Here is a 144,179-nt window from a genome sequence, read left to right on the forward strand (position 1 = left end):
TACCTGATGTGAGGCAACGAAGATTTACTACATTCAAAAACAAAATAATACGTTCTTATATGAACTCCAAGCAACAATCTTTAAAACGCCAGAAAGCCTGAGTACATACCAATAGAAGAACAACTTGTCTGATTCCACACCGTCGTGGTCATCAAGCTGCTGGTGGTGTGTCATATCTATCAAAAGCCCAGTTGATGTGCAAATAAAGATTGCAGCCATGCAATGCGAAATCCCTGATGTGAGGCAACAAAGATTTACTAGATTTAAAAACAAAATACTACGTTCTTATATGAACTTCAAGGAACAATCTTTAAAACACCAGAAAGCCTGAGTACATACCAATAGAAGAACAACTTGTCTGATTCCAAACTGTCGTGGTCATCAATCTGATGGTGGTGTGTCATATCTATCAAAAGCCAAGTTGATGTGCAAATAAAGATTGCAGCCATGCAATGCGAACTCCCTGATGTGAGGCAACGAAGATTTACTACATTTAAAAACAAAATAATACGTTCTTATATGAACTTCAAGGAACAATCTTTAAAACACCAGAAAGCCTGAGTACATACCAATAGAAGAACAACTTGTCTGATTCCACACCGTCGTGGTCATCAAGCTGCTGGTGGTGTGTCATATCTATCAAAAGCCCAGTTGATGTGCAAATAAAGATTGCAGCCATGCAATGCGAAATCCCTGATGTGAGGCAACAACGATTTACTACATTTAAAAACAAAATACTACGTTGTTATATGAACTTCAAGGAACAATCTTTAAAACACCAGAAAGCCTGAGTACATACCAATAGAAGAACAACTTGTCTGATTCCACACCGTCGTGGTCATCAAGCTGCTGGTGGTTTGTCATATCTATCAAAAGCCCAGTTGATGTGCAAATAAAGATTGCAGCCATGCAATGCGAAATCCCTGATGTGAGGCAACAAAGATTTACTACATTTAAAAACAAAATACTACGTTCTTATATGAACTTCAATGAACAATCTTTAAAACACCAGAAAGCCTGAGTACATACGAATAGAAGAACAACTTGTCTGATTCCACACCGTCGTGGTCATCAAGCTGCTGGTGGTGTGTCATATCTACCAAAAGCCCAGTTGATGTGCAAATAAAGATTGCAGCCATTCAATGCGAACTCGTTGATGTGAGGCAACAAAGATTTGCTACATTTAAAAACAAAATACTACGTTCTTATATGAACTTCAAGGAACAATCTTTAAAACACCAGAGAGCCTGAGTACATAATAATAGAAAAACAACTTGTCTGATTCCACACCGTCGTGGTCATCAACCTGCTGGTGGTGTGTCATATCTATCAAAAGCCCAGTTGATGTGCAAATAAAGGTTGCAGCCATGCAATGCGAACTTCCTGATGTGAGGCAACAAAGATTTACTACATTTAAAAACAAAATACTACGTTCTTATATGAACTTCAAGGAACAATCTTTAAAACAACAAAAAGCCTGAGTACATACCAATAGAAAAACAACTTGTCTGATTCCACACCGTCGTGGTCATCAAGCTGCTGGTGGTGTGTCATATCTATCTAAAGCCCAGTTGATGTGCAAATAAAGATTGCAGCCATGCAATGGGAACTCCCTGATTTGAGGCAACAAAGATTTACCACATTTAAAAACAAAATACTATGTTCTTATATGAACTTCAAAGAACAATCTTTAAAACACCAGAAAGACTGAGTACATACCAATAGTAGAACAACTTGTCTGATTCCACACCGTCGTTTTTCATCAAGCTGCTGGTGGTGTGTCATATCAATCAAAAGGCCAGTTGATGTGCAAATAAAGATTGCAGCCATGCAATGCGAACTCCCTGATGTGAGGCAACAAAGATTTACTACATTTAAAAACAAAATACTACGTTCTTATATGAACTTCAAGGAACAATCTTTAAAACAACAAAAAGCCTGAGTAGATACGAATAGAAGAACAACTTGTCTGATTCCACACCATCGTGGTCATCAAGCTGCTGGTGGTGTGTCATATCTATCAAATGCCCAGTTGATGTGCAAATAATGATTGCAGCCATGCAATGCGAACTCCCTGATGTGAGGCAACAAAGATTTACTACATTTAAAAACAAAATACTACGTTCTTATATGAACTTCAAGGAACAATCTTTAAAACACCAGAAAGCCTGAGTACATACCAATAGAAGAACAACTTGTCTGATTGCACACCGTCGTGGTCATCAAGCTGCTGGTGGTGTTTCATATCTATCAAAAGCCCAGTTGATGTGCAAATAAAGATTGCAGCCATGCAATGCGAACTCCCTGATATGAGGCAACAAGGATTTACCACATTTAAAAACAAAACACTACGTTCTTATATGAACTTCAAAGATCAATATTTAAAACACCAGAAAGCCTGAGTACATACCAATAGAAGAACAACTTGCCTTATTCCACACCGTCGTGGACATCAACCTGCTGGTGGTGTGTCATATCTATCAAAAGCACAGTTGATGTGCAAATAAAGATTGCAGCCATACAATCCGAAATCCCTGATGTGAGGCAACAAAGATTTACTACATTTAAAAAGAAAATACTACGTTTGTATATGAACTTCAATGAACAATCTTTAAAACACCAGAAGCCTGAGTACATACCAATAGAAGAACAACTTGTCTGATTCCACACCGTCGTGGTCATCAAGCTGCTGGTGGTTTGTCATATCTATCAAAAGCCCAGTTGATTTGCAAATAAAGATTGCAGCCATGCAATGCGAAATCCCTGCAGTGAGGCAACAAAGATTTACTACATTTAAAAACAAAAAAACTTCGTTCTTATATGAACTTCAATGAACAATCTTTAAAACACCAGAAAGCATGAGTACATACCAATAGAAGAACAACTTGTCTGATTCCACACCGTCGTGGTCATCAACCTGCTGGTGGTGTGTCATATCTATCAAAAGCCCAGTTGATGTGCAAATAAACATTGCAAGCCATGCAATTCGAACTCCCTGCTGTGAGACAACAAAGAAGTACTACATTCAAAAACAAAATACTATGTTCTTATATGAACTTCAAGGAACAAACTTTAAAACACCAGAAACCCTAAGTAAATAGCAATAGAACTACAACTTGTCTGATTAGACACCGTCGTGGTCATCAACCTGCTGGTGGTGTGTCATATCTATCAAAAGGTAGTTGATATGCAAATAAAGATTGCAGCCATGCAAAGCGAAGTCCCTGATGTGAGGCAACAAAGATTTACTACATTTAAAAACAAAATACTACGTTCTTATATGAACTTCAAGGAACAATCTTTAAAACACCAGAAAGCCTGAGTACATACCAATAGAAGAACAACTTGACTGATTCCACACCGTCGTGGTCATCAAGCTGCTGGTGGTGTGTCATATCTATCTAAAGCCCAGTTGATGTGCAAATAAAGATTGCAGCCATGCAATGCGAACTCCCTGATGTGAGGCAACAAAGATTTACTACATTTAAAAACAAAATACTACGTTCTTATATGAACTCCAAGGAACAATCTTCAAAACACCAGAAAGCCTGAGTACATACCAATAGAGGAACAACTTGTCTGATTCCACACCGTCGTGGTCATCAAGCTGTTGGTGGTGTGTCATATCTATCAAAAGCCCAGTTGATGTGCAAATAAAGATTGCAGCCATGCAATGCGAAATCCCTGATGTGAGGCAACAGAGATTTGCTAGATTTAAAAACAAAATACTACGTTCTTATATGAACTTCAAGGAACAATCATTAAAACACCAGAAAGCCTGAGTACATACCAATAGAAGAACAACTTGTCTGATTCCACACCGTCGTGGTCATCAAGCTGCTGGTGGTGTGTCATATCTATCAAAAGCCCAGTTGATGTGCAAATAAAGGATGCAGCCATGCAATGCGATCTCCCTGATGTGAGGCAACAAAGATTTACTACATTTAAAAACAAAATACTACGTTCTTATATGAACTTCAGGAACAATCTTTAAAACACCAGAAAACCTGAGTACATAATAATAGAAAAACAACTTGTCTGATTCCACACCGTCGTGGTCATCCACCTGCTGGTGGTGTGTCATATCTATCAAAAGCCCAGTTGATGTGCAAATAAAGATTGCAGCCATGCAATGCGAACTCCCTGATGTGAGGCAACAAGGATTTACTATATTTAAAAACAAAATACTACGTTCTTATATGAACTTCAAGGAACAATCTTTAAAACACCAGAAAGACTGAGTACATACCAATAGGAGAACAACTTGTCTGATTCCACACCGTCGTGGTCATCAAGCTACTGGTGGGGTGTCATTACTATCTAAAGCCCAGTTGATGTGCAAATAAAGATTGCAGCCATGCAATGCGATCTCCGTGATGGAGGCAACAAAGATTTACTACATTTAAAAACAAAATACTACGTTCTTATATGAACTTCAAAGAACAATCTTTAAAACACCAGAAAGCCTGAGTACATACCAATAGAAGAACAACTTGTCTGATTCCACACCGTCGTGGTCATCAACCTGCTGGTAGTGTGTCATATCTATCAAAAGCCCAGTTGATGTGCAAATAAAGATTGCAGCCATGCAATGCGAACTCCCTGATGTGAGGCAACAAAGATTTACTACATTTAAAAACAAAATACTACGTTCTTATATGAACTTCAAGGAACAAACTTTAAAACACCAGAAAGCCTGAGTACATACCAATAGAAGAACAACTTGTCTGATTGCACACCGTCGTGGTCATCAAGCTGCTGGTGGTGTGTCATATCTATCAAAAGCCCAGTTGATGTGCAAATAAAGATTGCAGCCTTGCAATGCGAACTCCCTGATATGAGGCAACAAAGATTTACCACATTTAAAAGCAAAACACTACGTTCTTATATGAACTTCAAAGATCAATATTTAAAACACCAGAAAGCCTGAGTACATACCAATAGAAGAACAACTTGCCTTATTCCACACCGTCGTGGACATCAACCTGCTGGTGGTGTGTCATATCTATCAAAAGCCCAGTTGATGTGCAAATAAAGATTGCAGCCATGCAATGCGAACTCCCTGATGTGAGGCAACAAAGATTTACTACATTTAAAAACAAAATACTACGTTCTTATATGAACTTCAAGGAACAATCTTTAAAACACCAGAAAGCCTCAGTACATACCAATAGAAGAACATCTTGCCTGATTCCACACCGTCGTGGTCATCAACCTGCTGGTGGTGTGTCATATCTATCAAAAGCCCAGTTGATGTGCAAATAAAGATTGCAGCCATGCAATGCGAACTCCCTGATGTGCGGCAACGAAGATTTACTACATTCAAAAACAAAATAATACGTTCTTATATGAACTCCAAGCAACAATCTTTAAAACACCAGAAAGCCTGAGTACATACCAATAGAAGAACAACTTGTCTGATTCCACACCGTCGTGGTCATCAAGCTGCTGGTGGTGTGTCATATCTATCAAAAGCCCAGTTGATGTGCAAATAAAGATTGCAGCCATGCAATGCGAAATCCCTGATGTGAGGCAACAAAGATTTACTAGATTTAAAAACAAAATACTACGTTCTTATATGAACTTCAAGGAACAATCTTTAAAACACCAGAAAGCCTGAGTACATACCAATAGAAGAACAACTTGTCTGATTCCAAACTGTCGTGGTAATCAATCTGATGGTGGTGTGTCATATCTATCAAAAGCCAAGTTGATGTGCAAATAAAGATTGCAGCCATGCAATGCGAACTCCCTGATGTGAGGCAACGAAGATTTACTACATTTAAAAACAAAATAATACGTTCTGATATGAACTTCAAGGAACAATCTTTAAAACACCAGAAAGCCTGAGTACATACCAATAGAAGAACAACTTGTCTGATTCCACACCGTCGTGGTCATCAACCTGCTGGTGGTGTGTCATATCTATCAAAGGCCCAGTTGATGTGCAAATAAAGATTGCAGCCATGCAATGCGAAATCCCTGATGTGAGGCAACAACGATTTACTACATTTAAAAACAAAATACTACGTTGTTATATGAACTTCAAGGAACAATCTTTAAAACACCAGAAAGCCTGAGTACATACCAATAGAAGAACAACTTGTCTGATTCCACACCGTCGTGGTCATCAAGCTGCTGGTGGTTTGTCATATCTATCAAAAGCCCAGTTGATGTGCAAATAAAGATTGCAGCCATGCAATGCGAAATCCCTGATGTGAGGCAACAAAGATTTACTACATTTAAAAACAAAATACTACGTTCTTATATGAACTTCAATGAACAATCTTTAAAACACCAGAAAGCCTGAGTACATACGAATAGAAGAACAACTTGTCTGATTCCACACCGTCGTGGTCATCAAGCTGCTGGTGGTGTGTCATATCTATCAAAAGCCCAGTATGTGCAAATAAAGATTGCAGCCATTCAATGCGAACTCGTTGATGTGAGGCAACAAAGATTTGCTACATTTAAAAACAAAATACTACGTCCTTATATGAACTTCAAGGAACAATCTTTAAAACACCAGAGAGCCTGAGTACATAATAATAGAAAAACAACTTGTCTGATTCCACACCGTCGTGGTCATCAACCTGCTGGTGGTGTGTCATATCTATCAAAAGCCCAGTTGATGTGCAAATAAAGGTTGCAGCCATGCAATGCGAACTTCCTGATGTGAGGCAACAAAGATTTACTACATTTAAAAACAAAATACTACGTTCTTATATGAACTTCAAGGAACAATCTTTAAAACAACAAAAAGCCTGAGTACATACCAATAGAAAAACAACTTGTCTGATTCCACACCGTCGTAGTCATCAAGCTGCTGGTGGTGTGTCATATCTATCTAAAGCCCAGTTGATGTGCAAATAAAGATTGCAGCCATGCAATGGGAACTCCCTGATTTGAGGCAACAAAGATTTACCACATTTAAAAACAAAATACTACGTTCTTATATGAACTTCAAAGAACAATCTTTAAAACACCACAAAGCCTGAGTACATACCAATAGTAGAACAACTTGTCTGATTCCACACCGTCGTTTTTCATCAAGCTGCTGGTGGTGTGTCATATCAATCAAAAGGCCAGTTGATGTGCAAATAAAGATTGCAGCCATGCAATGCGAACTCCCTGATGTGAGGCAACAAAGATTTACTACATTTAAAAACAAAATACTACGTTCTTATATGAACTTCAAGGAACAATCTTTAAAACAACAAAAAGCCTGAGTAGATACCAATAGAAGAACAACTTGTCTGATTCCACACCATCTTGGTCATCAAGCTGCTGGTGGTGTGTCATATCTATCAAAAGCCCAGTTGATGTGCAAATAATGATTGCAGCCATGCAATGCGAACTCCCTGATGTGAGGCAACAAAGATTTACTACATTTAAAATCAAAATACTACGTTCTTATATGAACTTCAAGGAACAATCTTTAAACACCAGAAAGCCTGAGTACATACCAATAGAAGAACAACTTGTCTGATTCCACACCGTCCTGGTCATCAACCTGCTGGTGGTGTGTCATATCTATCAAAAGCCCAGTTGATGTGCAAATAAAGATTGCAACCATGCAATGCGAACTCCCTGATGTGAGGCAACAAAGATTTACTACATTTAAAAACAAAATACTACGTTCATATATGAACTTCAAGGAACAATCTTTAATACACCAGAAAGCCTGAGTACATACCAATAGAAGAACAACTTGTCTGATTCCACACCGTCGTGGTCATCAACCTGCTGGTGGTGTGTCATATCTATCAAAGGCCCAGTTGATGTGCAAACAAAGATTGCAGCCATGCAATGCCAACTCCCTGATATGAGTTAACAAAGATTTACCACATTTAAAAACAAAACACTACGTTCTTATATGAACTTCAAAGATCAATCTTTAAAACACCAGAAAGCCTGAGTACATACCAATAGAAGAACAACTTGTCTTATTCCACACCGTCGTGGTCATTAACCTGCTGGTGGTGTGTCATATCTATCAAAAGCCCAGTTGATGTGCAAATAAAGATTGCAACCATGCAATGCCGCCTCCCTGATGTGAGGCAACAAAGATTTACTACATTTAAAAACAAAATACTACGTTCATTTATGAACTTCAAGGAACAATCTTTAAAACACCAGAAAGCCTGAGTACACACCAATAGAAGAACAACTTGTCTGATTCTACACAGTCTTGGTCATCAAGCTGCTGGTGGTGTGTCATATCTATCAAAAGCCCAGTTGATGTGCAAATAAAGATTGCAGCCACGCACTGCGAACTTCCTGATGTGAGGCAACAAAGATTTACTACATTTAAAAACAAAATGCTACGTTCTTATATGAACTTCAAGGAACAATAATTAAAACACCAGAAAGCCTGAGTACATACCAATAGAAGAACAACTTGTCTGATTCCACACTGTCGTGGTCATCAAGCTGCTGGTGGTGTGTCATATCTATCAAAAGCCCTGTTGATGTGCAAATAAAGATTGCAGCCACGCACTGCGAACTCCCTGATGTGAGGCAACAAAGATTTACTACATTTAAAAACAAAATGCTATGTTCTTATATGAACTTCAAGGAACAATCATTAAAACACCAGAAAGCCTGAGTACATACCAATAGAAAAACAACTTGTCTGATTCCACACTGTCGTGGTCATCAACCTGCTGGTGGTGTGTCATATCTATCAAAAGCGCAGTTGATGTGCAAATAAAGATTGCAGCCATGCAATGCGAACTCCCTGATGTGAGGAAACGAAGATTTACGACATTTAAAAACAAAATACTACGTTCTTATATGAACTTCAAGGAACAATCTTTAAAACACCAGAAAGCCTGAGTACATACCAATAGTAGAACAACTTGTCTGATTCCACACCGTCGTTTTTCATCAAGCTGCTGGTGGTGTGTCATATCAATCAAAAGGCCAGTTGATGTGCAAATAAAGATTGCAGCCATGCAATGCGAACTCCCTGATGTGAGGCAACAAAGATTTACTACATTTAAAAACAAAATACTACGTTCTTATATGAACTTCAAGGAACAATCTTTAAAACAACAAAAAGCCTGAGTAGAGACCAATAGAAGAACAACTTGTCTGATTCCACACCATCGTGGTCATCAAGCTGCTGGTGGTGTGTCATATCTATCAAAAGCCCAGTTGATGTGCAAATAAAGATTGCAGCCATGCAATGCGAACTCCCTGATGGGAGGCAACAAAGATTTACTACATTTAAAATCAAAATATTATGTTCTTATATGAACTTCAAGGAACAATCTTTAAAACACCAGAAAGCCTGAGTACATACCAATAGAAGAACAACTTGTCTGATTCCACACCGTCGTGGTCATCAACCTGCTGGTGGTGTGTCATATCTATCAAAAGCCCAGTTGATGTGCAAACAAAGATTGCAGCCATGCAATGCCAACTCCCTGATATGAGGCAACAAAGATTTACCACATTTAAAAACAAAACACTACGTTCATATATGAACTTCAAAGATCAATCTTTAAAACACCAGAAAGCCTGAGTACATACCAATAGAAGAACAACTTGTCTTATTCCACACCGTCGTGGTCATCAACCTGCTGGTGGTGTGTCATATCTATCAAAAGCCCAGTTGATGTGCAAATAAAGATTGCAACCATGCAATGCGAACTCCCTGATGTGAGGCAACAAAGATTTACTACATTTAAAAACAAAATACTACGTTCATATATGAACTTCAAGGAACAATCTTTAAAACACCAGAAAGCCTGAGTACATACCAATAGAAGAACAACTTGTCTGATTCCACACTGTCGTGGTCATCAACCTGCTGGTGGTGTGTCATATCTATCAAAAGCCCAGTTGATGTGCAAATAAAGATTGCAGCCATGCAATGCGAACTCCCTGATGTGTGGAAACGAAGATTTACTACATTTAAAAACAAAATAATACGTTCTTATATGAACTTCAAGGAACAATCTTTAAAACACTAGAAAGCCTGAGTACATACTAATAGAAGAACAACTTGTCTTATTCCACACCGTCGTGGTCATCAACTTGCTGGTGGTGTGTCATATCTATCAAAAGCCCAGTTGATGTGCAAATAAAGATTGCAGCCATGCAATGCGAACTCTCTGATGTGAGGCAACAAAGATTTACTACATTTAAAAACAAAATACTTCGTTCGTATATGAACTTCAAAGAACAATCTTTAAAACAACAAAAAGCCTAAGTAGATACCAATAGAAGAACAACTTGTCTGATTCAACACCGTCGTGGTCATCAACCTGCTGGTGGTGTGTCATATCTATCAAAAGCCCAGTTGATGTGCAAATAAAGATTGCAGCCATGCACTGCGAACTCCCTGATGTGAGGCAACAAAGATTTACTACATTTAAAAACAAAATACTACGTTCTTATATGAACTTCAAGGTTCAATCTTTAAAAAACAGAAAGCCTGAGTACATACCAATAGAAGAACATCTTGTCTGATTCCACACCGTCGTGGTCATCAACATGCTGGTGGTGTGTCATATCTATCTAAAGCCCAGTTGATGTGCAAATAAAGATTGCAGCCATGCAATGGGAACTCCCTGATTTGAGGCAACAAAGATTTACCACATTTAAAAACAAAATACTACGTTCTTATATGAACTTCAAAGAACAATCTTTAAAACACCAGAAAGCCTGAGTACATACCAATAGTAGTACAACTTGTCTGATTCCACACCGTCGTTTTTCATCAAGCTGCTGGTGGTGTGTCATATCAATCAAAAGGCCAGTTGATGTGCAAATAAAGATTGCAGCCATGCAAAGCGAACTCCCTGATGTGAGGCAACAACGATTTACTACATTTAAAAACAAAATACTACGTTCTTATATGAACTTCAAGGAACAATCTTTAAAACAACAAAAAGCCTGAGTAGATACCAATAGAAGAACAACTTGTCTGATTCCACACCATCGTGGTCATCAAGCTGCTGGTGGTGTGTCATATCTATCAAAAGCCCAGTTGATGTGCAAATAAAGATTGCAGCCATGCACTGCGAACTCCCTGATGTGAGGCAACAAAGATTTACTACATTTAAAAACAAAATACTACGTTCTTATATGAACTTCAAGGAACAATCTTTAAAACACCAGAAAGCCTGAGTACATACCAATAGAAGAACAACTTGTCTGATTCCACACCGTCGTGGTCATCAACCTGCTGGTGGTGTGTCATATCTATCAAAAGCCCAGTTGATGTGCAAACAAAGATTGCAGCCATGCAATGCCAACTCCCTGATATGAGTTAACAAAGATTTACTACATTTAAAAACAAAACACTACGTTCTTATATGAACTTCAAAGATCAATCTTTAAAACACCAGAAAGCCTGAGTACATACCAATAGAAGAACAACTTGTCTGATTCCACACCGTCTTGGTCATCAAGCTGCTGGTGGTGTGTCATATCTATCAAAAGCCCAGTTGATGTGCAAATAAAGATTGCAGCCACGCACTGCGAACTCCCTGATGTGAGGCAACAAAGATTTACTACATTTAAAAACAAAATGCTATGTTCTTATATGAACTTCAATTAACAATCATTAAAACACCAGAAAGCCTGAGTACATACCAATAGAAAAACAACTTGTCTGATTCCACACTGTCGTGGTCATCAACCTGCTGGTGGTGTGTCATATCTATCAAAAGCGCAGTTGATGTGCAAATAAAGATTGCAGCCATGCAATGCGAACTCCCTGATTTGAGGAAACGAAAATTTACTACATTTAAAAACAAAATAATACGTTCTTATATGAACTTCAAGGAACAATCTTATAACACTAGAAAGCCTGAGTACATACCAATAGAAGAACAACTTGTCTGATTCCACACCGTCGTGGTCATCAACCTGCTGGTGGTGTGTCATATCTATCAACAGCCCAGTTGATGCGCAAATAAAGATTGCAGCCATGCAATGCGAACTCTCTGATGTGAGGCAACAAAGATTTACTACATTTAAAAACAAAATACTACGTTCGTATATGAACTTCAAAGAACAATCTTTAAAACAACAAAAAGCCTAAGTAGATACCAATAGAAGAACAACTTGTCTGATTCCACACCGTCATGGTCATCAACCTGCTGGTGGTGTGTCATATCTATCAAAAGCCCAGTTGATGTGCAAATAAAGATTGCAGCCATGCACTGCGAACTCCCTGATGTGAGGCAACAAAGATTTACTACATTTAAAAACAAAATACTACGTTCTTATATGAACTTCAAGGTTCAATCTTTAAAACACCAGAAAGCCTGAGTACATACCAATAGAAGAACAACTTGTCTGATTCCACACCGTCGTGGTCATCAACCTGCTGGTGGTGTGTCATATCTATCTAAAGCCCAGTTGATGTGCAAATAAAGATTGCAGCCATGCAATGGGAACTCCCTGATTTGAGGCAACAAAGATTTACCACATTTAAAAACAAAATACTATGTTCTTATATGAACTTCAAAGAACAATCTTTAAAACACCAGAAAGCCTGAGTACATACCAATAGTAGATCAACTTGTCTGATTCCACACCGTCGTTTTTCATCAAGCTGCTGGTGGTGTGTCATATCAATCAAAAGGCCAGTTGATGTGCAAATAAAGATTGCAGCCATGCAATGCGAACTCCCTGATGTGAGGCGACAAAGATTTACTACATTTAAAAACAAAATACTACGTTCTTATATGAACTTCAAGGAACAATCTTTAAAACAACAAAAAGCCTGAGTAGATACCAATAGAAGAACAACTTGTCTGATTCCACACCGTCTTGGTCATCAAGCTGCTGGAGGTGTGTCATATCTATCAAAAGCCCAGTTGATGTGCAAATAAAGATTGCAGCCACGCACTGCGAACTTCCTGATGTGAGGCAACAAAGATTTACTACATTTAAAAACAAAATACTACGTTCGTATATGAACTTCAAAGAACAATCTTTAAAACAACAAAAAGCCTAAGTAGATACCAATAGAAGAACAACTTGTCTGATTCCACACCTTCATGGTCATCAACCTGCTGGTGGTGTGTCATATCTATCAAAAGCCCAGTTGATGTGCAAATAAAGATTGCAGCCATGCACTGCGAACTCCCTGATGTGAGGCAACAAAGATTTACTACATTTAAAAACAAAATAATACGTTCTTATATGAATTTCAAGGTTCAATCTTTAAAGCACCAGAAAGCCTGAGTACATACCAATAGAAGAACAACTTGTCTGATTCCACACCGTCGTGGTCATCAACCTGCTGGTGGTGTGTCATATCTATCAAAAGCCCAGTTGATGTGCAAACAAAGATTGCAGCCATGCAATGCCAACTCCCTGATATGAGTTAACAAAGATTTACCACATTTAAAAACAAAACACTACGTTCTTATATGAACTTCAAAGATCAATCTTTAAAACACCAGAAAGCCTGAGTACATACCAATAGAAGAACAACTTGTCTTATTCCACACCGTCGTGGTCATCAACCTGCTGGTGGTGTGTCATATCAATCAAACGCCCAGTTGATGTGCAAATGAAGATTGCAACCATGCAATGCGAACTCCCTGATGTGAGGCAACAAAGATTTACTACATTTAAAAACAAAATACTACGTTCATATATGAACTTCAAGGAACAATTTTTAAAACACCAGAAAGCCTGAGTACAAACCAATAGAGGAACAACTTGTCTGATTCCACACCGTCGTGGTCATCAAGCTGCTGGTGGTGTGTCATATCTATCAAAAGCCCAGTTGATGTTCAAATAAAGATTGCAGCCACGCACTGCGAACTCCCTGATGTGAGGCAACAAAGATTTACTACATTTAAAAACAAAATGCTACGTTCTTATATGAACTTCAAGGAACAATCATTAAAACACCAGAAAGCCTGAGTACATACCAATAGAAAAACAACTTGTCTGATTCCACACTGTCGTGGTCATCAACCTGCTGGTGGTGTGTCATATCTATCAAAAGCCCAGTTGATGTGCAAATAAAGATTGCAGCCATGCAATGCGAACTCCCTGATGTGAGGCAACGAAGATTTACTACATTTAAAAACAAAATAATACGTTCTTATATGAACTTCAAGGAACAATCTTTGAAACACCAGAAAGCCTGAGTACATACCAATAGAAGAACAACTTGTCTGATTCCACACCGTCGTGATCATCAACCTGCTGGTGGTGTGTCATATCTATCAAAAGCCCAGTTGATGTGCAAATAAAGATTGCAGCCATGCAATGCGAACTCTCTGATTTGAGGCAACAAAGATTTACTACATTTAAAAACAAAATACTACGTTCGTATATGAATTTCAAAGAACAATCTTTAAAACAACAAAAAGCCTAAGTGGATACCAATAGAAGAACAACTTGTCTGATTCCACACCGTCGTGGTCATCAACCTGCTGGTGGTGTGTCATATCTATCAAAAGCCCAGTTGATGTGCAAATAAAGATTGCAGCCATGCACTGCGAACTCCCTGATGTGAGGCAACAAAGATTTACTACATTTAAAAACAAAATGCTACGTTCTTATATGAACTTCATAGAACAATCTTTAAAACACCAGAAAGCCTGAGTACATACCAATAGTAGAACAACTTGTCTGATTCCACACCGTCGTTTTTCATCAAGCTGCTGGTGGTGTGTCATATCAATCAAAAGGCCAGTTGATGTGCAAATAAAGATTGCAGCCATGCAATGCGAACTCCCTGATGTGAGGCAACAAAGATTTACTACATTTAAAAACAAAATACTACCTTCTTATATGAACTTCAAGGAATAATCTTTAAAACAACAAAAAGCCTGAGTAGATACCAATAGAAGAACAACTTGTCTGATTCCACACCGTCGTGGTCATCAACCTGCTGGTGGTGTGTCATATCTATCAAAGGCCCAGTTGATGTGCAAACAAAGATTGCAGCCATGCAATGCCAACTCCCTGATATGAGTTAACAAAGATTTACCACATTTAAAAACAAAACACTACGTTCTTATATTAACTTCAAAGATCAATCTTTAAAACACCAGAAAGCCTGAGTACATACCAATAGAAGAACAACTTGTCTGATTCCAAACTGTCGTGGTAATCAATCTGATGGTGGTGTGTCATATCTATCAAAAGCCAAGTTGATGTGCAAATAAAGATTGCAGCCATGCAATGGGAACTCCCTGATGTGAGGCAACGAAGATTTACTACATTTAAAAACAAAATAATACGTTCTTATATGAACTTCAAGGAACAATCTTTAAAACACCAGAAAGCCTGAGTACATACCAATAGAAGAACAACTTGTCTGATTCCACACCGTCGTGGTCATCAACCTGCTGGTGGTGTGTCATATCTATCAAAAGCCCAGTTGATGTGCAAATAAAGATTGCAGCCATGCAATGCGAAACCCCTGATGTGAGGCAACAACGATTTACTACATTTAAAAACAAAATACTACGTTGTTATATGAACTTCAAGGAACAATCTTTAAAACACCAGAAAGCCTGAGTACATACCAATAGAAGAACAACTTGTCTGATTCCACACCGTCGTGGTCATCAAGCTGCTGGTGGTTTGTCATATCTATCAAAAGCCCAGTTGATGTGCAAATAAAGATTGCAGCCATGCAATGCGAAATCCCTGATGTGAGGCAACAAAGATTTACTACATTTAAAAACAAAATACTACGTTCTTATATGAACTTCAATGAACAATCTTTAAAACACCAGAAAGCCTGAGTACATACGAATAGAAGAACAACTTGTCTGATTCCACACCGTCGTGGTCATCAAGCTGCTGGTGGTGTGTCATATCTATCAAAAGCCCAGTTGATGTGCAAATAAAGATTGCAGCCATTCAATGCGAACTCGTTGATGTGAGGCAACAAAGATTTGCTACATTTAAAAACAAAATACTACGTTCTTATATGAACTTCAAGGAACAATCTTTAAAACACCAGAGAGCCTGAGTACATAATAATAGAAAAACAACTTGTCTGATTCCACACCGTCGTGGTCATCAACCTGCTGGTGGTGTGTCATATCTATCAAAAGCCCAGTTGATGTGCAAATAAAGGTTGCAGCCATGCAATGCGAACTTCCTGATGTGAGGCAACAAAGATTTACTACATTTAAAAACAAAATACTACGTTCTTATATGAACTTCAAGGAACAATCTTTAAAACAACAAAAAGCCTGAGTACATACCAATAGAAAAACAACTTGTCTGATTCCACACCGTCGTGGTCATCAAGCTGCTGGTGGTGTGTCATATCTATCTAAAGCCCAGTTGATGTGCAAATAAAGATTGCAGCCATGCAATGGGAACTCCCTGATTTGAGGCAACAAAGATTTACCACATTTAAAAACAAAATACTACGTTCTTATATGAACTTCAAAGAACAATCTTTAAAACACCAGAAAGCCTGAGTACATACCAATAGTAGAACAACTTGTCTGATTCCACACCGTCGTTTTTCATCAAGCTGCTGGTGGTGTGTCATATCAATCAAAAGGCCAGTTGATGTGCAAATAAAGATTGCAGCCATGCAATGCGAACTCCCTGATGTGAGGCAACAAAGATTTACTACATTTAAAAACAAAATACTACGTTCTTATATGAACTTCAAGGAACAATCTTTAAAACAACAAAAAGCCTGAGTAGATACCAATAGAAGAACAACTTGTCTGATTCCACACCATCTTGGTCATCAAGCTGCTGGTGGTGTGTCATATCTATCAAAAGCCCAGTTGATGTGCAAATAATGATTGCAGCCATGCAATGCGAACTCCCTGATGTGAGGCAACATAGATTTACTACATTTAAAAACAAAATAATACGTTCTTATATGAACTTCAAGGAACAATCTTTAAAACACCAGAAAGCCTGAGTACATACCAATAGAAGAACAACTTGTCTGATTCCACACCGTCGTGATCATCAACCTGCTGGTGGTGTGTCATATCTATCAAAAGCCCAGTTGATGTGCAAATAAAGATTGCAGCCATGCAATGCGAACTCTCTGATTTGAGGCAACAAAGATTTACTACATTTAAAAACAAAATACTACGTTCGTATATGAATTTCAAAGAACAATCTTTAAAACAACATAAAGCCTAAGTAGATACCAATAGAAGAACAACTTGTCTGATTCCACACCGTCGTGGTCATCAACCTGCTGGTGGTGTGTCATATCTACCAAAAGCCCAGTTGATGTGCAAATAAAGATTGCAGCCATGCACAGCGAACTCCCTGATGTGAGGCAACAAAGATTTACTACATTTAAAAACAAAATGCTACGTTCTTATATGAACTTCATAGAACAATCTTTAAAACACCAGAAAGCCTGAGTACATACCAATAGTAGAACAACTTGTCTGATTCCACACCGTCGTTTTTCATCAAGCTGCTGGTGGTGTGTCATATCAATCAAAAGGCCAGTTGATGTGCAAATAAAGATTGCAGCCATGCAATGCGAACTCCCTGATGTGAGGCAACAAAGATTTACTACATTTAAAAACAAAATACTACGTTCTTATATAAACTTCAAGGAACAATCTTTAAAACAACAAAAAGCCTGAGTAGATACCAATAGAAGAACAACTTGTCTGATTCCACACCATCTTGGTCATCAAGCTGCTGGTGGTGTGTCATATCTATCAAAAGCCCAGTTGATGTGCAAATAATGATTGCAGCCATGCAATGCGAACTCCCTGATGTGAGGCAACATAGATTTACTACATTTAAAAACAAAATAATACGTTCTTATATGAACTTCAAGGAACAATCTTTAAAACACCAGAAAGCCTGAGTACATACCAATAGAAGAACAACTTGTCTGATTCCACACCGTCGTGATCATCAACCTGCTGGTGGTGTGTCATATCTATCAAAAGCCCAGTTGATGTGCAAATAAAGATTGCAGCCATGCAATGCGAACTCTCTGATTTGAGGCAACAAAGATTTACTACATTTAAAAACAAAATACTACGTTCGTATATGAATTTCAAAGAACAATCTTTAAAACAACATAAAGCCTAAGTAGATACCAATAGAAGAACAACTTGTCTGATTCCACACCGTCGTGGTCATTAACCTGCTGGTGGTTTGTCATATCTATCAAAAGCCCAGTTGATGTGCAAATAAAGATTGCAGCCATGCAATGCGAAATCCCTGATGTGAGGCAACCAAGATTTACTAGATTTAAAAACAAAATACAACGTTCTTATTTGAACTTCAAGGAACAATCTTTAAAACACCAGAAAGCCTGAGTACATACCAATAGAAGAACAACTTGTCTGATTCCAAACTGTCGTAATAATCAATCTGATGGTGGTGTGTCATATCTATCAAAAGCCAAGTTGATGTGCAAATAAAGATTGCAGCCATGCAATGGGAACTCCCTGATGTGAGGCAACGAAGATTTACTAGATTTAAAAACAAAATAATACGTTCTTATATGAACTTCAAGGAACAATCTTTAAAACACCAGAAAGCCTGAGTACATACCAATAGAAGAACAACTTGTCTGATTCCACACCGTCGTGGTCATCAACCTGCTGGTGGTGTGTCATATCTATCAAAAGCCCAGTTGATGTGCAAATAAAGATTGCAGCCATGCAATGCGAAATCCCTGATGTGAGGCAACAACGATTTATTACATTTAAAAACAAAATACTACGTTGTTATATGAACTTCAAGGAACAATCTTTAAAACACCAGAAAGCCTGAGTACATACCAATAGAAGAACAACTTGTCTGATTCCACACCGTCGTGGTCATCAAGCTGCTGGTGGTTTGTCATATCTATCAAAAGCCCAGTTGATGTGCAAATAAAGATTGCAGCCATGCAATGCGAAATCCCTGATGTGAGGCAACAAAGATTTACTACATTTAAAAACAAAATACTACGTTCTTATATGAACTTCAATGAACAATCTTTAAAACACCAGAAAGCCTGAGTACATACGAATAGAAGAACAACTTGTCTGATTCCACACTGTCGTGGTCATCAAGCTGCTGGTGGTGTGTCATATCTATCAAAAGCCCAGTTGATGTGCAAATAAAGATTGCAGCCATTCAATGCGAACTCGTTGATGTGAGGCAACAAAGATTTGCTACATTTAAAAACAAAATACTACGTTCTTATATGAACTTCAAGGAACAATCTTTAAAACACCAGAGAGCCTGAGTACATAATAATAGAAGAACAACTTGTCTGATTCCACACCGTCGTGGTCATCAACCTGCTGGTGGTGTGTCATATCTATCAAAAGCCCAGTTGATGTGCAAATAAAGGTTGCAGCCATGCAATGCGAACTTCCTGATGTGAGGCAACAAAGATTTACTACATTTAAAAACAAAATACTACGTTCTTATATGAACTTCAAGGAACAATCTTTAAAACAACAAAAAGCCTGAGTACATACCAATAGAGAAACAACTTGTCTGATTCCACACCGTCGTGGTCATCAAGCTGCTGGTGGTGTGTCATATCTATCTAAAGCCCAGTTGATGTGCAAATAAAGATTGCAGCCATGCAATGGGAACTCCCTGATTTGAGGCAACAAAGATTTACCACATTTAAAAACAAAATACTATGTCCTTATATGAACTTCAAAGAACAATCTTTAAAACACCAGAAAGCCTGAGTACATACCAATAGTAGAACAACTTGTCTGATTCCACACCGTCGTTTTTCATCAAGCTGCTGGTGGTGTGTCATATCAATCAAAAGGCCAGTTGATGTGCAAATAAAGATTGCAGCCATGCAATGCGAACTCCCTGATGTGAGGCAACAAAGATTTACTACATTTAAAAACAAAATACTACGTTCTTATATGAACTTCAAGGAACAATCTTTAAAACAACAAAAAGCCTGAGTAGATACCAATAGAAGAACAACTTGTCTGATTCCACACCATCTTGGTCATCAAGCTGCTGGTGGTGTGTCATATCTATCAAAAGCCCGGTTGATGTGCAAATAATGATTGCAGCCATGCAATGCGAACTCCCTGATGTGAGGCAACAAAGATTTACTACATTTAAAATCAAAATACTACGTTCTTATATGAACTTCAAGGAACAATCTTTAAAACACCAGAAAGCCTGAGTACATACCAATAGAAGAACAACTTGTCTGATTCCACACCGTCGTGGTCATCAACCTGCTGGTGGTGTATCATATCTATCAAAAGCCCAGTTGATGTGCAAACAAAGATTGCAGCCATGCAATGCCAACTCCCTGATATGAGGCAACAAAGATTTACCACATTTAAAAACAAAACACTACGTTCTTATATGAACTTCAAAGATCAATCTTTAAAACACCAGAAAGCCTGAGTACATACCAATAGAAGAACAACTTGTCTTATTCCACACCGTCGTGGTCATCAACCTGCTGGTGGTGTGTCATATCTATCAAAAGCCCAGTTGATGTGCAAATAAAGATTGCAACCATGCAATGCGAACTCCCTGATGTGAGGCAACAAAGATTTACTACATTTAAAAACAAAATACTACGTTCATATATGAACTTCAAGGAACAATCTTTAATACACCAGAAAGCCTGAGTACATACCAATAGAAGAACAACTTGTCTGATTCCACACCGTCGTGGTCATCAACCTGCTGGTGGTGTGTCATATCTATCAAAGGCCCAGTTGATGTGCAAACAAAGATTGCAGCCATGCAATGCCAACTCCCTGATATGAGTTAACAAAGATTTACCACATTTAAAAACAAAACACTACGTTCTTATATGAACTTCAAAGATCAATCTTTAAAACACCAGAAAGCCTGAGTACATACCAATAGAAGAACAACTTGTCTTATTCCACACCGTCGTGGTCATTAACGTGCTGGTGGTGTGTCATATCTATCAAAAGCCCAGTTGATGTGCAAATAAAGATTGCAACCATGCAATGCCGCCTCCCTGATGTGAGGCAACAAAGATTTACCACATTTAAAAACAAAATACTACGTTCATTTATGAACTTCAAGGAACAATCTTTAAAACACCAGAAAGGCTGAGTACATACCAATAGAAGAACAACTTGTCTGATTCTACACCGTCTTGGTCATCAAGCTGCTGGTGGTGTGTCATATCTATCAAAAGCCCAGTTGATGTGCAAATAAAGATTGCAGCCACGCACTGCGAACTTCCTGATGTGAGGCAACAAAGATTTACTACATTTAAAAACAAAATGCTACGTTCTTATATGAACTTCAAGGAACAATCATTAAAACACCAGAAAGCCTGAGTACATACCAATAGAAGAACAACTTGTCTGATTCCACACTGTCGTGGTCATCAAGCTGCTGGTGGTGTGTCATATCTATCAAAAGCCCTGTTGATGTGCAAATAAAGATTGCAGCCACGCACTGCGAACTCCCTGATGTGAGGCAACAAAGATTTACTACATTTAAAAACAAAATGCTATGTTCTTATATGAACTTCAAGGAACAATCATTAAAACACCAGAAAGCCTGAGTACATACAAATAGAAAAACAACTTGTCTGATTCCACACTGTCGTGGTCATCAACCTGCTGGTGGTGTGTCATATCTATCAAAAGCGCAGTTGATGTGCAAATAAAGATTGCAGCCATGCAATGCGAACTCCCTGATGTGAGGAAACGAAGATTTACGACATTTAAAAACAAAATACTACGTTCTTATATGAACTTCAAGGAACAATCTTTAAAACACCAGAAAGCCTGAGTACATACCAATAGTAGAACAACTTGTCTGATTCCACACCGTCGTTTTGCATCAAGCTGCTGGTGGTGTGTCATATCAATCAAAAGGCCAGTTGATGTGCAAATAAAGATTGCAGCCATGCAATGCGAACTCCCTGATGTGAGGCAACAAAGATTTACTACATTTAAAAACAAAATACTACGTTCTTATATGAACTTCAAGGAACAATCTTTAAAACAACAAAAAGCCTGAGTAGAGACCAATAGAAGAACAACTTGTCTGATTCCACACCATCGTGGTCATCAAGCTGCTGGTGGTGTGTCATATCTATCAAAAGCCCAGTTGATGTGCAAATAAAGATTGCAGCCATGCAATGCGAACTCCCTGATGGGAGGCAACAAAGATTTACTACATTTAAAATCAAAATACTACGTTCTTATATGAACTTCAAGGAACAATCTTTAAAACACCAGAAAGCCTGAGTACATACCAATAGAAGAACAACTTGTCTGATTCCACACCGTCGTGGTCATCAACCTGCTGGTGGTGTGTCATATCTATCAAAAGCCCAGTTGATGTGCAAACAAAGATTGCAGCCATGCAATGCCAACTCCCTGATATGAGGCAACAAAGATTTACCACATTTAAAAACAAAACACTACGTTCTTATATGAACTTCAAAGATCAATCTTTAAAACACCAGAAAGCCTGAGTACATACCAATAGAAGAACAACTTGTCTTATTCCACACCGTCGTGGTCATCAACCTGCTGGTGGTGTGTCATATCTATCAAAAGCCCAGTTGATGTGCAAATAAAGATTGCAACCATGCAATGCGAACTCCCTGATGTCAGGCAACAAAGATTTACTACATTTAAAAACAAAATACTACGTTCATATATGAACTTCAAGGAACAATCTTTAAAACACCAGAAAGCCTGAGTACATACCAATAGAAGAACAACTTGTCTGATTCCACACTGTCGTGGTCATCAACCTGCTGGTGGTGTGTCATATCTATCAAAAGCCCAGTTGATGTGCAAATAAAGATTGCAGCCATGCAATGCGAACTCCCTGATGTGAGGAAACGAAGATTTACTACATTTAAAAACAAAATAATACGTTCTTATATGAACTTCAAGGAACAATCTTTAAAACACTAGAAAGCCTGAGTACATACTAATAGAAGAACAACTTGTCAGATTCCACACCGTCGTGGTCATCAACCTGCTGGTGGTGTGTCATATCTATCAAAAGCCCAGTTGATGTGCAAATAAAGATTGCAGCCATGCAATGCGAACTCTCTGATGTGAGGCAACAAAGATTTACTACATTTAAAAACAAAATACTTCGTTCGTATATGAACTTCAAAGAACAATCTTTAAAACAACAAAAAGCCTAAGTAGATACCAATAGAAGAACAACTTGTCTGATTCCACACCGTCGTGGTCATCAACCTGCTGGTGGTGTGTCATATCTATCAAAAGCCCAGTTGATGTGCAAATAAAGATTGCAGCCATGCACTGCGAACTCCCTGATGTGAGGCATCAAAGATTTACTACATTTAAAAACAAAATACTACGTTCTTATATGAACTTCAAGGTTCAATCTTTAAAAAACAGAAAGCCTGAGTACATACCAATAGAAGAACATCTTGTCTGATTCCACACCGTCGTGGTCATCAACATGCTGGTGGTGTGTCATATCTATCTAAAGCCCAGTTGATGTGCAAATAAAGATTGCAGCCATGCAATGGGAACTCCCTGATTTGAGGCAACAAAGATTTACCACATTTAAAAACAAAATACTACGTTCTTATATGAACTTCAAAGAACAATCTTTAAAACACCAGAAAGCCTGAGTACATACCAATAGTAGTACAACTTGTCTGATTCCACACCGTCGTTTTTCATCAAGCTGCTGGTGGTGTGTCATATCAATCAAAAGGCCAGTTGATGTGCAAATAAAGATTGCAGCCATGCAATGCGGTGAGGCAACAAAGATTTACTACATTTAAAAACAAAATACTACGTTCTTATATGAACTTCAAGGAACAATCTTTAAAACAACAAAAAGCCTGAGTAGATACCAATAGAAGAACAACTTGTCTGATTCCACACCATCGTAGTCATCAAGCTGCTGGTGGTGTGTCATATCTATCAAAAGCCCAGTTGATGTGCAAATAAAGATTGCAGCCATGCACTGCAAACTCCCTGATGTGAGGCAACAAAGATTTACTACATTTAAAAACAAAATACTACGTTCTTATATGAACTTCAAGGAACAATCTTTAAAACACCAGAAAGCCTGAGTACATACCAATAGAAGAACAACTTGTCTGATTCCACACCGTCGTGGTCATCAACCTGCTGGTGGTGTGTCATATCTATCAAAAGCCCAGTTGATGTGCAAACAAAGATTGCAGCCATGCAATGCCAACTCCCTGATATGAGTTAACAAAGATTTACCACATTTAAAAACAAAACACTACGTTCTTATATGAACTTCAAAGATCAATCTTTAAAACACCAGAAAGCCTGAGTACATACCAATAGAAGAACAACTTGTCTGATTCCACACCGTCTTGGTCATCAAGCTGCTGGTGGTGTGTCATATCTATCAAAAGCCCAGTTGATGTGCAAATAAAGATTGCAGCCACGCACTGCGAACTCCCTGATGTGAGGCAACAAAAATTTACTACATTTAAAAACAAAATGCTATGTTCTTATATGAACTTCATGGAACAATCATTAAAACACCAGAAAGCCTGAGTACATACCAATAGAAAAACAACTTGTCTGATTCCACACTGTCGTGGTCATCAACCTGCTGGTGGTGTGTCATATCTGTCAAAATCGCAGTTGATGTGCAAATAAAGATTGCAGCCATGCAATGCGAACTCCCTGATGTGAGGAAACGAAGATTTACTACATTTAAAAACAAAATAATACGTTCTTATATGAACTTCAAGGAACAATCTTTAAAACACTAGAAAGCCTGAGTACATACCAATAGAAGAACAACTTGTCTGATTCCACACCGTCGTGGTCATCAACCTGCTGGTGGTGTGTCATATCTATCAAAAGCCCAGTTGATGTGCAAATAAAGATTGCAGCCATGCAATGCGAACTCTCTGATGTGAGGCAACAAAGATTTACTACATTTAAAAACAAAATACTACGTTCGTATATGAACTTCAAAGAACAATCTTTAAAACAACAAAAAGCCTAAATAGATACCAATAGAAGAACAACTTGTCTGATTCCACACCGTCATGGTCATCAACCTGCTGGTGGTGTGTCATATCTATCAAAAGCCCAGTTGATGTGCAAATAAAGATTGCAGCCATGCACTGCGAACTCCCTGATGTGAGGCAACAAAGATTTACTACATTTAAAAACAAAATACTACGTTCTTATATGAACTTCAAGGAACAATCTTTAAAACAACAAAAAGCCTGAGTACATACCAATAGAAGAACAACTTGTCTGATTCCACACCGTCGTTTTTCATCAAGCTGCTGGTGGTGTGTCATATCAATCAAAAGGCCAGTTGATGTGCAAATAAAGATTGCAGCCATGCAATGCGAACTCCCTGATGTGAGGCGACAAAGATTTACTACATTTAAAAACAAAATACTACGTTCTTATATGAACTTCAAGGAACAATCTTTAAAACAACAAAAAGCCTGAGTAGATACCAATAGAAGAACAACTTGTCTGATTCCACACCGTCTTGGTCATCAAGCTGCTGGTGGTGTGTCATATCTATCAAAAGCCCAGTTGATGTGCAAATAAAGATTGCAGCCACGCACTGCGAACTTCCTGATGTGAGGCAACAAAGATTTACTACATTTAAAAACAAAATACTACGTTCGTATATGAACTTCAAAGAACAATCTTTAAAACAACAAAAAGCCTAAGTAGATACCAATAGAAGAACAACTTGTCTGATTCCACACCGTCATGGTCATCAACCTGCCGGTGGTGTGTCATATCTATCAAAAGCCCAGTTGATGTGCAAATAAAGATTGCAGCCATGCACTGCGAACTCCCTGATGTGAGGCAACAAAGATTTACTACATTTAAAAACAAAATAATACGTTCTTATATGAATTTCAAGGTTCAATCTTTAAAGCACCAGAAAGCCTGAGTACATACCAATAGAAGAACAACTTGTCTGATTCAACACCGTCGTGGTCATCAACATGCTGGTGGTGTGTCATATGTATCTAAAGCCCAGTTGATGTGCAAATAAAGATTGCAGCCATGCAATGGGAACTCCCTGATTTGAGGCAACAAAGATTTACCACATTTAAAAACAAAATACTACGTTCTTATATGAACTTCAAAGAACAATCTTTAAAACACCAGAAAGCCTGAGTACATACCAATAGTAGAACAACTTGTCTGATTCCACACCGTCGTTTTTCATCAAGCTGCTGGTGGTGTGTCATATCAATCAAAAGGCCAGTTGATGTGCAAATAAAGATTGCAGCCATGCAATGCGAACTCCCTGATGTGAGGCAACAAAGATTTACTACATTTAAAAACAAAATACTACCTTCTTATATAAACTTCAAGGAATAATCTTTAAAACAACCAAAAGCCTGAGTAGATACCAATAGAAGAACAACTTGTCTGATTCCACAACGTCGTGGTCATCAACCTGCTGGTGGTGTGTCATATCTATGAAAAGCCCAGTTGATGTGCAAACAAAGATTGCAGCCATGCAATGCCAACTCCATGATATGAGTTAACAAAGATTTACCACATTTAAAAACAAAACACTACGTTCTTATATGAACTTCAAAGATCAATCTTTAAAACACCAGAAAGCCTGAGTACATACCAATAGAAGAACAACTTGTCTTATTCCACACCGTCGTGGTCATCAACCTGCTGGTGGTGTGTCATATCTATCAAACGCCCAGTTGATGTGCAAATGAAGATTGCAACGATGCAATGCGAACTCCCTGATGTGAGGCAACAAAGATTTACTACATTTAAAAACAAAATGCTACGTTCTTATATGAACTTCAAGGAACAATCATTAAAACACCAGAAAGCCTGAGTACATACCAATAGAAAAACAACTTGTCTGATTCCACACTGTCGTGGTCATCAACCTGCTGGTGGTGTGTCATATCTATCAAAAGCACAGTTGATGTGCAAATAAAGATTGCAGCCATGCAATGCGAACTCCCTGATGTGAGGCAACGAAGATTTACTACATTTAAAAACAAAATAATACGTTCTTATATGAACTTCAAGGAACAATCTTTAAAACACCAGAAAGCCTGAGTACATACCAATAGAAGAACAACTTGTCTGATTCCACACCGTCGTGATCATCAACCTGCTGGTGGTGTGTCATATCTATCAAAAGCCCAGTTGATGTGCAAATAAAGATTGCAGCCATGCAATGCGAACTCTCTGATTTGAGGCAACAAAGATTTACTACATTTAAAAACAAAATACTACGTTCGTATATGAATTTCAAAGAACAATCTTTAAAACAACAAAAAGCCTAAGTAGATACCAATAGAAGAACAACTTGTCTGATTCCACACCGTCGTGGTCATCAACCTGCTGGTGGTGTGTCATATCTATCAAAAGCCCAGTTGATGTGCAAATAAAGATTGCAGCCATGCACTGCGAACTCCCTGATGTGAGGCAACAAAGATTTACTATATTTAAAAACAAAATGCTACGTTCTTATATGAACTTCAAGGTTCAATCTTTAAAACACCAGAAAGCCTGAGTACATACCAATAGAAGAACAACTTGTCTGATTCCACACCGTCGTGGTCATCAACATGCTGGTGGTGTGTCATATCTATCAAAAGCCCAGTTGATGTGCAAATAAAGATTGCAGCCATTCAATGTGAACTCACTGATGTGAGGCAACAAAGATTTACTACATTTAAAAACAAAATACTACGTTCTTATATGAACTTCAATGAACAATCTTTAAAACACCAGAAAGCCTGAGTACAAACGAATAGCAGAACAACTTGTCTGATTCCACACCGTCGTGGTCATCAAGCTGCTGGTGGTGTGTCATATCTATCAAAAGCTAGCTGATTTGCAAATAATGATTGCAGCCATGCAATGCGAACTCCCTGATGTGAGGCAACAAAGATTTACTACATTTAAAAACAAAATACTACGTTCTTATATAAACTTCAAGGAACAATCTTTAAAACACCAGAAAGCCTGAGTACATACCAATAGAAGAACAACTTGTCTGATTCCACACCGTCGTGGTCATCAAGCTGCTGGTGGTGAGTCATATCTATCAAAAGCTAGTTCATATGGAAATAAAGATTGCAGCAATGCAATGCGAACTCCCTGATGTGAGGCAACAAAGATTTACTACATTTAAAAACAAAATACTACGTTCTTATTTGAACGTCAAGGAACAATCTTTAAAACACCAGAAAGCCTGAGTACATACCAATAGAAGAACAACTTGTCTGATTCCACACCGTCGTGGTCATCAACCAGCTGGTGGTGTGTCATATCTATCAAAAGCCCAGTTGATGTGCAAATAAAGATTGCAGCCACGCACTGCGAACTCCCTGATGTGAGGCAACAAAGATTTACTACATTTAAAAACAAAATGCTACGTTCTTATATGAACTTCAAGGAACAATCATTAAAACACCAGAAAGCCTGAGTACATACCAATAGAAGAACAACTTGTCTGATTCCACACCGACGAGGTCATCAAGCTGCTGGTGGTGTGTCATATCTATCAAAAGCCCAGTTGATGTGCAAATAAAGATTGCAGCCATGCAATGCGAACTCCCTGATACTTACCAACAAGATTTACAACATTTATAAACAAAACACTACGTTCTTATATGAACTTCAAAGAACAATCATTAAAACACCAGAAAGCCTGAGTACATACCAATAGAAGAACAACTTGTCTTATTACACACCGTCGTGGTCATCAACCTGCTGGTGGTGTGTCATATCTATCAAAAGCCCAGTTTATGTGCAAATAAAGATTACAGCCATGCAATGCAAACTCCCTGATGTGAGGCAACAAAGATTTACTACATTTAAAAACAAAATACTACGTTCATATATGAACTTCAAGGAACAATCTTTAAAACACCAGAAAGCCTGAGTACATACCAATAGAAGAACAACTTGTCTGATTCCACATGGTCGTGGTCATCAACCTGCTGGTGGTGTGTCATATCTATCAAAAGCCCAGTTGATGTGCAAATAAAGATTGCAGCCATGCAATGCGAACTCTCTGATGTGAGGCAACAAAGATTTACTACATTTAAAAACAAAATACTACGTTCGTATATGAACTTCAAAGAATAATCTTTAAAACAACAAAAAGCCTAAGTAGATACCATTAGAAGAACAACTTGTCTGATTCCACACCGTCGTGGTCATCAAGCTGCTGGTGGTGTGTCATATCTATCAAAAGCCCAGTTGATGTGCAAATAAAGATTGCAGCCATGCACTGAGAACTCCCTGATGTGAGGCAACAAAGATTTACTACATTTAAAAACAAAATACTACGTTCTTATATGAACTTCAAGGAACAATCTTTAAAACACCAGAAAGCCTTAGTACATACCAATAGAAGAACAACTTGTCTGATTCCACACCGTCGTGGTCATCAAGCTGCTGGTGGTGTGTCATATCTATCAAAAGCCCAGTTGATGTGGAAATAAACATTGCAGCCATGCAATGCGAACTTCCTGATGTGAGGCAACAAAGATTTACTACATTTAAAAACAAAATACTACGTTCTTATATGAACATCAAGGAACAATCTTTAAAACACCAGAAAGCCTGAGTACATACCAATAGAAGAACAACTTGTCTGATTCCACACCGTCATGTTCATCAAGCTGCTGGTGGTGTGTCATATCTATCAAAAGCCCAGTTGATATGCAAAGAAAGATTGCAGCCATGCAATGCGAACTCCCTGATATGAGGCAACAAAGATTTACCACATTTAAAAAAAAACATTACGTTCTTATATGAACTTCAAAGATCAATCTTTAAAACACCAGAAAGCCTGAATACATACCAATAGAAGAACAACTTGTCTGATTCCACACCGTCGTGGTCATCAACCTGCTGGTGGTGTGTCATATCTATCAAAAGCCCAGTTGATGTGCAAATAAAGATTGCAGCCATGCACTGCGAACTCCCTGACGTGAGGCAACAAAGATTTACTACATTTAAAAACAAAATGCTACGTTCTTATATGGACTTCAAGGAAGAATCTTTAAAACACCAGAAAGCCTGAGTACATACCAATAGAAGAACAACTTGTCTGATTCCACACCATCGTGGTCATCAAGCTGCTGGTGGTGTGTAATTACTATCAAAAGCCCAGTTTATGTGCAAATAAAGATTACAGCCATGCAATGCAAACAACCTGATGTGAGGCAACAAAGATTTACTACATTTAAAAACAAAATACTACGTTCTTATATGAACTTCAAGGAACAATCTTTAAAACACCAGAAAGCCTGAGTACATACCAATAGCAGAACAACTTGTCTGATTCCACACCGTCGTGGTCATCAAGCTGCTGGTGGTGTGTCATATCTATCAAAAGCCCAGTTGATGTGCAAATAAAGATTGCAGCCATGCAATGCGAACTCCCTGATATGAGGCAACAAAGATTTACCACATTTAAAAACAAAACACAACGTTCTTATATGAACCTCAAAGAACAATCTTTAAAACACCAGAAAGCATGAGTACATACCAATAGAAGAAACACTTGACTTATTCCACACCGTCGTGGTCATCAACCTGCTGGGTGTGTGTCATATCTATCAAAAGCCCAGTTGATGTGCAAATAAAGATTGCAGTCATGCAATGCGAACTCCCTAATGTGGGGCAACAAAGGTTTACTATATTTAAAAACAAAATACAACGTTCTTATATGAACTTCAGGAACAAACTTTAAAACACCAAAAAAGCCTGAGTACATACCAATAGAAAAACAACTTGTCTGATTCCACACCGTCGTGGTCATCAAGCTGCTGGTGGTTGTCATATCTATCAAAAGCCCGGTTGATTTGCAAATAAAGATTGCAGCCATGCAATGCGAAATCCCTGAACTGAGGCAACAAAGATTTACTACATTTAAAAACAAAAAAACTTCGTTCTTATATGAACTTCAATGAACAATCTTTAAAACACCAGAAAGCCTGAGTACATACCAATAGAAGAACAACTTGTCTGATTCCACACCGTCGTGGTCATCAACCTGCTGGTGGTCTGTCATAACTATCAAAAGCCCAGTTGATGTGCAAATAAAGATTGCAGCCATGCAATGCGAACTCCCTGATGTGAAGCAACAAAGATTTACTACATTTAAAAACAAAATAATACGTTCTTATATGAACTTCAAGGAACAATCTTTAAAACACCAGAAAGCCTGAGTACTTACCAATAGAAGAACAACTTGTCTTATTCCACACCGTCGTGGTCATCAACCTGCTGGTTGTGTGTCATATCTATCAAAAGCCCAGTTGATGTCAAATAAAGATTGCAGCCATGCAATGCGAACTCCCTGATGTGGGGCAACAAAGATTTACTACATTTAAAAACAAAATATTACGTTCTTATATGAACTTCAAGGAACAATCATTAAAACACCAGAAAGCCTGAGTACATACCAATAGAAGAACAACTTGTCTGATTCCACACTGTCGTGGTCATCAATCTGATGGTGGTGTGTCATATCTATCAAAAGCCCAGTTGATGTGCAAATAAAGATTGCAGCCATGCAATGCGAACTCCCTGATGTGAGGCAACAAAGATTTACTACATTTAAAAACAAAATAATACGTTCTTATATGAACTTCAAGGAACAATCTTTAAAACACCAGAAAGCCTGAGTACATACCAATAGAAGAACAACTTGTCTGATTCCACACCGTCGTGGTCATCAACCTGCTGGTGGTGTGTCATATCTATCAAGGGCCCAGTTGATGTGCAAATAAGGATTGCAGCCATGCAATGTGAACTCCCTGATGTGAGGCAACAAAGATTTACTACATTTAAAAACAAAATACTACGTTCATATCTGAACTTCAAGGAACAATCTTTAAAACACCAGAAAGCCTGAGTGCATACCAATAGAAGAACAACTTGTCTGATTCCACACTGTCGTGGTCATCAACCTGCTGGTGGTGTGTCATATCTATCAAAAGCCCAGTTGATGTGCAAATAAAGATTGCAGCCATGCAATGCGAACTCCCTGATGTGAGGAAACGAAGATTTACTACATTTAAAAACAAAATAATACGTTCTTATATGAACTTCAAGGAACAATCTTTAAAACACTAGAAAGCCTGAGTACATATTAATAGAAGAACAACTTGTCTGATTCCACACCGTCGTGGTCATCAACCTGCTGGTGGTGTGTCATATCTATCAAAAGCCCAGTTGATGTGCAAATAAAGATTGCAGCCATGCAATGCGAACTCTCTGATGTGAGGCAACAAAGATTTACTACATTTAAAAACAAAATACTTCGTTCGTATATGAACTTCAAAGAACAATCTTTAAAACAACAAAAAGCCTAAGTAGATACCAATAGAAGAACAACTTGTCTGATTCCACACCGTCGTGGTCATCAACCTGCTGGTGGTGTGTCATATCTATCAAAAGCCCAGTTGATGTGCAAATAAAGATTGCAGCCATGCACTGCGAACTCCCTGATGTGAGGCAACAAAGATTTACTACATTTAAAAACAAAATACTACGTTCTTATATGAACTTCAAGGTTCAATCTTTAAAAAACAGAAAGCCTGAGTACATACCAATACAAGAACATCTTGTCTGATTCCACACCGTCGTGGTCATCAACATGCTGGTGGTGTGTCATATCTATCTAAAGCCCAGTTGATGTGCAAATAAAGATTGCAGCCATGCAATGGGAACTCCCTGATTTGAGGCAACAAAGATTTACCACATTTAAAAACAAAATACTACGTTCTTATATGAACTTCAAAGAACAATCTTTAAAACACCAGAAAGCCTGAGTACATACCAATAGTAGTACAACTTGTCTGATTCCACACCGTCGTTTTTCATCAAGCTGCTGGTGGTGTGTCATATCAATCAAAAGGCCAGTTGATGTGCAAATAAAGATTGCAGCCATGCAATGCGAACTCCCTGATGTGAGGCAACAAAGATTTACTACATTTAAAAACAAAATACTACGTTCTTATATGAACTTCAAGGAACAATCTTTAAAACAACAAAAAGCCTGAGTAGATACCAATAGAAGAACAACTTGTCTGATTCCACAGCATCGTGGTCATCAAGCTGCTGGTGGTGTGTCATATCTATCAAAAGCCCAGTTGATGTGCAAATAAAGATTGCAGCCATGCACTGCGAACTCCCTGATATGAGTTAACAAAGATTTACCACATTTAAAAACAAAACACTACGTTCTTATATGAACTTCAAAGATCAATCTTTAAAACACCAGAAAGCCTGAGTACATACCAATAGAAGAACAACTTGTCTGATTCCACACCGTCTTGGTCATCAAGCTGCTGGTGGTGTGTCATATCTATCAAAAGCCCAGTTGATGTGCAAATAAAGATTGCAGCCACGCACTGCGAACTCCCTGATGTGAGGCAACAAAGATATACTACATTTAAAAACAAAATGCTATGTCCTTATATGAACTTCAAGGAACAATCATTAAAACACCAGAAAGCCTGAGTACATACCAATAGAAAAACAACTTGTCTGATTCCACACTGTCGTGGTCATCAACCTGCTGGTGGTGTGTCATATCTATCAAAAGCGCAGTTGATGTGCAAATAAAGATTGCAGCCATGCTATGCAAACTCCCTGATTTGAGGAAACGAAGATTTACTACATTTAAAAACAAAATAATACGTTCTTATATGAACTTCAAGGAACAATCTTTAAAACACTAGAAAGCCTGAGTACATACCAATAGAAGAACAACTTGTCTGATTCCACACCGTCGTGGTCATCAACCTGCTGGTGGTGTGTCATATCTATCAAAAGCCCAGTTGGTGTGCAAATAAAGATTGCAGCCATGCAATGCGAACTCTCTGATGTGAGGCAACAGAGATTTACTACATTTAAAAACAAAATACTACGTTCGTATATGAACTTCAAAGAACAATCTTTAAAACAACAAAAAGCCTAAGTAGATACCAATAGAAGAACAACTTGTCTGATTCCACACCGTCATGGTCATCAACCTGCTGGTGGTGTGTCATATCTATCAAAAGCCCAGTTGATGTGCAAATAAAGATTGCAGCCATGCACTGCGAACTCCCTGATGTGAGGCAACAAAGATTTACTACATTTAAAAACAAAATACTACGTTCTTATATGAACTTCAAGGTTCAATCTTTAAAACACCAGAAAGCCTGAGTACATACCAATAGAAGAACAACTTGTCTGATTCCACACCGTCGTGGTCATCAACATGCTGGTGGTGTGTCATATCTATCTAAAGCCCAGTTGATGTGCAAATAAAGATTGCAGCCATGCAATGGGAACTCCCTGATTTGAGGCAACAAAGATTTACCACATTTAAAAACAAAATACTACGTTCTTATATGAACTTCAAAGAACAATCTTTTAAACACCAGAAAGCCTGAGTACATACCAATAGTAGAACAACTTGTCTGATTCCACACCGTCGTTTTTCATCAAGCTGCTGGTGGTGTGTCATATCAATCAAAAGGCCAGTTGATGTGCAAATAAAGATTGCAGCCATGCAATGCGAACTCCCTGATGTGAGGCGACAAAGATTTACTACATTTAAAAACAAAATACTACGTTCTTATATGAACTTCAAGGAACAATCTTTAAAACAACAAAAAGCCTGAGTAGATACCAATAGAAGAACAACTTGTCTGATTCCACACCGTCTTGGTCATCAAGCTGCTGGTGGTGTGTCATATCTATCAAAAGCCCAGTTGATGTGCAAATAAAGATTGCAGCCACGCACTGCGAACTTCCTGATGTGAGGCAACAAAGATTTACTACATTTAAAAACAAAATACTACGTTCGTATATGAACTTCAAAGAACAATCTTTAAAACAACAAAAAGCCTAAGTAGATACCAATAGAAGAACAACTTGTCTGATTCCACACCGTCATGGTCATCAACCTGCTGGTGGTGTGTCATATCTATCAAAAGCCCAGTTGATGTGCAAATAAAGATTGCAGCCATGCACTGCGAACTCCCTGATGTGAGGCAACAAAGATTTACTACATTTAAAAACAAAATACTACGTTCTTATATGAATTTCAAGGTTCAATCTTTAAAGCACCAGAAAGCCTGAGTACATACCAATAGAAGAACAACTTGTCTGATTCAACACCGTCGTGGTCATCAACATGCTGGTGGTGTGTCATATGTATCTAAAGCCCAGTTGATGTGCAAATAAAGATTGCAGCCATGCAATGGGAACTCCCTGATTTGAGGCAACAAAGATTTACCACATTTAAAAACAAAATACTACGTTCTTATATGAACTTCAAAGAACAATCTTTAAAACACCAGAAAGCCTGAGTACATACCAATAGTAGAACAACTTGTCTGATTCCACACCGTCGTTTTTCATCAAGCTGCTGGTGGTGTGTCATATCAATCAAAAGGCCAGTTGATGTGCAAATAAAGATTGCAGCCATGCAATGCGAACTCCCTGATGTGAGGCAACAAAGATTTACTACATTTAAAAACAAAATACTACCTTCTTCTATGAACTTCAAGGAATAATCTTTAAAACAACAAAAAGCCTGAGTAGATACCAATAGAAGAACAACTTGTCTGATTCCACACCGTCGTGGTCATCAACCTGCTGGTGGTGTGTCATATCTATCAAAAGCCCAGTTGATGTGCAAACAAAGATTGCAGCCATGCAATGCCAACTCCCTGATATGAGTTAACAAAGATTTACCACATTTAAAAACAAAACACTACGTTCTTATATGAACTTCAAAGATCAATCTTTAAAACACCAGAAAGCCTGAGTACATACCAATAGAAGAACAACTTGTCTTATTCCACACCGTCGTGGTCATCAACCTGCTGGTGGTGTGTCATATCTATCACACGCCCAGTTGATGTGCAAATGAAGATTGCAACCATGCAATGCGAACTCCCTGATGTGAGGCAACAAAGATTTACTACATTTAAAAACAAAATACTACGTTCATATATGAACTTCAAGGAACAATCTTTAAAACACCAGAAAGCCTGAGTACAAACCAATAGAGGAACAACTTGTCTGATTCCACACCGTCGTGGTCATCAAGCTGCTGGTGGTGTGTCATATCTATCAAAAGCCCAGTTGATGTTCAAATAAAGATTGCAGCCACGCACTGCGAACTCCCTGATGTGAGGCAACAAAGATTTACTACATTTAAAAACAAAATGCTATGTTCTTATATGAACTTCAAGGAACAATCATTAAAACACCAGAAAGCCTGAGTACATACCAATAGAAAAACAACTTGTCTGATTCCACACTGTCGTGGTCATCAACCTGCTGGTGGTGTGTCATATCTATCAAAAGCACAGTTGATGTGCAAATAAAGATTGCAGCCATGCAATGCGAACTCCCTGATGTGAGGCAACGAAGATTTACTACATTTAAAAACAAAATAATACGTTCTTATATGAACTTCAAGGAACAATCTTTAAAACACCAGAAAGCCTGAGTACATACCAATAGAAGAACAACTTGTCTGATTCCACACCGTCGTGATCATCAACCTGCTGGTGGTGTGTCATATCTATCAAAAGCCCAGTTGATGTGCAAATAAAGATTGCAGCCATGCACTGCGAACTCCCTGATGTGAGGCAACAAAGATTTACTACATTTAAAAACAAAATACTACGTTCTTATATGAACTTCAAGGTTCAATCTTTAAAACACCAGAAAGCCTGAGTACATACCAATAGAAGAACAACTTGTCTGATTCCACACCGTCGTGATCATCAACCTGCTGGTGGTGTGTCATATCTATCAAAAGCCCAGTTGATGTGCAAATAAAGATTGCAGCCATGCAATGCGAACTCTCTGATTTGAGGCAACAAAGATTTACTACATTTAAAAACAAAATACTACGTTCGTATATGAATTTCAAAGAACAATCTTTAAAACAACAAAAAGCCTAAGTAGATACCAATAGAAGAACAACTTGTCTGATTCCACACCGTCGTGGTCATCAACCTGCTGGTGGTGTGTCATATCTATCAAAAGCCCAGTTGATGTGCAAATAAAGATTGCAGCCATGCACTGCGAACTCCCTGATGTGAGGCAACAAAGATTTACTACATTTAAAAACAAAATGCTACGTTCTTATATGAACTTCAGGGTTCAATCTTTAAAACACCAGAAAGCCTGAGTACATACCAATAGAAGAACAACTTGTCTGATTCCACACCGTCGTGGTCATCAACATGCTGGTGGTGTGTCATATCTATCAAAAGCCCAGTTGATGTGCAAATAAAGATTGCAGCCATTCAATGTGAACTCGCTGATGTGAGGCAACAAAGATTTACTACATTTAAAAACAAAATACTACGTTCTTATATGAACTTCAATGAACAATCTTTAAAACACCAGAAAGCCTGAGTACAAACGAATAGAAGAACAACTTGTCTGATTCCACACCGTCGTGGTCATCAATCTGCTGGTGGTGTGTCATATCTATCAAAAGCTAGCTGATTTGCAAATAATGATTGCAGCCATGCAATGCGAACTCCCTGATGTGAGGCAACAAAGATTTACTACATTTAAAAACAAAATACTACGTTCTTATATAAACTTCAAGGAACAATCTTTAAAACACCAGAAAGCCAGAGTACATACCAATAGAAGAACAACTTGTCTGATTCCACACCGTCGTGGTCATCAAGCTGCTGGTGGTGAGTCATATCTATCAAAAGCTAGTTCATATGCAAATAAAGATTGCAGCAATGCAATGCGAACTCCCTGATGTGAGGCAACAAAGATTTACTACATTTAAAAACAAAATACTACGTTCTTATTTGAACGTCAAGGAACAATCTTTAAAACACCAGAAAGCCTGAGTACATACCAATAGAAGAACAACTTGTCTGATTCCACACCGTCGTGGTCATCAACCAGCTGGTGGTGTGTCATATCTATCAAAAGCCCAGTTGATGTGCAAATAAAGATTGCAGCCACGCACTGCGAACTCCCTGATGTGAGGCAACAAAGATTTACTACATTTAAAAACAAAATGCTACGTTCTTATATGAACTTCAAGGAACAATCATTAAAACACCAGAAAGCCTGAGTACATACCAATAGAAAAACAACTTGTCTGATTCCACACCGTCGAGGTCATCAAGCTGCTGGTGGTGTGTCATATCTATCAAAAGCCCAGTTGATGTGCAAATAAAGATTGCAGCAATGCAATGCGAACTCCCTGATACTCACCAACAAAGATTTACAACATTTATAAACAAAACAATACGTTCTTATATGAACTTCAAAGAACAATCATTAAAACACCAGAAAGCCTGAGTACATACCAATAGAGGAACAACTTGTCTTATTCCACACCGTCGTGGTCATCAACCTGCTGGTGGTGTGTCATATCTATCAAAAGCCCAGTTTATGTGCAAATAAAGATTACAGCCATGCAATGCAAACTCCCTGATGTGAGGCAACAAAGATTTACTACATTTAAAAACAAAATACTACGTTCATATATGAACTTCAAGGAACAATCTTTAAAACACCAGAAAGCCTGAGTACATACCAATAGAAGAACAACTTGTCTGATTACACACCGTCGTGGTCATCAACCTGCTGGTGGTGTGTCATATCTATCAAAAGCCCAGTTGATGTGCAAATATAGATTGCAGCCATGCAATGCGAACTCTCTGATGTGAGGCAACAAAGATTTACTACATTTAAAAACAAAATACTACGTTCGTATATGAACTTCAAAGAATAATCTTTAAAACAACAAAAAGCCTAAGTAGATACCAATAGAAGAACAACTTGTCTGATTCCACACCGTCGTGGTCATCAAGCTGCTGGTGGTGTGTCATATCTATCAAAAGCCCAGTTGATGTGCAAATAAAGATTGCAGCCATGCACTGAGAACTCCCTGATGTGAGGCAACAAAGATTTACTACATTTAAAAACAAAATACTACGTTCTTATATGAACTTCAAGGAACAATCTTTAAAACACCAGAAAGCCTTAGTACATACCAATAGAAGAACAACTTGTCTGATTCCACACCGTCGTGGTCATCAAGCTGCTGGTGGTGTGTCATATCTATCAAAAGCCCAGTTGATGTGGAAATAAACATTGCAGCCATGCAATGCGAACTTCCTGATGTGAGGCAACAAAGATTTACTACATTTAAAAACAAAATACTACGTTCTTATATGAACATCAAGGAACAATCTTTAAAACACCAGAAAGCCTGAGTACATACCAATAGAAGAACAACTTGTCTGATTCCACACCGTCGTGTTCATCAAGCTGCTGGTGGTGTGTCATATCTATCAAAAGCCCAGTTGATATGCAAAGAAAGATTGCAGCCATGCAATGCGAACTCCCTGATATGAGGCAACAAAGATTTACCACATTTAAAAAAAAACATTACGTTCTTATATGAACTTCAAAGAACAATCTTTAAAACACCAGAAAGCCTGAGTACATACCAATAGAAGAACAACTTGTCTTATTCCACACCGTCGTGGTCATCAACCTGCTGGTGGTGTGTCATATCTATCAAAAGCCCAGTTGATGTGCAAATAAAGATTGCAGCCATGCACTGTGAACTCCCTGACGTGAGGCAACAAAGATTTACTACATTTAAAAACAAAATGCTACGTTCTTATATGGACTTCAAGGAAGAATCTTTAAAACACCAGAAAGCCTGAGTACATACCAATAGAAGAACAACTTGTCTGATTCCACACCATCGTGGTCATCAAGCTGCTGGTGGTGTGTAATTACTATCAAAAGCCCAGTTTATGTGCAAATAAAGATTACAGCCATGCAATGCAAACAACCTGATGTGAGGCAACAAAGATTTACTACATTTAAAAACAAAATACTACGTTCTTATATGAACTTCAAGGAACAATCTTTAAAACACCAGAAAGCCTGAGTACATACCAATAGAAGAACAACTTGTCTGATTCCACACCGTCGTGGTCATCAACATGCTGGTGGTGTGTCATATCTATCAAAAGCCCAGTTGATGTGCAAATAAAGATTGCAGCCATGCAATGCGAACTCCCTGATGTGAGGCAACAAAGATTTACTACATTTAAAAACATAATACTATGTTCTTATATGAACTTCAGGAACAATCTTTAAAACACCAAAAAAGCCTGAGTACATACCAATAGAAAAACAACTTGTCTGATTCCACACCGTCGTGGTCATCAAGCTGCTGGTGGTTGTCATATCTATCAAATGCCCAGTTGATTTGCAAATAAAGATTGCAGCCATGCAATGCGAAATCCCTGAACTGAGGCAACAAAGATTTACTACATTTAAAAACAAAAAAACTTCGTTCTTATATGAACTTCAATGAACAATCTTTAAAACACCAGAAAGCCTGAATACATACCAATAGAAGAACAACTTGTCTGATTCCACACCGTCGTGGTCATCAACCTGCTGGTGGTCTGTCATAACTATCAAAAGCCCAGTTGATGTGCAAATAAAGATTGCAGCCATGCAATGCGAACTCCCTGATGTGAGGCAACAAAGATTTACTACATTTAAAAACAAAATAATACGTTCTTATATGAACTTCAAGGAACAATCTTTAAAACACCAGAAAGCCTGAGTACATACCAATAGAAGAACAACTTGTCTTATTCCACACCGTCGTGGTCATCAACCTGCTGGTTGTGTGTCATATCTATCAAAAGCCCAGTTGATGTCAAATAAAGATTGCAGCCATGCAATGCGAACTCCCTGATGTGGGGCAACAAAGATTTACTACATTTAAAAACAAAATATTACGTTCTTATATGAACTTCAAGGAACAATCATTAAAACACCAGAAAGCCTGAGTACATACCAATAGAAGAACAACTTGTCTGATTCCACACTGTCGTGGTCATCAATCTGATGGTGGTGTGTCATATCTATCAAAAGCCCAGTTGATGTGCAAATAAAGATTGCAGCCATGCAATGCGAACTCCCTGATGTGAGGCAACAAAGATTTACTACATTTAAAAACAAAATACTACGTTCTTATATGAACTTCAATGAACAATCTTTAAAACACCAGAAAGCCTGAGTATATACGAATAGAAGAACAACTAGTCTGATTCCACACCATCGTGGTCATCAAGCTGCTGGTGGTGTGTCATATCTATCAAAAGCCCAGTTGATGTGGACATAAAGATTGCAGCCATTCAATGCGAACTCCCTGATGTGAGGCAACAAAGATTTACTACATTTAAAAACAAAATACTACGTTCTTATATGAACGTCAAGGAACAATCTTTAAAATACCAGAAAGCCTGAGTACATAATAATAGAAAAACAACTTGTCTGATTCCACACCGTCGTGGTCATCAACCTGCTGGTGGTGTGTCATATCTATCAAAAGCCCAGTTGATGTGCAAATAAAGATTGCAGCCATGCAATGCGAACTTCCTGATGTGAGGCAACAAAGATTTACTACATTTAAAAACAAAATACTACGTTCTTATATGAACTTCAAGGAACAATCTTTAAAACACCAGAAAGCCTGAGTACATACCAATAGAAAAACAACTTGTCTGATTCCACACCGTCGTGGTCATCAACCTGCTGGGGGTGTGTCATATATATCTAAAGCCCAGTTGATGTGCAAATAAAGATTGCAGCCATGCAATGCGAACTCCCTGATGTGAGGCAACAAAGATTTACTACATTTAAAAACAAAATACTACGTTCTTATATGAACTTCAAAGAACAATCTTTAAAACACCAGAAAGCCTGAGTACATACCAATAGTAGAACAACTTGTCTGATTCCACACCGTCGTTTTTCATCAAGCTGCTGGTGGTGTGTCATATCTATCAAAAGGCCACTTGATGTGCAAATAAAGATTGCAGCCATGCAATGCGAACTCCCTGATATGAGGCAACAGAGATTTACTACATTTAAAAACAAAATACTACGTTCTTATATTGAACTTCAAGGAACAATCTTTAAAACAACAAAAAGCCTGAGTAGATACCAATAGAAGAACAACTTGTCTGATTCCACACCATCGTGGTCATCAAGCTGCTGGTGGTGTGTCATATCTACCAAAAGCCCAGTTGATGTGCAAATAAAGATTGCTGCCATGCACTGCGAACTCCCTGATGTGAGGCAGCAAAGATTTACTACATTTAAAAACAAAATACTACGTTCTTATATGATCTTCAAGGAACAATCATTAAAACACCAGAAAGCCTGAGTACATACCAATAGAAGAACAACTTGTCTGATTCTACACTGTCGTGGTCATCGATCTGATGGTGGTGTGTCATATCTATCAAAAGCCCAGTTGATGTGCAAATAAAGATTGCAGCCATGCAATGCGAACTCCCTGATGTGAGGCAACAAAGATTTACTACATTTAAAAACAAAATAATACGTTCTTATATGAACTTCAAGGAACAATCTTTAAAACACCAGAAAGCCTGAGTACATACCAATAGAAGAACAACTTGTCTGATTCCACACCGTCGTGGTCATCAACCTGCTGGTGGTGTGTCATATCTATCAAGGGCCCAGTTGATGTGCAAATAAAGATTGCAGCCATGCAATGTGAACTCCCTGATGTGAGGCAACAAAGATGTACTACATTTAAAAACAAAATACTACGTTCGTATATGAACTTCAATGAACAATCTTTAAAACACCAGAAAGCCTGAGTACATACCAATAGATGAACAACTTGTCTGATTCCACACCGTCGTGGTCATCAAGCTGCTGGTGGTGTGTCATATCTATCAAAAGCCCAGTTGATGTGCAAATAAAGATTGCTGCCATGCAATGCGAACTCCCTGATGTGAGGCAACAAAGATTTACTACATTTAAAAACAAAATACTACGTTCTTATATGAACTTCAAGGAACAATCTTTAAATCACCAGAAAGCCTGAGTACATAATAATAGAAAAACAACTTGTCTGATTCCACACCGTCGTGGTCATCAACCTGCTGGTGATGTGTCATATCTATCAAAAGCCCAGTTGATGTGCAAATAAAGATTGCAGCCATGCAATGCGAACTTCCTGATGTGAGGCAACAAAGATTTACTACATTTAAAAACAAAATACTACGTTCTTATATGAACTTCAAAGAACAATCTTTAAAACACCAGAAATCCTGAGTACATACCAATAGTAGAACAACTTGTCTGATTCCACACCGTCGTTTTTCATCAAGCTGCTGGTGGTGTGTCATATCTATCAAAAGGCCAGTTGATGTGCAAATAAAGATTGCAGCCATGCAATGCGAACTCCCTGATGTGAGGCAACAAAGATTTACTACATTTAAAAACAAAATACTACGTTCTTATATGAACTTCAAGGAACAATCTTTAAAACAACAAAAAGCCTGAGTAGATACCAATAGAAGAACAACTTGTGTGATTGTACACCATCGTGGTCATCAAGCTGCTGGAGGTGTGTCATATCTATCAAAAGCCCAGTTGATGTGCAAATAAAGATTGCAGCCATGCACTGCGAACTCCCTGATGTGAGGCAACAAAGATTTACTACATTTAAAAACAAAATACTACGTTCTTATATGAACTTCAAGGAACAATCTTTAAAACACCAGAAATCCTGAGTACATACCAATAGAAGAACAACTTGTCTGATTCCACACCGTCGTGGTCATCAAGCTGCTGGTGGTGTGTCATATCTATCAAAAGCCCAGTTGATGTGCAAATAAAGATTGCAGCCATGCAATGCGAACTCTCTGATGTGAGGCAACAAAGATTTACTACATTTAAAAACAAAATACTACGTTCTTATATGAACTTCAAAGAACAATCTTTAAAACAACAAAAAGCCTAAGTAGATACCAATAGAAGAACAACATGTCTGATTCCACACCGTCTTGGTCATCAAGCTGCTGGTGGTGTGTCATATCTATCAAAAGACCAGTTGATGTGCAAATAAAGATTGCAGCCATGCACTGCGAACTCCCTGATGTGAGGCAACAAAGATTTACTACATTTAAAAACATAATAATACATTCTTATATGAACTTCAAGGTTCAATCTTTAAAACACCAGAAAGCCTGAGTACATACCAATAGAAGAACAACTTGTCTGATTCCACACCGTCGTGGTCATCAACCTGCTGGTGGTGTGTCATATCTATCAAAAGCCCAGTTGATGTGCAAATAAAGATTGCAGCCATGCAATGCGAACTCCCTGATGTGAGGCAACGAAGATATACTACATTCAAAAACAAAATAATACGTTCTTATATGAACTCCAAGCAACAATCTTTAAAACACCAGAAAGCCTCAGTACATACCAATAGAAGAACAACTTGTCTGATTCCACACCGTCGAGGTCATCAAGCTGCTGGTGGTTTGTCATATCTATCAAAAGACCAGTTGATATGCAAATAAAGATTGCAGCCATGCAATGCGAACTCCCTGATACTTACCAACAAAGATTTACAACAAATATAAACAAAACACTACGTTCTTATATGAACTTCAAAGAACAATCTTTAAAACACCAGAAAGCCTGAGTACATACCAATAGAAGAACAACTTGTCTTATTCCACACCGTCGTGGTCATCAACCTGCTGGTGGTGTGTCATATCTATCAAAAGCCCAGTTGATGTGCAAATAAAGATTGCAGCCATGCAATGCGAACTCCCTGATGTGAGGCAACAAAGATTTACTACATTTAAAAACAAAATACTACGTTCATATATGATCTTCAAGGAACAATCTTTAAAACACCAGAAAGCCTGAGTACATACCAATAGAAGAACAACTTGTCTGATTCCACACCGTCGTGGTCATCAAGCTGCTGGTGGTGTGTAATTACTATCAAAAGCCCAGTTAATGTGCAAATAAAGATTACAGCCATGCAATGCAAACTCCCTGATGTGAGGCAACAAAGATTTACTACATTTAAAAACAAAATACTACGTTCTTATAATAACTTCAAGGAACAATCTTTAAAACAACAAAAAGCCTGAGTAGATACCAATAGAAGAACAACTTGTCTGATTCCACACCGTCGTGGTCATCAAGCTGCTGGTGGTGTGTCATATCTATCAAAAGATCAGTTGATGTGCAAATGAGGATTGCAGCCATGCAAGGCGAACTCTCTGATGTGAGGCAACAAAGATTTACTACATTTAAATAAAAATACTACGTTCTTATATGAACTTCAAGGAACAATCTTTAAAACACCAGAAAGCCTGAGTACATACCAATAGAAAAACAACTTGTCTGATTCCACACCGTCGTGGTCATCAAGCTGCTGGTGGTGTGTCATATCTATCAAAAGCTAGTTGATATGCAAATAAAGATTGCAGCCATGCAATGCGAACTCCCTGTTGTGAGGCAACAAAGATTTACTACATTTAAAAACAAAGTACTACGTTCGTATATGAACTTCAAAGAACAATCTTTAAAACAACAAAAAGCCTAAGTAGATACCAATAGAAGAACAACTTGTCTGATTCCACACCGTCGTGGTCATCAAGCTGCTGGTGGTGTGTCATATCTATCAAAAGCCCAGTTGATGTGCAAATAAAGATTGCAGCCATGCACTGCGAACTCCCTGATGTGAGGCAACAAAGATTTACTACAATTAAAAACGTAATACTACATTCTTATATGAACGTCAAGTTTCAATCTTTAAAACACCAGAAAGCCTGAGTACATACCAATAGAAGAACAACTTGTCTGATTCCACACCGTCGTGGTCATCAACATGCTGGTGGTGTGTCATATCTATCAAAAGCCCAGTTGATGTGCAAATAAAGATTGCAGCCATGCAATGCGAACTCCCTGATGTGAGGCAACAAAGATTTACTACATTTAAAAACAAAATACTACGTTCTTATATGAACTTCACACAACAATCTTTAAAACACCAGAAAGCCTGAGTACATATCAATAGAAGAACAACTTGTCTTATTCCACACCGTCGTTGTCATCAACCTGCTGGTGGTGTGTCATATCTATCAAAAGCCCAGTTGATGTGCAAATAAAGATTGCAGCCATGCAATGCGAACTCCCTGATGTGAGGCAACAAAGATTTACTACATTTAAAAACATAATACTACGTTCTTATATGAACTTCAGGAACAATCTTTAAAACACCAAAAAAGCCTGAGTACATACCAATAGAAAAACAACTTGTCTGATTCCACACCGTCGTGGTCATCAAGCTGCTGGTGGTTGTCATATCTATCAAATGCCCAGTTGATTTGCAAATAAAGATTGCAGCCATGCAATGCGAAATCCCTGAACTGAGGCAACAAAGATTTACTACATTTAAAAACAAAAAAACTTCGTTCTTATATGAACTTCAATGAACAATCTTTAAAACACCAGAAAGCCTGAATACATACCAATAGAAGAACAACTTGTCTGATTCCACACCGTCGTGGTCATCAACCTGCTGGTGGTCTGTCATAACTATCAAAAGCCCAGTTGATGTGCAAATAAAGATTGCAGCCATGCAATGCGAACTCCCTGATGTGAGGCAACAAAGATTTACTACATTTAAAAACAAAATAATACGTTCTTATATGAACTTCAAGGAACAATCTTTAAAACACCAGAAAGCCTGAGTACATACCAATAGAAGAACAACTTGTCTTATTCCACACAGTCGTGGTCATCAACCTGCTGGTTGTGTGTCATATCTATCAAAAGCCCAGTTGATGTCAAATAAAGATTGCAGCCATGCAATGCGAACTCCCTGATGTGGGGCAACAAAGATTTACTACATTTAAAAACAAAATATTACGTTCTTATATGAACTTCAAGGAACAATCATTAAAACACCAGAAAGCCTGAGTACATACCAATAGAAGAACAACTTGTCTGATTCCACACTGTCGTGGTCATCAATCTGATGGTGGTGTGTCATATCTATCAAAAGCCCAGTTGATGTGCAAATAAAGATTGCAGCCATGCAATGCGAACTCCCTGATGTGAGGCAACAAAGATTTACTACATTTAAAAACAAAATACTACGTTCTTATATGAACTTCAATGAACAATCTTTAAAACACCAGAAAGCCTGAGTATATACGAATAGAAGAACAACTAGTCTGATTCCACACCATCGTGGTCATCAAGCTGCTGGTGGTGTGTCATATCTATCAAAAGCCCAGTTGATGTGGACATAAAGATTGCAGCCATTCAATGCGAACTCCCTGATGTGAGGCAACAAAGATTTACTACATTTAAAAACAAAATACTACGTTCTTATATGAACGTCAAGGAACAATCTTTAAAATACCAGAAAGCCTGAGTACATAATAATAGAAAAACAACTTGTCTGATTCCACACCGTCGTGGTCATCAACCTGCTGGTGGTGTGTCATATCTATCAAAAGCCCAGTTGATGTGCAAATAAAGATTGCAGCCATGCAATGCGAACTTCCTGATGTGAGGCAACAAAGATTTACTACATTTAAAAACAAAATACTACGTTCTTATATGAACTTCAAGGAACAATCTTTAAAACACCAGAAAGCCTGAGTACATACCAATAGAAAAACAACTTGTCTGATTCCACACCGTCGTGGTCATCAACCTGCTGGGGGTGTGTCATATATATCTAAAGCCCAGTTGATGTGCAAATAAAGATTGCAGCCATGCAATGCGAACTCCCTGATGTGAGGCAACAAAGATTTACTACATTTAAAAACAAAATACTACGTTCTTATATGAACTTCAAAGAACAATCTTTAAAACACCAGAAAGCCTGAGTACATACCAATAGTAGAACAACTTGTCTGATTCCACACCGTCGTTTTTCATCAAGCTGCTGGTGGTGTGTCATATCTATCAAAAGGCCACTTGATGTGCAAATAAAGATTGCAGCCATGCAATGCGAACTCCCTGATATGAGGCAACAAAGATTTACTACATTTAAAAACAAAATACTACGTTCTTATATGAACTTCAAGGAACAATCTTTAAAACAACAAAAAGCCTGAGTAGATACCAATAGAAGAACAACTTGTCTGATTCCACACCATCGTGGTCATCAAGCTGCTGGTGGTGTGTCATATCTACCAAAAGCCCAGTTGATGTGCAAATAAAGATTGCTGCCATGCACTGCGAACTCCCTGATGTGAGGCAGCAAAGATTTACTACATTTAAAAACAAAATACTACGTTCTTATATGATCTTCAAGGAACAATCATTAAAACACCAGAAAGCCTGAGTACATACCAATAGAAGAACAACTTGTCTGATTCCACACTGTCGTGGTCATCGATCTGATGGTGGTGTGTCATATCTATCAAAAGCCCAGTTGATGTGCAAATAAAGATTGCAGCCATGCAATGCGAACTCCCTGATGTGAGGCAACAAAGATTTACTACATTTAAAAACAAAATAATACGTTCTTATATGAACTTCAAGGAACAATCTTTAAAACACCAGAAAGCCTGAGTACATACCAATAGAAGAACAACTTGTCTGATTCCACACCGTCGTGGTCATCAACCTGCTGGTGGTGTGTCATATCTATCAAGGGCCCAGTTGATGTGCAAATAAAGATTGCAGCCATGCAATGTGAACTCCCTGATGTGAGGCAACAAAGATGTACTACATTTAAAAACAAAATACTACGTTCGTATATGAACTTCAATGAACAATCTTTAAAACACCAGAAAGCCTCAGTACATACCAATAGATGAACAACTTGTCTGATTCCACACCGTCGTGGTCATCAAGCTGCTGGTGGTGTGTCATATCTATCAAAAGCCCAGTTGATGTGCAAATAAAGATTGCTGCCATGCAATGCGAACTCCCTGATGTGAGGCAACAAAGATTTACTACATTTAAAAACAAAATACTACGTTCTTATATGAACTTCAAGGAACAATCTTTAAATCACCAGAAAGCCTGAGTACATAATAATAGAAAAACAACTTGTCTGATTCCACACCGTCGTGGTCATCAACCTGCTGGTGATGTGTCATATCTATCAAAAGCCCAGTTGATGTGCAAATAAAGATTGCAGCCATGCAATGCGAACTTCCTGATGTGAGGCAACAAAGATTTACTACATTTAAAAACAAAATACTACGTTCTTATATGAACTTCAAAGAACAATCTTTAAAACACCAGAAAGCCTGAGTACATACCAATAGTAGAACAACTTGTCTGATTCCACACCGTCGTTTTTCATCAAGCTGCTGGTGGTGTGTCATATCTATCAAAAGGCCAGTTGATGTGCAAATAAAGATTGCAGCCATGCAATGCGAACTCCCTGATGTGAGGCAACAAAGATTTACTACATTTAAAAACAAAATACTACGTTCTTATATGAACTTCAAGGAACAATCTTTAAAACAACAAAAAGCCTGAGTAGATACCAATAGAAGAACAACTTGTGTGATTGTACACCATCGTGGTCATCAAGCTGCTGGAGGTGTGTCATATCTATCAAAAGCCCAGTTGATGTGCAAATAAAGATTGCAGCCATGCACTGCGAACTCCCTGATGTGAGGCAACAAAGATTTACTACATTTAAAAACAAAATACTACGTTCTTATATGAACTTCAAGGAACAATCTTTAAAACACCAGAAATCCTGAGTACATACCAATAGAAGAACAACTTGTCTGATTCCACACCGTCGTGGTCATCAAGCTGCTGGTGGTGTGTCATATCTATCAAAAGCCCAGTTGATGTGCAAATAAAGATTGCAGCCATGCAATGCGAACTCTCTGATGTGAGGCAACAAAGATTTACTACATTTAAAAACAAAATACTACGTTCTTATATGAACTTCAAAGAACAATCTTTAAAACAACAAAAAGCCTAAGTAGATACCAATAGAAGAACAACATGTCTGATTCCACACCGTCTTGGTCATCAAGCTGCTGGTGGTGTGTCATATCTATCAAAAGACCAGTTGATGTGCAAATAAAGATTGCAGCCATGCACTGCGAACTCCCTGATGTGAGGCAACAAAGATTTACTACATTTAAAAACATAATAATACATTCTTATATGAACTTCAAGGTTCAATCTTTAAAACACCAGAAAGCCTGAGTACATACCAATAGAAGAACAACTTGTCTGATTCCACACCGTCGTGGTCATCAACCTGCTGGTGGTGTGTCATATCTATCAAAAGCCCAGTTGATGTGCAAATAAAGATTGCAGCCATGCAATGCGAACTCCCTGATGTGAGGCAACGAAGATATACTACATTCAAAAACAAAATAATACGTTCTTATATGAACTCCAAGCAACAATCTTTAAAACACCAGAAAGCCTCAGTACATACCAATAGAAGAACAACTTGTCTGATTCCACACCGTCGAGGTCATCAAGCTGCTGGTGATTTGTCATATCTATCAAAAGACCAGTTGATATGCAAATAAAGATTGCAGCCATGCAATGCGAACTCCCTGATACTTACCAACAAAGATTTACAACAAATATAAACAAAACACTACGTTCTTATATGAACTTCAAAGAACAATCTTTAAAACACCAGAAAGCCTGAGTACATACCAATAGAAGAACAACTTGTCTTATTCCACACCGTCGTGGTCATCAACCTGCTGGTGGTGTGTCATATCTATCAAAAGCCCAGTTGATGTGCAAATAAAGATTGCAGCCATGCAATGCGAACTCCCTGATGTGAGGCAACAAAGATTTACTACATTTAAAAACAAAATACTACGTTCATATATGATCTTCAAGGAACAATCTTTAAAACACCAGAAAGCCTGAGTACATACCAATAGAAGAACAACTTGTCTGATTCCACACCGTCGTGGTCATCAAGCTGCTGGTGGTGTGTAATTACTATCAAAAGCCCAGTTAATGTGCAAATAAAGATTACAGCCATGCAATGCAAACTCCCTGATGTGAGGCAACAAAGATTTACTACATTTAAAAACAAAATACTACGTTCTTATAATAACTTCAAGGAACAATCTTTAAAACAACAAAAAGCCTGAGTAGATACCAATAGAAGAACAACTTGTCTGATTCCACACCGTCGTGGTCATCAAGCTGCTGGTGGTGTGTCATATCTATCAAAAGATCAGTTGATGTGCAAATGAGGATTGCAGCCATGCAAGGCGAACTCTCTGATGTGAGGCAACAAAGATTTACTACATTTAAATAAAAATACTACGTTCTTATATGACCTTCAAGGAACAATCTTTAAAACACCAGAAAGCCTGAGTACATACCAATAGAAAAACAACTTGTCTGATTCCACACCGTCGTGGTCATCAAGCTGCTGGTGGTGTGTCATATCTATCAAAAGCTAGTTGATATGCAAATAAAGATTGCAGCCATGCAATGCGAACTCCCTGTTGTGAGGCAACAAAGATTTACTACATTTAAAAACAAAGTACTACGTTCGTATATGAACTTCAAAGAACAATCTTTAAAACAACAAAAAGCCTAAGTAGATACCAATAGAAGAACAACTTGTCTGATTCCACACCGTCGTGGTCATCAAGCTGCTGGTGGTGTGTCATATCTATCAAAAGCCCAGTTGATGTGCAAATAAAGATTGCAGCCATGCACTGCGAACTCCCTGATGTGAGGCAACAAAGATTTACTACAATTAAAAACGTAATACTACATTCTTATATGAACGTCAAGGTTCAATCTTTAAAACACCAGAAAGCCTGAGTACATACCAATAGAAGAACAACTTGTCTGATTCCACACCGTCGTGGTCATCAACATGCTGGTGGTGTGTCATATCTATCAAAAGCCCAGTTGATGTGCAAATAAAGATTGCAGCCATGCAATGCGAACTCCCTGATGTGAGGCAACAAAGATTTACTACATTTAAAAACAAAATACTACGTTCTTATATGAACTTCACACAACAATCTTTAAAACACCAGAAAGCCTGAGTACATATCAATAGAAGAACAACTTGTCTTATTCCACACCGTCGTTGTCATCAACCTGCTGGTGGTGTGTCATATCTATCAAAAGCCCAGTTGATGTGCAAATAAAGATTGCAGCCATGCAATGCGAACTCCCTGATGTGAGGCAACAAAGATTTACTACATTTAAAAACAAAATACTACGTTCACATATGAACTTCAAGGAACAATCTTTAAAACACCAGAAAGCCTGAGTACATACCAATAGAAGAACAACTTGTCTGATTCCACACCGTCGTGGTCATCAAGCTGCTGGTGGTGTGTAATTACTATCAAAAGCCCAGTTTATGTGCAAATAAAGATTACAGCCATGCAATGCAAACTCCCTGATGTGAGGCAACAAAGATTTACTACATTTAAAAACAAAATACTACGTTCATATATGAACTTCAAGGAACAATCTTTAAAACACCAGAAAGCCTGAGTACAAAATAATAGAAAAACAACTTGTCTGATTCCACACCGACGTGGTCATCAACCTGCTGGTGGTGTGTCATATCTATCAAAAGCCCAGTTCCTTCTTATATGAACTTCAAGGAACAATCTTTAAAACACCAGAAAGCCTGAGTACATACCTATAGAAGGACAACTTGTCTAATTCCACACCATCGTGGTCATCAAGCTGCTGGTGGTGTGTAATTACTATCAAAAGCCCAGTTTATGTGCAAATAAAGATTACAGCCATGCAATGCAAACTCCCTGATGTGAGGCAACAAAGATTTACTACATTTAAAAACAAAATACTACGTTCATATATGAACTTCAAGGAACAATCTTTAAAACACCAGAAAGCCTGAGCACATACCAATAAAAGAACAACTTGTCTGATTCCACACCATCGTGGTCATCAAGCTGCTTGTGGTGTGTCGTATCTATCAAAAGCCCAGTTGATGTGCAAATAAAGATTGCAGCCATGAACTGCGAACTCCCTGATGTGAGGCAACAAAGGTTTACTACATTTAAAAACAAAATGCTACGTTCTTATATGAACTTCAAGGAAGAATCATTAAAACACCAGAAAGCCTGAGTACATACCAATAGAAAAACAGCTTGTCTGATTCCACACTGTCGTGGTCATCAACCTGCTGGTGGTGTGTCATATCTATCAAAAGCGCAGTTGATGTGCAAATAAAGTTTGCAGCCATGCAATGCGAACTCCCTGATGTGAGGCAACGAAGATTTACTACATTTAAAAACAAAATAATACGTTCTTATATGAACTTCAAGGAACAATCTTTAAAACACCAGAAAGCCTGAGTACATACCAAATGAAGAACAACTTGTCTGATTCCACACCGTCGTGGTCATCAACCTGCTGGTGGTGTGTCATATCTATCAAAAGCCCAGTTGATGTGCAAATAATGGTTGCAGCCATGCAATGCGAACTCCCTGATGTGAGCCAACAAAGATTTACTACATTTAAAAACAAAATACTACGTTCTTATATGAACTTCAAGGAACAATCTTTAAAACACCAGAAAGCCTGAGTACATACCAATAGCAGAACAACTTGTCTGATTCCACACCGTCGTGGTCATCAAGCTGCTGGTGGTGTGTCACATCTATCAAAAGCCCAGTTGATGTGCAAATAAAGATTGCAGCCATGCAATGCGATCTCCCTGATATGAGGCAACAAAGATTTACCACATTTAAAAACAAAACACTACGTTCTTATATGAACTTTAAAGAACAATCATTAAAACACCAGAAAGCCTGAGTACATACCAATAGAAGAACAACTTGTCTTATTTCACACCGTCGTGGTCATCAACCTGCTGGTGGTGTGTCATATCTAACAAAAGCCCAGTTGATGTGCAAATAAAGATTGCAGCCATGCAATGCGAACTCCCTGATGTGAGGCAACAAAGATTTACTACATTTAAAAACAAAATACTACGTTCATATATGAACTTCAAGGAACAATCTTTAAAACACCAGAAATCCTGAGTACATACCAATAGAAGAACAACTTGTCTGATTCCACACCGTCGTGGTCATCAAGCTGCTGGTGGTGTGTCATATCTATCAAAAGCCCAGTTGATGTGCAAATAAAGATTGCAGCCATGCAATGCGAAATCCCTGATATGAGGCAACAAAGATTTACTACATTTAAAAACAAAATACTACGTTCTTATATGAACTTCAAAGAACAATCTTTAAAACACCAGAAAGCCTGAGTACATACCAATAGAAGAACAAATTGTCTTATTCCACACCGTCGTGGTCATCAACCTGCTGGTGGTGTGTCATATCTATCAAAAGCCCAGTTGATGCGCAAATATAGATATTCAGCCATGCAATGCGAACTCCCTGATGTGAGGCAACAAAGATTTACTACATTTACAAACAAAATACTACGTTCATATATGAACTTCAAGGAACAATCTATAAAACACCAGAAAGCCTGAGTACATACCAATAGAAGAACAACTTGTCTGATTCCACACCGTCGTGGTCATCAACCTGCTGGTGGTGTGTCATATCTATCAAAAGCCCAGTTGATGTGCAAATAAAGATTGCAGCCATGCAATGCGAACAACCTGATGTGAGGCAACAAAGATTTACTACATTTAAAAACAAAACACTACGTTCGTATATGAACTTCAAAGAACAATCTTTAAAACAACAAAAAGCCTAAGTAGATACCAATAGAAGAACAACTTGTCTGATTCCACACCGTCGTGGTCATCAAGCTGCTGGTGGTGTGTCATATCTATCAAAAGGACAGTTGATGTGCAAATAAAGATTGCAGCCATGCAATGTGAACTCCCTGATGTGAGGCAAAAAAGATTTACTACAACTAAAAACAAAATACTACGTTCTTATATGAACTTCAAGGAACAATCTTTAAAACACCAGAAAGCCTGAGTACATACCAATAGAAGAACAACTTGTCTGATTCCACACCGTCGTGGTCATCAACATGCTGGTGGTGTGTCATATCTTTCAAAAGCCCAGTTGATGTGCAAATAAAGATTGCAGCCATGCAATGCGAACTCCCTGATGTGAGGCAACAAAGATTTACTACATTTAAAAACAAAATACTACGTTCTTATATGAACTTCAAGGAACAACCTTTAAAACACCAGAAAGCCTGAGTACATACCAATAGAAGAACATCTTGTCTTATTCCACACCGTCGTGTTCATCAACCTGCTGGTGGTGTGTCATATCTATCAAAAGCCCAGTTGATGTGCAAATAAAGATTGCAGCCATGCAATGCGAACTCCCTGATGTGGGGCAACAAAGATTTACTACTTTTAAAAACAAAATACTACGTTCATATATGAACTTCAAGGAACTATCTTTAAAACACCAGAAAGCCTGAGTACATACCAATAGAAGAACAACTTGTCTGATTCCACACCGTCGTGGTCATCAAGCTGCTGGTGGTGTGTAATTACTATCAAAAGCCCAGTTTATTTGCAAATAAAGATTACAGCCATGCAATGCAAACTACCTGATGTGAGGCAACAAAGATTTACTACATTTAAAAACAAAATACTACGTTCTTATATGAACTTCAAGGAACAATCTTTAAAATACCAGAAACCCTGAGTAAATACCAAAAGAAGAACAACTTGTCTGATTCCACACCGTCGTGGTCATCAAGCTGGTGGTGGTGTGTCATATCTATCAAAAGCCCAGTTGATGTGCAAATAAAGATTGCAGCCATGCAATGCGAACTCCCTGATATGAGGCAACAAAGATTTACTACATTTAAAAACAAAATACTACGTTCTTATATGAACTTCAAAGAACAATCTTTAAAACACCAGAAAGCCTGAGTACATACCAATAGAAGAACAACTTGTCTGATTCCATACCGTCGTGGTCATCAACATGCTGGGGGTGTGTCTTATCTATCAAAAGCCCAGTTTATGTGCAAATAAAGATTGCAACCATGCAATGCGAACACCCTGATGTGAGGCAACAAAGATTTACTACATTTAAAAACAAAATACTACGTTCTTATATGAACTTCACACAACAATCTTTAAGACACAAGAAAGCCTCAGTACATACCAATAGAAGAACAACTTGTCTGATTCCACACCGTCGTGGTCATCAAGCTGCTGCTGGTGTGTAATTACTATCAAAACCCCAGTTTATGTGCAAATAAAGATTACAGCCATGCAATGCAAACTCCCTGATGTGAGGCAACAAAGATTTACTACATTTAAAAACAAAATACTACGTTCATATATGAACTTCAAGGAATAATCTTTAAAACACCAGAAAGCCTGAGTACTTACCAATAGAAGAACAACTTGTCTCATTCCAAACCGTCGAGGTCATCAAGCTGCTGGTGGTGTGTCATATCTATCAAAAGCCCAGTTGATGTGCAAATAAAGATTGCAGCCATGCAATGCGAACTCCCTGATACTTACCAACAAAGATTTACAACAATTATAAACAAAACACTACGTTCTTATATTAACTTCAAAGAACAATCTTTAAAACACCAGAAAACCTGAGTACATACCAATAGAAGAACAACTTGTCTTATTCCACACCGTCGTGGTCATCAACCTGCTGGTGGTGTGTCATATCTATCAAAAGCCCAGTTGATGTGCAAATAAAGATTGCAGCCATGCAATGCGATCTCCCTGATGTGAGGCAACAAAGATTTACTACATTTAAAAACAATATACTACGTTCATATATGAACTTCAAGGAACAATCTTTAAAACACCAGAAAGCCTGGGTACATACCAATAGAAGAACAACTTGTCTGATTCCACACCGTCGTGGTCATCAAGCAGCTGGTGGTGTGTAATTACTATCAAAAGCCCAGTTTATGTGCAAATAAAGATTACAGCCATGCAATGCAAACTCCCTGATGTGAGGCAACAAAGATTTACTACATTTAAAAACAAAATACTACGTTCATATATGAACTTCAAGGAACAATCTTTAAAACACCAGAAAGCCTGAGTACATAATAATAGAAAAACAACTTGTCTGATTCCACACCGTCGTGGTCATCAACCTGCTGGTGGTGTGTCATATCTATCAAAAGCCCAGTTCCTTCTTATATGAACTTCAAGGAACAATCTTTAAAACACCAGAAAGCCTGAGTACATACCAATAGAAGAACAACTTGTCTGATTCCACACCGTCGTGGTCATCAAGCTGCTGGTGGTGTGTAATTACTATCAAAAGCCCAGTTTATTTGCAAATAAAGATTATAGCCATGCAATGCAAACTACCTGTTGTGAGGCAACAAAGATTTACTACATTTAAAAACAAAATACTACGTTCTTATATGAACTTCAAGGAACAATCTTTAAAATACCAGAAACCCTGAGTAAATACCAATAGAAGAACAACTTGTCTAATTCCACACCGTCGTGGTCATCAAGCTGCTGGTGGTGTGTCATATCTATCAAAAGCCCAGTTGATGTGCAAATACAGATTGCAGCCATGCAATGCGAACTCCCTGATATGAGGCAACAAAGATTTACTACATTTAAAAACAAAATACTACGTTCTTATATGAACTTCAAAGAACAATCTTTAAAACACCAGAAAGATTGAGTACATACCAATAGAAGAACAACTTGTCTGATTCCACACCGTCGTGGTCATCAAGCAGCTGGTGGTGTGTAATTACTATCAAAAGCCCAGTTTATCTGCAATTAAAGATTACAGCCATGCAATGCAAACTCCCTGATGTGAGGCAAAAAAATTTACTACATTTATAAACAAAATACTACGTTCATATCTGAACTTCAAGTAACAATCTTTAAAACACCAGAGAGCCTGAGTACATACCAATTGAAGAACAACTTGTCTCATTCCAAACCGTCGTGGTCATCAAGCTGCTGGTGGTGTGTCATATCTATCAAAAGCCCAGTTGATGTGCCAATAAAGATTGGAGCCATGCAATGCAAACTCCCTGATGTGAGCCAACAAAGATTTACTACATTTAAAAACAAATTACTACGTTCATATATGAACTTCAAGGAACAATCTTTAAAACACCAGAAAGCCTGAGTACATACCAATAGAAGAACAACTTGTCTCATTCCAAACCGTCGTGGTCATCAAGCTGCTGGTGGTGTGTCATATCTATCAAAAGCCCAGTTGATGTGCCAATAAAGATTGAAGCCATGCACTCTGAACTCCCTGATGTGCGGCAACAAAGCTTTACTACATTTAAAAACAATATGCTAAGTTCTTATATGAACTTCAAGGAACAATCATTAAAACACCAGAAAGCCTGAGTACATACCAATAGAAAAACAACTTGTCTGATTCCACACTGTCGTGGTCATCAACCTGCTGGTGGTGTGTCATATCTATCAAAAGCCCAGTTGATGTGCAAATAAAGATTGCAGCCATGCAATGCGAACTCCCTGATGTGAGGCAACGAAGATTTACTACATTTACAAACAAAATATTACGTTCTTATATGAATTTCAAGGAACAATCTTTAAAACACCAGAAAGCCTGAGTACATACCAATAGAAGAACAACTTGTCTGATTCCACACCGTCGTGGTCATCAACGTGCTGGTGGTGTGTCATATCTATCAAAAGCCCAGTTGATGTGCAAATAAAGATTGCAGCCATGCAATGCGAACTCCCTGATGTGAGGCAACGAAGATTTACTACATTTAAAAACAAAATAATACGTTCTTATATGAACTTCAAGGAACAATCTTTAAAACACCAGAAAGCCTGAGTACATACCAATAGAAGAACAACTTGTCTGATTCCACACCGTCGTGGTCATCAAGCTGCTGGTGGTGTGTCATATCTATCAAAAGCCCAGTTGATGTGCAAATAAAGATTGCAGCCATGCAATGCGAACTCCCTGATGTGAGGCAACAAAGATTTACTACATTTAAAAACAAAATACTACGTTCTTATATGAACTTCAAGGAACAATCTTTAAAACACCAGAAAGCCTGTGTACATACCAATAGAAGAACAACTTGTCTGATTCCACACCGTCGTGGTCATCAACCTGCTGGTGGTGTGTCATATCTATCAAAAGCCCAGTTGATGTGCAAATAAACATTGCAGCCATGCAATGCGATCTCCCTGATGTGAGGCAACAAAGATTTACTACATTTAAAAACAAAATACTACGTTCATATATGAACTTCAAGGAACAATCTTTAAAACACCAGCAGGCCTGAGTACATAATAATAGAAAATCAACTTGTCTGATTCCACACCGTCGTGGTCATCAAGCTGCTGGTGGTGTGTCATATCTATCAAAAGCCCAGTTCCTTCTTATATGAACTTCAAGGAACAATCTTTAAAACACCAGAAAGCCTGAGTACATACCAATAGAAGAACAACTTGTCTGATTCCACACCATCGTGATCATCAAGCTGCTGGTGGTGTGTAATTACTATCAAAAGCCCAGTTTATGTGCAAATAAAGATTACAGCCATGCAATGCAAACTCCCTGATGTGAGGCAACAAAGATTTACTAGATTTAAAAACAAAATACTACATTCTTATATGAACTTCAAGGAACAATCTTTAAAACACCAGAAAGCCTGAGTACATACCAATAGAAGAACAACTTGTCTCATTCCACACCGTCGTGGTCATCAAGCTGCTGGTGGTGTGTCATATCTATCAAAAGCCCAGTTGATGTGCCAATAAAGATTTCAGCCACGCACTGCGAACTCCCTGATGTGAGGCATCAAACATTTACTACATTTAAAAACAAAATGCTACGTTCTTATATGAACTTCAAGGAACAATCATTAAAACACCAGAAAGCCTGAGTACATACCAATAGAAAAACAACTTGTCTGATTCCACACTGTCGTGGTCATCAACCTGCTGGTGGTGTGTCATATCTATCAAAAACGCAGTTGATGTGCAAATAAAGATTGCAGCCATGCAATGCGAACTCCCTGATGTGAGGCAACGAAGATTTACTACATTTAAAAACAAAATAATACGTTCTTATATGAACTTCAAGGAACAATCTTTAAAACACCAGAAAGCCTGAGTACATACCAATAGAAGAACAACTTGTCTGATTCCACACCATCGTTGTCATCAAGCTGCTGGTGGTGTGTAATTACTATCAAAAGCCCAGTTTATGTGCAAATAAAGATTGCAGCCATGCAATGCGAACTCCCTGATGTGAGGCAACAAAGATTTACTACATTTAAAAACAAAATAATACGTTCATATATGAACTTCAAAGAACAATCTTTAAAACAACAAAAAGCCTGAGTAGATACCAAGAGAAGAACAACTTGTCTGATTCCACACCGTCGTGGTCATCAAGCTACTGGTGGTGTGTCATATCTATCAAAAGCCCAGTTGATGTGCAAATAAAGATTGCAGCCATGCAATGCGAACTCCCTGATGTGAGGCAACAAAGATTTACTACATTTAAAAACAAAATACTACGTTCTTATATGAACTTCAAGGAACAATCTTTAAAACACCAGAAAGCCTGAGTACATACCAATAGAAGAACAACTTGTCTGATTCCACACCGTCGTGGTCATCAACATGCTGGTGGTGTGTCATATCTATCAAAAGCCAAGTTGATGTGCAAATAAAGATTGCAGCCATGCAATGCGAACTCCCTGATGTGAGGCAACAAAGATTTACTACATTTAAAAACAAAATACTACGTTCTTATATGAACTTCAAGGAACAATCTGTAAAACACCAGAAAGGCTGAGTACATACCAATAGATGAACAACTTGTCTGATTCCACACCGTCGTGGTCATCAACCTGCTGGTGGTGTGTCATATCTATCAAAAGCCCAGTTGTTGTGCAAATAAACATTGCAGCCATGCAATGCGATCTCCCTGATGTGAGGCAACATAGATTTACTACATTTAAAAACAAAATACTACGTTCATATATGAACTTCAAGGAACAATCTTTAAAACACCAGCAAGCCTGAGTACATAATAATAGAAAATCAACTTGTCTGATTCCACACCGTCGTGGTCATCAACCTGCTGGTGGTGTGTCATATCTATCAAAAGCCCAGTTCCTTCTTATATGAACTTCAAGGAACAATCTTTAAAACACCAGGAAGCCTGAGTACATACCAATAGAAGAACAACTTGTCTGATTCCACAACATCGTGGTCATCAAGCTGCTGGTGGTGTGTAATTACTATCAAAAGCCCAGTTTATGTGCAAATAAAGATTACAGCCATGCAATGCAAACTCCCTGATGTGAGGCAACAAAGATTTACTACATTTAAAAACAAAATACTACGTTCTTATATGAACTTCAAGGAACAATCTTTAAAACACCAGAAAGCCTGAGTACATACTAATAGAAGAACAACTTGTCTCATTCCACACCGTCGTGGTCATCAAGCTGCTGGTGGTGTGTCATATCTATCAAAAGCCCAGTTGATGTGCCAATAAAGATTTCAGCCATGCACTGCGAACTCCCTGATGTGAGGCATCAAAGATTTACTACATTTAAAAACAAAATGCTACGTTCTTATATGAACTTCAAGGAACAATCATTAAAACACCAGAAAGCCTGAGTACATACCAATAGAAAAACAACTTGTCTGATTCCACACTGTCGTGGTCATCAACCTGCTGGTGGTGTGTCATATCTATCAAAAACGCAGTTGATGTGCAAATAAAGATTGCAGCCATGCAATGCGAACTCCCTGATGTGAGGCAACGAAGATTTACTACATTTAAAAACAAAATAATACGTTCTTATATGAACTTCAAGGAACAATCTTTAAAACACCAGAAAGCCTGAGTACATACCAATAGAAGAACAACTTGTCTGATTCCACACCGTCGTGGTCATCAACGTGCTGGTGGTGTGTCATATCTATCAAAAGCCCAGTTGATGTGCAAATAAAGATTGCAGCCATGCAATGCGAACTCTCTGATGTGAGGCAACAAAGATTTACTACATTTAAAAACAAAATACTACGTTCGTATATGAACTTCCAAGAACAATCTTTAAAACAGCAAAAAGGGTAAGTAGATACCAATAGAAGAAATACTTGTCTGATTCCACACCGTCATGGTTATCAAGCTGCTGGTGGTGTGTCATATCTATCAAAAGCCCAGTTGATGTGCAAATAAAGATTGCAGCCATGCACTGAGAACTCCCTGAAGTGAGGCAACAAAGATTTACTACATTTAAAAACAAAATACTATGTTCATATATGAACTTCAAGGAACAATCTTTAAAACACCAGAAAGCCTGAGTACATACCAATAGAAGAACAACTTGTCTGATTCCACACCGTCGTGGTCATCAAGCTGCTGGTGGTGTGTCATATCTATCAAAAGCCCAGTTGATGTGCAAATAAGGATTGCAGCCATGCAATGCAAACTCCCTGGTATGAGGCCACAAAGATTTACTACATTTAAAAACATAATACTACGTTCATATATGAACTTCAAGGAACAATCTTTAAAACACCAGAAAGCCTGAGTACATACCAATAGAAGAACAACTTGTCTGATTCCACACCGTCGTGGTCATCAACCTGCTGGTGGTGTGTCATATCTATCTAAAGCCCAGTTGATGTGCAAATAAAGATTGCAGCCATGCAATGCGAACTCTCTGATGTGAGGCAACAAAGATTTACTACATTTAAAAACAAAATACTACGTTCGTATATGAACTTCAAAGAACAATCTTTAAAACAACAAAAAGCCTAAGTAGATACCAATAGAAGAACAACTTGTCTGATTCCACACCGTCGTGGTCATCAAGCTGCTGGTGGTGTGTCATATCTATCAAAAGCCCAGTTGATGTGCAAATAAAGATTGCAGCCATGCAATGCGAAATCCCTGATGTGAGGCAACAAAGATTTACTAGATTTAAAAACAAAATACTACGTTCTTATATGAACTTCAAGGAACAATCTTTAAAACACCAGAAAGCCTGAGTACATACCAATAGAAGAACAACTTGTCTGATTCCACACCGTCGTGGTCATCAAGCTGCTGGTGGTGTGTCATATCTATCAAAAGCCCAGTTGATGTGCAAATAAGGATTGCAGCCATGCAATGCAAACTCCCTGGTATGAGGCAACAAAGATTTACTACATTTAAAAACATAATACTACGTTCATATATGAACTTCAAGGAACAATCTTTAAAACACCAGAAAGCCTGAGTACATACCAATAGAAGAACAACTTGTCTGATTCCACACCGTCGTGGTCATCAACCTGCTGGTGGTGTGTCATATCTATCTAAAGCCCAGTTGATGTGCAAATAAAGATTGCAGCCATGCAATGCGAACTCTCTGATGTGAGGCAACAAAGATTTACTACATTTAAAAACAAAATACTACGTTCGTATATGAACTTCAAAGAACAATCTTTAAAACAACAAAAAGCCTAAGTAGATACCAATAGAAGAACAACTTGTCTGATTCCACACCGTCGTGGTCATCAAGCTGCTGGTGGTGTGTCATATCTATCAAAAGCCCAGTTGATGTGCAAATAAAGATTGCAGCCATGCAATGCGAACTCCCTGATGTGAGGCAACAAAGATTTACTACATTTAAAAACAAAATACTACGTTCTTATATGAACTTCAAGGAACAATCTTAAAAACACCAGAAAGCCTGAGTACATACCAATAGAAGAACAACTTGTCTGATTCCACACCGTCGTGGTCATCAACATGCTGGTGGTGTGTCATATCTATCAAAAGCCCAGTTGATGTGCAAATAAAGATTGCAGCCATGCAAAGAGAACTCCCTGAAGTGAGGCAACAAAGATTTACTACATTTAAAAACAAAATACTATGTTCTTATATGAACTTCAAGGAACAATCTTTAAAACACCAGAAAGCCTGAGTACATACCAATAGATGAACAACTTGTCTGATTCCACACCGTCGTGGTCATCAAGCTGCTGGTGGTGTGTGATATCTATCAAAAGCCCAGTTGATAGGCAAATAAAGATTGCAGCCATGCAATGCGAACTCCCTGATATGAGGCAACAAAGATTTACCACATTTAAAAACAAAACACTACGATCTTATATGAACTTCAGAGAACAATCTTTAAAACACCAGAAAGCCTGAGTACATACCAATAGAAGAACAACTTGTCTTATTCCACACCGTCGTGGTCATCAACCTGCTGGTGGTGTGTCATATCTATCAAAATCCCAGTAGATGTGCAAGTAAAGATTGCAGCCATGCAATGCGAACTCCCTGATGTGGGGCAACAAAGATTTACTACATTTAAAAACAAAATACTACGTTCATATATGAACTTCAAGGAACAATCTTTAAAACACCAGAGAGCCTGAGTACATACCAATAGAAGAACAACTTGTCTGATTCCACACCGTCGTGGTCATCAACCTGCTGGTGGTGTGTAATTACTATCAAAAGCCCAGTTTATGTGCAAATAAAGATTACAGCCATGCAATGCAAACTCCCTGATGTGAGGCAACAAAGATTTACTACATTTAAAAACAAAATACTACGTTCATATATGAACTTCAAGGAACAATCTTTAAAACACCAGAAAGCCTGAGTACATACCAATAGAAGAACAACTTGTCTGATTCCCCACCGTCGTGGTCATCAAGCTGCTGGTGGTGTGTCATATCTATCAAAAGCCCAGTTGATGTGCAAATAAACATTGCAGCCATGCAATGCGAAATCCCTGATGTGAGGCAACAAAGATTTACTACATTTAAAAACAAAACACTACCTTCTTATATGAACTTCAAAGAACAATATTTAAAACACCAGAGAGCCTGAGTACATACCAATAGAACAACAACTTGTCTGATTCCACACCGTCGTGGTCATCAAGCTGCTGGTGGTGTGTCATATCTATCAAAAGCCCAGTTGATGTGCAAATAAAGATTGCAGCCATGCAATGCCAACTCTCGGATGTGAGGCAACAAAGATTTACTAAATTTAAAAACAAAATACTACGTTCATATATGAACTTCAAGGAACAATCTTTAAAACACCAGAAAGCCTGAGTACATACCAATAGAAGAACAACTTGTCTGATTCCACACCGTCGTGGTCATCAACCTGCTGGTGGTGTGTAATTACTATCAAAAGCCCAGTTTATGTGCAAATAAAGATTACAGCCATGCAATGCAAACTCCCTGATGTAAGGCAACAAAGATTTACTACATCTAAAAACAAAATACTACGTTCATATATGAACTTCAAGGAACAATCTTTAAAACACCAGAAAGCCTGAGTACATACCAATAGAAGAACAACTTGTCTGATTCCACACCGTCGTGGTCATCAAGCTGCTGGTGGTGTGTCATATCTATCAAAAGCCCAGTTGATGTGCAAATAAAGATTGCAGCCATGCAATGCGAACTCCCTGGTATGAGGCAACAAAGATTTACTACATTTAAAAACAAAACACTACCTTCTTTTATGAACTTCAAGGAACAATCTTTAAAACACCAGAAAGCCTCAGTACATACCAATAGAAGAACAACTTGTCTGATTCCACACCGTCGTGGTCATCAAGCTGCTGGTGGTGTGTCATATCTATCAAAAGCCAAGTTGATGTGCCAATAAAGATTGCAGCCATGCAATGCGATCTCCCTGATGTGAGGTAACAAAGATTTACTACATTTAAAAACAAAATACTACGTTCTTATATGAACTTCAAGGAACAATCTTTAAAACACCAGAATGCCTGAGTACATACCAATAGAAGAACAAATTGTCTGATTCCACACCGTCGTGGTCATCAAGCTGCTGGTGGTGTGTCATATCTATCAAAAGCCCAGTCGATGTGCAAATAAAGATTGCAGCCATGCAATGCGAACTCCCTGATGTGAGGCAACAAAGATTTACTACATTTAAAAACAAAGATTTACTACATTTAAAAACAAAATGCTACGTCCTTATATGAACTTCAAGGAACAATCTTTAAAACACCAGAAAGCCGGTGTACATACCAATAGAAGAACAACTTGTCTGATTCCACACCGTCGTGGTCATCAAGCTGCTGGTAGTGTGTCATATCTATCAAAAGCCCAGTTGATGTGCAAATAAAGATTGCAGCCATGCAATGCGAACTCCCTGATGTGAGGCAACAAAGATTTACCACATTTAAAAACAAAGTACTACTTTCTTATATGAACTTCAAGGAACAATCTTTAAAACACCAGAAAGCCTGAGTATATACCAATAGAAGAACAACTTGTCTGATTCCACACCGTCGTGGTCATGAAGCTGCTGGTGGTGTGTCATATCTATCAAAAGCCCAGTTGATGTGCAAATAAAGATTGCAGCCATGCAATGTGATCTCCCTGATGTGAGGCAACAAAGATTTACTACATTTAAAAACAAAATACTACGTTCTTATATGAACTTCAAGGAACAATCTTTAAAACACCAGAAAGCCCGAGTACATACCAATAGAAGAACAACTTGTCTGATTTCACACCGTCGTGGTCATCAAGCTGCTAGTGGTGTGTCATATCTATCAAAAGCCCAGTTGATGTGCAAATAAAGATTGCATCATGCAATGCAAACTCCATGATATGAGGCAACAAAGACTTACTACATTTAAAAACAAAATACTACGTTCTTATATGAACCTCAAAGAACAATCTTTAAAACACCAGAAAGCCTGAGTACATACGAATAGAAGAACAACTTGTCTTATTCCACACCGTCGTGTTCATCAACCTGCTGGTGGTGTGTCATATCTATCAAAAGCACAGTTGATGTGCAAATAAAGATTGCAGCCATGCAATGCGAACTCCCTGATGTGAGGCAACAAAGATTTACTTTATTTAAAAACAAAATACTACGTTCTTATATGAACTACAAGGAACAATCTTTAAAACACCAGAAAGCCTGAGTACATACCAATAGAAGAACAACTTGTCTAATTCCACACCGTCGTGGTCATCAACCTGCTGGTGGTGTGTCATATCTATCAAAAGCCCAGTTGATGTGGACATAAAGATTGCAGCCATGCAATGCGAACTCCCTGATGTGAGGTAACAAAGATTTACTACATTTAAAAACAAAATAATACGTTCTTATATGAACTTCAAGGAACAATCTTTAAAACACCAGAAAGCCTGAGTACATACCAATAGAAGAACAACTTGTCTGATTCCACACCGTCGTGGTCATCAAGCTGCTGGTGGTGTGTCATATCTATCAAAAGCCCAGTTGATGTGCAAATAAACATTGCAGCCATGCAATGCGAACTCCCTGGTATGAGGCAACAAAGATTTACTACATTTAAAAAAAAACACTACCTTCTTATATGAACTTCAAGGAACAATCTTTAAAACACCAGAAAGCCTGAGTACATACCAATAGAAGAACAACTTGTCTGATTCCACACCGTCGTGGTCATCAAGCTGCTGGTGGTGTGTCATATCTATCAAAAGCCCAGTTGATGTGCCAATAAAGATTGCAGCCATGCAATGCGATCTCTCTGATGTGAGGTAACAAAGATTTACTACATTTAAAAACAAAATACTACGTTCTTATATGAACTTCAAGGAACAATCTTTAAAACACCAGAATGCCTGAGTACATACCAATAGAAGAACAAATTGTCTGATTCCACACCGTCGTGGTCATCAACCTGCTGGTGGTGTGTCATATCTATCAAAAGCCCAGTTGATGTGCAAATAAAGATTGCAGCCATGCAATGCGAACTCCCTGATGTGAGGCAACAAAGATTTACTACATTTAAAAACAAAGATTTACTACATTTAAAAACAAAATACTACGTTCTTATATGAACTTCAAGGAACAATCTTTAAAACACCAGAAAGCCTGTGTACATACCAATAGAAGAACAACTTGTCTGATTCCACACCGTCGTGGTCATCAAGCTGCTGGTGGTGTGTCATATCTATCAAAAGCCCAGTTGATGTGCAAATAAAGATTGCAGCCATGCAATGCGAACTCCCTGATGTGAGGCAACGAAGATTTACTACATTTAAAAACAAAATAATACGTTCTTATATGAACTTCAAGGAACAATCTTTAAAACACCAGAAAGCCTGAGTACATACCAATAGAAGAACAACTTGTCTGATTCCACACCGTCGTGGTCATCAACGTGCTGGTGGTGTGTCATATCTATCAAAAGCCCAGTTGATGTGCAAATAAAGATTGCAGCCACGCAATGCGAACTCTCTGATGTGAGGCAACAAAGATTTACTACATTTAAAAACAAAATACTACGTTCGTATATGAACTTCAAAGAACAATCTTTAAAACAACAAAAAGGGTAAGTAGATACCAATAGAAGAAATACTTGTCTGATTCCACACCGTCATGGTTATCAAGCTGCTGGTGGTGTGTCATATCTATCAAAAGCCCAGTTGATGTGCAAATAAAGATTGCAGCCATGCACTGAGAACTCCCTGAAGTGAGGCAACAAAGATTTACTACATTTAAAAACAAAATACTATGTTCATATATGAACTTCAAGGAACAATCTTTAAAACACCAGAAAGCCTGAGTACATACCAATAGAAGAACAACTTGTCTGATTCCACACCGTCGTGGTCATCAAGCTGCTGGTGGTGTGTCATATCTATCAAAAGCCCAGTTGATGTGCAAATAAGGATTGCAGCCATGCAATGCAAACTCCCTGGTATGAGGCCACAAAGATTTACTACATTTAAAAACATAATACTACGTTCATATATGAACTTCAAGGAACAATCTTTAAAACACCAGAAAGCCTGAGTACATACCAATAGAAGAACAACTTGTCTGATTCCACACCGTCGTGGTCATCAACCTGCTGGTGGTGTGTCATATCTATCTAAAGCCCAGTTGATGTGCAAATAAAGATTGCAGCCATGCAATGCGAACTCTCTGATGTGAGGCAACAAAGATTTACTACATTTAAAAACAAAATACTACGTTCGTATATGAACTTCAAAGAACAATCTTTAAAACAACAAAAAGCCTAAGTAGATACCAATAGAAGAACAACTTGTCTGATTCCACACCGTCGTGGTCATCAAGCTGCTGGTGGTGTGTCATATCTATCAAAAGCCCAGTTGATGTGCAAATAAAGATTGCAGCCATGCAATGCGAAATCCCTGATGTGAGGCAACAAAGATTTACTAGATTTAAAAACAAAATACTACGTTCTTATATGAACTTCAAGGAACAATCTTTAAAACACCAGAAAGCCTGAGTACATACCAATAGAAGAACAACTTGTCTGATTCCACACCGTCGTGGTCATCAAGCTGCTGGTGGTGTGTCATATCTATCAAAAGCCCAGTTGATGTGCAAATAAGGATTGCAGCCATGCAATGCAAACTCCCTGGTATGAGGCAACAAAGATTTACTACATTTAAAAACATAATACTACGTTCATATATGAACTTCAAGGAACAATCTTTAAAACACCAGAAAGCCTGAGTACATACCAATAGAAGAACAACTTGTCTGATTCCACACCGTCGTGGTCATCAACCTGCTGGTGGTGTGTCATATCTATCTAAAGCCCAGTTGATGTGCAAATAAAGATTGCAGCCATGCAATGCGAACTCTCTGATGTGAGGCAACAAAGATTTACTACATTTAAAAACAAAATACTACGTTCGTATATGAACTTCAAAGAACAATCTTTAAAACAACAAAAAGCCTAAGTAGATACCAATAGAAGAACAACTTGTCTGATTCCACACCGTCGTGGTCATCAAGCTGCTGGTGGTGTGTCATATCTATCAAAAGCCCAGTTGATGTGCAAATAAAGATTGCAGCCATGCAATGCGAACTCCCTGATGTGAGGCAACAAAGATTTACTACATTTAAAAACAAAATACTACGTTCTTATATGAACTTCAAGGAACAATCTTAAAAACACCAGAAAGCCTGAGTACATACCAATAGAAGAACAACTTGTCTGATTCCACACCGTCGTGGTCATCAACATGCTGGTGGTGTGTCATATCTATCAAAAGCCCAGTTGATGTGCAAATAAAGATTGCAGCCATGCAAAGAGAACTCCCTGAAGTGAGGCAACAAAGATTTACTACATTTAAAAACAAAATACTATGTTCTTATATGAACTTCAAGGAACAATCTTTAAAACACCAGAAAGCCTGAGTACATACCAATAGATGAACAACTTGTCTGATTCCACACCGTCGTGGTCATCAAGCTGCTGGTGGTGTGTGATATCTATCAAAAGCCCAGTTGATAGGCAAATAAAGATTGCAGCCATGCAATGCGAACTCCCTGATATGAGGCAACAAAGATTTACCACATTTAAAAACAAAACACTACGATCTTATATGAACTTCAGAGAACAATCTTTAAAACACCAGAAAGCCTGAGTACATACCAATAGAAGAACAACTTGTCTTATTCCACACCGTCGTGGTCATCAACCTGCTGGTGGTGTGTCATATCTATCAAAATCCCAGTAGATGTGCAAGTAAAGATTGCAGCCATGCAATGCGAACTCCCTGATGTGGGGCAACAAAGATTTACTACATTTAAAAACAAAATACTACGTTCATATATGAGCTTCAAGGAACAATCTTTAAAACACCAGAGAGCCTGAGTACATACCAATAGAAGAACAACTTGTCTGATTCCACACCGTCGTGGTCATCAACCTGCTGGTGGTGTGTAATTACTATCAAAAGCCCAGTTTATGTGCAAATAAAGATTACAGCCATGCAATGCAAACTCCCTGATGTGAGGCAACAAAGATTTACTACATTTAAAAACAAAATACTACGTTCATATATGAACTTCAAGGAACAATCTTTAAAACACCAGAAAGCCTGAGTACATACCAATAGAAGAACAACTTGTCTGATTCCCCACCGTCGTGGTCATCAAGCTGCTGGTGGTGTGTCATATCTATCAAAAGCCCAGTTGATGTGCAAATAAACATTGCAGCCATGCAATGCGAAATCCCTGATGTGAGGCAACAAAGATTTACTACATTTAAAAACAAAACACTACCTTCTTATATGAACTTCAAAGAACAATATTTAAAACACCAGAGAGCCTGAGTACATACCAATAGAACAACAACTTGTCTGATTCCACACCGTCGTGGTCATCAAGCTGCTGGTGGTGTGTCATATCTATCAAAAGCCCAGTTGATGTGCAAATAAAGATTGCAGCCATGCAATGCCAACTCTCGGATGTGAGGCAACAAAGATTTACTAAATTTAAAAACAAAATACTACGTTCATATATGAACTTCAAGGAACAATCTTTAAAACACCAGAAAGCCTGAGTACATACCAATAGAAGAACAACTTGTCTGATTCCACACCGTCGTGGTCATCAACCTGCTGGTGGTGTGTAATTACTATCAAAAGCCCAGTTTATGTGCAAATAAAGATTACAGCCATGCAATGCAAACTCCCTTATGTAAGGCAACAAAGATTTACTACATCTAAAAACAAAATACTACGTTCATATATGAACTTCAAGGAACAATCTTTAAAACACCAGAAAGCCTGAGTACATACCAATAGAAGAACAACTTGTCTGATTCCACACCGTCGTGGTCATCAAGCTGCTGGTGGTGTGTCATATCTATCAAAAGCCCAGTTGATGTGCAAATAAAGATTGCAGCCATGCAATGCGAACTCCCTGGTATGAGGCAACAAAGATTTACTACATTTAAAAACAAAACACTACCTTCTTTTATGAACTTCAAGGAACAATCTTTAAAACACCAGAAAGCCTGAGTACATACCAATAGAAGAACAACTTGTCTGATTCCACACCGTCGTGGTCATCAAGCTGCTGGTGGTGTGTCATATCTATCAAAAGCCAAGTTGATGTGCCAATAAAGATTGCAGCCATGCAATGCGATCTCTCTGATGTGAGGTAACAAAGATTTACTACATTTAAAAACAAAATACTACGTTCTTATATGAACTTCAAGGAACAATCTTTAAAACACCAGAATGCCTGAGTACATACCAATAGAAGAACAAATTGTCTGATTCCACACCGTCGTGGTCATCAACCTGCTGGTGGTGTGTCATATCTATCAAAAGCCCAGTTGATGTGCAAATAAAGATTGCAGCCATGCAATGCGAACTCCCTGATGTGAGGCAACAAAGATTTACTACATTTAAAAACAAAGATTTACTACATTTAAAAACAAAATACTACGTTCTTATATGAACTTCAAGGAACAATCTTTAAAACACCAGAAAGCCTGTGTACATACCAATAGAAGAACAACTTGTCTGATTCCACACCGTCGTGGTCATCAAGCTGCTGGTGGTGTGTCATATCTATCAAAAGCCCAGTTGATGTACAAATAAAGATTGCAGCCATGCAATGCGAACTCCCTGATGTGAGGCAACAAAGATTTACCACATTTAAAAACAAAGTACTACTTTCTTATATGAACTTCAAGGAACAATCTTTAAAACACCAGAAAGCCTGAGTAAATACCAATAGAAGAACAACTTGTCTGATTCCACACTGTCGTGGTCATCAACCTGCTGGTGGTGTGTCATATCTATCGAAAGCCCAGTTGATGTGGACATAAAGATTGCAGCCATGCAATGCGAACTCCCTGATATGAGGCAACAAAGATTTACTACATTTAAAAACAAAATAATACATTCTTATATGAACTTCAAGGAACAATCTTTAAAACACCAGAAAGCCTGAGTACATACCAATAGAAGAACAACTTGTCTGATTTCACACCATCGTGGTCATCAAGCTGCTGGTGGTGTGTCATATCTATCAAAAGCCCAGTTGATGTGCAAATAAAGATTGCAGCCATGCAATGTGATCTCCCTGATGTGAGGCAACAAAGATTTACTACATTTAAAAACAGAATACTACGTTCTTATATGAGCTTCAACGAACAATCTTTAAAACACCACAAAGCCCGAGTACATACCAATAGAAGAACAACTTGTCCGATTTCACACCGTCGTGGTCATCAAGCTGCTAGTGGTGTGTCATATCTATCAAAAGCCCAGTTGATGTGCAAATAAGGATTGCATCATGCAATGCAAACTCCCTGATATGAGGCAACAAAGACTTACTACATTTAAAAACAAAATACTACGTTCTTATATGAACTTCAAAGAACAATCTTTAAAACACCAGAAAGCCTGAGTACATACCAATAGAAGAACAACTTGTCTGATTCCACACCGTCGTGGTCATCAACCTGCTGGTGGTGTGTCATATCTATCAAAAGCCCAGTTGATGTGGACATAAAGATTGCAGCCATGCCATTGCGAACTCCCTGATGTGAGGTAACAAAGATTTACTACATTTAAAAACAAAATAATACGTTTTTATATGAACTTCAAGGAACAATCTTTAAAACACCAGCAAGCCTGAGTACATACCAATAGAATAACAACTTGTCTGATTCCACACCGTCGTGGTCATCAAGCTGCTGGTGTTGTGTCATATCTATCAAAAGCCCAGTTGATGTGCAAATAAACATTGCAGCCATGCAATGCGAACTCCCTGGTATGAGGCAACAAAGATTTACTACATTTAAAAACAAAACACTACCTTCTTATATGAACTTCAAGGAACAATCTTTAAAACACCAGAAAGCCTGAGTACATACCAATAGAAGAACAACTTGTCTGATTCCACACCGTCGTGGTCATCAAGCTGCTGGTGGTGTGTCATATCTATCAAAAGCCCAGTTGATGTGCCAATAAAGATTGCAGCCATGCAATGCAATCTCCCTGATGTGAGGTAACAAAGATTTACTACATTTAAAAACAAAATACTACGTTCTTATATGAACTTCAAGGAACAATCTTTAAAACACCAGAATGCCTGAGTACATACCAATAGAAGAACAAATTGTCTGATTCAACACCGTCGTGGTCATCAACCTGCTGGTGGTGTGTCATATCTATCAAAAGCCCAGTTGATGTGCAAATAAAGATTGCAGCCATGCAATTCGTATTCCCTGATGTGAGGCAACAAAGATTTACTACATTTAAAAACAAAGATTTACTACATTTAAAAACAAAATACTACGTTCTTATATGAACTTCAAGGAACAATCTTTAAAACACCAGAAAGCCTGTGTACATACCAATAGAAGAACAACTTGTCTGATTCCACACCGTCGTGGTCATCAAGCTGCTGGTGGTGTGTCATATCTATCAAAAGCCCAGTTGATGTGCAAATAAAGATTGCAGCCATGCAATGCGAACTCCCTGATGTGAGGCAACAAAGATTTACCACATTTAAAAACAAAGTACTACTTTCTTAGATGAACTTCAAGGAACAATCTTTAAAACACCAGAAAGCCTGAGTATACACCAATAGAAGAACAACTTGTCTGATTCCACACTGTCGTGGTCATCAACCTGCTGGTGGTGTGTCATATCTATCAAAAGGCCAGTTGATGTGAAAATAAAGATTGCAGCCATGCAATGCGAACTCCCTGATGTGAGGCAACAAAGATTTACTTTATTTAAAAACAAAATACTACGTTCTTATATGAACTACAAGGAACAATCTTTAAAACACCAGAAAGCCTGAGTACATACCAATAGAAGAACAACTTGTCTTATTCCACACCGTCGTGGTCATCAAGCTGCTGGTGGTGTGTCATATCTATCAAAAGCCCAGTTGATGTGCAAATAAAGATTGCAGCCATGCAATGCGAACTCCCTGATGTGAGGCAACAAAGATTTACTACATTTAAAACAAAATACTACGTTCTTATATTAACTACAAGGAACAATCTTTAAAACACCAGAAAGCCTGAGTACATACCAATAGAAGAACAACTTGTCTGATTCCACACCATCGTGGTCATCAACCTGCTCGTGGTGTGTCATATCTATCAAAAGCCCAGTTGATGTGCAAATAAAGATTGCAGCCATGCAATGCGAACTCCCTGATGTGAGGCAACAAAGATTTACTACATTTAAAAACAAAATACTACGTTCATATATGAACATCAAGGAACAATCTTTAAAACACCAGAAAGCCTGAGTAGATACCAATAGAAGAACAACTTGTCTGATTCCACACCGTCGTGGTCATCAAGCTGCTGGTGGTGTGTCATATCTATCAAAAGCCCAGTTGATGTGCAAATAAAGATTGCAGCCTTGCAATGCGAACTCCCTGATGTGAGGCAACAAAGATTCACTACATTTAAAAACAAAATACTACGTTCTTATATGAACTTCAAGGAACAATCTTTAAAACACCAGAAAGCCTTAGTACATACCAATAGGAGAACAACTTGTCTGATTCCACACCGTCGTGGTCATCAAGCTGCTGGTGGTGTGTCATATCTATCAAAAGCCCAGTTGATGTGCAAATAAAGATTGCAGCCATGCAATGCGAACTCCCTGATGTGAGGCAACAAAGATTTACCACATTTAAAAACAAAGTACTACGTTCTTATATGAACTTCAAAGAACAATCTTTAAAACACCAGAAAGCCTGAGTACATACCAATAGAAGAACAACTTGTCTGATTCCACACCGTCGTGGTCATCATGCTGCTGGTGGTGTGTCATATCTATCAAAAGCCCAGTTGATGCGCAAATAAACATTGCAGCCATGCAATGCGAACTCCATGACGTGAGGCAACAAAGATTTACTACATTTAAAAACAAAATACTACGTTCTTATATGAACTTCAAGGAACAATCTTTAAAACACCAGAAAGCCTGAGTATATACCAATAGAAGAACAACTTGTCTGATTCCACACTGTCGTGGTCATCAACCTGCTGGTGGTGTGTCATATCTATCAAAAGCCCAGTTGATGTGGACATAAAGATTGCAGCCATGCAATGCGAACTCCCTGATGTGAGGCAACAAAGATTTACTACATTTAAAAACAAAATAATACATTCTTATATGAACTTCAAGGAACAATCTTTAAAACACCAGAAAGCCTGAGTACATACCAATAGAAGAGCAACTTGTCTGATTCCACACCGTCGTGGTCATGAAGCTGCTGGTGGTGTGTCATATCTATAAAAAGCCCAGTTGATGTGCAAATAAAGATTGCAGCCATGCAATGTGATCTCCCTGATGTGAGGCAACAAAGATTTACTACATTTAAAAACAAAATACTACGTTCTTATATGAACTTCAAGGAACAATCTTTAAAACACCAGAAAGCCCGAGTACATACCAATAGAAGAACAACTTGTCTGATTTCACACCGTCGTGGTCATCAAGCTGCTAGTGGTGTGTCATATCTATCAAAAGCCCAGTTGATGTGCAAATAAAGATTGCATCATGCAATGCAAACTCCCTGATATGAGGCAACAAAGACTTACTACATTTAAAAACAAAATACTACGTTCTTATATGAACTTCAAAGAACAATCTTTAAAACACCAGAAAGCCTGAGTACATACCAATAGAAGAACAACTTGTCTAATTCCACACCGTCGTGGTCATCAACCTGCTGGTGGTGTGTCATATCTATCAAAAGCCCAGTTGATGTGGACATAAAGATTGCAGCCATGCAATGCGAACTCCCTGATGTGAGGTAACAAAGATTTACTACATTTAAAAACAAAATAATACGTTCTTATATGAACTTCAAGGAACAATCTTTAAAACACCAGAAAGCCTGAGTACATACCAATAGAAGAACAACTTGTCTGATTCCACACCGTCGTGGTCATCAAGCTGCTGGTGGTGTGTCATATCTATCAAAAGCCCAGTTGATGTGCAAATAAACATTGCAGCCATGCAATGCGAACTCCCTGGTATGAGGCAACAAAGATTTACTACATTTAATAACAAAACACTACCTTCTTATATGAACTTCAAGGAACAATCTTTAAAACACCAGAAAGCCTGAGTACATACCAATAGAAGAACAACTTGTCTGATTCCACACCGTCGTGGTCATCAAGCTGCTGGTGGTGTGTCATATCTATCAAAAGCCCAGTTGATGTGCCAATAAAGATTGCAGCCATGCAATGCGATCTCCCTGATGTGAGGTAACAAAGATTTACTACATTTAAAAACAAAATACTACGTTCTTATATGAACTTCAAGGAACAATCTTTAAAACACCAGAATGCCTGAGTACATACCAATAGAAGAACAAATTGTCTGATTCCACACCGTCGTGGTCATCAACCTGCTGGTGGTGTGTCATATCTATCAAAAGCCCAGTTGATGTGCAAATAAAGATTGCAGCCATGCAATGCGAACTCCCTGATGTGAGGCAACAAAGATTTACTACATTTAAAAACAAAGATTTACTACATTTAAAAACAAAGTACTACGTTCTTATATGAACTTCAAGGAACAATCTTTAAAACACCAGAAAGCCTGTGTACATACCAATAGAAGAACAACTTGTCTGATTCCACACCGTCGTGGTCATCAAGCTGCTGGTGGTGTGTCATATCTATCAAAAGCCCAGTTGATGTGCAAATAAAGATTGCAGCCATGCAATGCGAACTCCCTGATGTGAGGCAACAAAGATTTACCACATTTAAAAACAAAGTACTACTTTCTTATATGAACTTCAAGGAACAATCTTTAAAACACCAGAAAGCCTGAGTAAATACCAATAGAAGAACAACTTGTCTGATTCCACACTGTCGTGGTCATCAACCTGCTGGTGGTGTGTCATATCTATCAAAAGCCCAGTTGATGTGGACATAAAGATTGCAGCCATGCAATGCGAACTCACTGATGTGAGGCAACAAAGATTTACTACATTTAAAAACAAAATAATACATTCTTATATGAACTTCAAGGAACAATCTTTAAAACACCAGAAAGCCTGAGTACATACCAATAGAAGAACAACTTGTCTGATTTCACACCGTCGTGGTCATCAAGCTGCTGGTGGTGTGTCATATCTATCAAAAGCCCAGTTGATGTGCAAATAAAGATTGCAGCCATGCAATGTGATCTCCCTGATGTGAGGCAACAAAGATTTACTACATTTAAAAACAAAATACTACGTTCTTATATGAACTTCAAGGAACAATCTTTAAAACACCAGAAAGCCCGAGTACATACCAATAGAAGAACAACTTGTCTGATTTCACACCGTCGTGGTCATCAAGCTGCTAGTGGTGTGTCATATCTATCAAAAGCACAGTTGATGTGCAAATAAGGATTGCATCATGCAATGCGAACTCCCTGATATGAGGCAACAAAGACTTACTACATTTAAAAACAAAATACTATGTTCTTATATGAACTTCAAAGAACAATCTTTAAAACACCAGAAAGCCTGAGTACATACCAATAGAAGAACAACTTGTCTGATTCCACACCGTCGTGGTCATCAACCTGCTGGTGGTGTGTCATATCTATCAAAAGCCCAGTTGATGTGGACATAAAGATTGCAGCCATGCAATGCGAACTCCCTGGTATGAGGCAACCAAGATTTACTACATTTAAAAACAAAACACTACCTTCTTATATGAACTTCAAGGAACAATCTTTAAAACACCAGAAAGCCTGAGTACATACCAATAGAAGAACAACTTGTCTGATTCCACACCGTCGTGGTCATCAAGCTGCTGGTGGTGTGTCATATCTATCAAAAGCCCAGTTGATGTGCCAATAAAGATTGCAGCCATGCAACGCGATCTCCCTGATGTGAGGTAACAAAGATTTACTACATTTAAAAACAAAATACTACGTTCTTATATGAAATTCAAGGAACAATCTTTAAAACACCAGAATGCCTGAGTACATACCAATAGAAGAACAAATTGTCTGATTCCACACCGTCGTGGTCATCAACCTGCTGGTGGTGTGTCATATCTATCAAAAGCCCAGTTGATGTGCAAATAAAGATTGCAGCCATGCAATGCGAACTCCCTGATGTGAGGCAACAAAGATTTACCACATTTAAAAACAAAGTACTACTTTCTTATATGAACTTCAAGGAACAATCTTTAAAACACCAGAAAGCCTGAGTAAATACCAATAGAAGAACAACTTGTCTGATTCCACACTGTCGTGGTACTCAACCTGCTGGTGGTGTGTCATATCTATCAAAAGCCCAGTTGATGTTTACATAAAGATTGCAGCCATGCAATGCGAACTCCCTGATGTGAGGCAGCAAAGATTTACTACATTTAAAAACAAAATAATACATTCTTATATGAACTTCAAGGAACAATCTTTAAAACACCAGAAAGCCTGAGTACATACCAATAGAAGAACTACTTGTCTGATTTCACACCATCGTGGTCATCAAGCTGCTGGTGGTGTGTCATATCTATCAAAAGCCCAGTTGATGTGCAAATAAAGATTGCAGCCATGCAATGTGATCTCCCTGATGTGAGGCAATAAAGATTTACTACATTTAAAAACAAAATACTACGTTCTTATATGAACTTCAACGAACAATCTTTAAAACACCAGAAAGCCCGAGTACATACCAATAGAAGAACAACTTGTCTGATTTCACACCGTCGTGGTCATCAAGCTGCTAGTGGTGTGTCATATCTATCAAAAGCCCAGTTGATGTGCAAATAAGGATTGCACCATGCAATGCAAACTCCCTGATATGAGGCAACAAAGACTTACTACATTTAAAAACAAAATACTACGTTCTTATATGAACTTCAAAGAACAATCTTTAAAACACCAGAAAGCCTGAGTACATACCAATAGAAGAACAACTTGTCTGATTCCACACCGTCGTGGTCATCAACCTGCTGGTGGTGTGTCATATCTATCAAAAGCCCAGTTGATGTGGACATAAAGATTGCAGCCATGCAATGCGAACTCCCTGATGTGAGGTAACAAAGATTTACTACATTTAAAAACAAAATAATACGTTCTTATATGAACTTCAAGGAACAATCTTTAAAACACCAGAAAGCCTGAGTACATACCAATAGAAGAACAACTTGTCTGCTTCCACACCGTCGTGGTCATCAAGCTGCTGGTGTTGTGTCATATCTATCAAAAGCCCAGTTGATGTGCAAATAAACATTGCAGCCATGCAATGCGAACTCCCTGGTATGAGGCAACAAAGATTTACTACATTTAAAAACAAAACACTACCTTCTTATATGAACTTCAAGGAACAATCTTTAAAACACCAGAAAGCCTGAGTACATACCAATAGAAGAACAACTTGTCTGATTCCACACCGTCGTGGTCATCAAGCTGCTGGTGGTGTGTCATATCTATCAAAAGCCCAGTTGATGTGCCAATAAAGATTGCAGCCATGCAATGCGATCTCCCTGATGTGAGGTAACAAAGATTTACTACATTTAAAAACAAAATACTACGTTCTTATATGAACTTCAAGGAACAATCTTTAAAACACCAGAATGCCTGAGTACATACCAATAGAAGAACAAAGTGTCTGATTCAACACCGTCGTGGTCATCAAGCTGCTAGTGGTGTGTCATATCTATCAAAAGCCCAGTTGATGTGCAAATAAAGATTGCATCATGCAATGCAAACTCCCTGATATGAGGCAACAAAGACTTACTACATTTAAAAACAAAATACTACGTTCTTATATGAACTTCAAGGAACAATCTTTAAAACACCAGAATGCCTGAGTACATACCAATAGAAGAACAAAGTGTCTGATTCATCACTGTCGTGGTCATCAACCTGCTGGTGGTGTGTCATATCTATCAAAAGCCCAGTTGATGTGCAAATAAAGATTGCAGCCATGCAATTCGAACTCCCTGATGTGAGGCAACAAAGATTTACTACATTTAAAAACAAAGATTTACTACATTTAAAAACAAAATACTACGTTCTTATATGAACTTCAAAGAACAATCTTTAAAACACCAGAAAGCCTGTGTACATACCAATAGAAGAACAACTTGTCTGATTCCACACCGTCGTGGTCATCAAGCTGCAGGTGGTGTGTCATATCTATCAACAGCCCTGTTGATGTGCAAATAAAGATTGCAGACATGCAATGCGAACTCCCTGATGTGAGGCAACAAAGATTTACTACATTTAAAAACAAAATACTACGTTCTTATATGATCTTCAAAGAACAATCTTTAAAATACCAGAAAGCCTGTGTACATACCAATACAAGAACAACTTGTCTGATTCCACACCGTCGTGGTCATCAAGCTGCTGGTGGTGTGTCATATCTATCAAAAGCCCAGTTGATGTGCAAATAAACATTGCAGCCATGCAATGCGAACTCCCTGGTATGAGGCAACAAAGATTTACTACATTTAAAAACAAAACACTACCTTCTTATATGAACTTCAAAGAACAATCTTTAAAACACCAGAAAGCCTGAGTACATACCAATAGAAGAACAACTTGTCTTATTCCACAACGTTGTGATCATCAACCTGCTGGTGGTGTGTCATATCTATCAAAAGCCCAGTTGATGTGCCAATAAAGATTGCAGCCATGCAATGCGAACTCCCTGATGTGAGGTAATAAAGATTTACTACATTTAAAAACAAAATACTACGTTCTTATATGAACTTCAAGTAACAATCTTTAAAACACCAGAATGCCTGGGTACATACCAATAGAAGAACAAATTGTCTGATTCCACACCGTCGTGGTCATCAAGCTGCTGGTGGTGTGTCATATCTATCAAAAGCCCAGTCGATGTGCAAATAAAGATTGCAGCCATGCAATGCGAACTCCCTGATGTGAGGCAACAAAGATTTACTACATTTAAAAACAAAGATTTACTACATTTAAAAACAAAATGCTACGTTCTTATATGAACTTCAAGGAACAATCTTTAAAACACCAGAAAGCCGGTGTACATACCAATAGAAGAACAACTTGTCTGATTCCACACCGTCGTGGTCATCAAGCTGCTGGTAGTGTGTCATATCTATCAAAAGCCCAGTTGATGTGCAAATAAAGATTGCAGCCATGCAATGCGAACTCCCTGATGTGAGGCAACAAAGATTTACCACATTTAAAAACAAAGTACTGCTTTCTTATATGAACTTCAAGGAACAATCTTTAAAACACCAGAAAGCCTGAGTATATACCAATAGAAGAACAACTTGTCTGATTCCACACCGTCGTGGTCATGAAGCTGCTGGTGGTGTGTCATATCTATCAAAAGCCCAGTTGATGTGCAAATAAAGATTGCAGCCATGCAATGTGATCTCCCTGATGTGAGGCAACAAAGATTTACTACATTTAAAAACAAAATACTACGTTCTTATATGAACTTCAAGGAACAATCTTTAAAACACCAGAAAGCCCGAGTACATACCAATAGAAGAACAACTTGTCTGATTTCACACCGTCGTGGTCATCAAGCTGCTAGTGGTGTGTCATATCTATCAAAAGCCCAGTTGATGTGCAAATAAAGATTGCATCATGCAATGCAAACTCCATGATATGAGGCAACAAAGACTTACTACATTTAAAAACAAAATACTACGTTCTTATATGAACCTCAAAGAACAATCTTTAAAACACCAGAAAGCCTGAGTACATATGAATAGAAGAACAACTTGTCTTATTCCACACCGTCGTGTTCATCAACCTGCTGGTGGTGTGTCATATCTATCAAAAGCACAGTTGATGTGCAAATAAAGATTGCAGCCATGCAATGCGAACTCCCTGATGTGAGGCAACAAAGATTTACTTTATTTAAAAACAAAATACTACGTTCTTATATGAACTACAAGGAACAATCTTTAAAACACCAGAAAGCCTGAGTACATACCAATAGAAGAACAACTTGTCTAATTCCACACCGTCGTGGTCATCAACCTGCTGGTGGTGTGTCATATCTATCAAAAGCCCAGTTGATGTGGACATAAAGATTGCAGCCATGCAATGCGAACTCCCTGATGTGAGGTAACAAAGATTTACTACATTTAAAAACAAAATAATACGTTCTTATATGAACTTCAAGGAACAATCTTTAAAACACCAGAAAGCCTGAGTACATACCAATAGAAGAACAACTTGTCTGATTCCACACCGTCGTGGTCATCAAGCTGCTGGTGGTGTGTCATATCTATCAAAAGCCCAGTTGATGTGCAAATAAACATTGCAGCCATGCAATGCGAACTCCCTGGTATGAGGCAACAAAGATTTACTACATTTAAAAACAAAACACTACCTTCTTATATGAACTTCAAGGAACAATCTTTAAAACACCAGAAAGCCTGAGTACATACCAATAGAAGAACAACTTGTCTGATTCCACACCGTCGTGGTCATCAAGCTGCTGGTGGTGTGTCATATCTATCAAAAGCCCAGTTGATGTGCCAATAAAGATTGCAGCCATGCAATGCGATCTCTCTGATGTGAGGTAACAAAGATTTACTACATTTAAAAACAAAATACTACGTTCTTATATGAACTTCAAGGAACAATCTTTAAAACACCAGAATGCCTGAGTACATACCAATAGAAGAACAAATTGTCTGATTCCACACCGTCGTGGTCATCAACCTGCTGGTGGTGTGTCATATCTATCAAAAGCCCAGTTGATGTGCAAATAAAGATTGCAGCCATGCAATGCGAACTCCCTGATGTGAGGCAACAAAGATTTACTACATTTAAAAACAAAGATTTACTACATTTAAAAACAAAATACTACGTTCTTATATGAACTTCAAGGAACAATCTTTAAAACACCAGAAAGCCTGTGTACATACCAATAGAAGAACAACTTGTCTGATTCCACACCGTCGTGGTCATCAAGCTGCTGGTGGTGTGTCATATCTATCAAAAGCCCAGTTGATGTACAAATAAAGATTGCAGCCATGCAATGCGAACTCCCTGATGTGAGGCAACAAAGATTTACCACATTTAAAAACAAAGTACTACTTTCTTATATGAACCTCAAGGAACAATCTTTAAAACACCAGAAAGCCTGAGTAAATACCAATAGAAGAACAACTTGTCTGATTCCACACTGTCGTGGTCATCAACCTGCTGGTGGTGTGTCATATCTATCGAAAGCCCAGTTGATGTGGACATAAAGAATGCAGCCATGCAATGCGAAATCCCTGATATGAGGCAACAAAGATTTACTACATTTAAAAACAAAATAATACATTCTTATATGAACTTCAAGGAACAATCTTTAAAACACCAGAAAGCCTGAGTACATACCAATAGAAGAACAACTTGTCTGATTCCACACCGTCGTGGTCATCAACCTGCTGGTGGTGTGTCATATCTATCAAAAGCCCAGTTGATGTGCAAATAAAGATTGCAGCCATGCAATGTGATCTCCCTGATGTGAGGCAACAAAGATTTACTACATTTAAAAACAAAATACTACGTTCTTATATGAACTTCAATGAACAATCTTTAAAACACCAGAAAGCCCGAGTACATACCTATAGAAGAACAACTCGTCTGATTTCACACCGTCGTGGTCATCAAGCTGCTAGTGGTGTGTCATATCTATCAAAAGCCCAGTTGATGTGCAAATAAGGATTGCATCATGCAATGCAAACTCCCTGATATGAGGCAACAAAGACTTACTACATTTAAAAACAAAATACTACGTTCTTATATGAACTTCAAAGAACAATCTTTAAAACACCAGAAAGCCTGAGTACATACCAATAGAAGAACAACTTGTCTGATTCCACACCGTCGTAGTCATCAACCTGCTGGTGGTGTGTCATATCTATCAAAAGCCCAGTTGATGTGGACATAAAGATTGCAGCCATGCCATTGCGAACTCCCTGATGTGAGGTAACAAAGATTTACTACATTTAAAAACAAAATAATACGTTTTTATATGAACTTCAAGGAACAATCTTTAAAACACCAGAAAGCCTGAGTACATACCAATAGAATAACAACTTGTCTGATTCCACACCGTCGTGGTCATCAAGCTGCTGGTGTTGTGTCATATCTATCAAAAGCCCAGTTGATGTGCAAATAAACATTGCAGCCATGCAATGCAAACTCCCTGGTATGAGGCAACAAAGATTTACTACATTTAAAAACAAAACACTACCTTTTTATATGAACTTCAAGGAACAATCTTTAAAACACCAGAAAGCCTGAGTACATACCAATAGAAGAACAACTTGTCTGATTCCACACCGTCGTGGTCATCAAGCTGCTGGTGGTGTGTCATATCTATCAAAAGCCCAGTTGATGTGCCAATAAAGATTGCAGCCATGCAATGCGATCTCCCTGATGTGAGGTAACAAAGATTTACTACATTTAAAAACAAAATACTACGTCCTTATATGAACTTCAACGAACAATCTTTAAAACACCAGAATGCCTGAGTACATACCAATAGAAGAACAAATTGTCTGATTCAACACCGTCGTGGTCATCAACCTGCTGGTGGTGTGTCATATCTATCAAAAGCCCAGTTGATGTGCAAATAAAGATTGCAGCCATGCAATGCGAACTCCCTGATGTGAGGCAACAAAGATTTACCACATTTAAAAACAAAGTACTACTTTCTTAGATGAACTTCAAGGAACAATCTTTAAAACACCAGAAAGCCTGAGTATACACCAATAGAAGAACAACTTGTCTGATTCCACACTGTCGTGGTCATCAACCTGCTGGTGGTGTGTCATATCTATCAAAAGGCCAGTTGATGTGGACATAAAGATTGCAGCCATGCAATGCGAACTCCCTGATGTGAGGCAACAAAGATTTACTGCATTTAAAAACAAAATAATACATTCTTATATGAACTTCAAGGAACAATCTTTAAAACACCAGAAAGCCTGAGTACATACCAATAGAAGAACAACTTGTCTTATTCCACACCGTCGTGGTCATCAAGCTGCTGGTGGTGTGTCATATCTATCAAAAGCCCAGTTGATGTGCAAATAAAGATTGCAGCCATGCAATGCGAACTCCCTGATGTGAGGCAACAAAGATTTACTACATTTAAAACAAAATACTACGTTCTTATATTAACTACAAGGAACAATCTTTAAAACACCAGAAAGCCTGAGTACATACCAATAGAAGAACAACTTGTCTGATTCCACACCATCGTGGTCATCAACCTGCTCGTGGTGTGTCATATCTATCAAAAGCCCAGTTGATGTGCAAATAAAGATTGCAGCCATGCAATGCGAACTCCCTGATGTGAGGCAACAAAGATTTACTACATTTAAAAACAAAATACTACGTTCATATATGAACATCAAGGAACAATCTTTAAAACACCAGAAAGCCTGAGTAGATACCAATAGAAGAACAACTTGTCTGATTCCACACCGTCGTGGTCATCAAGCTGCTGGTGGTGTGTCATATCTATCAAAAGCCCAGTTGATGTGCAAATAAAGATTGCAGCCTTGCAATGCGAACTCCCTGATGTGAGGCAACAAAGATTCACTACATTTAAAAACAAAATACTACGTTCTTATATGAACTTCAAGGAACAATCTTTAAAACACCAGAAAGCCTTAGTACATACCAATAGGAGAACAACTTGTCTGATTCCACACCGTCGTGGTCATCAAGCTGCTGGTGGTGTGTCATATCTATCAAAAGCCCAGTTGATGTGCAAATAAAGATTGCAGCCATGCAATGCGAACTCCCTGATGTGAGGCAACAAAGATTTACCACATTTAAAAACAAAGTACTACGTTCTTATATGAACTTCAAAGAACAATCTTTAAAACACCAGAAAGCCTGAGTACATACCAATAGAAGAACAACTTGTCTGATTCCACACCGTCGTGGTCATCATGCTGCTGGTGGTGTGTCATATCTATCAAAAGCCCAGTTGATGCGCAAATAAACATTGCAGCCATGCAATGCGAACTCCCTGACGTGAGGCAACAAAGATTTACTACATTTAAAAACAAAATACTACGTTCTTATATGAACTTCAAGGAACAATCTTTAAAACACCAGAAAGCCTGAGTATATACCAATAGAAGAACAACTTGTCTGATTCCACACTGTCGTGGTCATCAACCTGCTGGTGGTGTGTCATATCTATCAAAAGCCCAGTTGATGTGGACATAAAGATTGCAGCCATGCAATGCGAACTCCCTGATGTGAGGCAACAAAGATTTACTACATTTAAAAACAAAATAATACATTCTTATATGAACTTCAAGGAACAATCTTTAAAACACCAGAAAGCCTGAGTACATACCAATAGAAGAACAACTTGTCTGATTCCACACCGTCGTGGTCATGAAGCTGCTGGTGGTGTGTCATATCTATAAAAAGCCCAGTTGATGTGCAAATAAAGATTGCAGCCATGCAATGTGATCTCCCTGATGTGAGGCAACAAAGATTTACTACATTTAAAAACAAAATACTACGTTCTTATATGAACTTCAAGGAACAATCTTTAAAACACCAGAAAGCCCGAGTACATACCAATAGAAGAACAACTTGTCTGATTTCACACCGTCGTGGTCATCAAGCTGCTAGTGGTGTGTCATATCTATCAAAAGCCCAGTTGATGTGCAAATAAAGATTGCATCATGCAATGCAAACTCCCTGATATGAGGCAACAAAGACTTACTACATTTAAAAACAAAATACTACGTTCTTATATGAACTTCAAAGAACAATCTTTAAAACACCAGGAAGCCTGAGTACATACCACTAGAAGAACAACTTGTCTTATTCCACACCGTCGTGGTCATCAAGCTGCTGGTGGTGTGTCATATCTATCAAAAGCCCAGTTGATGTGCAAATAAAGATTGCAGCCATGCAATGCGAACTCCCTGATGTGAGGCAACAAAGATTTACTTTATTCAAAAACAAAATACTACGTTCTTATATGAACTACAAGGAACAATCTTTAAAACACCAGAAAGCCTGAGTACATACCAATAGAAGAACAACTTGTCTAATTCCACACCGTCGTGGTCATCAACCTGCTGGTGGTGTGTCATATCTATCAAAAGCCCAGTTGATGTGGACATAAAGATTGCAGCCATGCAATGCGAACTCCCTGATGTGAGGTAACAAAGATTTACTACATTTAAAAACAAAATAATACGTTCTTATATGAACTTCAAGGAACAATCTTTAAAACACCAGAAAGCCTGAGTACATACCAATAGAAGAACAACTTGTCTGATTCCACACCGTCGTGGTCATCAAGCTGCTGGTGGTGTGTCATATCTATCAAAAGCCCAGTTGATGTGCAAATAAACATTGCAGCCATGCAATGCGAACTCCCTGGTATGAGGCAACAAAGATTTACTACATTTAAAAACAAAACACTACCTTCTTATATGAACTTCAAGGAACAATCTTTAAAACACCAGAAAGCCTGAGTACATACCAATAGAAGAACAACTTGTCTGATTCCACACCGTCGTGGTCATCAAGCTGCTGGTGGTGTGTCATATCTATCAAAAGCCCAGTTGATGTGCCAATAAAGATTGCAGCCATGCAATGCGATCTCCCTGATGTGAGGTAACAAAGATTTACTACATTTAAAAACAAAATACTACGTTCTTATATGAACTTCAAGGAACAATCTTTAAAACACCAGAATGCCTGAGTACATACCAATAGAAGAACAAATTGTCTGATTCCACACTGTCGTGGTCATCAACCTGCTGGTGGTGTGTCATATCTATCAAAAGCCCAGTTGATGTGGACATAAAGATTGCAGCCATGCAATGCGAACTCACTGATGTGAGGCAACAAAGATTTACTACATTTAAAAACAAAATAATACATTCTTATATGAACTTCAAGGAACAATCTTTAAAACACCAGAAAGCCTGAGTACATACCAATAGAAGAACAACTTGTCTGATTTCACACCGTCGTGGTCATCAAGCTGCTGGTGGTGTGTCATATCTATCAAAAGCCCAGTTGATGTGCAAATAAAGATTGCAGCCATGCAATGTGATCTCCCTGATGTGAGGCAACAAAGATTTACTACATTTAAAAACAAAATACTATGTTCTTATATGAACTTCAAGGAACAATCTTTAAAACACCAGAAAGCCCGAGTACATACCAATAGAAGAACAACTTGTCTGATTTCACACCGTCGTGGTCATCAAGCTGCTAGTGGTGTGTCATATCTATCAAAAGCACAGTTGATGTGCAAATAAGGATTGCATCATGCAATGCGAACTCCCTGATATGAGGCAACAAAGACTTACTACATTTAAAAACAAAATACTATGTTCTTATATGAACTCCAAAGAACAATCTTTAAAACACCAGAAAGCCTGAGTACATACCAATAGAAGAACAACTTGTCTGATTCCACACCGTCGTGGTCATCAACCTGCTGGTGGTGTGTCACATCTATCAAAAGCCCAGTTGATGTGGACATAAAGATTGCAGCCATGCAATGCGAACTCCCTGGTATGAGGCAACCAAGATTTACTACATTTAAAAACAAAACACTACCTTCTTATATGAACTTCAAGGAACAATCTTTAAAACACCAGAAAGCCTGAGTACATACCAATAGAAGAACAACTTGTCTGATTCCACACCGTCGTGGTCATCAACCTGCTGGTGGTGTGTCATATCTATCAAAAGCCCAGTTGATGTGCCAATAAAGATTGCAGCCATGCAATGCGATCTCCCTGATGTGAGGTAACAAAGATTTACTACATTTAAAAACAAAATACTACGTTCTTATATGAAATTCAAGGAACAATCTTTAAAACACCAGAATGCCTGAGTACATACCAATAGAAGAACAAATTGTCTGATTCCACACCGTCGTGGTCATCAACCTGCTGGTGGTGTGTCATATCTATCAAAAGCCCAGTTGATGTGCAAATAAAGATTGCAGCCATGCAATGCGAACTCCCTGATGTGAGGCAACAAAGATTTACTACATTTAAAAACAAAGATTTACTACATTTAAAAACAAAATACTACGTTCTTATATGAACTTCAAGGAACAATCTTTAAAACACCAGAAAGCCTGTGTACATACCAATAGAAGAACAACTTGTCTGATTCCACACCGTCGTGGTCATCAAGCTGCTGGTGGTGTGTCATATCTATCAAAAGCCCAGTTGATGTGCAAATAAAGATTGCAGCCATGCAATGCGAACTCCCTGATGTGAGGCAACAAAGATTTACCACATTTAAAAACAAAGTACTACTTTCTTATATGAACTTCAAGGAACAATCTTTAAAACACCAGAAAGCCTGAGTAAATACCAATAGAAGAACAACTTGTCTGATTCCACACTGTCGTGGTCATCAACCTGCTGGTGGTGTGTCATATCTATCAAAAGCCCAGTTGATGTTTACATAAAGATTGCAGCCATGCAATGCGAACTCCCTGATGTGAGGCAACAAAGATTTACTACATTTAAAAACAAAATAATACATTCTTATATGAACTTCAAGGAACAATCTTTAAAACACCAGAAAGCCTGAGTACATACCAATAGAAGAACAACTTGTCTGATTTCACACCATCGTGGTCATCAAGCTGCTGGTGGTGTGTCATATCTATCAAAAGCCCAGTTGATGTGCAAATAAAGATTGCAGCCATGCAATGTGATCTCCCTGATGTGAGGCAATAAAGATTTACTACATTTAAAAACAAAATACTACGTTCTTATATGAACTTCAACGAACAATCTTTAAAACACCAGAAAGCCCGAGTACATACCAATAGAAGAACGACTTGTCTGATTTCACACCGTCGTGGTCATCAAGCTGCTAGTGGTGTGTCATATCTATCAAAAGCCCAGTTGATGTGCAAATAAGGATTGCACCATGCAATGCAAACTCCCTGATATGAGGCAACAAAGACTTACTACATTTAAAAACAAAATACTACGTTCTTATATGAACTTCAAAGAACAATCTTTAAAACACCAGAAAGCCTGAGTACATACCAATAGAAGAACAACTTGTCTGATTCCACACCGTCGTGGTCATCAACCTGCTGGTGGTGTGTCATATCTATCAAAAGCCCAGTTGATGTGGACATAAAGATTGCAGCCATGCAATGCGAACTCCCTGATGTGAGGTAACAAAGATTTACTACATTTAAAAACAAAATAATACGTTCTTATATGAACTTCAAGGAACAATCTTTAAAACACCAGAAAGCCTGAGTACATACCAATAGAAGAACAACTTGTCTGCTTCCACACCGTCGTGGTCATCAAGCTGCTGGTGTTGTGTCATATCTATCAAAAGCCCAGTTGATGTGCAAATAAATATTGCAGCCATGCAATGCGAACTCCCTGGTATGAGGCAACAAAGATTTACTACATTTAAAAACAAAACACTACCTTCTTATATGAACTTCAAGGAACAATCTTTAAAACACCAGAAAGCCTGAGTACATACCAATAGAAGAACAACTTGTCTTATTCCACACCGTCGTGGTCATCAAGCTGCTGGTGGTGTGTCATATCTATCAAAAGCCCAGTTGATGTGCCAATAAAGATTGCAGCCATGCAATGCGATCTCCCTGATGTGAGGTAACAAAGATTTACTACATTTAAAAACAAAATACTACGTTCTTATATGAACTTCAAGGAACAATCTTTAAAACACCAGAATGCCTGAGTACATACCAATAGAAGAACAAAGTGTCTGATTCAACACCGTCGTGGTCATCAACCTGCTGGTGGTGTGTCATATCTATCAAAAGCCCAGTTGATGTGCAAATAAAGATTGCAGCCATGCAATTCGAACTCCCTGATGTGAGGCAACAAAGATTTACTACATTTAAAAACAAAGATTTACTACATTTAAAAACAAAATACTACGTTCTTATATGAACTTCAAGGAACAATCTTTAAATCACCAGAAAGCCTGTGTACATACCAATAGAAGAACAACTTGTCTGATTCCACACCGTCGTGGTCATGAAGCTGCTGGTGGTGTGTCATATCTATAAAAAGCCCAGTTGATGTGCAAATAAAGATTGCAGCCATGCAATGTGATCTCCCTGATGTGAGGCAACAAAGATTTACTACATTTAAAAACAAAATACTACGTTCTTATATGAACTTCAAGGAACAATCTTTAAAACACCAGAAAGCCCGAGTACATACCAATAGAAGAACAACTTGTCTGATTTCACACCGTCGTGGTCATCAAGCTGCTAGTGGTGTGTCATATCTATCAAAAGCCCAGTTGATGTGCAAATAAAGATTGCATCATGCAATGCAAACTCCCTGATATGAGGCAACAAAGACTTACTACATTTAAAAACAAAATACTACGTTCTTATATGAACTTCAAAGAACAATCTTTAAAACACCAGAAAGCCTGAGTACATACCAATAGATGAACAACTTGTCTTATTCCACACCGTCGTGGTCATCAACCTGCTGGTGGTGTGTCATATCTATCAAAAGCCCAGTTGATGTGCAAATAAAGATTGCAGCCATGCAATGCGAACTCCCTGATGTGAGGCAACAAAGATTTACTTTATTCAAAAACAAAATACTACGTTCTTATATGAACTACAAGGAACAATCTTTAAAACACCAGAAAGCCTGAGTACATACCAATAGAAGAACAACTTGTCTAATTCCACACCGTCGTGGTCATCAACCTGCTGGTGGTGTGTCATATCTATCAAAAGCCCAGTTGATGTGGACATAAAGATTGCAGCCATGCAATGCGAACTCCCTGATGTGAGGTAACAAAGATTTACTACTTTTAAAAACAAAATAATACGTTCTTATATGAACTTCAAGGAACAATCTTCAAAACACCAGAAAGCCTGAGTACATACCAATAGAAGAACAACTTGTCTGATTCCACACCGTCGTGGTCATCAAGCTGCTGGTGGTGTGTCATATCTATCAAAAGCCCAGTTGATGTGCAAATAAACATTGCAGCCATGCAATGCGAACTCCCTTGTATGAGGCAACAAAGATTTACTACATTTAAAAACAAAATACTACGTTCTTATATGAACTTCAAGGAACAATCTTTAAAACACCAGAAAGCCTGAGTATATACCAATAGAAGAACAACTTGTCTGATTCCACACTGTCGTGGTCATCAACCTGCTGGTGGTGTGTCATATCTATCAAAAGCCCAGTTGATGTGGACATAAAGATTGCAGCCATGCAATGCGAACTCCCTGATGTGAGGCAACAAAGATTTACTACATTTAAAAACAAAATAATACATTCTTATATGAACTTCAAGGAACAATCTTTAAAACACCAGAAAGCCTGAGTACATACCAATAGAAGAACAACTTGTCTTATTCCACACCGTCGTGGTCATCAACCTGCTGGTGGTGTGTCATATCTATCAAAAGCCCAGTTGACGTGCAAATAAAGATTGCAGCCATGCAATGCGAACTCCCTGATGTGAGGCAACAAAGATTTACTTTATTCAAAAACAAAATACTACGTTCTTATATGAACTACAAGGAACAATCTTTAAAACACCAGAAAGCCTGAGTACATACCAATAGAAGAACAACTGGTCTAATTCCACACCGTCGTGGTCATCAACCTGCTGGTGGTGTGTCATATCTATCAAAAGCCCAGTTGATGTGGACATAAAGATTGCAGCCATGCAATTCGAACTCCCTGATGTGAGGCAACAAAGATTTACTACATTTAAAAACAAAGATTTACTACATTTAAAAACAAAATACTACGTTCTTATATGAACTTCAAGGAACAATCTTTAAAACACCAGAAAGCCTGTGTACATACCAATAGAAGAACAACTTGTCTGATTCCACACCGTCGTGGTCATGAAGCTGCTGGTGGTGTGTCATATCTATAAAAAGCCCAGTTGATGTGGACATAAAGATTGCAGCCATGCAATGCGAACTCCCTGATGTGAAGTAATAAAGATTTACTACATTTAAAAACAAAATAATACGTTCTTATATGAACTTCAAGGAACAATCTTTAAAACACCAGAAAGCCCGAGTACATACCAATAGAAGAACAACTTGTCTGATTCCACACCGTCGTGGTCATCAAGCTGCTGGTGGTGTGTCATATCTATCAAAAGCCCAGTTGATGTGCAAATAAACATTGCAGCCATGCAATGCGAACTCCCTGGTATGAGGCAACAAAGATTTACTACATTTAAAAACAAAACACTACCTTCTTATATGAACTTCAAGGAACAATCTTTAAAACACCAGAAAGCCTGAGTACATACCAATAGAATAACAACTTGTCTGATTCCACACCGTCGTGGTCATCAAGCTGCTGGTGGTGTGTCATATCTATCAAAAGCCCAGTTGATGTGCCAATAAAGATTGCAGCCATGCAATGCGATCTCCCTGATGTGAGGTAACAAAGATTTACTACATTTAAAAACAAAATACTACGTTCTTATATGAACTTCAAAGAACAATCTTTAAAACACCAGAATGCCTGAGTACATACCAATAGAAAAACAAATTGTCTGATTCCACACCGTCGTGGTCATCAACCTGCTGGTGGTGTGTCATATCTATCAAAAGCCCAGTTGATGTGCAAATAAAGATTGCAGCCATGCAATGCGAACTCCCTGATGTGAGGCAACAAAGATTTACTACATTTAAAAACAAAGATTTACTACATTTAAAAACAAAGTACTACGTTCTTATATGAACTTCAAGGAACAATCTTTAAAACACCAGAAAGCCTGTGTACATACCAATAGAAGAACAACTTGTCTGATTCCACACCGTCGTGGTCATCAAGCTGCTGGTGGTGTGTCATATCTATCAAAAGCCCAGTTGATGTGCAAATAAAGATTGCAGCCATGCAATGCGAACTCCCTGATGTGAGGCAACAAAGATTTACCACATTTAAAAACAAAGTACGACTTTCTTATATGAACTTCAAGGAACAATCTTTAAAACACCAGAAAGCCTGAGTAAATACCAATAGAAGAACAACTTGTCTGATTCCACACTGTCGTGGTCATCAACCTGCTGGTGGTGTGTCATATCTATCAAAAGCCCAGTTGATGTGGACATAAAGATTGCAGCCATGCAATGCGAACTCCCTGATGTGAGGCAACAAAGATTTACTACATTTAAAAACAAAATAATACATTCTTATATGAACTTCAAGGAACAATCTTTAAAACACCAGAAAGCCTGAGTACATACCAATAGAAGAACAACTTGTCTGATTTCACACCGTCGTGGTCATCAAGCTGCTGGTGGTGTGTCATATCTATCAAAAGCCCAGTTGATGTGCAAATAAAGATTGCAGCCATGCAATGTGATCTCCCTGATGTGAGGCAACAAAGATTTACTACATTTAAAAACAAAATACTACGTTCTTATATGAACTTCAACGAACAATCTTTAAAACACCAGAAAGCCCGAGTACATACCAATAGAAGAACAACTTGTCTGATTTCACACCGTCGTGGTCATCAAGCTGCTAGTGGTGTGTCATATCTATCAAAAGCACAGTTGATGTGCAAATAAGGATTGCATCATGCAATGCGAACTCCGTGATATGAGGCAACAAAGACTTACTACATTTAAAACCAAAATACTACGTTCTTATATGAACTTCAAAGAACAATCTTTAAAACACCAGAAAGCCTGAGTACATACCAATAGAAGAACAACTTGTCTGATTCCACACCGTCGTGGTCATCAACCTGCTGGTGGTGTGTCATATCTATCAAAAGCCCAGTTGATGTGGACATAAAGATTGCAGCCATGCAATGCGAACTCCCTGGTATGAGGCAACCAAGATTTACTACATTTAAAAACAAAACACTACCTTCTTATATGAACTTCAAGGAACAATCTTTAAAACACCAGAAAGCCTGAGTACATACCAATAGAAGAACAACTTGTCTGATTCCACACCGTCGTGGTCATCAAGCTGCTGGTGGTGTGTCATATCTATCAAAAGCCCAGTTGATGTGCCAATAAAGATTGCAGCCATGCAATGCGATCTCCCTGATGTGAGGTAACAAAGATTTACTACATTTAAAAACAAAATACTACGTTCTTATATGAACTTCAAGGAACAATCTTTAAAACACCAGAATGCCTGAGTACATACCAATAGAAGAACAAATTGTCTGATTCCACACCGTCGTGGTCATCAACCTGCTGGTGGTGTGTCATATCTATCAAAAGCCCAGTTGATGTGCAAATAAAGATTGCAGCCATGCAATGCGAACTCCCTGATGTGAGGCAACAAAGATTTACTACATTTAAAAACAAAGATTTACTACATTTAAAAACAAAATACTACGTTCTTATATGAACTTCAAGGAACAATCTTTAAAACACCAGAAAGCCTGTGTACATACCAATAGAAGAACAACTTGTCTGATTCCACACCGTCGTGGTCATCAAGCTGCTGGTGGTGTGTCATATCTATCAAAAGCCCAGTTGATGTGCAAATAAAGATTGCAGCCATGCAATGCGAACTCCCTGATGTGAGGCAACAAAGATTTACCACATTTAAAAACAAAGTACTACTTTCTTATATGAACTTCAAGGAACAATCTTTAAAACACCAGAAAGCCTGAGTATATACCAATAGAAGAACAACTTGTCTGATTCCACACTGTCGTGGTCATCAACCTGCTGGTGGTGTGTCATACCTATCAAAAGGCAAGTTGATGTGGACATAAAGATTGCAGCCATGCAATGCGAACTCCCTGATGTGAGGCAACAAAGATTTACTACATTTAAAAACAAAATAATACATTCTTATATGAACTTCAAGGAACAATCTTTAAAACACCAGAAAGCCTGAGTACATACCAATAGAAGAACAACTTGTCTTATTCCACACCGTCGTGGTCATCAAGCTGCTGGTGGTGTGTCATATCTATCAAAAGCCCAGTTGATGTGCAAATAAAGATTGCAGCCATGCAATGCGAACTCCCTGATGTGAGGCAACAAAGATTTACTACATTTAAAAACAAAATACTACGTTCTTATATTAACTACAAGGAACAATCTTTAAAACACCAGAAAGCCTGAGTACATACCAATAGAAGAACAACTTGTCTGATTCCACACCGTCGTGGTCATCAACCTGCTCGTGGTGTGTCATATCTATCAAAAGCCCAGTTGATGTGCAAATAAAGATTGCAGCCATGCAATGCGAACTCCCTGATGTGAGGCAACAAAGATTTACTACATTTAAAAACAAAATACTACGTTCATATATGAACATCAAGGAACAATCTTTAAAACACCAGAAAGCCTGAGTAGATACCAATAGAAGAACAACTTGTCTGATTCCACACCGTCGTGGTCATCAACCTGCTGGTGGTGTGTCATATCTATCAAAAGCCCAGTTGATGTGCAAATAAAGATTGCAGCCTTGCAATGCGAACTCCCTGATGTGAGGCAACAAAGATTTACTACATTTAAAAACAAAATACTACGTTCTTATATGAACTTCAAGGAACAATCTTTAAAACACCAGAAAGCCTTAGTACATACCAATAGAAGAACAACTTGTCTGATTCCACACCGTCTTGTTCATCAAGCTGCTGGTGGTGTGTCATATCTATCAAAAGCCCAGTTGATGTGCAAATAAAGATTGCAGCCATGCAATGCGAACTCCCTGATGTGAGGCAACAAAGATTTACCACATTTAAAAACAAAGTACTACGTTCTTATATGAACTTCAAAGAACAATCTTTAAAACACCAGAAAGCCTGAGTACATACCAATAGAAGAACAACTTGTCTGATTCCACACCGTCGTGGTCATCATGCTGCTGGTGGTGTGTCATATCTATCAAAAGCCCAGTTGATCCGCAAATAAACTTTGCAGCCATGCAATGCGAACTCCCTGACATGAGGCAACAAAGATTTACTACATTTAAAAACAAAATACTACGTTCTTATATGAACTTCAAGGAACAATCTTTAAAACACCAGAAAGCCTGAGTACATACCAATAGAAGAACAAATTGTCTGATTCCACACAGTCGTGGTCATCATGCTGCTGGTGGTGTGTCATATCTATCAAAAGCCCAGTTGATGTGCAAATAAAGATTGCAGCCATGCAATGCGAACTCCCTGATGTGAGGCAACAAAGATTTACTACAATTAAAAACAAAATACTACGTTCTTATATGAACTACAAGGAACAATCTTTAAAACACCAGAAAGCCTGAGTACATAACAATAGAAGAACAACTTGTCTGATTCCACACCGTCGTGGTCATCAACCTGCGGGTGGTGTGTCATATCCATCAAAAGCCCAGTTGATGTGGACATAAAGATTGCAGCCATGCAATGCGAACTCCCTGATGTGAGGTAACAAAGATTTACTACATTTAAAAACAAAATAATACGTTCTTATATGAACTTCAAGGAACAATCTTTAAAACACCAGAAAGCCTGAGTACATACCAATAGAAGAACAACCTGTCTGATTCCACACCGTCGTGGTCAACAAGCTGCTGGTGGTGTGTCATATCTATCAAAAGCCCAGTTGATGTGCAAATAAAGATTGCAGCCATGCAATGTGATCTCCCTGATGTGAGGCAACAAAGATTTACTACATTTAAAAACAAAATACTACGTTCTTATATGAACTTCAACGAACAATCTTTAAAACACCAGAAAGCCCGAGTACATACCAAGAGAAGAACAACTTGTCTGATTTCACACCGTCGTGGTCATCAAGCTGCTAGTGGTGTGTCATATCTATCAAAAGCCCAGTTGATGTGCAAATAAAGATTGCATCATGCAATGCGAACTCCCTGATATGAGGCAACAAAGATTTACTACATTTAAAAACAAAATAATACGTTCTTATATGAACTTCAAGGAACAATCTTTAAAACACCAGAAAGCCTGAGTACATACCAATAGAAGAACAACTTGTCTGATTCCACACCGTCGTGGTCATCAAGCTGCAGGTGGTGTGTCATATCTATCAACAGCCCAGTTGATGTGCAAATAAAGATTGCAGCCATGCAATGCAAACTCCCTGATGTGAGGCAACAAAGATTTACTACATTTAAAAACAAAATACTACGTTCTTATATGAACTACAAGGAACAATCTTTAAAACACCAGAGCCTGAGTACATACCAATAGAAGAACAACTTGTCTGATTCCACACCGTCGTGGTCATCAACCTGCTGGTGGTGTGTCATATCTATCAAAAGCCCAGTTGATGTGGACATAAAGATTGCAGCCATGCAATGCGAACTCCCTGATGTGAGGTAACAAAGATTTACTACATTTAAAAACAAAATAATACGTTCTTATATGAACTTCAAGGAACAATCTTTAAAACACCAGAAAGCCTGTGTACATACCAATAGAAGAACAACTTGTCTGATTACACACCGTCGTGATCATCAAGCTGCAGGTGGTGTGTCATATCTATCAACAGCCCAGTTGATGTGCAAATAAAGATTGCAGCCATGCAATGCGAACTCCCTGATGTGAGGCAACAAAGATTTACTACATTTAAAAACAAAATACTACGTTCTTATATGAACTACAAGGAACAATCTTTAAAACACCAGAAAGCCTGAGTACATACCAATAGATGAAGAACTTGTCTTATTCCACACCGTCGTGGTCATCAACCTGCTGGTGGTGTGTCATATCTATCAAAAGCACAGTTGATGCGCAAATATAGATATTCAGCCATGCAATGCGAACTCCCTGATGTGAGGCAACAAAGATTTACTACATTTAAAAACAAAATACTACGTTCATATATGAACTTCAAGGAACAATCTTTAAAACACCAGAAGGCCTGAGTACATACCAATAGAAGAACAACTTGTCTGATTCCACACCGTCGTGGTCATCAACCTGCTGGTGGTGTGTCATATCTATCAAAAGCCCAGTTGATGCGCAAATAAAGATTGCAGCCATGCAATGCGAACTCTCTGATGTGAGGCAACAAAGATTTACTACATTTAAAAACAAAATACTACGTTCGTATATGAACTTCAAAGAACAATCTTTAAAACAACAAAAAGCCTAAGTAGATACCAATAGAAGAACAACTTGTCTGATTCCACACCGTCATGGTCATCAAGCTGCTGGTTTTCTGTCATATCTATCAAAAGCCCTGTTGATGTGCAAATAAAGATTGCAGCCATGCAATGCGAACTCCCTGATGTGAGGCAACAAAGATTATCTACATTTAAAAACAAAATACTACGTTCTTATATGAACTTCAAGGAACAATCTTTAAAACACCAGAAAGCCTGAGTACAAACGAATAGAAGAACAACTTTTCTGATTCCACATCGTCGTGGTCATCAAGCTGCTGGTGGTGTGTCATATCTATCAAAAGCCCAGTTGATGTGCAAATAAAGATTGCAGCCATGCAATGCGAACTCCCTGATATGAGGCAACAAAGATTTACCACATTTAAAAACAAAACACTACGTCCTTATATGAACTTCAAAGAACAATCTTTAAAACACCAGAAAGCCTGAGTACATACCAATAGAAGAACAACTTGTCTTACTCCACACCGTCGTGGTCAACAACCTGCTGGTGGTGTGTCATATCTATCAAAGGCCCAGTTGATGTGCAAATAAAGATTGCAGCCATGCAATGCTAACTCCCTGATGTGAGGCAACAAAGATTTACTACATTTAAAAACAAAATACTAGGCACATATATGAACTTCAAGGAACAATCTTTAAAACACCAGAAAGCCTGAGTACATACGAATAGAAGAACAACTTGTCTGATTCCACACCGTCGTGGTCATCAAGCTGTTGGTTGTGAGTAATTACTATCAAAAGCCCAGTTTATGTGCAAATAAAGATTACAGCCATGCAATGCAAACAACCTGATGTGAGGCAACAAAGATTAACTACATTTAAAAACAAAATACAACGTTCATATATGAACTTCAAGGAACAATCTTTAAAACAACAGAAAGCCTGAGTACATACCAATAGAAGAACAACTTGTCTGATTCCACACCGTCGTGGTCATCAAGCTGCTGGTGGTGTGTCATATCTATCAAAAGCCCAGATGATGTGCAAATAAACATTGCAGCCATGCAATGCGAACTCCCTGATATGAGGCAACAAAGATTTACCACATTTAAAAACAAAACACTACGATCTTATATGAACTTCAGAGAACAATCTTTAAAACACCAGAAAGCCTGAGTACATGCCAATAGAAGAACAACTTGTCTTATTCCACACCGTCGTGGTCATCAACCTGCTGGTGGTGTGTCATATCAATCAAAATCTCAGTTGATGTGCAAATAAAGATTGCAGCCATGCAATGCGAACTCCCTGATGTGGGGCAACAAAGATTTACTACATTTAAAAACAAAATACTACGTTCGTATATGAACTTCAAGGAACAATCTTTAAAACACCAGAAAGCCTGAGTACATACCAATAGAAGAACAACTTGTCTGATTCCACACCGTCGTGGTCATCAACCTGCTGGTGGTGTGTAATTACTATCAAAAGCCCAGTTTATGTGCAAATAAAGATTACAGCCATGCAATGCAAACTCCCTGATGTGAGGCAACAAAGACTTACTACATTTAAAAACAAAATACTACGTTCTTATATGAACTTCAAAGAACAATCTTTAAAACACCAGAAAGCCTGAGTACATACCAATAGAAGAACAACTTGTCTGATTCCACACCGTCGTGGTCATCAACCTGCTGGTGGTGTGTCATATCTATCAAAAGCCCAGTTGATGTGGACATAAAGATTGCAGCCATGCAATGCGAACTCCCTGGTATGAGGCAACCAAGATTTACTACATTTAAAAACAAAACACTACCTTCTTATATGAACTTCAAGGAACAATCTTTAAAACACCAGAAAGCCTGAGTACATACCAATAGAAGAACAACTTGTCTGATTCCACACCGTCGTGGTCATCAAGCTGTTGGTGGTGTGTCATATCTATCAAAAGCCCAGTTGATGTGCCAATAAAGATTGCAGCCATGCAATGCGATCTCCCTGATGTGAGGTAACAAAGATTTACTACATTTAAAAACAAAATACTACGTTCTTATATGAACTTCAAGGAACAATCTTTAAAACACCAGAATGCCGGAGTACATACCAATAGAAGAACAACTTGTCTGATTACACACCGTCATGGTCATCAACCTGCTGGTGGTGTGTCATATCTATCAAAAGCCCAGTTGATGTGCAAATAAAGATTGCAGCCATGCAATGCGAACTCCCTGATGTGAGGCAACAAAGATTTACTACATTTAAAAACAAAGATTTACTACATTTAAAAACAAAATACTACGTTCTTATATAAACTTCAAGGAACAATCTTTAAAACACCAGAAAGCCTGTGTACATACCAATAGCAGAACAACTTGTCTGATTCCACACCGTCGTGGTCATCAAGCTGCTGGTGGTGTGTCATATCTATCAAAAGCCCAGTTGATGTGCAAATAAAGATTGCAGCCATGCAATGCGAACTCCCTGATGTGAGGCAACAAAGATTTACCACATTTAAAAACAAAGTACTACTTTCTTATATGAACTTCAAGGAACAATCTTTAAAACACCAGAAAGCCTGAGTATATACCAATAGAAGAACAACTTGTCTGATTCCACACTGTCGTGGTCATCAACCTGCTGGTGGTGTGTCATACCTATCAAAAGGCAAGTTGATGTGGACATAAAGATTGCAGCCATGCAATGCGAACTCCCTGATGTGAGGCAACAAAGATTTACTACATTTAAAAACAAAATAATACATTCTTATATGAACTTCAAGGAACAATCTTTAAAACACCAGAAAGCCTGAGTACATACCAATAGAAGAACAACTTGTCTTATTCCACACCGTCGTGGTCATCAAGCTGCTGATGGTGTGTCATATCTATCAAAAGCCCAGTTGATGTGCAAATAAAGATTGCAGCCATGCAATGCGAACTCCCTGATGTGAGGCAACAAAGATTTACTACATTTAAAAACAAGATACTACGTTCTTATATTAACTACAAGGAACAATCTTTAAAACACCAGAAAGCCTGAGTACATACCAATAGAAGAACAACTTGTCTGATTCCACACCATCGTGGTCATCAACCTGCTCGTGGTGTGTCATATCTATCAAAAGCCCAGTTGATGTGCAAATAAAGATTGCAGCCATGCAATGCGAACTCCCTGATGTGAGGCAACAAAGATTTACTACATTTAAAAACAAAATACTACGTTCATATATGAACATCAAGGAACAATCTTTAAAACACCAGAAAGCCTGAGTAGATACCAATAGAAGAACAACTTGTCTGATTCCACACCGTCGTGGTCATCAACCTGCTGGTGGTGTGTCATATCTATCAAAAGCCCAGTTGATGTGCAAATAAAGATTGCAGCCTTGCAATGCGAACTCCCTGATGTGAGGCAACAAAGATTTACTACATTTAAAAACAAAATACTACGTTCTTATATGAACTTCAAAGAACAATCTTTAAAACACCAGAAAGCCTGAGTACATACCAATAGAAGAACAACTTGTCTGATTCCACACCGTCGTGGTCATCATGCTGCTGGTGGTGTGTCATATCTATCAAAAGCCCAGTTGATGCGCAAATAAACATTGCAGCCATGCAATGCGAACTCCCTGACGTGAGGCAACAAAGATTTACTACATTTAAAAACAAAATACTACGTTCTTATATGAACTTCAAGGAACAATCTTTAAAACACCAGAAAGCCTGAGTACATACCAATAGAAGAACAAATTGTCTGATTCCACACAGTCGTGGTCATCATGCTGCTGGTGGTGTGTCATATCTATCAAAAGCCCAGTTGATGCGCAAATAAACATTGCAGCCATGCAATGCGAACTCCCTGACGTGAGGCAACAAAGATTTACTACATTTAAAAACAAAATAATACGTTCTTATATGAACTTCAAGGAACAATCTTTAAAACACCAGAAAGCCTGAGTACATACCAATAGAAGAACAACCTGTCTGATTCCACACCGTCGTGGTCAACAAGCTGCTGGTGGTGTGTCATATCTATCAAAAGCCCAGTTGATGTGCAAATAAAGATTGCAGCCATGCAATGTGATATCCCTGATGTGAGGCAACAAAGATTTACTACATTTAAAAACAAAATACTACGTTCTTATATGAACTTCAAGGAACAATCTTTAAAACACCAGAAAGCCCGAGTACATACCAAGAGAAGAACAACTTGTCTTATTCCACAACGTCGTGGTCATCAACCTGCTGGTGGTGTGTCATGTCTATCAAAAGCCCAGTTGATGTGCCAATAAAGATTGCAGCCATGCAATGCGAACTCCCTGATGTATATTACTACATTTAAAAACAAAATACTACGTTTTTATATGAACATCAAGGAACAATCTTTAAAACACCAGAAAGCCTGAGTACATACCAATAGAAGAACAACTTGTCTGATTCCACACCGTCGTGGTCATCAACCTGCTGGTGGTGTGTCATATCTATCAAAAGCCCAGTTGATGTGCAAATAAAGATTGCAGCCATGCAATCCGAACTCCCTGATGTGAGGCAACAAAGATTTACTACATTTAAAAACAAAATACTACGTTCTTATATGAACTTCAAGGAACAATCTTTAAAACACCAGAAAGCCTGAGTACATACCAATAGAAGAACAACTTGTCTGATTCCACACCGTCGTGGTCATCAACATGCTGGTGGTGTGTCATATCTATCAAAAGCCCAGTTGATGTGCAAATAAAGATTGCAGCCATGCAATGCGAACTCCCTGATGTGAGGCAACAAAGATTTACTACATTTAAAAACAAAATACTACGTTCTTATATGAACTACAAGGAACAATCTTTAAAACACCAGAAAGCCTGAGTACATACCAATAGATGAACAACTTGTCTGATTCCACACCGTCGTGGTCATCAAGTTGCTGGTGGTGTGTCATATCTATCAAAAGCCCAGTTGATGTGCAAATAAAGATTGCAGCCATGCAATGCGAACTCCCTGATGTGAGGCAACAAAGATTTACTACATTTAAAAACAAAATACGACGTTCTTATATGAACTTCAAGTAACAATCTTTAAAACACCAGAAAGCCTGAGTACATACCAATAGAAGAACAACTTTTCTGATTCCACACCGTCGTGGTCATCAAGCTGCTGGTGGTGTGTCATATCTATCAAAAGCCCAGTTGATGTGCAAATAAAGATTGGAGCCATGCAATGCGAACTCCCTGATATGAGGCAACAAAGATTTACCACATTTAAAAACAAAACACTACGTTCTTATATGAACTTCAAAGAACAATCTTTAAAACACCAGAAAGCCTGAGTACATACCAATAGAAGAACAACTTGTCTTATTCCACACCTTCGAGGTCATCAACCTGCTGGTGGTGTGTCATATCTACCAAAAGCCCAGTTAATGTGCAAATAAAGATTGCAGCCATGCAATGCGAACTCCCTGATGTGAGGCAACAAAGATTTACTACATTTAAAAACAAAATACTACGTTCATATATGAACTTCAAGGAACAATCTTTAAAACACCAGAAAGCCTGAGTACATACCAATAGAAGAACAACTTGTCTGATTCCACACCGTCGTGGTCATCAACCTGCGGGTGGTGTGTCATATCCATCAAAAGCCCAGTTGATGTGGACATAAAGATTGCAGCCATGCAATGCGAACTCCCTGATGTGAGGTAACAAAGATTTACTACATTTAAAAACAAAATAATACGTTCTTATATGAACTTCAAGGAACAATCTTTAAAACACCAGAAAGCCTGAGTACATACCAATAGAAGAACAACCTGTCTGATTCCACACCGTCGTGGTCAACAAGCTGCTGGTGGTGTGTCATATCTATCAAAAGCCCAGTTGATGTGCAAATAAAGATTGCAGCCATGCAATGTGATCTCCCTGATGTGAGGCAACAAAGATTTACTACATTTAAAAACAAAATACTACGTTCTTATATGAACTTCAACGAACAATCTTTAAAACACCAGAAAGCCCGAGTACATACCAAGAGAAGAACAACTTGTCTGATTTCACACCGTCGTGGTCATCAAGCTGCTAGTGGTGTGTCATATCTATCAAAAGCCCAGTTGATGTGCAAATAAAGATTGCATCATGCAATGCGAACTCCCTGATATGAGGCAACAAAGATTTACTACATTTAAAAACAAAATAATACGTTCTTATATGAACTTCAAGGAACAATCTTTAAAACACCAGAAAGCCTGAGTACATACCAATAGAAGAACAACTTGTCTGATTCCACACCGTCGTGGTCATCAAGCTGCAGGTGGTGTGTCATATCTATCAACAGCCCAGTTGATGTGCAAATAAAGATTGCAGCCATGCAATGCAAACTCCCTGATGTGAGGCAACAAAGATTTACTACATTTAAAAACAAAATACTACGTTCTTATATGAACTACAAGGAACAATCTTTAAAACACCAGAGCCTGAGTACATACCAATAGAAGAACAACTTGTCTGATTCCACACCGTCGTGGTCATCAACCTGCTGGTGGTGTGTCATATCTATCAAAAGCCCAGTTGATGTGGACATAAAGATTGCAGCCATGCAATGCGAACTCCCTGATGTGAGGTAACAAAGATTTACTACATTTAAAAACAAAATAATACGTTCTTATATGAACTTCAAGGAACAATCTTTAAAACACCAGAAAGCCTGTGTACATACCAATAGAAGAACAACTTGTCTGATTACACACCGTCGTGATCATCAAGCTGCAGGTGGTGTGTCATATCTATCAACAGCCCAGTTGATGTGCAAATAAAGATTGCAGCCATGCAATGCGAACTCCCTGATGTGAGGCAACAAAGATTTACTACATTTAAAAACAAAATACTACGTTCTTATATGAACTACAAGGAACAATCTTTAAAACACCAGAAAGCCTGAGTACATACCAATAGATGAAGAACTTGTCTTATTCCACACCGTCGTGGTCATCAACCTGCTGGTGGTGTGTCATATCTATCAAAAGCACAGTTGATGCGCAAATATAGATATTCAGCCATGCAATGCGAACTCCCTGATGTGAGGCAACAAAGATTTACTACATTTAAAAACAAAATACTACGTTCATATATGAACTTCAAGGAACAATCTTTAAAACACCAGAAGGCCTGAGTACATACCAATAGAAGAACAACTTGTCTGATTCCACACCGTCGTGGTCATCAACCTGCTGGTGGTGTGTCATATCTATCAAAAGCCCAGTTGATGCGCAAATAAAGATTGCAGCCATGCAATGCGAACTCTCTGATGTGAGGCAACAAAGATTTACTACATTTAAAAACAAAATACTACGTTCGTATATGAACTTCAAAGAACAATCTTTAAAACAACAAAAAGCCTAAGTAGATACCAATAGAAGAACAACTTGTCTGATTCCACACCGTCATGGTCATCAAGCTGCTGGTTTTCTGTCATATCTATCAAAAGCCCTGTTGATGTGCAAATAAAGATTGCAGCCATGCAATGCGAACTCCCTGATGTGAGGCAACAAAGATTATCTACATTTAAAAACAAAATACTACGTTCTTATATGAACTTCAAGGAACAATCTTTAAAACACCAGAAAGCCTGAGTACAAACGAATAGAAGAACAACTTTTCTGATTCCACATCGTCGTGGTCATCAAGCTGCTGGTGGTGTGTCATATCTATCAAAAGCCCAGTTGATGTGCAAATAAAGATTGCAGCCATGCAATGCGAACTCCCTGATATGAGGCAACAAAGATTTACCACATTTAAAAACAAAACACTACGTCCTTATATGAACTTCAAAGAACAATCTTTAAAACACCAGAAAGCCTGAGTACATACCAATAGAAGAACAACTTGTCTTACTCCACACCGTCGTGGTCAACAACCTGCTGGTGGTGTGTCATATCTATCAAAGGCCCAGTTGATGTGCAAATAAAGATTGCAGCCATGCAATGCTAACTCCCTGATGTGAGGCAACAAAGATTTACTACATTTAAAAACAAAATACTAGGCACATATATGAACTTCAAGGAACAATCTTTAAAACACCAGAAAGCCTGAGTACATACGAATAGAAGAACAACTTGTCTGATTCCACACCGTCGTGGTCATCAAGCTGTTGGTTGTGAGTAATTACTATCAAAAGCCCAGTTTATGTGCAAATAAAGATTACAGCCATGCAATGCAAACAACCTGATGTGAGGCAACAAAGATTAACTACATTTAAAAACAAAATACAACGTTCATATATGAACTTCAAGGAACAATCTTTAAAACAACAGAAAGCCTGAGTACATACCAATAGAAGAACAACTTGTCTGATTCCACACCGTCGTGGTCATCAAGCTGCTGGTGGTGTGTCATATCTATCAAAAGCCCAGATGATGTGCAAATAAACATTGCAGCCATGCAATGCGAACTCCCTGATATGAGGCAACAAAGATTTACCACATTTAAAAACAAAACACTACGATCTTATATGAACTTCAGAGAACAATCTTTAAAACACCAGAAAGCCTGAGTACATGCCAATAGAAGAACAACTTGTCTTATTCCACACCGTCGTGGTCATCAACCTGCTGGTGGTGTGTCATATCAATCAAAATCTCAGTTGATGTGCAAATAAAGATTGCAGCCATGCAATGCGAACTCCCTGATGTGGGGCAACAAAGATTTACTACATTTAAAAACAAAATACTACGTTCGTATATGAACTTCAAGGAACAATCTTTAAAACACCAGAAAGCCTGAGTACATACCAATAGAAGAACAACTTGTCTGATTCCACACCGTCGTGGTCATCAACCTGCTGGTGGTGTGTCATATCTATCAAAAGCCCAGTTGATGTGCAAATAAAGATTGCAGCCATGCAATCCGAACTCCCTGATGTGAGGCAACAAAGATTTACTACATTTAAAAACAAAATACTACGTTCTTATATGAACTTCAAGGAACAATCTTTAAAACACCAGAAAGCCTGAGTACATACCAATAGAAGAACAACTTGTCTGATTCCACACCGTCGTGGTCATCAACATGCTGGTGGTGTGTCATATCTATCAAAAGCCCAGTTGATGTGCAAATAAAGATTGCAGCCATGCAATGCGAACTCCCTGATGTGAGGCAACAAAGATTTACTACATTTAAAAACAAAATACTACGTTCTTATATGAACTACAAGGAACAATCTTTAAAACACCAGAAAGCCTGAGTACATACCAATAGATGAACAACTTGTCTGATTCCACACCGTCGTGGTCATCAAGTTGCTGGTGGTGTGTCATATCTATCAAAAGCCCAGTTGATGTGCAAATAAAGATTGCAGCCATGCAATGCGAACTCCCTGATGTGAGGCAACAAAGATTTACTACATTTAAAAACAAAATACGACGTTCTTATATGAACTTCAAGTAACAATCTTTAAAACACCAGAAAGCCTGAGTACATACCAATAGAAGAACAACTTTTCTGATTCCACACCGTCGTGGTCATCAAGCTGCTGGTGGTGTGTCATATCTATCAAAAGCCCAGTTGATGTGCAAATAAAGATTGGAGCCATGCAATGCGAACTCCCTGATATGAGGCAACAAAGATTTACCACATTTAAAAACAAAACACTACGTTCTTATATGAACTTCAAAGAACAATCTTTAAAACACCAGAAAGCCTGAGTACATACCAATAGAAGAACAACTTGTCTTATTCCACACCTTCGAGGTCATCAACCTGCTGGTGGTGTGTCATATCTACCAAAAGCCCAGTTAATGTGCAAATAAAGATTGCAGCCATGCAATGCGAACTCCCTGATGTGAGGCAACAAAGATTTACTACATTTAAAAACAAAATACTACGTTCATATATGAACTTCAAGGAACAATCTTTAAAACACCAGAAAGCCTGAGTACATACCAATAGAAGAACAACTTGTCTGATTCCACACCGTCGTGGTCATCAACCTGCGGGTGGTGTGTCATATCCATCAAAAGCCCAGTTGATGTGGACATAAAGATTGCAGCCATGCAATGCGAACTCCCTGATGTGAGGTAACAAAGATTTACTACATTTAAAAACAAAATAATACGTTCTTATATGAACTTCAAGGAACAATCTTTAAAACACCAGAAAGCCTGAGTACATACCAATAGAAGAACAACCTGTCTGATTCCACACCGTCGTGGTCAACAAGCTGCTGGTGGTGTGTCATATCTATCAAAAGCCCAGTTGATGTGCAAATAAAGATTGCAGCCATGCAATGTGATCTCCCTGATGTGAGGCAACAAAGATTTACTACATTTAAAAACAAAATACTACGTTCTTATATGAACTTCAACGAACAATCTTTAAAACACCAGAAAGCCCGAGTACATACCAAGAGAAGAACAACTTGTCTGATTTCACACCGTCGTGGTCATCAAGCTGCTAGTGGTGTGTCATATCTATCAAAAGCCCAGTTGATGTGCAAATAAAGATTGCATCATGCAATGCGAACTCCCTGATATGAGGCAACAAAGATTTACTACATTTAAAAACAAAATAATACGTTCTTATATGAACTTCAAGGAACAATCTTTAAAACACCAGAAAGCCTGAGTACATACCAATAGAAGAACAACTTGTCTGATTCCACACCGTCGTGGTCATCAAGCTGCAGGTGGTGTGTCATATCTATCAACAGCCCAGTTGATGTGCAAATAAAGATTGCAGCCATGCAATGCAAACTCCCTGATGTGAGGCAACAAAGATTTACTACATTTAAAAACAAAATACTACGTTCTTATATGAACTACAAGGAACAATCTTTAAAACACCAGAGCCTGAGTACATACCAATAGAAGAACAACTTGTCTGATTCCACACCGTCGTGGTCATCAACCTGCTGGTGGTGTGTCATATCTATCAAAAGCCCAGTTGATGTGGACATAAAGATTGCAGCCATGCAATGCGAACTCCCTGATGTGAGGTAACAAAGATTTACTACATTTAAAAACAAAATAATACGTTCTTATATGAACTTCAAGGAACAATCTTTAAAACACCAGAAAGCCTGTGTACATACCAATAGAAGAACAACTTGTCTGATTACACACCGTCGTGATCATCAAGCTGCAGGTGGTGTGTCATATCTATCAACAGCCCAGTTGATGTGCAAATAAAGATTGCAGCCATGCAATGCGAACTCCCTGATGTGAGGCAACAAAGATTTACTACATTTAAAAACAAAATACTACGTTCTTATATGAACTACAAGGAACAATCTTTAAAACACCAGAAAGCCTGAGTACATACCAATAGATGAAGAACTTGTCTTATTCCACACCGTCGTGGTCATCAACCTGCTGGTGGTGTGTCATATCTATCAAAAGCACAGTTGATGCGCAAATATAGATATTCAGCCATGCAATGCGAACTCCCTGATGTGAGGCAACAAAGATTTACTACATTTAAAAACAAAATACTACGTTCATATATGAACTTCAAGGAACAATCTTTAAAACACCAGAAGGCCTGAGTACATACCAATAGAAGAACAACTTGTCTGATTCCACACCGTCGTGGTCATCAACCTGCTGGTGGTGTGTCATATCTATCAAAAGCCCAGTTGATGCGCAAATAAAGATTGCAGCCATGCAATGCGAACTCTCTGATGTGAGGCAACAAAGATTTACTACATTTAAAAACAAAATACTACGTTCGTATATGAACTTCAAAGAACAATCTTTAAAACAACAAAAAGCCTAAGTAGATACCAATAGAAGAACAACTTGTCTGATTCCACACCGTCATGGTCATCAAGCTGCTGGTTTTCTGTCATATCTATCAAAAGCCCTGTTGATGTGCAAATAAAGATTGCAGCCATGCAATGCGAACTCCCTGATGTGAGGCAACAAAGATTATCTACATTTAAAAACAAAATACTACGTTCTTATATGAACTTCAAGGAACAATCTTTAAAACACCAGAAAGCCTGAGTACAAACGAATAGAAGAACAACTTTTCTGATTCCACATCGTCGTGGTCATCAAGCTGCTGGTGGTGTGTCATATCTATCAAAAGCCCAGTTGATGTGCAAATAAAGATTGCAGCCATGCAATGCGAACTCCCTGATATGAGGCAACAAAGATTTACCACATTTAAAAACAAAACACTACGTCCTTATATGAACTTCAAAGAACAATCTTTAAAACACCAGAAAGCCTGAGTACATACCAATAGAAGAACAACTTGTCTTACTCCACACCGTCGTGGTCAACAACCTGCTGGTGGTGTGTCATATCTATCAAAGGCCCAGTTGATGTGCAAATAAAGATTGCAGCCATGCAATGCTAACTCCCTGATGTGAGGCAACAAAGATTTACTACATTTAAAAACAAAATACTAGGCACATATATGAACTTCAAGGAACAATCTTTAAAACACCAGAAAGCCTGAGTACATACGAATAGAAGAACAACTTGTCTGATTCCACACCGTCGTGGTCATCAAGCTGTTGGTTGTGAGTAATTACTATCAAAAGCCCAGTTTATGTGCAAATAAAGATTACAGCCATGCAATGCAAACAACCTGATGTGAGGCAACAAAGATTAACTACATTTAAAAACAAAATACAACGTTCATATATGAACTTCAAGGAACAATCTTTAAAACAACAGAAAGCCTGAGTACATACCAATAGAAGAACAACTTGTCTGATTCCACACCGTCGTGGTCATCAAGCTGCTGGTGGTGTGTCATATCTATCAAAAGCCCAGATGATGTGCAAATAAACATTGCAGCCATGCAATGCGAACTCCCTGATATGAGGCAACAAAGATTTACCACATTTAAAAACAAAACACTACGATCTTATATGAACTTCAGAGAACAATCTTTAAAACACCAGAAAGCCTGAGTACATGCCAATAGAAGAACAACTTGTCTTATTCCACACCGTCGTGGTCATCAACCTGCTGGTGGTGTGTCATATCAATCAAAATCTCAGTTGATGTGCAAATAAAGATTGCAGCCATGCAATGCGAACTCCCTGATGTGGGGCAACAAAGATTTACTACATTTAAAAACAAAATACTACGTTCGTATATGAACTTCAAGGAACAATCTTTAAAACACCAGAAAGCCTGAGTACATACCAATAGAAGAACAACTTGTCTGATTCCACACCGTCGTGGTCATCAACCTGCTGGTGGTGTGTAATTACTATCAAAAGCCCAGTTTATGTGCAAATAAAGATTACAGCCATGCAATGCAAACTCCCTGATGTGAGGCAACAAAGACTTACTACATTTAAAAACAAAATACTACGTTCTTATATGAACTTCAAAGAACAATCTTTAAAACACCAGAAAGCCTGAGTACATACCAATAGAAGAACAACTTGTCTGATTCCACACCGTCGTGGTCATCAACCTGCTGGTGGTGTGTCATATCTATCAAAAGCCCAGTTGATGTGGACATAAAGATTGCAGCCATGCAATGCGAACTCCCTGGTATGAGGCAACCAAGATTTACTACATTTAAAAACAAAACACTACCTTCTTATATGAACTTCAAGGAACAATCTTTAAAACACCAGAAAGCCTGAGTACATACCAATAGAAGAACAACTTGTCTGATTCCACACCGTCGTGGTCATCAAGCTGTTGGTGGTGTGTCATATCTATCAAAAGCCCAGTTGATGTGCCAATAAAGATTGCAGCCATGCAATGCGATCTCCCTGATGTGAGGTAACAAAGATTTACTACATTTAAAAACAAAATACTACGTTCTTATATGAACTTCAAGGAACAATCTTTAAAACACCAGAATGCCGGAGTACATACCAATAGAAGAACAACTTGTCTGATTACACACCGTCATGGTCATCAACCTGCTGGTGGTGTGTCATATCTATCAAAAGCCCAGTTGATGTGCAAATAAAGATTGCAGCCATGCAATGCGAACTCCCTGATGTGAGGCAACAAAGATTTACTACATTTAAAAACAAAGATTTACTACATTTAAAAACAAAATACTACGTTCTTATATAAACTTCAAGGAACAATCTTTAAAACACCAGAAAGCCTGTGTACATACCAATAGCAGAACAACTTGTCTGATTCCACACCGTCGTGGTCATCAAGCTGCTGGTGGTGTGTCATATCTATCAAAAGCCCAGTTGATGTGCAAATAAAGATTGCAGCCATGCAATGCGAACTCCCTGATGTGAGGCAACAAAGATTTACCACATTTAAAAACAAAGTACTACTTTCTTATATGAACTTCAAGGAACAATCTTTAAAACACCAGAAAGCCTGAGTATATACCAATAGAAGAACAACTTGTCTGATTCCACACTGTCGTGGTCATCAACCTGCTGGTGGTGTGTCATACCTATCAAAAGGCAAGTTGATGTGGACATAAAGATTGCAGCCATGCAATGCGAACTCCCTGATGTGAGGCAACAAAGATTTACTACATTTAAAAACAAAATAATACATTCTTATATGAACTTCAAGGAACAATCTTTAAAACACCAGAAAGCCTGAGTACATACCAATAGAAGAACAACTTGTCTTATTCCACACCGTCGTGGTCATCAAGCTGCTGATGGTGTGTCATATCTATCAAAAGCCCAGTTGATGTGCAAATAAAGATTGCAGCCATGCAATGCGAACTCCCTGATGTGAGGCAACAAAGATTTACTACATTTAAAAACAAGATACTACGTTCTTATATTAACTACAAGGAACAATCTTTAAAACACCAGAAAGCCTGAGTACATACCAATAGAAGAACAACTTGTCTGATTCCACACCATCGTGGTCATCAACCTGCTCGTGGTGTGTCATATCTATCAAAAGCCCAGTTGATGTGCAAATAAAGATTGCAGCCATGCAATGCGAACTCCCTGATGTGAGGCAACAAAGATTTACTACATTTAAAAACAAAATACTACGTTCATATATGAACATCAAGGAACAATCTTTAAAACACCAGAAAGCCTGAGTAGATACCAATAGAAGAACAACTTGTCTGATTCCACACCGTCGTGGTCATCAACCTGCTGGTGGTGTGTCATATCTATCAAAAGCCCAGTTGATGTGCAAATAAAGATTGCAGCCTTGCAATGCGAACTCCCTGATGTGAGGCAACAAAGATTTACTACATTTAAAAACAAAATACTAAGTTCTTATATGAACTTCAAGGAACAATCTTTAAAACACCAGAAAGCCTGAGTACATACCAATAGAAGAACAACTTGTCTGATTCCACACCGTCGTGGTCATCAAGCTGCTGGTGGTGTGTCATATCTATCAAAAGCCCAGTTGATGTGCAAATAAAGATTGCAGCCATGCAATGCGAACTCCCTGATGTGAGGCAACAAAGATTTACCACATTTAAAAACAAAGTACTACTTTCTTATATGAACTTCAAGGAACAATCTTTAAAACACCAGAAAGCCTGAGTATATACCAATAGAAGAACAACTTGTCTGATTCCACACTGTCGTGGTCATCAACCTGCTGGTGGTGTGTCATACCTATCAAAAGGCAAGTTGATGTGGACATAAAGATTGCAGCCATGCAATGCGAACTCCCTGATGTGAGGCAACAAAGATTTACTACATTTAAAAACAAAATAATACATTCTTATATGAACTTCAAGGAACAATCTTTAAAACACCAGAAAGCCTGAGTACATACCAATAGAAGAACAACTTGTCTTATTCCACACCGTCGTGGTCATCAAGCTGCTGATCGTGTGTGTCATATCTATCAAAAGCCCAGTTGATGTGCAAATAAAGATTGCAGCCATGCAATGCGAACTCCCTGATGTGAGGCAACAAAGATTTACTACATTTAAAAACAAGATACTACGTTCTTATATTAACTACAAGGAACAATCTTTAAAACACCAGAAAGCCTGAGTACATACCAATAGAAGAACAACTTGTCTGATTCCACACCATCGTGGTCATCAACCTGCTCGTGGTGTGTCATATCTATCAAAAGCCCAGTTGATGTGCAAATAAAGATTGCAGCCATGCAATGCGAACTCCCTGATGTGAGGCAACAAAGATTTACTACATTTAAAAACAAAATACTACGTTCATATATGAACATCAAGGAACAATCTTTAAAACACCAGAAAGCCTGAGTAGATACCAATAGAAGAACAACTTGTCTGATTCCACACCGTCGTGGTCATCAACCTGCTGGTGGTGTGTCATATCTATCAAAAGCCCAGTTGATGTGCAAATAAAGATTGCAGCCTTGCAATGCGAACTCCCTGATGTGAGGCAACAAAGATTTACTACATTTAAAAACAAAATACTACGTTCTTATATGAACTTCAAAGAACAATCTTTAAAACACCAGAAAGCCTGAGTACATACCAATAGAAGAACAACTTGTCTGATTCCACACCGTCGTGGTCATCATGCTGCTGGTGGTGTGTCATATCTATCAAAAGCCCAGTTGATGCGCAAATAAACATTGCAGCCATGCAATGCGAACTCCCTGACGTGAGGCAACAAAGATTTACTACATTTAAAAACAAAATACTACGTTCTTATATGAACTTCAAGGAACAATCTTTAAAACACCAGAAAGCCTGAGTACATACCAATAGAAGAACAAATTGTCTGATTCCACACAGTCGTGGTCATCATGCTGCTGGTGGTGTGTCATATCTATCAAAAGCCCAGTTGATGCGCAAATAAACATTGCAGCCATGCAATGCGAACTCCCTGACGTGAGGCAACAAAGATTTACTACATTTAAAAACAAAATAATACGTTCTTATATGAACTTCAAGGAACAATCTTTAAAACACCAGAAAGCCTGAGTACATACCAATAGAAGAACAACCTGTCTGATTCCACACCGTCGTGGTCAACAAGCTGCTGGTGGTGTGTCATATCTATCAAAAGCCCAGTTGATGTGCAAATAAAGATTGCAGCCATGCAATGTGATATCCCTGATGTGAGGCAACAAAGATTTACTACATTTAAAAACAAAATACTACGTTCTTATATGAACTTCAAGGAACAATCTTTAAAACACCAGAAAGCCCGAGTACATACCAAGAGAAGAACAACTTGTCTTATTCCACAACGTCGTGGTCATCAACCTGCTGGTGGTGTGTCATGTCTATCAAAAGCCCAGTTGATGTGCCAATAAAGATTGCAGCCATGCAATGCGAACTCCCTGATGTATATTACTACATTTAAAAACAAAATACTACGTTTTTATATGAACATCAAGGAACAATCTTTAAAACACCAGAAAGCCTGAGTACATACCAATAGAAGAACAACTTGTCTGATTCCACACCGTCGTGGTCATCAACCTGCTGGTGGTGTGTCATATCTATCAAAAGCCCAGTTGATGTGCAAATAAAGATTGCAGCCATGCAATCCGAACTCCCTGATGTGAGGCAACAAAGATTTACTACATTTAAAAACAAAATACTACGTTCTTATATGAACTTCAAGGAACAATCTTTAAAACACCAGAAAGCCTGAGTACATACCAATAGAAGAACAACTTGTCTGATTCCACACCGTCGTGGTCATCAACATGCTGGTGGTGTGTCATATCTATCAAAAGCCCAGTTGATGTGCAAATAAAGATTGCAGCCATGCAATGCGAACTCCCTGATGTGAGGCAACAAAGATTTACTACATTTAAAAACAAAATACTACGTTCTTATATGAACTACAAGGAACAATCTTTAAAACACCAGAAAGCCTGAGTACATACCAATAGATGAACAACTTGTCTGATTCCACACCGTCGTGGTCATCAAGTTGCTGGTGGTGTGTCATATCTATCAAAAGCCCAGTTGATGTGCAAATAAAGATTGCAGCCATGCAATGCGAACTCCCTGATGTGAGGCAACAAAGATTTACTACATTTAAAAACAAAATACGACGTTCTTATATGAACTTCAAGTAACAATCTTTAAAACACCAGAAAGCCTGAGTACATACCAATAGAAGAACAACTTTTCTGATTCCACACCGTCGTGGTCATCAAGCTGCTGGTGGTGTGTCATATCTATCAAAAGCCCAGTTGATGTGCAAATAAAGATTGGAGCCATGCAATGCGAACTCCCTGATATGAGGCAACAAAGATTTACCACATTTAAAAACAAAACACTACGTTCTTATATGAACTTCAAAGAACAATCTTTAAAACACCAGAAAGCCTGAGTACATACCAATAGAAGAACAACTTGTCTTATTCCACACCTTCGAGGTCATCAACCTGCTGGTGGTGTGTCATATCTACCAAAAGCCCAGTTAATGTGCAAATAAAGATTGCAGCCATGCAATGCGAACTCCCTGATGTGAGGCAACAAAGATTTACTACATTTAAAAACAAAATACTACGTTCATATATGAACTTCAAGGAACAATCTTTAAAACACCAGAAAGCCTGAGTACATACCAATAGAAGAACAACTTGTCTGATTCCACACCATCGTGGTCATCAAGCTGTTGGTGGTGTGTAATTACTATCAAAAGCCCAGTTTATGTGCAAATAAAGATTACAGGCATGCAATGCAAACAACCTGATGTGAGGCAACAAAGATTTACTACATTTAAAAACAAAATACTTCGTTCATATATGAACTTCAAGGAACAATCTTTAAAACACCAGAAAGCCTGAGTACATACCAATAGAAGAACAACTTGGCTGATTCCATACCGTCGTGGTCATCAAGCTGCTGGTGGTGTGTCATATCTATCAAAAGCCCAGTTGATGTGCAAATAAAGATTGCAGCCATGCAATGCAAACTCCCTGGTATGAGGCAACAAAGATTTACTACATTTAAAAACAAAATACTACGTTCTTATATGAACTTCAAAGAACAATCTTTAAAACACCAGAAAGCCTGAGTACATACGAATAGAAGAACAACTTGTCTTATTCCACACCGTCGTGGTCATCAACCTGCTGGTGGTGTGTCATATCTATCAAAAGCCCAGTTGATGTGCAAATAAAGATTGCAGCCATGCAATGCGAACTCCCTGATGTGAGGCAACAAAGATTTACTACATTTAACAACAAAATACTACGTTCTTATATGAACTCCAAGGAACAATCTTTAAAACACCAGAAAGCCTGAGTACATACCAATAGAAGAACAACTTGTCTGATTCCACACCGTCGTGGTCATCAACATGCTGGTGGTGTGTCATATCTATCAAAAGCCCAGTTGATGTGCAAATAAAGATTGCAGCCATGCAATGCGAACTCCCTGATGTGAGGCAACAAAGATTTACTACATTTAAAAACATAATACTACGTTCTTATATGAACTTCAAGGAACAATCTTCAAAACACCAGAAAGCCTGAGTACATACCAATAGATGAACAACTTGTCTGACTCCACACCGTCGTGGTCATCAAGCTGCTGGTGGTGTGTCATATCTATCAAAAGCCCAGTTGATGTGCAAATAAAGATTGCAGCCATACAACGCGAACTCCCTGATATGAGGCAACAAAGATTTACTACATTTAGAAACAAAACACTATGATCTTATATGAACTTCAGGGAACAATCTTTAAAACACCAGAAAGCCTGAGTACATACCAATAGAAGAACAACTTGTCTTATTCCACACCGTCGTGGTCATCAACCTGCTGGTGGTGTGTCATATCTATCAAAAGCCCAGTTGATGTGCAAATAAACATTGCAGCCATGCAATGCGAACTCCCTGATGTGGGGCAACAAAGATTTACTACATTTAAAAACAAAATACTACGTTCGTATATGAACTTCAAGGAACAATCTTTAAAACACCAGAAAGCCTGAGTACATACCAATAGAAGAACAACTTGTCTGATTCCACACCGTCGTGGTCATCAACCTGCTGGTGGTGTGTAATTACTATCAAAAGCCCAGTTTATGTGCAAATAAAGATTACAGCCATGTAATGCAAACTCCCTGATGTGAGGCAACAAAGATTTACTACATTTAAAAACAAAATACTACGTTCATATATGAACTTCAAGGAACAATCTTTAAAACACCAGAAAGCCTGAGTACATACCAATAGAAGAACAACTTGTCGGATTCCACACCGTCGTGGTCATCAAGTTGCTGGTGGTGTGTCATATCTATCAAAAGCCCAGTTGATGTGCAAATAAAGATTGCAGCCATGCAGTGCGAACTCCCTGATATGAGGCAACAAAGATTTACTACACTTAAAAACAAAATACTACGTTCTTATATGAACTTCAAAGAACAATCTTTAAAACACCAGAAAGCCTGAGTACATACCAATAGAAGAACAACTTGTCTGATTCCACACCGTCGTGGTCATCAACATGCTGGTGGTGTGTCATATCTATCAAAAGCCCAGTTGATGTGCAAATAAAGATTGCAGCCATGCAATGCGAACTCCCTGATATGAGGCAACAAAGATTTACCACATTTAAAAACAAAACACTACGTTCTTATATGAACTTCAAAGAACAATCTTTAAATCACCAGAAAGCCTGAGTACATACCAATAGAAGAACAACTTGTCTGATTCCACACTGTCGTGGTCATCAACCTGCTGGTGGTGTGTCATACCTATCAAAAGGCAAGTTGATGTGGACATAAAGATTGCAGCCATGCAATGCGAACTCCCTGATGTGAGGCAACAAAGATTTACTACATTTAAAAACAAAATAATACATTCTTATATGAACTTCAAGGAACAATCTTTAAAACACCAGAAAGCCTGAGTACATACCAATAGAAGAACAACTTGTCTTATTCCACACCGTCGTGGTCATCAAGCTGCTGATGGTGTGTCATATCTATCAAAAGCCCAGTTGATGTGCAAATAAAGATTGCAGCCATGCAATGCGAACTCCCTGATGTGAGGCAACAAAGATTTACTACATTTAAAAACAAGATACTACGTTCTTATATTAACTACAAGGAACAATCTTTAAAACACCAGAAAGCCTGAGTACATACCAATAGAAGAACAACTTGTCTGATTCCACACCATCGTGGTCATCAACCTGCTCGTGGTGTGTCATATCTATCAAAAGCCCAGTTGATGTGCAAATAAAGATTGCAGCCATGCAATGCGAACTCCCTGATGTGAGGCAACAAAGATTTACTACATTTAAAAACAAAATACTACGTTCATATATGAACATCAAGGAACAATCTTTAAAACACCAGAAAGCCTGAGTAGATACCAATAGAAGAACAACTTGTCTGATTCCACACCGTCGTGGTCATCAACCTGCTGGTGGTGTGTCATATCTATCAAAAGCCCAGTTGATGTGCAAATAAAGATTGCAGCCTTGCAATGCGAACTCCCTGATGTGAGGCAACAAAGATTTACTACATTTAAAAACAAAATACTAAGTTCTTATATGAACTTCAAGGAACAATCTTTAAAACACCAGAAAGCCTTAGTACATACCAATAGAAGAACAACTTGTCTGATTCCACACCGTCGTGGTCATCAAGCTGCTGGTGGTGTGTCATATCTATCAAAAGCCCAGTTGATGTGCAAATAAAGATTGCAGCCATGCAATGCGAACTCCCTGATGTGAGGCAACAAAGATTTACCACATTTAAAAACAAAGTACTACGTTCTTATATGAACTTCAAAGAACAATCTTTAAAACACCAGAAAGCCTGAGTACATACCAATAGAAGAACAACTTGTCTGATTCCACACCGTCGTGGTCATCATGCTGCTGGTGGTGTGTCATATCTATCAAAAGCCCAGTTGATGCGCAAATAAACATTGCAGCCATGCAATGCGAACTCCCTGACGTGAGGCAACAAAGATTTACTACATTTAAAAACAAAATACTACGTTCTTATATGAACTTCAAGGAACAATCTTTAAAACACCAGAAAGCCTGAGTACATACCAATAGAAGAACAAATTGTCTGATTCCACACAGTCGTGGTCATCATGCTGCTGGTGGTGTGTCATATCTATCAAAAGCCCAGTTGATGTGCAAATAAAGATTGCAGCCATGCAATGCGAACTCCCTGATGTGAGGCAACAAAGATTTACTACAATTAAAAACAAAATACTACGTTCTTATATGAACTACAAGGAACAATCTTTAAAACACCAGAAAGCCTGAGTACATAACAATAGAAGAACAACTTGTCTGATTCCACACCGTCGTGGTCATCAACCTGCTGGTGGTGTGTCATATCCATCAAAAGCCCAGTTGATGTGGACATAAAGATTGCAGCCATGCAATGCGAACTCCCTGATGTGAGGTAACAAAGATTTACTACATTTAAAAACAAAATAATACGTTCTTATATGAACTTCAAGGAACAATCTTTAAAACACCAGAAAGCCTGAGTACATACCAATAGAAGAACAACCTGTCTGATTCCACACCGTCGTGGTCAACAAGCTGCTGGTGGTGTGTCATATCTATCAAAAGCCCAGTTGATGTGCAAATAAAGATTGCAGCCATGCAATGTGATATCCCTGATGTGATGCAACAAAGATTTACTACATTTAAAAACAAAATACTACGTTCTTATATGAACTTCAAGGAACAATCTTTAAAACACCAGAAAGCCTGAGTACATACCAATAGAAGAACAACTTGTCTTATTCCACACCGTCGTGGTCATCAACCTGCTAGTGGTGTGTCATATCTATCAAAAGCTCAGTTGATGTGCAAATAAAGATTGCAGCCATGCAATGCGAACTCTCTGGTGTGAGGCAACAAAGATTTACTACATTTAAAAACAAAATACTACGTTCTTATATGAACTTCAAAGAACAATCTTTGAAACAACAAAAAGCCTAAGTAGATACCAATAGAAGAACAACTTGTCTGATTCCACACCGTCGTGGTCATCAAGCTGCTGGTGGTGTGTCATATCTATCAAAAGCCCAGTTGATGTGCAAATAAACATTGCAGCCATGCAATGCGAACTCCCTGATATGAGGCAACAAAGATTTACCACATTTAAAAACAAAACACTACGATCTTATATGAACTTCAGAGAACAATCATTAAAACACCAGAAAGCCTGAGTACATGCCAATAGAAGAACAACTTGTCTTATTCCACACCGTCGTGGTCATCAACCTGCTGGTGGTGTGTCATATCTATCAAAATCTCAGTTGATGTGCAAATAACGATTGCAGCCATGCAATGCGAACTCCCTGACGTGGGGCAACAAAGATTTACTACATTTAAAAACAAAATACTACGTTCGTATATGAACTTCAAGGAACAATCTTTAAAACACCAGAAAGCCTGAGTACATACCAATAGAAGAACAACTTGTCTGATTCCACACCGTCGTGGTCATCAACCTGCTGGTGGTGTGTAATTACTATCAAAAGCCCAGTTTATGTGCAAATAAAGATTACAGCCATGCAATGCAAACTCCCTGATGTGAGGCAACAAAGATTTACTACATTTAAAAACAAAATACTACGTTCGTATATGAACTTCAAGGAACAATCTTTAAAACACCAGAAAGCTTGAGTACATACCAATAGAAGAACAACTTGTCTGATTCCACACCGTCGTGGTCATCAACCTGCTGGTGGTGTGTAATTACTATCAAAAGCCCAGTTTATGTGCAAATAAAGATTACAGCCATGCAATGCAAACTCCCTGATGTGAGGCAACAAAGATTTACTACATTTAAAAACAAAATACTACGTTCATATATGAACTTCAAGGAACAATCTTTAAAACACCAGAAAGCCTGAGTACATACCAATAGAAGAACAACTTGTCTGATTCCACACCGTCGTGGTCATCAAGCTGCTGGTGGTGTGTCATATCTATCAATAGCCCAGTTGATGTGCAAATAAAGATTGCAGCCATGCAATGCGAACTCCCTGATATGAGGCAACAAAGATTTACTACATTTAAAAACAAAATACTACGTTCTTATATGAACTTCAAAGAACAATCTTTAAAACACCAGAAAGCCTGAGTACATACCAATAGAAGAACAACTTGTCTTATTCCACAACGTTGTGGTCATCAACCTGCTGGTGGTGTGTCATATTTATCAAAAGCCCAGTTGATGTGCCAATAAAAATTGCAGCCATGCAATGCGAACTCCCTGATATGAGGCAACAAAGATTTACTACATTTAAAAACAAAATACTACGTTCTTATATGAACTTCAAAGAACAATCTTTAAAACACCAGAAAGCCTGAGTACATAACAATAGAAGAACAACTTGTCTGATTCCACACCGTCGTGGTCATCAACCTGCTGGTGGTGTGTCATATCTATCAAAAGCCCAGTTGATGTGCAAATAAAGATTGCAGCCATGCAATGCGAACTCTCTGATGTGAGGCAACAAAGATTTACTACATTTAAAAACAAAATACTACGTTCGTATATGAACTTCAAAGAACAATCTTTAAAACAACAAAAAGCCTAAGTAGATACCAATAGAAGAACAACTTGTCTGATTCCACACCGTCGTGGTCATCAAGCTGCTGGTTTTGTGTCATATCTATCAAAAGCCCTGTTGATGTGCAAATAAAGATTGCAGCCATGCAATGCGAACTCCCTGATGTGAGGCAACAAAGATTTACTACATTTAAAAACAAAATACTACGTTCATATATGAACTTCAAAAAAAATCTTTAAAACACCAGAAAGCCTGAGTACATACCAATAGAAGAACAACTTGTCTGATTCCACACCGTCGTGGTCAACAAGCTGCTGGTGGTGTGTCATATCTATCAAAAGCCCAGTTGATGTGCAAATAAAGATTGCAGCCATGCAATGTGATATCCCTGATGTGAGGCAACAAAGATTTACTACATTTAAAAACAAAATACTACGTTCTTATATGAACTTCAAGGAACAATCTTTAAAACACCAGAAAGCCCGAGTACATACCAAGAGAAGAACAACTTGTCTGATTTCACACCGTCGTGGTCATCAAGCTGCTAGTGGTGTGTCATATCTATCAAAAGCCCAGTTGATGTGCAAATAAAGATTGCATCATGCAATGCGAACTCCCTGATATGAGGCAACAAAGATTTACTACATTTAAAAACAAAATAATACGTTCTTATATGAACTTCAAGGAACAATCTTTAAAACACCAGAAAGCCTGAGTACATACCAATAGAAGAACAACTTGTCTGATTCCACACCGTCGTGGTCATCAAGCTGCAGGTGGTGTGTCATATCTATCAACAGCCCAGTTGATGTGCAAATAAAGATTGCAGCCATGCAATGCAAACTCCCTGATGTGAGGCAACAAAGATTTACTACATTTAAAAACAAAATACTACGTTCTTTTATGAACTACAAGGAACAATCTTTAAAACACCAGAGCCTGAGTACATACCAATAGAAGAACAACTTGTCTGATTCCACACCGTCGTGATCATCAAGCTGCAGGTGGTGTGTCATATCTATCAACAGCCCAGTTGATGTGCAAATAAAGATTGCAGCCATGCAATGCGAACTCCCTGATGTGAGGCAACAAAGATTTACTACATTTAAAAACAAAATACTACGTTCTTATATGAACTACAAGGAACAATCTTTAAAACACCAGAAAGCCTGAGTACATACCAATAGATGAAGAACTTGTCTTATTCCACACCGTCGTGGTCATCAACCTGCTGGTGGTGTGTCATATCTATCAAAAGCACAGTTGATGTGCAAATATAGATTTTCAGCCATGCAATGCGAACTCCCTGATGTGAGGCAACAAAGATTTACTACATTTAAAAACAAAATACTACGTTCATATATGAACTTCAAGGAACAATCTTTAAAACACCAGAAAGCCTGAGTACATACCAATAGAAGAACAACTTGTCTGATTCCACACCGTCGTGGTCATCAACCTGCTGGTGGTGTGTCATATCTATCAAAAGCCCAGTTGATGTGCAAATAAAGATTGCAGCCATGCAATGCGAACTCTCTGATGTGAGGCAACAAAGATTTACTACATTTAAAAACAAAATACTACGTTCGTATATGAACTTCAAAGAACAATCTTTAAAACAACAAAAAGCCTAAGTAGATACCAATAGAAGAACAACTTGTCTGATTCCACACCGTCGTGGTCATCAAGCTGCTGGTTTTGTGTCATATCTATCAAAAGCCCTGTTGATGTGCAAATAAAGATTGCAGCCATGCAATGCGAACTCCCTGATGTGAGGCAACAAAGATTTACTACATTTAAAAACAAAATACTACGTTCATATATGAACTTCAAAAAAAATCTTTAAAACACCAGAAAGCCTGAGTACATACCAATAGAAGAACAACTTGTCTGATTCCACACCGTCGTGGTCATCAAGCTGTTGGTTGTGTGTAATTACTATCAAAAGCCCAGTTTATGTGCAAATAAAGATTACAGCCATGCAATGCAAACAACCTGATGTGAGGCAACAAAGATTTACTACATTTAAAAACAAAATACAACGTTCATATATGAACGTCAAGGAACAATCTTTAAAACAACAGAAGGCCTGAGTACATACCAATAGAAGAACAACTTGTCTGATTCCACACCGTCGTGGTCATCAAGCTGCTGATGGTGTGTCATATCTATCAAAAGCCCAGTTGATGTGCAAATAAAGATTGCAGCCATGCATTGCAAACTCCCTGGTATGAGGCAACAAAGATTTACTACAATTAAAAACAAAATACTACGTTCTTATATGAAATTCAAAGAACAATCTTTAAAACACCAGAAAGCCTGAGTACATACCAATAGAAGAACAACTTGTCTTATTCCACACCGTCGTGGTCATCAACCTGCTGGTGGTGTGTCATATCTATCAAAAGCCCAGTTGATGTGCAAATATAGATATTCAGCCATGCAATGCGAACTCCCTGATGTGAGGCAGCAAAGATTTACTACATTTAAAAACAAAATACTACGTTCATATATGAACTTCAAGGAACAATCTTTAAAACACCAGAAAGGCTGAGTACATACCAATAGAAGAACAACTTGTCTTATTCCACACCGTCGTGGTCATCAACCTGCTAGTGGTGTGTCATATCTATCAAAAGCTCAGTTGATGTGCAAATAAAGATTGCAGCCATGCAATGCGAACTCTCTGGTGTGAGGCAACAAAGATTTACTACATTTAAAAACAAAATACTACGTTCTTATGTGAACTTCAAAGAACAATCTTTGAAACAACAAAAAGCCTAAGTAGATACCAATAGAAGAACAACTTGTCTGATTCCACACCGTCGTGGTCATCAAGCTGCTGGTGGTGTGTCATATCTATCAAAAGCCCAGTTGATGTGCAAATAAACATTGCAGCCATGCAATGCGAACTCCCTGATATGAGGCAACAAAGATTTACCACATTTAAAAACAAAACACTACGATCTTATATGAACTTCAGAGAACAATCTTTAAAACACCAGAAAGCCTGGGTACATGCCAATAGAAGAACAACTTGTCTTATTCCACACCGTCGTGGTCATCAACCTGCTGGTGGTGTGTCATATCTATCAAAATCTCAGTTGATGTGCGAATAAAGATTGCAGCCATGCAATGCGAACTCCCTGACGTGGGGCAACAAAGATTTACTACATTTAAAAACAAAATACTACGTTCGTATATGAACTTCAAGGAACAATCTTTAAAACACCAGAAAGCCTGAGTACATACCAATAGAAGAACAACTTGTCTGATTCCACACCGTCGTGGTCATCAACCTGCTGGTGGTGTGTAATTACTATCAAAAGCCCAGTTGATGTGCAAATAAAGATTACAGCCATGCAATGCAAACTCCCTGATGTGAGGCAACAAAGATTTACTACATTTAAAAACAAAATACTACGTTCGTATATGAACTTCAAGGAACAATCTTTAAAACACCAGAAAGCTTGAGTACATACCAATAGAAGAACAACTTGTCTGATTCCACACCGTCGTGGTCATCAACCTGCTGGTGGTGTGTAATTACTATCAAAAGCCCAGTTTATGTGCAAATAAAGATTACAGCCATGCAATGCAAACTCCCTGATGTGAGGCAACAAAGATTTACTACATTTAAAAACAAAATACTACGTTCATATATGAACTTCAAGGAACAATCTTTAAAACACCAGAAAGCCTGAGTACATACCAATAGAGGAACAACTTGTCTGATTCCACACCGTCGTGGTCATCAAGCTGCTGGTGGTGTGTCATATCTATCAAAAGCCCAGTTGATGTGCAAATAAAGATTGCAGCCATGCAATGCGAACTCCCTGATATGAGGCAACAAAGATTTACTACATTTAAAAACAAAATACTACGTTCTTATATGAACTTCAAAGAACAATCTTTAAAACACCAGAAAGCCTGAGTACATACCAATAGAAGAACAACTTGTCTTATTCCACAACGTTGTGGTCATCAACCTGCTGGTGGTGTGTCATATTTATCAAAAGCCCAGTTGATGTGCCAATAAAAATTGCAGCCATGCAATGCGAACTCCCTGATGTGAGGCAACAAATATTTACTACATTTAAAAACAAAATACTACGTTCTTATATGAACTTCAAAGAACAATCTTTAAAACACCAGAAAGCCTGAGTACATACCAATAGAAGAACAACTTGTCTTATTCCACACCGTCGTGGTCATCAACCTGCTGGTGGTGTGTCATATCTATCAAAAGCCCAGTTGATGTGCAAATATAGATATTCAGCCATGCAATGCGAACTCCCTGATGTGAGGCAACAAAGATTTACTACATTTAAAAACAAAATACTACGTTCATATATGAACTTCAAGGAACAATCTTTAAAACACCAGAAAGCCTGAGTACATACCAATAGAAGAACAACTTGTCTGATTCCACACCGTCGTGGTCATCAAGCTGCTGGTGGTGTGTCATATCTATCAAAAGCCCAGTTGATGTGCAAATAAAGATTGCAGCCACGCAATGCGAACTTCCTGATTTGAGGCAACAAAGATTTACTACATTTAAAAACAAAATACTACGTTCTTATATGAACTTCAAAGAACAATCTTTAAAACACCAGAAAGCCTGAGTACATACCAACAGAAGAACAACTTGTCTTATTCTACACCGTCGTGGTCATCAAGCTGCTGGTGGTGTGTCATATCTATCAAAAGCCCAGTTGATGTGCAAATATAGATTGCAGCCATGCAATGCGAACTCCCTGATGTGAGGCAACAAAGATTTACTACATTTAAAAACAAAATACTACGTTCATATATGAACTTCAAGGAACAATCTTTAAAACACCAGAAAGCCTGAGTACATACCAATAGAAGAACAACTTGTCTGATTCCACACCGTCGTGGTCATCAAGCTGCTGGTGGTGTGTCATATCTATCAAAAGCCCAGTTGATGTGCAAATAAAGATTACAGCCATGCAATGCGAACTCCATGATGTGAGGCAACAAAGATTTACTACATTTAAAAACAAAATACTACGTTCTTATATGAACTTCAAGGAACAATCTTTAAAACGCCAGAAAGCCTGAGTACATACCAATAGAAGAACAACTTGTCTGATTCCTCACCGTCGTGGTCATCAAGCTCCTGGTGGTGTGTCATATCTATCAAAAGCCCAGTTGATGTGCAAATAAAGATTGCAGATATGCAATGCGAACTCCCTGATGTGAGGCAACAAAGATTTACCACATTTAAAAGCAAAGTACTACGTTCTTATATGAACTTCAAGGAACAATCTTTAAAACACCAGAAAGCCTGAGTACATACCAATAGAAGAACAACTTGCCTGATTCCACACCGTCGTGGTCATCAAGCTGCTGGTGGTGTGTCATATCTATCAAAAGCCCAGTTGATGTGCAAATAAAGATTGCAGCCATGCAATGCGAAATCCCTGATGTGAGGCAACAAAGATTTACTACATTTAAAAACAAAATACTACATTCTGATATGAACTTCAAGGAACGATCTTTAAAACACCAGAAAGCCTGAGTACATACCAATAGAAGAACAACTTGTCTGATTCCACACCGTCGTGGTCATCAAGCTGCTGGTGGTGTGTCATATCTATCAAAAGCCCAGTTGATGCGCAAATAAACATTGCAGCCATGCAATGCGAACTCCCTGATGTGAGGCAACAAAGATTTAATACATTTAAAAACAAAACACTACCTTCTTATATGAACTTCAAAGAACAATCTTTAAAACACCAGAAAGCCTGAGTACATACCAATAGAAGAACAACTTGTCTTATTCCACAACGTCGTGGTCATCAACCTGCTGGTGGTGTGTCATGTCTATCAAAAGCCCAGTTGATGTGCCAATAAAGATTGCAGCCATGCAATGCGAACTCCCTGATGTGAGGTAACAAATATTTACTACATTTAAAAACAAAATACTACGTTCTTATATGAACTTCAAGGAACAATCTTTAAAACACCAGAAAGCCTGAGTACATACCAATAGAAGAACAACTTGTCTGATTCCACACCGTCGTGGTCATCAAGCTGCTGGTGGTGTGTCATATCTATCAAAAGCCCAGTTGATGTGCAAATAAAGATTGCAGCCATGCAATGCAAACTCCCTGGTATGAGGCAACAAAGATTTACTACATTTAAAAACAAAATACTAGGTTCTTATATGAACTTCAAAAAACAATCTTTAAAACACCAGAAAGCCTGAGTACATACCAATAGAAGAACAACTTGTCTCATTCCACACCGTCGTGGTCATCAACCTGCTGGTGGTGTGTCATATCTATCAAAAGCCCAGTTGATGTGCAAATATAGATATTCAGCCATGCAATGCGAACTCCCTGATGTGAGGCAACAAAGATTTACTACATTTAAAAACAAAATACTACGTTCATATATGAACTTCAAGGAACAATCTTTAAAACACCAGAAAGCCTGAGTACATACCAATAGAAGAACAACTTGTCTGATTCCACACCGTCGTGGTCATCAACCTGCTGGTGGTGTGTCATATCTATCAAAAGCCCAGTTGATGTGCAAATAAAGGTTTTAGCCATGCAATGCGAACTCTCTGATGTGAGGCAACAAAGATTTACTACATTTAAAAACAAAATACTACGTTCGTATATGAACTTCAAAGAACAATCTTTAAAACAACAAAAAGCCTAAGTAGATACCAATAGAAGAACAACTTGTCTGATTCCACACCGTCGTGGTCATCAAGCTGCTGGTGGTGTGTCATATCTATCAAAAGCCCAGTTGATGTGCAAATAAAGATTGCAGCCACGCAATGCGAACTCCCTGATGTGAGGCAACAAAGATTTACTACATTTAAAAACAAAATACTACGTTCTTATATGAACTTCAAGGAACAATCTTTAAAACACCAGAAAGCCTGAGTACATACCAATAGAAGAACAACTTGTCTGATTCCACACCGTTGTGGTCATCAAGCTGCTGGTGGTGTGTCATATCTATCAAAAGCCCAGTTGATGTGCAAATAAAGATTCCAGCCATGCAATGCGATCTCCCTGATGTGAGGCAACAAAGATTTACTACATTTAAAAACAAAATACTACGTTCTTATATGAACTTCAAGGAACAATCTTTAAAACACCAGAAAGCCTGAGTACATACCAATAGATGAACAACTTGTCTGATTCCACACCGTCGTGGTCATCAAGCTGCTGGTGGTGTGTCATATCTATCAAAAGCCCAGTTGATGTGCAAATAAAGATTGCAGCCATGCAATGCGAACTCCCTGATGTGAGGCAACAAAGATTTACTACATTTAAAAACAAAATACTACGTTCTTATATGAACTTCAAGTAACAATCTTTAAAACACCAGAAAGCCTGAGTACATACCAATAGAAGAACAACTTTTCTGATTCCACACCGTCGTGGTCATCAAGCTGCTGGTGGTGTGTCATATCTATCAAAAGCCCAGTTGATGTGCAAATAAAGATTGCAGCCATGCAATGCGAACTCCCTGATATGAGGCAACAAAGATTTACCACATTTAAAAACAAAACACTACGTTCTTATATGAACTTCAAAGAACAATCTTTAAAACACCAGAAAGCCTGAGTACATACCAATAGAAGAACAACTTGTCTTATTGCACACCGTCGAGGTCATCAACCTGCTGGTGGTGTGTCATATCTACCAAAAGCCCAGTTAATGTGCAAATAGAGATTGCAGCCATGCAATGCGAACTCCCTGATGTGAGGCAACAAAGAATTACTACATTTAAAAACAAAATACTACGTTCATATATGAACTTCAAGGAACAATCTTTAAAACACCAGAAAGCCTGAGTACATACCAATAGAAGAACAACTTGTCTGATTCCACACCGTCGTGGTCATCAACCTGCTGGTGGTGTGTCATATCTATCAAAAGCCCAGTTGATGTGCAAATAAAGATTGCAGCCATGCAATGCAAACTCCCTGGTATGAGGCAACAAAGATTTACTACATTTAAAAACAAAATACTACGTTCTTATATGAACTTCAAAGAACAATCTTTAAAACACCAGAAAGCCTGAGTACATACCAATAGAAGAACAACTTGTCTTATTCCACACCGTGGTGTTCATCAACCTGCTGGTGGTGTGTCATATCTATCAAAAGCCCAGTTGATGTGCAAATATAGATATTCAGCCATGCAATGCGAACTCCCTGATGTGAGGCAACAAAGATTTACTACATTTAAAAACAAAATATTACGTTCATATATGAAGTTCAAGGAACAATCTTTAAAACACCAGAAAGCCTGAGTACATACCAATAGAAGAACAACTTGTCTGATTCCACACCGTCGTGGTCATCAAGCTGCTGGTGGTGTGTCATATCTATCAAAAGCCCAGTTGATGTGCAAATAAAGATTGCAGCCATGCAATGCGAACTCTCTGATGTGAGGCAACAAAAATTTACTACATTTAAAAACAAAATACTACGTTCGTATATGAACTTCAAAGAACAATCTTTAAAACAACAAAAAGCCTAAGTAGATACCAATAGAAGAACAACTTGTCTGATTCCACACCGTCGTGGTCATCAACCTGCTGGTGGTGTGTCATATCTATCAAAAGCCCAGTTGATGTGCAAATAAAGATTGCAGCCATGCAATGCGAACTCCCTGATGTGAGGCAACAAATGTTTACTACATTTAAAAACAAAATACTACGTTCTTATATGAACTTCAAGGAACAATTTTTAAAACACCAGAAAGCCTGAGTACATACCAATAGAAGAACAACTTTTCTGATTTCACACCGTCGTGGTCATCAAGCTGCTGGTGGTGTGTCATATCTATCAAAAGCCCAGTTGATGTGCAAATAAAGATTGCAGCCATGCAATGCGAACTCCCTGATATGAGGCAACAAATATTTACCACATTTAAAAACAAAACACTACGTTCTTATATGAACTTCAAGGAACAATCTTTAAAACACCAGAAAGCCTGAGTACATACCAATAGAAGAACAACTTGTCTTATTGCACACCGTCGAGGTCATCAACCTGCTGGTGGTGTGTCATATCTACCAAAAGCCCAGTTAATGTGCAAATAGAGATTGCAGCCATGCAATGCGAACTCCCTGATGTGAGGCAACAAAGAATTACTACATTTAAAAACAAAATACTACGTTCATATATGAACTTCAAGGAATAATCTTTAAAACACCAGAAAGCCTGAGTACATACCAATAGAAGAACAACTTGTCTGAATCCACACCGTCGTGGTCATCAAGCTGTTGGTGGTGTGTAATTACTATCAAAAGCCCAGTTTATGTGCAAATAAAGATTACAGGCATGCAATGCAAACAACCTGATGTGAGGCAACAAAGATTTACTACATTTAAAAACAAAATACTACGTTCATATATGAACTTCAAGGAACAATCTTTAAAACACCAGAAAGCCTGAGTACATACCAATAGAAGAACAACTTGTCTGATTCCACACCGTCGTGGTCATCAACCTGCTGGTGGTGTGTCGTATCTATCAAAAGCCCAGTTGATGTGCAAATAAAGATTGCAGCCATGCAATGCAAACTCCCTGGTATGAGGCAACAAAGATTTACTACATTTAAAAACAAAATACTACGTTCTTATATGAACTTCAAAGAACAATCTTTAAAACACCAGAAAGCCTGAGTACATACCAATAGAAGAACAACTTGTCTTATTCCACACCGTCGTGGTCATCAACCTGCTGGTGGTGTGTCATATCTATCAAAAGCCCAGTTGATGTGCAAATATAGATATTCAGCCATGCAATGCGAACTCCCTGATGTGAGGCAACAAAGATTTACTACATTTAAAAACAAAATACTACGTTCATATATGAAGTTCAAGGAACAATCTTTAAAACACCAGAAAGCCTGAGTACATACCAATAGAAGAACAACTTGTCTGATTCCACACCGTCGTGGTCATCAAGCTGCTGGTGGTGTGTCATATCTATCAAAAGCCCAGTTGATGTGCAAATAAAGATTGCAGCCATGCAATGCGAACTCTCTGATGTGAGGCAACAAAGATTTACTACATTTAAAAACAAAATACTACGTTCGTATATGAACTTCAAAGAACAATCTTTAAAACAACAAAAAGCCTAAGTAGATACCAATAGAAGAACAACTTGTCTGATTCCACACCGTCGTGGTCATCAACCTGCTGGTGGTGTGTCATATCTATCAAAAGCCCAGTTGATGTGCAAATAAAGATTGCAGCCATGCAATGCGAACTCCCTGATGTGAGGCAACAAAGGTTTACTACATTTAAAAACAAAATACTACGTTCTTATATGAACTTCAAGGAACAATCTTTAAAACACCAGAAAGCCTGAGTACATACCAATAGAAGAACAACTTGTCTGATTCCACACCGTCGTGGTCATCAAGCTGCTGGTGGTATGTCATATCTATCAAAAGCCCAGTTGATAAGCAAATAAAGATTGCAGCCATGCAATGCGAAATCCCTGATGTGAGGCAACAAAGATTTACTACATGTAAAAACAAAGTACTACGTTCTGATATGAACTTCAAAGAACAATCTTTAAAACACTAGAAAGCCTGAGTACATACCAATAGAAGAACTACTTGTCTGATTCCACACCGTCGTGGTCATCAAGCTGCTGGTGGTGTGTCATATCTATCAAAAGCCCAGTTGATGTGCAAGTAAAGATTGCAGCCATGCAATGCGAACTCCCTAATGTGAGGCAACAAAGATTTACCACATTTAAAAGCAAAGTACTACGTTCTTATATGAACTTCAAGGAACAATCTTTAAAACACCAGAAAGCCTGAGTACATACCAATAGAAGAACAACTTGCCTGATTCCACACCGTCGTGGTCATCAAGCTGCTGGTGGTGTGTCATATCTATCAAAAGCCCAGTTGATGTGCAAATAAAGATTGCAGCCATGCAATGCGAAATCCCTGATGTGAGGCAACAAAGATTTACTACATTTAAAAACAAAATACTACGTTCTGATATGAACTTCAAGGAACGATCTTTAAAACACCAGAAAGCCTGAGTACATACCAATAGAAGAACAACTTGTCTGATTCCACACCGTCGTGGTCATCAAGCTGTTGGTGGTGTGTAATTACTATCAAAAGCCCAGTTGATGTGCAAATAAAGATTGCAGCCATGCAATGCAAACTCCCTGGTATGAGGCAACAAAGATTTACTACATTTAAAAACAAAATACTACGTTCTTATATGAACTTCAAAGAACAATCTTTAAAACACCAGAAAGCCTGAGTACATACCAATAGAAGAACAACTTGTCTTATTCCACACCGTCGTGGTCATCAACCTGCTGGTGGTGTGTCATATCTATCAAAAGCCCAGTTGATGTGCAAATATAGATTGCAGCCATGCAATGCGAACTCCCTGATGTGAGGCAACAAAGATTTACTACATTTAAAAACAAAATACTACGTTCATATATGAACTTCAAGGAACAATCTTTAAAACACCAGAAAGCCTGAGTACATACCAATAGAAGAACAACTTGTCTGATTCCACACCGTCGTGGTCATCAAGCTGCTGGTGGTGTGTCATATCTATCAAAAGCCCAGTTGATGTGCAAATAAAGATTACAGCCATGCAATGCGAACTCCATGATGTGAGGCAACAAAGATTTACTACATTTAAAAACAAAATACTACGTTCTTATATGAACTTCAAGGAACAATCTTTAAAACGCCAGAAAGCCTGAGTACATACCAATAGAAGAACAACTTGTCTGATTCCTCACCGTCGTGGTCATCAAGCTGCTGGTGGTGTGTCATATCTATCAAAAGCCCAGTTGATGTGCAAATAAAGATTGCAGATATGCAATGCGAACTCCCTGATGTGAGGCAACAAAGATTTACCACATTTAAAAGCAAAGTACTACGTTCTTATATGAACTTCAAGGAACAATCTTTAAAACACCAGAAAGCCTGAGTACATACCAATAGAAGAACAACTTGTCTGATTCCACACCATCGTGGTCATCAAGCTGTTGGTGGTGTGTAATTACTATCAAAAGCCCAGTTTATGTGCAAATAAAGATTACAGGCATGCAATGCAAACAACCTGATGTGAGGCAACAAAGATTTACTACATTTAAAAACAAAATACTTCGTTCATATATGAACTTCAAGGAACAATCTTTAAAACACCAGAAAGCCTGAGTACATACCAATAGAAGAACAACTTGGCTGATTCCATACCGTCGTGGTCATCAAGCTGCTGGTGGTGTGTCATATCTATCAAAAGCCCAGTTGATGTGCAAGTAAAGATTGCAGCCATGCAATGCAAACTCCCTGGTATGAGGCAACAAAGATTTACTACATTTAAAAACAAAATACTACGTTCTTATATGAACTTCAAAGAACAATCTTTAAAACACCAGAAAGCCTGAGTACATACCAATAGAAGAACAACTTGTCTTATTCCACACCGTCGTGGTCATCAACCTGCTGGTGGTGTGTCATATCTATCAAAAGCCCAGTTGATGTGCAAATAAAGATTGCAGCCATGCAATGCGAACTCCCTGATGTGAGGCAACAAAGATTTACTACATTTAACAACAAAATACTACGTTCTTATATGAACTTCAAGGAACAATCTTTAAAACACCAGAAAGCCTGAGTACATACCAATAGAAGAACAACTTGTCTGATTCCACACCGTCGTGGTCATCAACATGCTGGTGGTGTGTCATATCTATCAAAAGCCCAGTTGATGTGCAAATAAAGATTGCAGCCATGCAATGCGAACTCCCTGATGTGAGGCAACAAAGATTTACTACATTTAAAAACAAAATACTACGTTCATATATGAACTTCAAGGAACAATCTTTAAAACACCAGAAAGCCTGAGTACATACCAATAGAAGAACAACTTGTCTGATTCCACACCGTCGTGGTCATCAACCTGCTGGTGGTGTGTCATATCTATCAAAAGCCCAGTTGATGTGCAAATAAAGGTTTTAGCCATGCAATGCGAACTCTCTGATGTGAGGCAACAAAGATTTACTACATTTAAAAACAAAATACTACGTTCGTATATGAACTTCAAAGAACAATCTTTAAAACAACAAAAAGCCTAAGTAGATACCAATAGAAGAACAACTTGTCTGATTCCACACCGTCGTGGTCATCAAGCTGCTGGTGGTGTGTCATATCTATCAAAAGCCCAGTTGATGTGCAAATAAAGATTGCAGCCATGCAATGCGAACTCCCTGATGTGAGGCAACAAAGATTTACTACATTTAAAAACAAAATACTACGTTCTTATATGAACTTCAAGGAACAATCTTTAAAACACCAGAAAGCCTGAGTACATACCAATAGAAGAACAACTTGTCTGATTCCACACCGTTGTGGTCATCAAGCTGCTGGTGGTGTGTCATATCTATCAAAAGCCCAGTTGATGTGCAAATAAAGATTCCAGCCATGCAATGCGATCTCCCTGATGTGAGGCAACAAAGATTTACTACATTTAAAAACAAAATACTACGTTCTTATATGAACTTCAAGGAACAATCTTTAAAACACCAGAAAGCCTGAGTACATACCAATAGATGAACAACTTGTCTGATTCCACACCGTCGTGGTCATCAAGCTGCTGGTGGTGTGTCATATCTATCAAAAGCCCAGTTGATGTGCAAATAAAGATTGCAGCCATGCAATGCGAACTCCCTGATGTGAGGCAACAAAGATTTACTACATTTAAAAACAAAATACTACGTTCTTATATGAACTTCAAGTAACAATCTTTAAAACACCAGAAAGCCTGAGTACATACCAATAGAAGAACAACTTTTCTGATTCCACACCGTCGTGGTCATCAAGCTGCTGGTGGTGTGTCATATCTATCAAAAGCCCAGTTGATGTGCAAATAAAGATTGCAGCCATGCAATGCGAACTCCCTGATATGAGGCAACAAAGATTTACCACATTTAAAAACAAAACACTACGTTCTTATATGAACTTCAAAGAACAATCTTTAAAACACCAGAAAGCCTGAGTACATACCAATAGAAGAACAACTTGTCTTATTGCACACCGTCGAGGTCATCAACCTGCTGGTGGTGTGTCATATCTACCAAAAGCCCAGTTAATGTGCAAATAGAGATTGCAGCCATGCAATGCGAACTCCCTGATGTGAGGCAACAAAGAATTACTACATTTAAAAACAAAATACTACGTTCATATATGAACTTCAAGGAACAATCTTTAAAACACCAGAAAGCCTGAGTACATACCAATAGAAGAACAACTTGTCTGATTCCACACCGTCGTGGTCATCAACCTGCTGGTGGTGTGTCATATCTATCAAAAGCCCAGTTGATGTGCAAATAAAGATTGCAGCCATGCAATGCAAACTCCCTGGTATGAGGCAACAAAGATTTACTACATTTAAAAACAAAATACTACGTTCTTATATGAACTTCAAAGAACAATCTTTAAAACACCAGAAAGCCTGAGTACATACCAATAGAAGAACAACTTGTCTTATTCCACACCGTGGTGTTCATCAACCTGCTGGTGGTGTGTCATATCTATCAAAAGCCCAGTTGATGTGCAAATATAGATATTCAGCCATGCAATGCGAACTCCCTGATGTGAGGCAACAAAGATTTACTACATTTAAAAACAAAATATTACGTTCATATATGAAGTTCAAGGAACAATCTTTAAAACACCAGAAAGCCTGAGTACATACCAATAGAAGAACAACTTGTCTGATTCCACACCGTCGTGGTCATCAAGCTGCTGGTGGTGTGTCATATCTATCAAAAGCCCAGTTGATGTGCAAATAAAGATTGCAGCCATGCAATGCGAACTCTCTGATGTGAGGCAACAAAAATTTACTACATTTAAAAACAAAATACTACGTTCGTATATGAACTTCAAAGAACAATCTTTAAAACAACAAAAAGCCTAAGTAGATACCAATAGAAGAACAACTTGTCTGATTCCACACCGTCGTGGTCATCAACCTGCTGGTGGTGTGTCATATCTATCAAAAGCCCAGTTGATGTGCAAATAAAGATTGCAGCCATGCAATGCGAACTCCCTGATGTGAGGCAACAAATGTTTACTACATTTAAAAACAAAATACTACGTTCTTATATGAACTTCAAGGAACAATTTTTAAAACACCAGAAAGCCTGAGTACATACCAATAGAAGAACAACTTTTCTGATTTCACACCGTCGTGGTCATCAAGCTGCTGGTGGTGTGTCATATCTATCAAAAGCCCAGTTGATGTGCAAATAAAGATTGCAGCCATGCAATGCGAACTCCCTGATATGAGGCAACAAATATTTACCACATTTAAAAACAAAACACTACGTTCTTATATGAACTTCAAGGAACAATCTTTAAAACACCAGAAAGCCTGAGTACATACCAATAGAAGAACAACTTGTCTTATTGCACACCGTCGAGGTCATCAACCTGCTGGTGGTGTGTCATATCTACCAAAAGCCCAGTTAATGTGCAAATAGAGATTGCAGCCATGCAATGCGAACTCCCTGATGTGAGGCAACAAAGAATTACTACATTTAAAAACAAAATACTACGTTCATATATGAACTTCAAGGAATAATCTTTAAAACACCAGAAAGCCTGAGTACATACCAATAGAAGAACAACTTGTCTGAATCCACACCGTCGTGGTCATCAAGCTGTTGGTGGTGTGTAATTACTATCAAAAGCCCAGTTTATGTGCAAATAAAGATTACAGGCATGCAATGCAAACAACCTGATGTGAGGCAACAAAGATTTACTACATTTAAAAACAAAATACTACGTTCATATATGAACTTCAAGGAACAATCTTTAAAACACCAGAAAGCCTGAGTACATACCAATAGAAGAACAACTTGTCTGATTCCACACCGTCGTGGTCATCAACCTGCTGGTGGTGTGTCGTATCTATCAAAAGCCCAGTTGATGTGCAAATAAAGATTGCAGCCATGCAATGCAAACTCCCTGGTATGAGGCAACAAAGATTTACTACATTTAAAAACAAAATACTACGTTCTTATATGAACTTCAAAGAACAATCTTTAAAACACCAGAAAGCCTGAGTACATACCAATAGAAGAACAACTTGTCTTATTCCACACCGTCGTGGTCATCAACCTGCTGGTGGTGTGTCATATCTATCAAAAGCCCAGTTGATGTGCAAATATAGATATTCAGCCATGCAATGCGAACTCCCTGATGTGAGGCAACAAAGATTTACTACATTTAAAAACAAAATACTACGTTCATATATGAAGTTCAAGGAACAATCTTTAAAACACCAGAAAGCCTGAGTACATACCAATAGAAGAACAACTTGTCTGATTCCACACCGTCGTGGTCATCAAGCTGCTGGTGGTGTGTCATATCTATCAAAAGCCCAGTTGATGTGCAAATAAAGATTGCAGCCATGCAATGCGAACTCTCTGATGTGAGGCAACAAAGATTTACTACATTTAAAAACAAAATACTACGTTCGTATATGAACTTCAAAGAACAATCTTTAAAACAACAAAAAGCCTAAGTAGATACCAATAGAAGAACAACTTGTCTGATTCCACACCGTCGTGGTCATCAACCTGCTGGTGGTGTGTCATATCTATCAAAAGCCCAGTTGATGTGCAAATAAAGATTGCAGCCATGCAATGCGAACTCCCTGATGTGAGGCAACAAAGGTTTACTACATTTAAAAACAAAATACTACGTTCTTATATGAACTTCAAGGAACAATCTTTAAAACACCAGAAAGCCTGAGTACATACCAATAGAAGAACAACTTGTCTGATTCCACACCGTCGTGGTCATCAAGCTGCTGGTGGTATGTCATATCTATCAAAAGCCCAGTTGATAAGCAAATAAAGATTGCAGCCATGCAATGCGAAATCCCTGATGTGAGGCAACAAAGATTTACTACATGTAAAAACAAAGTACTACGTTCTGATATGAACTTCAAAGAACAATCTTTAAAACACTAGAAAGCCTGAGTACATACCAATAGAAGAACTACTTGTCTGATTCCACACCGTCGTGGTCATCAAGCTGCTGGTGGTGTGTCATATCTATCAAAAGCCCAGTTGATGTGCAAGTAAAGATTGCAGCCATGCAATGCGAACTCCCTAATGTGAGGCAACAAAGATTTACCACATTTAAAAGCAAAGTACTACGTTCTTATATGAACTTCAAGGAACAATCTTTAAAACACCAGAAAGCCTGAGTACATACCAATAGAAGAACAACTTGCCTGATTCCACACCGTCGTGGTCATCAAGCTGCTGGTGGTGTGTCATATCTATCAAAAGCCCAGTTGATGTGCAAATAAAGATTGCAGCCATGCAATGCGAAATCCCTGATGTGAGGCAACAAAGATTTACTACATTTAAAAACAAAATACTACGTTCTGATATGAACTTCAAGGAACGATCTTTAAAACACCAGAAAGCCTGAGTACATACCAATAGAAGAACAACTTGTCTGATTCCACACCGTCGTGGTCATCAAGCTGTTGGTGGTGTGTAATTACTATCAAAAGCCCAGTTGATGTGCAAATAAAGATTGCAGCCATGCAATGCAAACTCCCTGGTATGAGGCAACAAAGATTTACTACATTTAAAAACAAAATACTACGTTCTTATATGAACTTCAAAGAACAATCTTTAAAACACCAGAAAGCCTGAGTACATACCAATAGAAGAACAACTTGTCTTATTCCACACCGTCGTGGTCATCAACCTGCTGGTGGTGTGTCATATCTATCAAAAGCCCAGTTGATGTGCAAATATAGATTGCAGCCATGCAATGCGAACTCCCTGATGTGAGGCAACAAAGATTTACTACATTTAAAAACAAAATACTACGTTCATATATGAACTTCAAGGAACAATCTTTAAAACACCAGAAAGCCTGAGTACATACCAATAGAAGAACAACTTGTCTGATTCCACACCGTCGTGGTCATCAAGCTGCTGGTGGTGTGTCATATCTATCAAAAGCCCAGTTGATGTGCAAATAAAGATTACAGCCATGCAATGCGAACTCCATGATGTGAGGCAACAAAGATTTACTACATTTAAAAACAAAATACTACGTTCTTATATGAACTTCAAGGAACAATCTTTAAAACGCCAGAAAGCCTGAGTACATACCAATAGAAGAACAACTTGTCTGATTCCTCACCGTCGTGGTCATCAAGCTGCTGGTGGTGTGTCATATCTATCAAAAGCCCAGTTGATGTGCAAATAAAGATTGCAGATATGCAATGCGAACTCCCTGATGTGAGGCAACAAAGATTTACCACATTTAAAAGCAAAGTACTACGTTCTTATATGAACTTCAAGGAACAATCTTTAAAACACCAGAAAGCCTGAGTACATACCAATAGAAGAACAACTTGTCTGATTCCACACCATCGTGGTCATCAAGCTGTTGGTGGTGTGTAATTACTATCAAAAGCCCAGTTTATGTGCAAATAAAGATTACAGGCATGCAATGCAAACAACCTGATGTGAGGCAACAAAGATTTACTACATTTAAAAACAAAATACTTCGTTCATATATGAACTTCAAGGAACAATCTTTAAAACACCAGAAAGCCTGAGTACATACCAATAGAAGAACAACTTGGCTGATTCCATACCGTCGTGGTCATCAAGCTGCTGGTGGTGTGTCATATCTATCAAAAGCCCAGTTGATGTGCAAGTAAAGATTGCAGCCATGCAATGCAAACTCCCTGGTATGAGGCAACAAAGATTTACTACATTTAAAAACAAAATACTACGTTCTTATATGAACTTCAAAGAACAATCTTTAAAACACCAGAAAGCCTGAGTACATACCAATAGAAGAACAACTTGTCTTATTCCACACCGTCGTGGTCATCAACCTGCTGGTGGTGTGTCATATCTATCAAAAGCCCAGTTGATGTGCAAATAAAGATTGCAGCCATGCAATGCGAACTCCCTGATGTGAGGCAACAAAGATTTACTACATTTAACAACAAAATACTACGTTCTTATATGAACTTCAAGGAACAATCTTTAAAACACCAGAAAGCCTGAGTACATACCAATAGAAGAACAACTTGTCTGATTCCACACCGTCGTGGTCATCAACATGCTGGTGGTGTGTCATATCTATCAAAAGCCCAGTTGATGTGCAAATAAAGATTGCAGCCATGCAATGCGAACTCCCTGATGTGAGGCAACAAAGATTTACTACATTTAAAAACATAATACTACGTTCTTATATGAACTTCAAGGAACAATCTTTAAAACACCAGAAAGCCTGAGTACATACCAATAGATGAACAACTTGTCTGATTCCACACCGTCGTGGTCATCAAGCTGCTGGTGGTGTGTCATATCTATCAAAAGCCCAGTTGATGTGCAAATAAAGATTGCAGCCATACAACGCGAACTCCCTGATATGAGGCAACAAAGATTTACTACATTTAGAAACAAAACACTATGATCTTATATGAACTTCAGGGAACAATCTTTAAAACACCAGAAAGCCTGAGTACATACCAATAGAAGAACAACTTGTCTTATTCCACACCGTCGTGGTCATCAACCTGCTGGTGGTGTGTCATATCTATCAAAAGCCCAGTTGATGTGCAAATAAACATTGCAGCCATGCAATGCGAACTCCCTGATGTGGGGCAACAAAGATTTACTACATTTAAAAACAAAATACTACGTTCGTATATGAACTTCAAGGAACAATCTTTAAAACACCAGAAAGCCTGAGTACATACCAATAGAAGAACAACTTGTCTGATTCCACACCGTCGTGGTCATCAACCTGCTGGTGGTGTGTAATTACTATCAAAAGCCCAGTTTATGTGCAAATAAAGATTACAGCCATGTAATGCAAACTCCCTGATGTGAGGCAACAAAGATTTACTACATTTAAAAACAAAATACTACGTTCATATATGAACTTCAAGGAACAATCTTTAAAACACCAGAAAGCCTGAGTACATACCAATAGAAGAACAACTTGTCGGATTCCACACCGTCGTGGTCATCAAGTTGCTGGTGGTGTGTCATATCTATCAAAAGCCCAGTTGATGTGCAAATAAAGATTGCAGCCATGCAATGCGAACTCCCTGAAATGAGGCAACAAAG

Source organism: Schistocerca gregaria, chromosome 10 (genome assembly GCF_023897955.1).
Source record: "Schistocerca gregaria isolate iqSchGreg1 chromosome 10, iqSchGreg1.2, whole genome shotgun sequence".
In the NCBI taxonomy this organism is placed as follows: domain Eukaryota; kingdom Metazoa; phylum Arthropoda; class Insecta; order Orthoptera; family Acrididae; genus Schistocerca; species Schistocerca gregaria.